The sequence below is a fragment of the Plecotus auritus genome, assembly GCF_963455305.1.
Source record: "Plecotus auritus genome assembly, chromosome: 6".
Taxonomy (NCBI): Eukaryota; Metazoa; Chordata; class Mammalia; order Chiroptera; family Vespertilionidae; genus Plecotus; species Plecotus auritus.
The window spans coordinates 36,804,869-36,925,737 of record NC_137773.1 but is presented as its reverse complement, the minus strand read 5'-3'; the positions used below and the strand labels follow the sequence as shown (position 1 = coordinate 36,925,737).

Here is a 120,869-nt window from a genome sequence, read left to right as displayed (position 1 = left end):
CTGGGTGTTTGCGGGGAGTTTTCTCTACCCCATCCTCTTGCTCCTCTCCTGCAGGAGGCAAGGGCTGGGCCCGAGAGAAGGGGGAAGAGACATGGTACTTGGTGAGTGGAAGGAGATGCTGATTGTGGGGCCCAGGGAGGGAGCCCCCTGGCACCTCGAGAACCCCAAGCTTAGGAGGTTTCACTAGAAGAGGGGCTGGGGCTCAAGTGAGAAGCGAGACGCAAGTGAGTTTCCTGTGAAGTCAGCATCAAACACCTCTGTTTGCTGCTCAGATGAGATGTCAGAAACCCTCGAGTCACCTCAGGGGTTCTCCGAGGGTGGCCCCTGAACTGCTCCGGGCCTCGGAGGACAGGGCTGCCTCTTGTGTCCCTGTGACCCAGCAGCTTGGAGGCCGGGGTTTATCAAGTTCATCAGCTTATCACTTTTCATTATGATGAAGCAGGGAAGTGCCTTTTGCTTATGATCTTAATTCAGCTGGTCAGTTTGAGCAAAGTCTAACTCCTTCCTTTTGGCTCCCGTGTGAGAGGCCCGCCGGGGCCAGGCTGACGGTGCTCCCAGGGAGGGGGTGCCCTGGCCTGGGACACGCTGGCCAGTTGGCCTTTCTAGAGGGCCGAGCCAGTGTCAGAACTGGTGGCTGTATCCACGATCACCCGCCCACACACTAGGCCCACTCCTACCCTGAAAAAGGAAAGTCATACAGTCTCATTATCTTCGTTCATTTCTTGGCTCCACCCAAAAGCAGCAGAGCAAAAGGTTTGCAACGAACGAACTTTCCCAGATCAACTGATTTCCCGGCAGCCAGGGAGGGCCCCATGACGAAGCCGGTGAGATCCCAGAAGCCGTTTTCTACTTACAACCTCACTTTCTGTGACGCCCTCTCCCTTCCCCTCCGCAGTGCCTCTCTTATGGAAAGTGATTCTCTCAAAGCATCTCTCAGAGCCGCCCCCAGTCCGGTGCACTGCCTGGGCAGACCTGCCCTGTGGCCCCTGTGACACAGACGCCGAAATTAAACAGCCACTCTCACCAGGTCCGCTCCCGCAGCACCCAGACAAGCCTGTGGCCCCACAGCTCCTCCTGAAAGTCACGGGCGCCCCATGGAGACCAGTGCCCGATGGCCTGCTGAGCACGCCAGGCAGAGGGCCCGTGTCCCCTGCCCAACCAGGGCCTGGCCAGGAGGAGCCACAGTGATACCACATTAGAATAGCAATTTCTCATGTATTATCTCTTCTTCTAACCTTTGCCCACATTTTCTATAATGAGCATGCATTCATGTCCCACTGGGAGACAAAGACAAAATTAATTGAGAACAAAAAGGACATGAAATTGATATCATGAGGGAGCAGATCAAAACTAGGGTGGGGAAGGGGCCAGCAGCACCTCTGGGTGGGCCTGGCTCAGTTCCAGCCCCTCCCGGGGGCCCAGCTGTCTTAGGAGAGGAGCTGGGCGTTTGCAAGGGCCTGGGAGGCAGGAGGCCCAGCTGCCCTCCTCCCAGGGCTGGATCCTCAGGTCAATCAGATCTTGTCCTTGGGGGTCGTCACCCAGCCCTGGCCTACCAGGCTGGGGCAGGAGACCAGGGGGAGCTGGGAAAGTGGCCAAAGTGACATCAGCACCCTGGGGGCACATGGAGAGGTCCTGCAGACTCCTGGACCAGCTTCCCTCTCTCTCAGAAAGACCTTCCACCTGCTTCTCAAACGAAAGAGAAGCCAGGCCCATGGCTCAGGGGAGCGGGAGTCCAAGGCCCTCCTGCCTCGGCTCCCTCCTTCCCTGTCTTCTTTATCCCACCCCCCCACCCCACCCCTGTCCCCTGGGAGGGGTCCTCCCTGCATCTGTGCTCAGAATCCCATCCCCCCTGCTTTCTCCAAGGACTTGGGGCAAGGACTTCAGGGTCCAGACAGCCCTGGCTTCCAGTCCCCGCTGTGCCCGGACTTCCCTTGTTACATAGGCCAAGTCTCAGCTGCCCCTCCGTGGAATAGAGCTCTGTCCACCCTTTCAACAGGGATCTACCGAGGCCTCTACCGGGTGCCAGACACTGTTCTATGCTCTGGGGATCCATGGCGAACTAAACAAGGTTGCTTCCAGTGGGGACACAGAATCCACAAACAAGAGAACACGGAGTGTGCAGGTTTAGGGGGGCCGGGGGGTGGGGGCTCCAAGGGCAGAGAGGCAGGTGGGGGCTGCCATGCTGTGAGGGGCGGTCAGACAGGTCTTCCAGGTGAGATCATTCGGAATGGGGCGTGATGACGTGAGGGAGGAAGAAAGGCGTTCAGCATAATGTGGGAACAAGAACAGGGAGAGATGACAGCAAATGCCAGAGCCTGGAGGGAGAGGACCCGGAATGCTCCTCCCAGCATGTGTGGCCGGAGCAGAAGGTCCCAAGGGCTTTGCTCCGGGTGGGATGATGCAACACCATTTGCTCCCATTGAACAGACGCCCTTGTGTGGAGAACAGAACTGGACGAGGCCGGAGCGGGATGCTAGTTGGGAGGCTCCTGCCGAAACCCAGGTGGGAAACGACGGCATGTGGCAGTGGAGGGTGGGACGGGGTCAGACTCTGGGGGTGTGTATGTGTGTGAGTTACCTATGAAATATACACTTACATGTATACACCATGTACATAAATGTTATGTTATATGTAAAAGCATAAATACATAAATACTTGTATATTATATCTAAAAAATAGTAAATATACATTTAAGTTTTCTATCTACATAATTTTAAGAAATCTTTTATTATAGGGAATTTCAAACACATACAAGAGCAGCTGCTAGTTATCCATCCAGTTAGCAACTGGTGGCCTGTTTGATTGGACTCTGCCCCGCTCCGCCCGCCCCATCCAAACAGGCAGCCATCCAGTTCGGGAGGCCCTTTGAAGGCAGAGGATGGTGTGAGCGCCTGAAGGGCGGTGCCGTTCACCGAGCTGGGGAAGCCTGTGCTCAAGTGTGTGCCTTTAAAAACGAACTCCTCATCATGCGTAGCCGCCACGCCGCAGCCAGCAGCCAGCCAGGGCATCTATGCCGGGCATCTGCGCGGACACTCACACCGTCCACACTGCTGTTCCCATCTCGTCCCTGCAGGGCATCCAGACGCCGTCTCAGTGATTCACCAACAATCTGCTATCACTAAGTCCAGCCTAAGTGCCTCTGCCCGTCTCTCTCCTGACCCTGAGGAACTCGGACGCTGCTGAACACTTCTTGCCCCCGGACTGTCCAGGCCTGGGTCCCTCGCAGGCTCTGTGGCTGCCTGCCTCCTCTGCCTCCTTCCTATTCCAGTCGCTGAGGGCTGCAGGCACCCGGTCCCGCACCCCCTCTGCTCCCTCTCCTCCTCTGTGCAGAGCTGCAGGGCTCAGTTCCTGGTCCCTCAAGCCCACGGCTTCCCTGCTAAGCTGCCATCACCATTAACAGCAGCTCCCCAAGCCAGAAACCAGGCGTCCTCTGGCCTTCTCACCCTTCCTCACCCCACATCCAGCCGCTCTAAGTGCTAACAGTCATCATCAAGATGGTGATAATGATAGCTGGCATTTATTGAAGGCTTTCTACGTGCCAGGCACCACACAAAACACTTTATATTTATAGCCTCATGTAATCTTCCCACACTCCCATTATTATTTTTTTCAGTCATCACCCGAGGGTGTTTTTTAAATATCCTTTAGAGGAAGGGAGAGGGGATCATTGACGTAAGAAACATGGACTGGTTGCCTCCCATATGTGCGGCAACCCAGGATCGAACCTGCAAACTTTTGGTGTACGGACAGCTCTCCAACCAACTGATCACCGGCCACGGCCCCACCTCTATTATTAATTAGCCCAGTTTGACAGAGAAGCCTGGACAGGTGAGTGGCAGAGCTGGGCAGCAGAACTGCCAGGTCCGTGAGCTCCAGACACACGCCTTCACGTCCACACTCCCGGCCGCAGAGCCCCTCACACCCACAGCCCCTCCTGCCGCCCTGCCCCATCACGCAGACAGATGGGACGGGCAGTGCTCTGCCCGGCTTCCCCTCCCAGGCCACCGCCTCCTCAGGTCCTCCAGGGCCTTCCCCGCTGCCCACACCCCCCCTCCCCCGCTCCGCTCGGCCTACCTGCTCCAGTCTCTGCGGTCAGTCACTCCCTTGCAGGACTCACTTGTGTTCTGAATGAGAGGAGCTGGGAGCGGCTCCTCGGTGTGCTGTCCTGCGCAGCTGACACAGCGGGGAGAGGATTTGCAGGGCTGGGGCGGTGCTGGGACACACGATCACCAGGGGCCACAGGAGGCTGGGCTGCTCCGCGCCACCTCCATGCCTCTCCCCTTGAACCCTTACACTTCATTTCCTGACCCCCTTGAAGTTAAAGCCTGCATCCGAACTGTTCTCCAGGGAGCCGTGGAAGGCGGGAGGCAGATGCCATATTCCTGTTCCCTGGGGCTGGGCGGGAGGTTTACTCCTGAGTTTCGGGGTGCTGGGAGAAGCCCAGGCCACAGCTCTGTGGTCCCTTCATTGGGGCTTCAGGGGTGTTTCCCGAACTCCAGACCTGCAGTGGCAGCTTCAAAGGCAGTGTCCTTCCTGTCGGTCATTCCTTTAGTGCTGTGGGCCGAGCCCCGGGCCGTGCCCGCCTCCCAACATTCTACACGCACCTACTTTCCTGCATCAAATGCTTTCTGCCTGAGGTGCCACCACAGCATCTGTTTCCTGCAAAGAATCCAGACACATAAATATGAGGGTGCAGTGTAGCAACTAATGGTGACTCCCCAGAACAAGGACAGGGCCTCAGAGACTAAAGGACACATCCAGGGGGTTACGTGTGGGGAAGGGTCCGCTGGCAAAACCCCCACTGGCCCTGTCCAGGCTCGGGTTTGCCTACCACATTTAGTACCACAGTCACTGGACCAACCAAAGATGTGATGCCGCCGGTGCCGCTGCCGCTGCTGCCATCACGTACAGAGCGCTGTCTGTGTGCCAGGCACTTCTCGGACGACTCTAAAACATTACCTTGTTTACTCCTCAGAACCACCCACGAGGCAGGCACGGTGTCACCTCACTTTACCCAGGGGGCTGCCTGTGGCCAAGGTCACACAGTGGCAAGCAGAGCAGCCAGGGCTTGTCATGGACTCTCTCGCTCGCTCCTCACAGGAGTCCCACGAGGAAATACATTATGCCCATTTCACAGGTGAGGGAACTGAGCCCCAGAGAGCTAGTGACCTGCCCACGATCACATGATAGACAAGTGGCCTGTTTGCTAAACTCTAAACCCCCGTGCTCATAACTGGACGGCCCAGGGCCTGAAAGGAAAGCTCTGAGACCACAGGGGGGCAGAGAGGGAAACGTGTCATCTGCTCTCACGAAGGGGAAAGGGAAGAGGGTCTCAGTCTGCCCGCCCCAGATCCCGCAGGCCCCGCCTTCCTGCCACTGCGCCGCGCTGCAGGGGACAGTCCTTTTCTACTTCCCTTCGAGGGGACCTCTGGTCACTCCCCCTGTTCTGGAAAGTTAAGCCTTTTCCCCTGGCCTTATCCAACCATTGGAAATCCAAAAACGAAGCTGCATTCTGCTTCTGAGCTACTGGCTCCCATTTCTATTCCTTTTCTGATCCACGTTTGTGCTCGGAGCCCAAGCCCAGGTCTGGTCCTCAGTGAGGTGGGGTGCTCACAAAACCACTGCTGAACACACGATGGCTTTTCTGTGCCTCTCATGCACTCCTCAGCAAAAGCCCGCTGACCCCTCCTCACCAGCATCCCCAAGGCTTTGGGGGTGCACACTGCCTGGACTCCCCTCCAGTGCATCTGCACTCCCAAGTTCGCTCCTATTTAACCTGAACCTTTCCTCAATAAAGGAGTAGGCACCATTTCACTCCAAATAATAGTTCATCTTGAAGTCTCCACCTGTTCTGGAAGGAACTGTCTGCTCGCCTCATAAACTCCACTTGTCTGTGTAGTGATGGATTAACTTACTTCAGCAGAAAAACAAATAATCCCATTTAAAAATGGGCAAAGAACCTGAATAGACATTTTTCCATAGAAGACACGCAGATGGCCAAGAGGCCCATGAAAAGGTGCTCAACATCGCTAATCATCAGAGAAATGCAAATCAAAACCACAGTGAGATGGCACCTCACACCTGCTAGAATGACCATCATTAAAAATCAAGATGACAGCCAAAACCGGTTTGGCTCAGTGGATAGAGCATCAGCCTGTGGACTGAAAGGTCCCAGGTTCGATTCCGGTCAAGGGCACGTAACTTGGTTGCGGGCACATCCCCAGTAGGGGGTGTGCAAGAGGCAGCTGATCGATGTCTCTCTCTCATCGATGTTTCTAACTCTCTATCCCTCTTCCTTCCTCTCTGTAAAAAATCAATAAAATATATTTAAAAAAATAAATCAAGATGACAAATGCTGGAGATGACATGGGGAAAAGGGAACCCTTGTGCACTGTTGGTGGGATTTCAAATTGGTGCAGCCACCGTGGAAACAGTATGGAGGTTCCCCCTCAAAAAAAGTTAAAAATAGAACTGCTATATGATCCAGCAATTCCACTTCCATGTTTATCCAATGGAAACAAAAACACTAAGGGTTCCAGGTTCAATTCCGGTCAAGGGCACATGCCCAGGTTGGGCTCAGTCCCCAATAGAGGGCGTGCAGGAAGAAGCCAATCAATGATCCTCTCTCACCATTGATGTTTCAATCTCTCTCTCCCTCTCCTTTTCTCCCTGAAATATATATATTCCAAACACAAAGCTCCCGACTCCGCGGGAGCTTTGTGTTTGGAATCCTTTAGATCTCACCGCCTGATTGTGTCTGATTGGTATCCTTCTGCTCTAATGAAAATGTACACACTAGTATATATATACATATATATGTATATATATATATATATATATCCTATAGAATAAAAGCCTAATATGCAAATCGACCAAATGGCAGAACAACCCATCACTATGACACACACTGACAACCAGGGGGCAGATGCTCAACACAGGAGCTGCCCACAGCCCACACGATCACCCCACTGATTGCCCCACAGATTGGCCCTGATCGCCGGCCAGGCCCAGGGACCCTACCCATGCACAAATTTCATGCACCAGGCCTCTAGTGTGTGTGTGTATGTGTATATATATATATATATATATATATATATATATATGATATCTGCATCCCATGTTCACTGCATTATTTACAATAGCCAAGACATGGAAACAATCTAAGTGTCCATCTATGGATAAATGGATAAAGAAAATGTGACACACACACACACACACACACACACTAGAATATGTTATTCAGTCATAAAAAGGAAGGAAATCCAGCCATTTGTGGCAACATGGATGGACCTAGAGGATATGATGCTAAGTGAAATAAGTCAGAGAAAGACAAATGCCATATGATCTCACTTATAGGTGGAATCTAAAAACAAGCAAACAGACAAACCAAACGCATAGGAAAAAAGATCAGCTTTGTTTACCAGAGGTGTGGGATGGAAGGAGGGGCCTTGGATGAAGGTGATTAAAAGGTACAAGCTTTCAGTTATAAGATAAAATACCGGGATGTCACGTGCAACATGACTATTGAGAACACGGCTGTATGGTATATTTGAAAGTGGCTAAGAGAGGAGACCCTAAGACAGCCGTGGGCAAACTACGGCCCACGGGCCGGATCCGGCTGTTCTATCCGGTTCTCTTGCTCTCCCCTCCGCTCCTTTACTTTGAATTTATATTAGTTCACACAAACACACCATCCATGCTTTTGTTCTGGCCCTCCGGTCCAGTTTAAGAACCCATTGTGGCCCTCGAGTCAAAAAGTTTGCCCACCCCTGCCCTAAGATTTCACATCACATGAAAAAAACACGTTTTTTTCTTTTCCTTTTTTGTTGTATCCATATGAGATGATGGATGTTAACTAAACTTGCGTTAATCATCTTATGACATATATGTCAAATCATTATGCTGTATATACACTTCAAACTTAAACAATGCTGTGTGTAATTATATTTCAATAAAAGTAGAAGGAAAAGAGAAATACCTTTTTATTTTTTTAAAGAATATACCCAAAGAAGTCTGACCTTTGTTCCCCTCTTGGAAGATAACCTCTAAACTCCTGCAATAAAGAATTTGGCTGTGTTTTGTCATTAGTTCCTGAGAGGTAGCCCCTAAATCCTAGGAATTTCTCAAGTGATAGGAGTCTTGGCCATTTGCGGTGAGCTCTGATCATTTATGCTAATAAGGCAATTCAAGGTGGGGGGCAGCCACACTATTAAGCTACTGTGATGTCAGCAAGCCTCCAGGGAAGGGGTGGAGGATGAGTGGCAAGCAATTCATTCAATCATGTCTACGGAATACACCCCAGAACTCTGGGCACGGAGGCTGGTGAGCTGCCCTGCTCACATCGGGTGCTGGGGAGGCGACTCCGCGGGAGCTTTGTGTTTGGAATCCTTTAGATCTCACCGCCTGATTGTGTCTGATTGGTATCCTTCTGCTCTAATGAAAATGTACAGCACTTTCCTGAGTTCTGTGGGTCATTCTAGCAAATTATTGAACCTGAGGGCATAATGGGAACTCTGGCATTCGTAGCCAGTTGGCCTGCAGTGAGCGTGGGCTGAAACCCCGATTCGCAGCTGTTGAGCAAGGGCAGGCTTGTCGAGGCCGTGCCCTTCACTGGTGACACTTGCTGCCTAACTCCACGTAGTTGGTATCAGAAGCTATTGCCTTGGTTTTGGCAAACGTGTTGCACAGTCCCGAGGGAAGCACCCTAAATGTGGTCGAGGGGCCGTCCTGATACAGGGACCCACGCCCTCTCCTTCACAGAGTGTGGGGCACTGAAAGGAGATCCAAGCACAGGAACAGCCTGTGCAGTAATCATTCCATGTGATCCTCCAGAGGAAAGCCAGTAAGCCAGGAAGGCGGGAAACCAAGCGGAGGGGAGAGAACAGGAAAGTTCAGGGAGGAAAAAGCATGGCTTGCTGGGGCACAGCAACCCTGCTGCATCGTGAACGTGGGGGTGCTCAGCCCCTCACTGGTCCAGGGAGTTGCACTAAAGCAGCAAGTGGGTGGTGGGGCATGGACAAGACGTTTGATTTGTAAATCAGGAAGGTTTTGTCCAATTAGCTGAAGATGCATTTAAGTTCCATTAAAGAGCAGTCATTCCTGACAGACCTAACATGCCTAGAGCCTCCTTATTAAAGACTATGCAGCCCTAGCCAGTCTGGCTCAACTGGAAGGGTCCCAGGTTCGATTCCGGTCAAGGGCACATGCCCGGGTTGTGGGCTTAATCCCCAGTAGGGGGCGTGCAGGAGGCAGCCAATTCGTGATTCTCTCTCATCATTGATGTTTCTATCTCCCTCCCCCTCTCCCTTCCTCTCTGAAATCAATAAAAATATATTTTAAAAAATAAAGATATGCATCTGCTGTGACCCAAACTAAGCCTCCCCTGGTGTCACCTGTCCTTTACCTGGAGAATGGCACGCCTGAGTGCCAGGACAGGAGATAATCTGTGCGCGTCACTTTCCTTCTACCCAGATAAAGAAACCCACATCAGCTTTTCCACAAAAGAAAAGTTTCCAAGATACCACCCATACTTGGAAAAAGCCAGGTTGAAATACCATTCAAGTCAAACTTTCTTGATATTACTCTATCTTTCCCCAGGAGCATTGCACTACAACAAATTCGGACACCTGTGGCCTCTTCCTTCAAAGCAAAAAGCCAGCAACAACCCCAAGCTGATAAGATTAATCTAAAGAACAAATTATGGTGTAATTTCCTATGCTGATACTTTGTAGTTAATTTTAAAAAAGGGTTTCATTTTCCTATTGGTCTGATTTCACAGGAACATGTTACCTGTTTCTGTGAGGCATATTTTTCTCCTGGAAGAGAGGCGCTGATTGGCCCCAACCTGGTGTAATGAAAATTTCCAATGTAAATTCATTTTCCCTCGGTTTCAGCAATTTTAAATCTATATATAGAGATATCATCGTCAGAATTGCATTGCTAGCTTCTCCTGGTAAACTAATTGTCTCACTCTGTCATTGCAAATAGAGATCGATTAATGGGTCTCACGTCCCAGCTGATTCCAGCTCTGGTCTGCTTACTAGCATGTACCAGCAACTTCACCCATGGACACAAGTACAACCTCACCTTACGAGAGACCATCAAAATGCTGAACTGGCTCACAGCGAAAAAGGTGAGTGAGCTATCTGGCACCATCTCTCCAGATGAGTGGTGATGCCGTGCGTATTTCTTAGACTATGCGAGGAACGTTAGTAACAGCTTCCAGAGAAGTCAGTAGTTGGTTGATGGGATGGGAGACTTCTCCCTGGCACTTTTTTGAGGGACTGTCGGAAGTTTTCTCAGTTTGAGGGAGTGGGAGCTGCGTGGCAAGGATCACTCTGCTTAGTTGGAAGTAACTGTATCTCCTGCTCTCTTGCTCCTGCCCGGGCCAAGGATCTACAGTGCATGGAGCTGACCGTAGCAGACGTCTTGGCTGCCCCAAAGGTAAGAACTGTCTGGGTGGTCTGCTTGGCAGACGGTGACTTGGGACAGGAGAGCCATCTACAAGTGTTTGAACAAGAAACTTTTTTTTTTTTTAACAGAAAGTGAACAGGCCCAAATTAACTATAAGGTGTTAAATGTTTTCAAAGAATGAGAATTCTGGTCTTTACTCTCAAGTGTTTCTGGTTACATTTGACTTAGAGGATGTCTAATAGAGAGCTTGGATTCTGTCATCCTAATGGAGATCCTGGCCAAGAGCGAGCTCTTTAGGATTTACCCAGCCCCGGCCTAGTACCTGGAACACAGGAGGCCCCCAATAAATGCTTATTGAAGGAGAGCATTTTCTGGCCCATACACTTCCGAAAAACCAAATACTCTCACAAAAACAGATATTGAGATTACAGGTTGAGGGAGCTTTCATTTTGTCTAAGAGACTTCCTATGGCAACAAAGAAGGTATTGCCAGAGCCTCGTCTTCCGCAGCCTGGTCACCTCGCAGCCCGCCGGCTCCGGGGTGCTGTCCAGGGGCCCTCGGCTTGCTCTGTCCTGCCAGCTCCCCTCCGGCCCAGTCTGGAGCCCTCCTGCCAGATGAGGTCCAACTCATCCCTGCTTCTGGCTGCTTGGGCATCTCGCCTTTCCACCTCCTGTGCGCCTCACCCCACCCCTCACCCCCTGCAGTGGGAGGAGATAGATTTGACAGCTGATAGTGCATTTTCTCTGACAAACACATGACTACAGACATATCAATAGCTTTGTGCACATCAGTTCCTGTTTTCATGGAAACACACGACTGAGAATGAAAAACCCAAAGCTTCAATTTGCCAGTGGTCTCCTAACCACCTGCTTTCCACGTGTGCTGGGGGTGCCTGGCCAGGAGTGAAGCCTGGAGGGCTGGGCAGGGCCATGTCCCAGCACCGAGGCTGTACAACAGGCCCGTCCTACTTCATAAGAAAAACTACTCTTTGGGCCTTTATCTGGATACCTCATTTCATTAAAGATTATTCCAGGAATCTGATATATAGTAATATATAATATCATAATAGAATTATATATAACATTATATAAAATAAGTGTATAGTATGTAAGTATATATATTATATAATTTGGTCCTTCAGAATCTCATTATGTATCAGACTCTGTCTATCAGTAGGATGGAAGGACTTGGAGATTTTATATACTTATAAAATTATATGCAGGGTGGGCAAAAGTAGGCTTACAGTTATGAGTACGTGAAACAGTTTATTCTTGTATTATTATTTATTATTGTACTATTTTCCATACAAACAACTGTAAACCTACTTTTGCCTCACCCTGTATGCTAGTGATATATATTTGTGTGTGTGTGCATGTGTGTGTGTGTGTGTGCACATGTGTGTGTGTGTGTGTGTGTGTGTATATATATATGTAAATAAATAAATAAATAAATAAATAAATAAAATAGCCAGGAGCCCACAGCGGTGTGCTCTGGGCGCCCCAGAGGCAGCTACGTTACCGAGAGAGCTCCACCAAAGCCAAGGGCAGGGCCCCGAAGGGAGTGCAGAGGGTCTGAAAGTGAGAAGGTCTGTGGTTTTAGCCCTGGTTCTGCTGTTAACTAGTTACCAGTTGTATGGCCTTTGACAAGTCTCCACACCTCTCTGTGCCTCAGTTTCCACATCTGAAGAAATGAAAATGAATTTAAAAGTTGGTTGGAATCCAACTCTTGAGTTAGTGGAAAGTGATATTGTAAGATGCTTCAACTCTTGATGAAAGACAAAAAAACTGGTTGTAGAGAAGCAATAATTCTAGGAGGGAGGGGCAGTGGTTGGAAATGATCAAACCTTCCAAGTCCGGGGGACCTCTCTCTGGGCTCAGTCTCTAGAAGACCCAGCCACACCTCAGTCCACTGAGGTGCAGGCCTGGCCACGCTGCTCGCCTCCCATTCTAGGCCCTCTCTGCATTTGGTTCTAACATACCTCCCTCACCACACAGGCAGACATCTCCTTCACTCCACCCTTCCCTGGCCTGCTTCTGTCCCTTCTGATTAACTACCTCACTTTCCTTTCTTTTCTTTTACTCAAGACTCAGTGCTTACTTATCTAGGAGGATATTTCAGAACAAGGAAAGGCGGTTCTTTTTAAAACCCACAGAGGTGATATGTGGGAGGGAACGTTACTTTCTTGTGTTCCTGAAGAGAAATGGCTTTCCGAGATCCAGTGTCTTGATTTTATTTCTTTTGGGAATCAAAAATTCCTGTATCTCCCTGTTGGTTAACATCCTGCTCTGGGCAGTTGCTGGCAAGAATGTGCTGATCTAAGTCCCGGGCTTCACAGGCAATGCCTGCCAGGGTGTCCGTGAAGTTAAGGTGGTCTGAGGAAGAGCAAAGTGCAAAGCAAGCAAGCTGCTGGTCTATGAAGGATTTCTTGGGTGGACCCTTGAAGGTATTTCCTACCAAAGAGAGCTCAAGTTCATAATTTGCAGGAAGCTCTATGTCGACCCTCAAATTTTTTTTAAAAAATATTTTATTGATTTCTTACAGAGAGGAAAGGGAGGGGATAGATAGTTAGAAACATCGATGAGAGAGAAACATCGATCAGCTGCCTCCTGCACACCTCCCACTGGGGATGTGCCTGCAACCCAGGTACATGCCCTTAACCGGCATCGAACCCGGGACCCTTCAGTCCGCAGGCCGACGCTCTATCCACTGAGCCAAACCGGTCAGGGCCTCAAATTTTCTTTTAAGGAGAAAGTGAAGGATTTTCTTATACACACACTGGCTCACCAAATCTGGGCAGAAGTGTAGATAATGGATACGACACAAATGGGACTGAATTTTTACAGCCCTGAACGAAGCTAGTGAAAAACCAAGTTAGAGCTCTATCTACAGGAATCTCTGCCACAGAAATCTCCCAGGAGGCGCGCCGCCACTGGGCACCTGGCCGTCCGTGAGGGAGCTTCCCCTGGCCTGCACGTGGGCCTCTCCTCTGAGTCCCTTTTGCTGAGCAGTTCTGAGCTGCGAGGTCCGCCAGGCTGTGAAGGTGTGCCCCTGAGCGGGGCTGCGCACTGGCGGGCAGCGAAAGCTGGACACGCAGCTGAAAGCAGTCAGCATGGGCTGGCTTCCTGCTGCTGTGATACCAATGAAACTAAAACTAGTGAGTCTAGCCCTTTGTTAAAAAGGCCTTAAGAATTAGGTTGTTTTGACCTTTTTCCATTTGATTCAAACTCTTTTCAATTCCTATTTTATCCTAATGACCTTCAGGAAGTCCTTTGACAAATATTGTTAGAGGGTTTTCCCTATATTATATGGCCATCTATGCAATACCAAGAGGCAGCCTAATTTCTAGACTCCAAGCCAGAGTTTCTCAAACGTCTCATTAGGTTTTGATGGAAAAATAAGCCAAGGGGCTCTTCTCCTTTTGGCCCCCTTGAGCCTCTATTCTCTCCACAGCCACACAGGGCCTGCCTCATCTGCGTCCACAGCGGTGTCTTCCCGGCCTCACTGCCTCTGCTCCCGCACACCGCCCCCAGAGGCAGGGTGCTGCATGGGCGGTTTCCTGGCTCCCTGAGCCCAGAGATAGCAGTGCTGCTCTTCAATTTCCAACGGGAATCAGGGCCCAGGAGGGCTCCCGCCAGCTCATTAAGTGGGTGCCCTTCCAAGGGTGTGCCCATGGGCCATCACTCACCTCCCCCCCCCCGCCGCCCCAGGGGGAGGTTCCAGGAAGCTTCTGTAGTTTGGAATTCTGGTGCTTTTAGAATTTTGCCTAAATAATGAGATGAACACAAATATGTACACAGATGACTCACTGCTGTGTTTATTTACAAAAGCAAAAAAACTGCAATAATAGGGGATTGATCAACTATGATACAAATGTGCTATGAGTTCCTACAAAGCTCTCAATCCCATGTTCCAAATACTTTTGAATGACTTCAGAATACACTTGTACTATATGTTAAGTGTAAAAAGGTTACAAAGCAGTACCAATAGTTGGTCCCTATTTTGAAAAAAGTATTTTTAAAAACCTGGGAAGATATTTACCGAAATAATAACAGTAGTTATCTCTGGCTGGTAGAATAATGAGTGAATTTGTTTTTGCTGAATATATACTACTAGTGGCCCAGTGCACAAAATGCACTCACGTTAAAAGGGAGACCCAGCGTCAAGTCCCCGCCCACCCACATGCGCCTCAAAATTGCGTGAGACCCAGACGTGGCCGCCCACCCCCCCATTGGGTTAGATCTAGACCCAGCCAGTCCCACCCTTGTCAAGCCCCGCTGGGCAGGGGGCTAGCCTCAGGTCCCCTGGCCTGGCGCCAGGATGGGGGGCGTGGCCTGAGGTCCCCCAGATGGGGCAGGGAGCATGCCTTGAGGACCCCCATCAAGCCCCGCCAGGTGGGGGACATGGCCTGAAAGCCCCTGTCAAGCCCCGCTGGGTGGGGGGGCACAGCCTCAGGTCCCCCATCAAACCCAGCCAGACAGGGGGGTGCAGCCTCAGGTCCCCCGGCCCTGCACCGGGAGGGGGGGCGCAGCGTCAGGTCCCACATCAAGCCCCACTAGCAGGGGGGCACAGCCTCAGGTCCCCTGTCAAGCCCCGCTGGGTGAGGGGCATGGCCTGAGTTCCCACGACCCAGCACTGGGGGTCCACCTTGAGGACCCCATCAAGCCCTGCTGGATGGGGACCACGGCCTGAGGTCCCGTCAAGCCCCGCCAGGCAGGGGGGCATAGCCTCAGGTCCCCTGGTGGGGGGCGTGGTCTGAGGTCCCCCAGCCTGGCGCTGGGGCAGGGGGAGCAGCCTGAGGTCCCCTAGCTCAGCACCAGGACAGGAAGCGCACCTTGAGGTCCCCCATCAAGCCCTGCCGGGTGGGGGGCATGGCCTCAGGTCCCCTGGCCTGGCGCCGGGGCAGGAGGTGAGGCCTGAGGTCCCCAGTCAAGCCCCATGGGGGCAGGGGAGGGCGTAGCCTCAGGTCCCTGCTGATTGCTTGTTAAGGCTCCTTAAGGGAACTTGGCCTTAGCTGTGGCTGCAGCCATCTTTGTGATGGAGTGATGGTCAATTAGCATATTCCCTCTTTATTAGATAGGATTTTTATAGTAAACTTACATTACCGTGATAATCAGGAAAAGGATGTAACTGTAAGAACGTACAAAGCTGCCTGGACAGTGCTTCTCATATAAATACCCCCTGGAGCTACTGTAATGCGCATCTGTGGTTCAGGGGGGCCGGGTGGGGCCTGGGGTTCTGTATTTCCAACAAGTTCACAGGTGATGCCTGTGCTGCTTCCCCACGGACCACGTGCTGAGTGAGAAGGGCCTGGAGCGTGTCCTGACAGTGGCCAGGAGAGTTTCATCTGAGCTGGATCAGACTCGAGCTAAGACCACTCTCCAGACTCTGTGACTTTGTTTTTCAGGGGAAATGAGAGGACACACCAGGCCTGCTTCAGACTGATACACAACCCCTCTCCCAGGTTCACAAGAGCTGTTTCCCTGCTTGTACATTCCCTCCTCTAAGGCCCAAACGTCCCCAGGAAGAGGCATGTGGCCAGAGCTGCCGGCATTCCCAGGAGGTTCTGACCATGTACATGCAAGGTCAAAAGCCCCTGACGGGGGCCCCATCCAAGGTCCAGCTCAGTGGCACCCTCTCTCAGATGCTTTCTGATCCCCCAAGGCCAGATTCCTCACCAGGATCCTGGCACTCACCTAGCTGCGGGGAAATGTCTTATCTCCTCACTTGGACCCGAGTTTATACACACACGGCTGTCTCCCATGGGGACAGCTAAATGTTCAGGCAAAGGATGGGCATCCAGTTATTCAGCACGTATGTAGGACTTCCAGGGAGACCTGGGATTTCAAACCCCATAGGAATGACTGTGAGCTCACGTAGGCACCTTCCACAGAAAGAAACGGACCTGGGCTCCAGACAGATGGATCTGCATTCAAATCCCCACTGTGTCCTCCCCTTAGTTGAGTGACTTTATTAGGCATCCTTTCAGCAAAACCCTCTAAGAGAAAGGAAACGGGGAGAGTCTGAGGAAAAAGCTGCCGAATTTGCAGAAAACTGGGAGGGGGAGAAGTTGTTTGTAGGGTTTATGGCTGCGGTAAGCAGCCTTCATTCCCATGGCAAGAATCCTTGAATACCTGGCCCATGTCTGAGCTAACCTGCCCTCATCACTTTGTCCCTGGAAGCCAGAAAACAGAAGGAAAAACCTCTCTCCCATGTTCAGAAGAGAGCTAGTGTACAACTATCTGGTATTTCTCTTTCTAGAACACAACTGAGGCGGAAACCTTCTGCAGGGCCGCGACGGTGCTTCGGCAGGTCTACAGGCACCACACGTGCTTGACCAAAATATTCCTGAGCAGACTTGACAGGAACCTCAGCAGCATGGCCAACAAGGTAAGCTGCATCATGCCGGCAGCGTGGCTCCCGGTGGACAGCACCTTCACGTCTCAGTGTTCCTCATGAGTGGTAGTCCCCGTTAATTAGCCCACCCATTCATTCAGCAAGTATTTGTTGAGGCTCTATGAGTGCCAGGTGCTGTTAGGCACTGGGGAAACAGTACTAGGGAGAAGGCGGCAGAGTCCCTGTCCTCGGAATGTTCTAGTGGCGGAGACAGAAAAGCAAACTAACATGCCCATGATGCCCAGCAGGGAAAGTGCTGCGAAGAACATAGGAATAAAGAACATAGGGGTTAGGAGGAAGAGGAGTTGGTGACATCATCTGAGAAGGATTTAAATTAAGTGAGGGAGCAGGCCTCATAACTGGAGAAAGAACATTCCTGGCGCGCGGGGGTAGGGAGGAGGTGTCGGGGAATGAGGGGGACAGCTGTGCAAAGGCCCTCAAGCAGAAATGAGCTTCATGTGTTCAAAGAGCGGTAAGAAGTCTAGGGTGGCTGGACCAGAGTGAGCAGGGGGATTTTAGCAGGAGATCAGATCACACTGGGCCTTTGGACTCTGCCCCAAGTATGGTGGGAAATACCCACCCGGTTTTGAGCAGGACAGAGACTACGATCTGATTTTTGTGACTTAAAAAGACCACTCTAGCTACTGTGTGGTAGACTGAATAGGGGTAAGTGGAGAACAAGAAGGCCTGTTGGAGGTTGAAGATGATGGTGGTTTAGAAAGGGTGGGAGCAGCAGAGGTTGTTAGATTTGGGATGTAACTAAAAATAGACCCAGAAGGACTTGCCGACAGATCCATTGTGAGGGGTTTGAGGGAGCGAGTGAACAGTGGGCTCTTGGTTCCTGGCCTGAGCCCCTTGGGGGATGGTTGGTGTTTACAGATATGGAAGAGTGGTGACAAAGCAGGGCGAGAGGTTGAGCAGAAGTTCAGGAGTTTAATTTTCTACATAGTAAGTTCGAGGTACCTATTGGACAGCCAAATAGAGATGTGAGAAGATTGTTGGAAAAATCTGAAGCTTAGGGGACAGGTTAGAACCTGTTATATAAAGTCAAGTCCCCAGGAAGATGGACCTGAAGGACAGAGAGAAAGGAAGTTCTGAGCCCGGAGGCACTAATATACAGAGTTCAGGTAGAACAGGGTCCAGCAAGAGACTGAGGAGCAGTGAAGCAGCAGGAAAGGGGAGTATGTGGTGCCCCAGAAGGCAAGCGAAGGAGGGAGTGAGCAAGTGTGTCAGATCACTGGAAGGTCAAGTAAGATGAAGACAGAGATGGCCATTGGATTTGGCACGACAGGGGCATCGGTGAAGCTGATATAAATGGAGACGTGGGAATGAAAGGCTGACTGAAGTGGGATCCGTAGAAAATGGGCGGGGAGTGGTGAGAAGGAAGGGGTGATAAGCACAGAAAAGTCTTCTGAGGTGTTTTGCTATAAGGCTGCAGAGAAATGGACCAACAGCTGAAGGGCAGGTGTGGAGTGAGGGAAGTTCTTTGAAGGTGGGCTGTATACTCAGCATGTGAATGTACCAATGGGAATAGTCCAGTGAGAGGGGAGCGCTGACAGTGCAGGAAAGAGGGAGAGCCAAGAGTGGACATTATCTAGTGCCAAGTAGAGGAACTGGGGACATTCACCCCTCTCTGGGCCGGTTACCTTATCTATAAGATAAGGTGACGGAATAGGGAGCTGACATTACACTCAATTCTCTTTTAATCCTCTTAATCATCTTATAAAATTCACACTGTTTTCCCCATTTTACAAAAGAGGAAACTGAAGCGTTCTATAAATGAAATGTTTGTCCTAAGTGATATAATCAATAAACTGGTAGAGCTGAGACCCAAACTGAAGCAGTGGCCTGGTGGCAAGTACCTGGAACCCTTCCCACCTGGCATGCTGCATGCTGTGTTGTTGCTATTTAATGAGCAGGAGGGCAAATGGACAGAACCTCTCTCAGCAGCCCAGGCGCCCCGCAGAAGGCCCAGGATGGCAGTGGACAGGTCTCAGCCTCTACCTTCATGGTAGGCCCCTGAGCAGCACCTAGCAGTGTGTGACACACGTCTCCAGACACTGTGGCACCCTGAAGGCAGAGACTGGAAACAGGCAAGCCCTGCTGTCCTAGTGGTGGAGTTGGACTCCCCTTGGCTGGATCTAGGCTGGAGGCCTGGTTCCATCACTGCTCCAGTGCTAAGTGCCAGAGTAGGCTTGACTGGAACAGAGAGGCAGGACAGCAAGACTCGAATATTTAGCAATGCAAGCTAATGAAATGTTTCTTTTGTAGATCTCCTGTCCTGTGAACGAAGCCAAGAAGACGACACTGAAAGACTTCTTGGAAAGGTTAAAGAGCATCATGCAAGAGAAATACTCAAAGGGTTGAAGCTGAATATTTTAATTTATGAGTTTTTAATAGCCTTATTTTAAAAATATTTATATATTTATAACTCATCATAAAATAAAGTATATGTAGAATCTGACAGCAAGGTTTCTCTTTACTTGCAATGGCACCTTACTTGACAACTTTTGGGGAAACCAATTTAATTTGCTGGGAAGCTAGTATGGAAGTAAAAAAGGAAAGATTGCTTTCCTCTCTCCAGCTGCGGACATAATGCACAAAATTATTAAAGAACACAAGTCCACATAAGACATAGATGATGAGAGCTGCAGAGTGGGCCCATGAGTCCTGAATGGAAAAGGTGTCCCCTGGGTGTTTAGAACATGCTTCTCCCATTGGCACAGGGTTGTTACATTGAGACTACAGGGGAAAGTAATTCTATCACACTACATGGCTCTGCAGTGAATCATGTTTAAAGCTCTAATAATGTAAATTATCTTGATTCTCAAGTCATAGAATCAACAAAGCACAGAATTATGGTTACAGAACAGACTATAAGTGCTACTAACCTGCCACTATAAAAGGTACAGCTGAATATGATTGAGAGGTAAAAGAGGAGGGAAAGAATGAGAGGCGGGGACCTAATATCCCCACCCACTCAGCGACGGGGTCCATTAAGCAATACTGTCTAAGGTTGGTGGAATGAGAACAAGATATTTAAGTATTTATTCAAAATTGCAAAGGTAATAGAAGATCAAAAATAATCTTCTAGGTATATAAAAGCCTAAGCAACAGTTACGCCCAAATGACTGGAACGACCGAACAATTGGTCACTGACCATCAGGGGTCAGACTTTCAACACAGGAGCTGCCCCTGGTGGTCAGTGTGCTCCCACAGGGGGAGTGCCGCTCCTCCAGAAGCCAGGCTGATGGCTGGCTAGCACAGCTGCAGTGGTGGGAGCCTCTCCCCACTCAGCAGCAGCGCTACCAAGAGGCGGCAGGCGCAGCGGGCCGGGATGAGCTCGAGTGGCAAGGCGCCTGGCCCAGCTTGGGCTCCTCCCTGGCTGCCTACCACTTGGCACACTGCTACATCCCCCAAGGAATCCTGGATTGTGAGAAGGCACAGGCCAGGCTGAGGGACACCCTCTCCCCCCCGCCCCCCCGGCATGAATCTGTGCACCGGATCTCTAGTTTACTATAAAACATTTGGAATGGTAAATTAATGAGGTAAACCCTCACTTTCCAATAAGGAAACCAACACAAATCTGAAGTTGATAAATCAAAAAATAGTTGGCAAGAGTGGCCATGAGTTGATTATGGTAGCTAGGGATGGGTACATGGGGGTTAATTGTACTACCCTGCTTTTATACATATTTGAAAGTTCTTATAATAAGAAGTGGGGAGAAAATCAATAGTGAGTGAATAAAGAGATCATTGGTATTATCATGGTAGCCATCAGAAAAACTAAATACTACAAAAAAGGGAAGGAGTTTGTTGGGAATGGGACTTGGGTAAGGATGAGTGAAAGCAAGGGAGGAGGCGGTTGGCTTTCTATTTTAAGTCTGTGTGTAACCATGTACACAAATAACATGCTTTTAAACATTAAAAAAACTAAAATTAAAAAGACAGATGATCACAAACATTGGCTAAGATGTGGAAAAACTGGAATTCTCAGGCATTGCTGGTGTGATTGGAAAACGGTGCAGGCACTTTGGGAAACTGCAGCAGCTCCTCAAAAGGCTAAACTTAGTTACTACAGGACCGGCAGTTCCAACCCTAGGTCTCTATCCAAGAGAACGGAAAACACGTGCCCACACAAACACCTCTACCCAATGTTCACAGCAGCATTACTCATAACAACAAAAAATTAGAAACAACCCAACTGTCAATCAACGGGTGACTGGATAGACAAAATGTGGTATATCCATGCCACAAAACATTACCTGGTGATAAAAAACGAAGTACACATGCTACAATGTGGATGAACCTTGGGAACATTATGTTAAGTGGAAGAAGCCAGACGCAAAAGGCCACATATAGAATGATCCCACTTATATGAAATGTCCAGAAGAGGCAAATCCATAGAGGCAAAAAGTAGAATATTGGTTGCTAGTATGTAAGTTATCTACACTAATAAAACAGAAATATGCAAATTGAGCATACCTCCACAATGACCACCAGCCAATCAGGAGTATGCAAATTAACCCAACAAAGATGGCGGGTTAATTTGCATATGCAGGCGTGGAGCGAAGACTGAAGCCTGAAGACTGAGACTGAAGAGGCTTGGCTTCTCCGCTGCAGCAGAGGGGAGAAGCCAAGCCTCACTGCGGCCCGAGCGAAGGCCTGGGTCCTGGATGCTGGAGGAAAACCGGTGCCGGCAGCCAGGGAAAGGAAGGCCTATTGCACCAATCTTCATGCAACGGGCCTCTAGTATCTCAATAAAACTGTTATTTTAAAAAATTAAAGGGGAAAAAAATAAGTGTCAAGTCATTGAAACTTGCCTTTTGAAGACATGTTCCCTGCAAGAATGTGGATCTAAAACAGTGAATGAGCACTCTTTTCATCTTCGTTTACACGTGATAAAAATTAATACTAGTACTAAAATTATACCAACACATGTAACATCTTTTTAACTCTTTCAAAATAAGGGAACAAATCAAAAGCTTAAAGTCTCACCCTGACCACAGCCAGTTTCACCCTGCCCACATAAAATACCAGCATGCCAAGGGCAACCAGTAACTAAGAGTCATGGAGCCTTGAAGGCCCCACTGAAATGTTAGTTTCCCTTCTTCTTTGATTGAGGCACATTTGCATTCAATGGCTAATGTGAGCTGTAGTCTGCCACAGGATATGAGTTGTGGGCTGCAGTTTGTGTATGAGGCCAGGGTGGTAAAAGAAGGCTGTGGGGAAGAGGTATTTTAGAATGGGCCATAGAAAGGACACAGGCAGGCTCCAGGCAGGTCTGTCATAAGATAAGCTTCAATGGTTAAGATGCAACTAACTCTACTTACTTCCTGACAGGTGATGCTGGGCTCTGGGTGGAAACACCCAACAATAAGCCCTTGTTTACCAAGGGAGTGAGACAACATGAATTGAGGCCACACATCAAAAGTATGAGTGAAGAAACTTTAGGATTAAGTGAAAGTTGAGATGCTTGTCATTTAAGCACATTCACTTAGGAAACTTAACCACAACCCATGCTTGCTTCATGCAGCGCGCTTCTTGCCTGTGCGTGGAATGGGTGACGTTGACGGCGAAGGTTGAACCCCTTCCTCCCGCTAGCAGTTACCTCCTACCTTTTACCTGTGAATATATTATATCTCTAACTGGCATTAGTAGGTAATAAATACCTACTGAACAAATAAATGAAAGAAAAAATGTTTCCGTTTCACTTATATGTGGAATCTAAAGAATAAAATAAATGAACAAAATTGAAACAGACTCATAGATACAGAGAACAAACTGATGGTTGCCAGAGGGGAGGTGGGTGGGTTCTGGGTGAAAAAGGTGAAGGGATTAAGAAGTACAAATTGGTAGTCACAAAACAGTCACGGGGATGTACAGTCAATAATATTGTAGTAACTATGTATGTTGCCAGGTGGGTCCTGGAAATATCAGGGGGATCACTTTGTAAAGTAAATGACTGTCTAACCACTAGGCTCTACCCCTGAAACTAACAAAAAATAATACTGAATATAAACTGTAATTAAAAAAAAAAAAAAACAGGCAACCTAATAAAAGAAAAAACACGTTTCACTCAATCTATGGCCGACTGACTTTTACGGAAACATTCTTGGCCCAATTAGAAATGTTGGCCTCTGATAAAATGCATCGGGGCTCTCTTGCTGCTGCTATTGATTGATGTGTCCATCCGGTAACCGGGCTCTGTTTTTCCCCCACCTTTCTCCACATCATATCTGCCGGCCTCTCAGGGTGCCCAGACCATCCGAGACTGAGGAATCCTGGGGCAGAGTGCATGCACAGCTTTCTCAGGGGGCAGGGCGCAGTGGGCCTCTTTGCATGCAAGGTGAGCTTCTCAGTGCCTACCAGCTTCCCCAGTGGTGAGGCGATCACTTACTCTAGTCTCAGAGCTGATTCTTGGTTCAACTTATCAGCTCATTAGAGCTCCCATTCCCAGATGGAAATCCCCTGTTCCTGTCATCCTAGTATTTCCTGAATGGGTCTCTGCCCCAAGCACGCAGACATTCTCTCTTCAGCTCTCTGAAGTGTTTCTCTTCTAATGCATCCTTCCTGGCCACTTCTTCCTAGTTCGACTTTCAGTCTCCAAGCAGCCTATCCCTTTCTTGTTTCCAATAGTCCGTGTAAAACCAAACACAAGCATGTGCTGATGTCTTGTGTGCTGACCGCACACCGGGTAACTGCTAGGCAATGTGAGTAAAGAGAAGTGAAGGTACAGGTGTTTGTCATGGAGGTACCAGCCTAGTGCAAGAGCGCAAGCGGAGGAAAGGGAGGTTGGCTCCTCTGGCTCACAGCCAGTGAGGTCTCCAGCACACAGTGTGACATCATCTGGTCTCCCAGCACCCCATCTAATCCTTCACCATCTTTCCAGCAGTATTTTCTTTAAAACACAATGCGAGTGACCTCTTAAAATCCGTCCGTGGCTTCCTGCTGCTTACAGAAAACTCATAGCAGGAGCCTGGCCTCTCTTTCCTGTTCAGGCTCCACTGTCCCCACCCCTTTCACCCAACTTCCAACTTACCACCAAGGCACAGGGCATCAGGATTCAGGCCTGGACTGCCTTCCCCCGCATGTTGGACATCCTCCCACCTCCCACAGCAGTTCCCTGGAGGAGCAGCCTTTTCTGGCCTCTTGGTCAGGTAGACGTGTGCTAGGCACCGTGTTAGCTGCTAGGGAAGAATGCCACACCTGGCAGCTCGCCCTTCACCCTCCTCTATGACAGCCCCCAACATGCGCTGTCATTCTCCATTTACATGGCCACAGCGCAGGGTGGGTACACGGTAAACCCAGAAGACACCTGGTGACTGAGTGGCCTAACTCAGGACGGAGGAGAAATCAAGGTCAGCATAGTATTTCTGTAATGACTCTGTACTTTTAGGTTGAGTTAGGCAATATCCTCTTGCTAAGATTGGTATCAACTCTGAGACATATTGTATTTAGTTGTAAAGTCCCAGTTAAATTCCTTTGTACAATTGGAGAAATAAAGCCTTTGATTAAAAACTAAAATTTCCCCCGCCCTCAAAACAGGGATGGGGGAGGGGAGCAGGTGTGGAAGGATGTCTGATCTGTCATATTCTTTAGTCAGAGCCATAAACGTGTTTGGGTAAGACAAAGTGATGTTCTGATAACGTTGATAAAAGTAGCTTGAAGATCGGGTCACAGGAAGCCCAAGATAAATGCTGAGAGGAAACTGGTTCTTTTTGAAGTAGCCTCTTCATAATCATTTTCCCACACATTTGTTCAACTTCCGAAGGAGGACTGAGTATCTGATTTGCTTTGCAAATGTAACGGCTGAAGAATGTGACATTCAGATAATGTTGTAACAAATGTGTTCGGAGGGCTCGGCTGGCTGTAAGTTGTGGCTTCAGAGCCCTGTACTGCTCCCCCGGGGCACAGGCTACTGAGGTCCCTTAGGCTGATACTGGGGTTTTTGCTTTGACTTCTGGGAGTTTTCATGAGAAGATGGGATGGACAACATGTTGCTGATGCCAGGGCAGGTCTTTAATTTTATCTTCATGTTCTACACACATATTAGAGTTTACATAAGCTAGCAGTCGGGACAAGGAAGAGAGCACGCCCTGAAATGTCTCCTCTCCTCTGCAAAAAGTACATGTAAATTCTTTGAAACTTGCCAACAAATCAGAACTTCTGGACCCCTTTGTGACTATAAGGCTCTAGCATGGTGCTTGGTAATCATTAAGCATTTATCAAAAGAACCCATGATTAACACTAACCCAAGCAATGTTATTGTTTTGGAGATATTTTAATCTCATTAAAATTGTGAAGAGATCATGATATTGCCACCACTCAAAAATGTCTCCTTTTACCTTTTAGTGAGATACATTCTGCACACATACTTCTTTACGTTTCTGTTCTCAAACACTAATGAAAATAACAAAACTTGGCTAAAAATATTTTTGGTGAAAACAAATTTTATCAATGAGAAGCACATTTAAAAATCTCTCTTCCCAGTTTCTGTTAAAGACTCACACCAGCATGAGTTTCTGGGTGTGAAACTAAACAGCTCGCTCTCTCTTATTAACCCTCACCCGAGGATATTTTTTTCATTGATTTTTAGAGAGTGGAAGGTAGGGAAGAGACTGAGAGAAACATCGATGTGAGAGACACACACTGATTGGTTGCTTCCCGAGCACGCTCTCCGAGCGAGGCTGCAACCAAGGTATGTGCCCTTAACCAGAATCAAACCCGGGACCCTTTAGTCTACAGGCCGATGCTCTAACCACACAGCTAAACTGGCTAGGGCTAAACAGGCCTCTCTTAATGACATGAAACTGAGATGCCAAGTAAAAAAAACTGCCTATTAATATCAGGATGGACATAAACACAAAATAGTTCAATAAAGAAGCAGATCGCTACTACAGGCATTATGTAAACATTTTTATTTCTTATTTAACCATGCTGCACATGTATATACAATATCAATATGTACAACTTGAACAAATACAATTTATACATAAAATACAATGGAAGTGTGGCTTTTGAAATTAATGCAACAAATTTATTGTACAATTTGTAATTTAGGCCAGTATACAGTATTGTAGTAATGCTACTGAAGTTATTAATGATTTAAACTAGTCAGACTACAATATAGGTTCAAAGGCACTAGGAAGATCTATGTTTTGTTCTAGTATTTTAAATTAAAAATAGCTAAAAAGGAAAACAAATGCATATATTAAGCAATTGGGCAGACACTGGAGTGCTTAAAACTACACCCTACCAATTCCTTAATTCACAGCCCTGTAGGAAAGAGAGGGGCATTCCTTAAGAGTTAAGGGGAAAGTCATTTTTAAAAGACTATGAAGAAACAAAACCCAAAAATCATAATCATAATTTTAAAAAAAATCTTACAGATGAAGCATTACCCCCTCTCCCCCAAACCCAAGTGACCTTAAATCTCTTGCTGCAAAAAGAAAGGTCCCCTTTTCCTAGAAAGTAGATGACACGGCTTATCAAATGGATTCTATTTGTGGGATAAACACATGGATTCAGACCTCCCTCCTTGAGTAATCTTATACTTTACAAGCACCTAAACAAAAATGAGGACTACTATGATACTTTAATATCCTAACTATCAGTATATATAATTACAGAGTTTATTAAAGAATATACCACAACAAATAACATTCTACCAAGGCCCCTTTTAATAAATAAATAATACTTTTTAAAATTAAAGAGAAAAGACCCATTCAAAAACCTATTTATATGTGCCACTCATTTTAAGTCTGTCTATTTCATATAATGAGCAAGTTTATCTATATCCTTATATGAAATTAACACTGAAGTTACAAAATATTTTATTTGTGCACAAAGACACAGTAAGTGTGAAGAAACCACAGAACTGCTATGATTGGATCTAAGTGAATCACTGTCAAGTCAGTGTCCCATGTTTTCATATAGATTAGTCAGGCCTGCCTAAATATATAATTTTGGTATTTCATAAGATGAGCAATTATTGTCCATCTGGTATAATCAGTTCTAATGTAAATGCTTTTTAAAAAAACTGCTAAAGTAGCCTATTTTTAAAAAATTTTTTTAACACTTTGACTTTTTATAGGTTTCTTTTTGTTACCGCAGTGGAGTGGAATAGAAAACAATCTAACAAACTGGCTTAAGTTTTCTGTGCTGTTTTAGAGCTTAATGTAAACGCTATTCCTTTCTTATTAACTAGATGATTAAAGGTGATAAACATGAACTTCTAAAAGGAAGAAGTATTCACCTTTTCTTTCTATTGGTAAAATCAAGATTTCCCTAGAGTAATTACTAACAGTTAAATGTGCATCTACAATTGCCAAGATACTCTGCTCACACAAAGCTCTTACAAGACACGTATTCACCTCAAGTCTTCACAGTACGTAAAACAGTTGCCTCACAGAATAAAGTTATAAACTTCTATCTTACATATTACAAAGAAAATGCTACCAGTTAAATGTAATTCTTATTACCTAGAAAATATGCACCATACACAGGACATTCAGTACATACCTTTGGAATTACTTTAAATTTATGGACACATTTTTACTACCACCTCACAAGTACACCACCTTTACTCAACACCACTCTATACATGGCTTTGTAATTATAAACCATTTAACCAAACTTCTTAAACTAATGTTAACTTAATACTAATTTATTTTAAAATTCACAAAAGATATATTAAGTGGTGTAGGTGTAACATAACATTAAAAAAATGAAAACAAAAATTTTGTAAGCAGACAACAAGGAAAACACAATTCTATCTATTACAGGTTATTTTACTATAAAATAAATATTATTTTTATTTTTAGAGGAAAATGGTCTAACTGGATTTGTCAATGGAAGAAATTCAGGGAAGAATATTTTCTTTTAATAAACTATAAAAAAAACAACAACGAAGTATTTTAATGGCAAAGGATTAAAAGCTATTTTTCTTGCTTTAGTTGTACTTTCTGGGAAATGGAGACTCAATTCTCATCACAATTTAGAACTCAAAGGAAAGCATCCATTCATTAATCACACTTCAAAATGAATTTTTAAAAATATACACATACAGCAAAGACTAGTGACCAGTATTTAGCTTAATTTTCTGCAACTGTGACTCCTTTATAATTAGGTACATATTCAATGTTTTATGAGAACATGAAATCAGAACAAAAGTATATTTGATTTGAACTCTAAATAGCAAAAATAGTCAAGAGAGGTACAGTTGAAACATATTTTCAACTTTTGTTTTTAAATGTGTACTTCTAAAGATTGACTGTCAAATTATAAATTTTCTACAGGTCATCTAATACTTAAAATGCAATAAAGATAACACAAAAATGAGAACATATTTAAACAGGCCGGGCGGGCATTAGGATTGAATCATTTCTTAGATATGCAGTCCATACATCCATATATAACAGCAAAACATAGGACAATTAGAACTGCTGTCTATGTGCAAGACAGGACCTACATTTTATTCTATTTTGAATATCCAGTTACGTAAATATACAGTAGTTGAGCAAATTACTAGCAGATTTATGAATACATCTGAACAGCAACTCTCTATAGGAGCTGCTCCCCCAACTCCCCTGCATAGTATAAAATGAAGAGTAATATGACTATTTGAACAATTACCAGTTGTGCAATTTCAATGTTATATTGACATATATAGACTAAAAATTATTAGACAGATTACTAGTTCCAGTCTTACTCCATGACTTACAGCTTTCATTACTTGAAATTACACACAAAAGTCTTCAGTGTTTAATTAAATATTTTGTCCAGGCATGGATATCACTACTTTTTATTGAGACTTTAAGTCTGTAACATTTACTGAAGTAAAGAGTCAATTACAGTTTCAGGCTTTGCAGAACGCTTTCTGTTTGGAGAAGAGAAAAAGAAAACATGAAGACTTTCCTAAAAGACTGAAATGCAAACACTTTACATTATGTAGAAGATAAAACAAGGGGGCCACAGAGTCTAGAACCAGGCCAAGGTTTGACATGTTTGACCATGTTAAGAAATCAATTCATGCCCACTTTTCCAGGCTAGGGAAAGGTCACCAAGAATAGGTACAAGATCACGGCACTCCACCCTCCACCCGGGCGGTGAGAAACTGAGTGGATGATAATTTCCAAAACTGGACTGGACCACGAAGCCAGGCCCAGTGGGCTGCATGCTTGGCAGATTTAACTGCTGATGACCTCTTCTGGGGTAGGCTAAAGGTGCGGGTTTATTCAAAGACCACATCATCTGAGGCAATACAGTGCAGATGCACATGTAGGGACTGATGTAAGCACTATATTAATGTACCATGTTTATTGCAATGTTGCTTAGCATATTGAACTATGCATTTCTAATGAGAAACATACATTGAACATTATCATGTAATGTAATATCAATAAATCATTTAATGTGTATATCTGTCTATGTTTAAGGCTATCTATTGTTTTCATAATACAGCAGGCTAATTCTGGTGCACAGAGATGGTGGGTTTGGCTAATCTAATGTTGGCTCACATGTTTGTTTTGTTTTGTTTGTTTAACCAAAAGGTACATATTTTTATTTTATTATTTTTTTTAAAATATATTTTATTGATATTTCACAGAGAGGAAGGGAGAGGGATAGAGAGCCAGAAACATCGATGAGAGAGAAACATCGATCAGCTGCCTCCTGCACACCCCCCACTGGGGATGTGCCCGCAACCAAGGTACATGCCCTTGACCGGAATCGAATCCGGGACCTTTCAGTCCGCAGGCCGACGCTCTATCCACTGAGCCAAACCGGTTTTGGCAAAAGGTACATATTTTTAAATGATTATTCTGAAAACTGCATCCAAATAACATTAAATTATTTGTTTGCTTTAGGTCCACATCCATTTTTAAAAAGTGACTGAAAATGGAGAGATCTCATTTAAATAATTTGATTTCTGGCTTCTTCTTTGAAACAAGAGGAGTTGGAAACAATGGGCCCTCTAGTCCCAAAACTAACTAGGAGCAAGGAAGCAGCCACTCATTCAGACAGACTACTCTCCATTTTGGCCCCGTCCCCACTGCTGCCTATTTTTCACCTACACTGAAGCCAACTGTCTTACCATTTATCATCACACTTGCATTGTTAGTTTTCTTACTAACTTCAAAGTTAAGAGGAAAATATCTCTATTAAAAGTGGAAAAGTGAAAGGTCTAAAGAGATTCATGTTTCTTTGAACTGCTATGTTTCATTTATTAATGCATGGCTTCTGCTGGCAGATAAAGAGTTTTTAACCCCTACCACATAAATACTAAAGAATGAAAAATTTGTGCACTTTTAATATGGTACTGATTCCTCCTCCTTGAGTTCAACTATCCCAAATTTATAAATATTAGGTCATGTCTACGAGATCATGCAACAAAAAAATATTAAACCCATACAACCTCACCTTACATGTAACTCAAAAATCCAAGTGCTCAAAGCAGGGGGGGAAATAAGCTTATTATTCCCTCTCATTTCAGGAGCCCCAAAGTCTTACAATCAGTTTAAATAAGCTCAACAGCACTTGATGGAGGGCAGAGGAAGAAGAATAAGCTCCAGCCTCTCACGTCCTGGTTCCCTGGGCTTATGTGGTGGTACATACAGACAACTCAACAGTCAAACCAGCCTCCAAAGGAGAAGAAAAGATGGTCAGAGAAGTTTTCTTTAACTAGTGACTGAGGACATCAAGGTTCTTGGGACGATGTTTATTATAGAAAAACAAATCAGCTGAATATAATACTTAAGAGTCTAACCAGGCAAATTAATTAGCATCTCACTAGAAGAATTAGTGTAAGAATTAAGGAATTAAGATAGTAGATGACTTGGAGAGAACAAAATACATTAAAAATAAAATCTATTACTCAATACGTACAGCTAAAGACATTGGAAGACCTTAATTCTTCAGCAAGATTTTATTTACTCAAATCATAACTACATAAGAACATTTTTGTGTGTGTGTCAATCCTCACCAGAGGATATTCTTCCTATTGATTTTCAGAGAGTGGAAGGGAGGAGGGGAGGAAGGGAGAGACAAAGAGAGAGGAGAGGGAGGGAGGGAGGGAGGGAGGGGGAGAGAGAGAGAGAGAGAGAGAAAGAGAGAGAGAGAGACATTGATGAGAGAGAGAGAGAGACATCGACAGGTTGCCTCCTGCATACAGCCCAACCGGGGCTGGGGATTGAACGTGTAACTGAGGTATGTGCCCTTGACCAGGAATAAAACCTGAGACCCTTCAGTGCATGGGTGGACACTCTAACCACTGAGAAATGCAGGCCAGGGCAAGAATTGTGATATTTAAATGTATCAGCCAAAATTTTATCATCTTAACTAAATTTCCTTTAAATATATCTAATTAGCATCTCACTGCCTTGATTTCGTGGGATTCTAAGACAGTCTTACCTTCTCCCTGTCTTTGGCCTTGCTTTCCCCTTTGAAGTCCGTGGCCTCTCCAATTTCATCAAGGACTGCCGCAGGCTCTCCTCAGTATAGGCAAGATATACGTGGGAAAGGTCCACTTCAAAGGGCTAAGTAAAGGAAACCAACACCAGACAAATCAGATTTGGGGAAAGATTTAAAACACTGAATAAACTCTAGAAAAAAGCCACAGAACACAAGACGAAACAAATATCTAAAGATACCTTCTTTAACTCCATTTATCTCAAATGTATTCAGCAAGGGTTGGTGAGTGAGTCCTGACACACCATAAACTCCTTAGCAGGAAAGCAGAACTGTTGCTGCTTTCCCTAAAGCCGATATCTCCTCTTGTGGACCTAAGACTAAGACTAGCTTTGAAAAGGACATTCTAGTCGCTAAACACATCCCCATGACCCAGAAAGGTGGTGAAAAGAAGATTCCATGCCACTCTTTGGTGATGGAACTCAGCCTGCCATCACAACTGCAGGTGAGCCGAACTGTCCTAATAATCGCCCCATCCAAGAGCCTCTATTCCCAAAAGATCAACCTACTTTTTTTAGCACAGCTGATTGATTTCATGCTGAACACATAATTTAGTGACCCACAGCCCTATAAATATTTTACACTGTAATTTTTTAAAAAAGCACTCTTACATCTTTCTCTTTTTTATCAGGAATTGGAGTTTGCTTCCTCATGTTATTTCCTGTGTAGGCAACACATTTCTTGGGGAGGAAAAAAGAGACAGAGGAGAATTGTTTTCATTAGCAATTAATATTGTGAATTAGCAATTTATTGTGAGATATACGGATGTTACACTCATGCAACATGATTTGAATGCTGGAACAGAAAGGGACCTGCAAGTCATTTAGTACTATGCAGCCCTGCCCATGCCATTTCCACGGAATAGTCTGTGTATTATAACATAGTTAATTAGAAAAACATCTCCATCCTACTGGAGTCTCATCTGATTCAGCCTATGGACCACCTCTCCCCCTTGGAGCAGCAAAATCCCTAGTCTACAGGTAGTAGTCCTCCACAAGTATTCCATGAAAAGATGAAGGTAATACTCACTAGCTGCCATTCTCCTATGTCTTCATTCCAATGGACATAGTTTTCAATCATTTCCTTTTAAGAGTCAAAGATAGTCTACTTTTAATATTTAATAACATTTAAAATACTGAAAAATATTCATGAAACTAAAATCTTAATAAATTATGGGGGAAATTTTGTCTCAATTATGTACTGCATGATACACTTGTCATAAATTTTAAAATATATGCTTTTAAGAAATATATGTAGATGCAATTAAACTATATAAAAATAAAAAGCAAGGAAATGAAGAACATGATTCAGAATGAAAGTTACCTTGAGTTGGAAGAGGCAAAGGGGTGGAAGAGGGAGAGGGAACCATTTGATTGGAAGTAGGTTACTATAATGGTCCTAGCTTTTGTTTGGGGTGATGAGTTCACTACAAAATAACAAATTAAATCAAGGGAGGCCTTCCAGGGCCAATAAGGAGAGTGTACCAAGAACCAAAGGTTAATTCTATACACCTTTTGTTCAAAGGAAAAAATACTACGGCTTAATTTTAGACAAACTGCTTATAGCTGTATAGAGATTCAAAGTAAATTTTAAAAAAATCAATATGTTAAAGTTTACTAAAATGTACTAGAAAGATGAATATTTTGAGTAAAGAAAAATAGAGGCTGAGATTCTTAAATTATATTAGTATTAAGGATTGGCATCTGTCTGGAAATGGAAAATAATGATAGTTGTACAACATTATGAATATACTTTATGTCAGTGAATTGTACTCTTAAAAATACTTAAAATGGTATATTTCATGTTATGTATATTTTACCCCCACCCACCCAACACACACACACAGAGAATTAGCATCCATAAGCAGGGAGAAAAAGTTCCAACAGGAGTTCTGCTTATTCTATTCATAGGACAAAGGACATTGAATGAATAAACAGCAGCTATATCTTGATTCTGATTGCAATTACATTAAGCCCTCATTAAGGTTTTGTTCAGTTCTTGGAAGCTGTGATGTTAAGGGAAGATGTATAATAAAACCAATTTTATCTTAGGCTAATTGATATAAACAAGAGTTAAGTGTCTATATTTCTGGTCACAAAAACATCACCAAACTTCTAAATAAAGACCCAAAACTACTAATATTAAACACTGAAATAAATGTGAGATATATATATATATATGAAAGATTAAGGTAATTATTTTCCAATTGGCTTATCCAGTTCAGGGAAAAATATTCACGGGATGTTGGAGCTTGTCCAAGCAGCTGAGAGCACAAGGTGGAAACCAGCCCTGGATAGGACGCCCTTCCATCACAAGGCACATCACACACACACACTCACTCACTCAGACTGGGGCAACGTAGACACGCCATTCACTTCATGTGCACATCTTTGGGATGTGGGAGAAAACCTGAAGACCCAGAGAAAACCCATACAAACATGAGGTAAACATGCCAACTCCATACAGACAGTGGCCCTGGCTGGGAATCAATTTTTTTTTTCTCATCAATGATATAACGACGATGACCGAAAAAATGTTATTTAAGGACCTTCTATAAATGAATCTGGATTTCTCTAAAGGGCTGAGAAATTCTTATTTAGATAGTTAGATACTAAAACAGAGAATTATGTACTAAGAAAAGTTAACAACTAAAGTGAAATGTTATGGCATTAGTTCAAGAAAATTTTATCGTTAACAACTGAAATGTACATATTTACCACCAATTAAGTGACAAATTATATTTCCTTATTTCTTAACCCCAGCCAAGTGACCTAATATCTAGGTCAGAGAACTTCCCTCTTACCTGATAATCCTGAGGTATAAAGTTATCAATAACAAGCATCTGAAGCCGAAGCTCCCGGCTAAGTTGTCGAATGTTCTCCAATAGGCCTTCAATTTCCCTCTGATGTTCTTGTTGGAGATCAGCCATCTATGAGAAAAATCAATGAAAATATTAAGGACAAACAAGATTTTAAATACAAAATAGTTCAATCTGACATAGAAACCCTCTAAGAGCTTACCCAGTTCTTTCACTAAAACAATGGACAGAATGACACTAACAATGTCTTGTTTTATTTATTTTATTTTAGAGAGAGAGAAAGAAAGAAAAACATCGACTTGAGAGAGAAACATCAACCAACTGTCTGTTGTATGCACCCTGACGGGCAATCGAACCCACCACCTTTTGATATACAGGATGATGCTCCAACCAACTGAGCCACATCGGCAGGGCCTCACAATGTCTTTTTCACATTAGTAGTTAAGGTTAGAAATTTAATTTAAGAGCTAAAATTAAAAACTGCACATCAAGGAGAAATTTTTATTTCTTTAAAATTTTAAGCACCCATGATTCCTTTCAGATTCTTAATCATACTTAACCAAAAAAATTATTTTTTTTAAATTCAGAACTACATTAGTAGGTAATTTCTAAGAGACCAACCTCTGACTTTGCAGCCATCAGCATAGTCCAGACTTTCTTTAATTTTTTGGTCTTTCCCTGTGCTTCCTCTTGCAAACTGGTATACTTTTCTTCAATATCCAAGCGTTCTTGCTATGAGAAAAATTGATAAACTTAATAATTTATTCTTTAAATCACAAATTTATTTAACAAATAATATGTTTAGCAGCCATCTTCAAAGCAACCCACAGATCTGCTTTACAATGTTATTAAAATTATATTTAGCTTTTCACTAGGAAAAAAAGTGTCAACCAGAACCGAAAAGGTACCTCTTTTTCCTCCAATTCTCTGCGAAGTTGCTCTGCCCTTTTCCTCCTTTCTTCCAGTTCCATATTAGATTCTTCAAGAAGCTTCTCTTGTTCCTCAGCTTTCGCCAACAAGTCAACACCACCGACAATTACCTTCTTCTCCAGAGCAGATAATTTCTCTAGCAAAGACTGATGCTCTTGTCTGTTGATTAAAATGAGAATACTCCGATTATCTACTATTGTACCAATATCAATTACCAAAAATTTAATGAGTTTGGATACAAAATTTCAAAATAGGAATATGGTTATACAACATCTCTATCAAATTATACCACTGGATAATTCATTACTGTATGAGTTGATCTACAACTAATTCAAATTCACTTAATTTTTTCCTCCCACAAAGAGAGGAAATAATCAAAACATATAATTTTCAGAAATACAACATACACAATGAAACCTTCTGTCCAAAAATAGCTACTCTGGAGATAAAAATCAAGTTTCTAATTATTATTCAATTTTTTTCCTTATACATAAGTCCTCAGAAAAATACCAGAAATTTAAAACACAAATCTACATCAGTTCAGTAATACTTACTGGGCCTTAAGAAGATCCTTTTCCCGTTTCTCTAATTCAGCCCTAGCCTTGTTTCTTTCTTCTTCTTCCATGTCAAGCTTTGTTTCAAGTGCTTTTCTCTCTTCATCAATTTTTGCTTGCATTTCAACCATCTTATCAGGGGAAACTTTCTTTTTACCTGTTTGAGTCATTCAATTACAACAATCACTTTAGAGTCAACGTTTCAGAACAGTATACTAGTAGATTCTCTTCATTTTTATAAAAGGTACATTCCTCAGTAATATAAAATCAAATATTAACATTTTAAGGAAATCAAATGAATAATTTATGTTACGTTCTTAGAACTTTTAAACTAATTGCTAAATTCAAACTGTTTTCCTATTGTGCAATGATTAGGACAAAAGTAAGTAAAAGAAGAGCAAAACAGATGAGCAGGAAAAAAAAAGAAAGATTAACAGCAAAGCCAAAGCAAACAAACAAAAAAACACAGATCTGTGTGTCCCAAGATAACATATATGGTGGAAAAAGCAATATGATTATTTAGTTACTTTTTTCTGATAACCAGGTACAAAATAAAGTGGCTTCCCAATATATTTCCCTATAATTTATTAAAATAAATGATTAAGAAAAAGTCACATATATGTATAAAATGAACAGATTGAAAATATCAGTCAGAACTTATAGCAAGTAGTTTTTAATACATATCTTCAGAGTATTTATAAAATTTTGTTTAATAAAATTACTGGAAAGTATTTTCTTTCATGGTATGCTTTTAAATGAAAAAAGTCTATACTAATTATATAACAGTTACATGGTAATTAACCAGGCATTTTATAGTTGCTGAGCTGTCATGATGTCATATTTTAAATGAAAAACTAAAATAACTCATTGTATCAAACACAGGACCCTAAATCTGTCACATTAAGTACAAGTATTAAATATAAGTAGAAAATCAAGCTGGAAACACAGTTTCCAATCGATTACTTTGATTATAATGTCTAGTAAGTAGAGTGCTTAATATACAAATAATAGTATGAATAAAAGTTCTAAGTTAAGTGTTGTAAATATTCAATAAAAGTTTATTGAATGAGCCCTAGCCTGTTTGGCTCAGTGGATAGAGTGCTGGCTCTTGGACTGAAGGGTCCCCAGTTCGATTTGTCAAGGAAACATACCTCAGTTGCAGGTTCCACCCGGCCCTGGTTGGGGCCATGCAGGAGGCAATCAATTGATGTGTCTCTCTCACATCAATGTTTCTCTCTCTGTCTCTCCCACTCCCTTCCACTGTCTCTAAAAATCAATGGAAAAATATCCTCAGGTGAGGATTAACAACAACAACAAAAGTTTATTGAATGAATTTCAAAATCATGAAGTTAAAATGCAAAATCAAAAAGAGAAAATAAAACTAGCATTTTAAACTGGTTATGAAACTGAATCAAAGATCATTCATTTCTGGTAATATACTTTCTTTGAAACATACTTTCCTTCAGAAAAATGATCAAACTTTTCATAGAATTGGTCTGAGGCTCTCCTGAGAGCTTTCTGTATTTCTTAACTTCCTTCCCAAAGGACCACAGAAGAGTGTAAACCAGAAGACTTTATGAATTGTTAATGTCTCCACCCAAAAGCTAACCCCTCCTGCTAAGAAGGAAAAAGAACTGAAAAAATGATGGAGATATATATTATCTGAATATATTCTTTTGGAAACCACGAGACAAAGAATCATGCACAGGCTTCAATTCTTTAGGATAAAATTATAGTAAAAAACCCAAGGGTTTTAAATATATTACCCTTCATTTCTAAATAAATATACGTCTGAAGCAAACTTAAGCCATGAAACAAGTAAGTTAAATAAAAGAATAAATAAAAGCACTGATCCAAATTCATGCTCTGGTGTGGTGTGATTCATTGCATTCCAAAATTCAGGATGTAGACCTGATTCTATTGGCTTCTTTGGCACAGTCACCTGTATTGAATGTTCTGAATAACACTATTAAAAGATAATTTAGAAAAGTAATCTAGTCCCTATTCCCAAAGAATTTCCCATTGGTAATACTATTTTTTAGAAATTTGAGGGGGAAAGTGTAATTTCAGGTATAATGTAAGTGGCATGCATAGTAAATTATAGCTTCCTTTCTACCTCAGAATTTCAAATATTTAAAGAAAAAAACAGCAAATATGTTAAGGGGAGAAAACAACAACCCTGTATGTGTGAAGACATGGATATTAATGGTATAAAGGAAATTATCTGGTCAATATATGTACATTAATTTTTTTAGGCTTCCAGCCTTCTAATTGTCAACAGTTAAAAACATATAGTTTCCGCCCTTGGAGGTTTGGTTTAGATAGAGCGTCGGCCTGTGGACTAAGGGTCCCGGTACGATTCCGGTCAAGGGCACATGCCCGGGTTGCAGGCCGATCCCCAGTAGGGGGCGTACAGAGGCAGCTGATCAATGATTCTCATCATTGATGTTTCTCTCTCTCCTTCTCCCTTCTTCTCTGAAATCAATAATATTTTCACACACACACACACACACACACACACACACACACACACACACCATATAGTTTCCAAGCCCATTAAGAGGCAATAGAATAAAAAGATTTTATATTTAGAAATACAAAAGCACATGCCTATTGATGAATTACTACTATAATTAAATTGCATTAGTTATTCAAAACCATCCAGGTAATATTTTCAAACTGATGTTTTAGCAACAAAGATCTTATTGTGCTCTTGTAACATTTTCAGAAAAATAACCATGTATTATAGCTAGGTTGAGTTTCAAAAATCTAATATTTCGTAATATATTATTGCCAGAATTACTCCAATAAATCATTATATTTCTCTTCAAATAATATTTAAAGCTAAATGTAGATATGTGCCAACTCTTTTAACCAGGCACTTGAAAACATGAAATCACTAAAAGTCACTTTTACATTAATTTTTTAAAATTTCATTCAACAAAACCAACCAAACAAAAAAAAATGCTCTAATACTGCATAATAGAATTCAGCACAAACTTTCAGATAAATATATTTTTAATTGCCCTGTGCCATGTGCTCTATCCAAAACTGTGAAGGGGGACACTGGCAAGGTACAGTTAAAGGGAAGAATCTCAGGGAAGTGTTAACTGAATTAATTTCATTTTCACTATATGAACACCCATGGGCATAAGTAACCAAGCATCTGATTCCTCACTTAAAAAAAAACAAACAAGAAAAAACTGCCTGAATGTGAAATCATTTATATTTATATTTCCAAAATTTGGCTTAATGGATCTTTTAAAATTTTAGGAAAAAAGATTATGCCATATAGATCTGGTGATACATTATTTTTGTCTCTGCTGTTAATTAGGTCTAGCACATCCTGTGTGTCTGTCACTGTCAATCTAATACTTCTGAATTGTTCTGCTACAAAGATCTTTTGGAAATAAAAAAATTGTTCCTAATATTTAAGTCAATAAAAACGGAAATAAATTAAAAAAAATAATTTAGGAAAAAATGGAAGCTTTTTTAAAGCTAAAATTTAAAGATTTTTTAAATACAAAAGGTGGATACTTACCTTGTAAAAAAATCATTAAATTTTTTTAAATGTAATATAGTTAGATGACAATGTTCTTTATAGTTTAAATAATTGTACCACGGGGAGTGCAAATCAATCACACCAACCTGCTTGATCTTTCAATAAGAAGTAGTAAGCAAATCGTAGACAGGAAGCATATGCACAGAGATGAAGAGGAAAAAAAGAAAAACATTATTTCTTATGTAAAACAAAGAAAAATGTATAAAAATCAAATCATTATCAAAACTGAAAGAGCAGTTTTATGTAAAAAGTAAAGCATATTCAACATAATCGAGATTTAATTTATGCAAAGATAATAGGAAGATTAATTTCGTCTAATATTACAATTCAATTCAATCTCAAGAGCTCACAAACTCCCAAACTCCTGCAAATATAACAGTTCAGCACCACGTGGGTAAACAATAGCAGACATGGAATTGGGAAACTGCTAAGACCTGAGAAGTATTCTAAAAGAGCAAAACAGAAAATTAAGCCAATTTAATAAGTTAAAAGCAGCAAAATTCACACTGTCCATTTTCAAAATTTCCCAATTCAATGTTCTTCCAATGTAAGGAATTGTTACAGGTGTGCCTCCCTTTAAGAAAATCCAACCCAAAACCTCAACCCCAAATTAGATTATAGCAATTTGCCATAATGATTTAATTAACAAAAGGATTTAATGAAGAATCCTTTAAAAAGCAAGATCTCCCCCAATACATTTGATTTTCCAACTTGATTTAAGGGCAATTTTTTCAGGAAAAGAAACATACAAACCAAAAATATTTATTACATAAAGTGAAGTACACCTGTATAATAACAAACTTGCATTCAATCTATTAGTGACTCGTTAAGGATAATTACAATAATGATTCTATAGAAGTAAATAATCAATTGATGATTCAAGCAAAGAACACCTAAATAAAAAGGCCATTCATATTTTTTAAAGGGAAAGTACATACAAGTTACACACAGCAATCATGCTGGGACAACCATCTCTGTACTTCATCAGCACACCCACATCACACAAAAAAAGAACTTAATGTTATGTGCCAGGTGTACAAACTGCTTGAACTGAACAAAGTACAACTCATTTCATAACAGACTTTCATATAACTAGTCTTTAAGAATTAAGGTAAATTTTAAAACAGAAAATTAATGCCTCCCACTAAGATATTTTCTTGTATTTCAGAGTTTATAATACAAAATAATACCTCTATATGGTTTCTAAAGCAATGTCATGTATTTTATGTTATCCTCTGAAATTAACTGTTTTTGGTAAAAATTTAAGAATTGTCAATAGAGAATACAATTCCTAATATTCTTGGAATTCTTCCTCTAGAAAGCTCAAGGCATAAGAACAATAATCAAATGTTTTTGCTATTGGTTTCTAAAGGTAAGTATATAGATAATGCTTTAAAAGACAGTAAGCTGAAAGCTAGTACAAGAAAGCACCAATTCCCTTTTCTTTTGAAAATGAAATATAAAATTCATAATACTTTTTAATTTAATTAAGGTTTAAGAAATAAGTCAATAGATAATGCATAAATAATTTCTTGTGGATCTGATTTCTCTCATCAGACATTAGAAAATTTCTTAAAATCAATCAGGTAATTTAGAAATAGAGATAAATGGCCATTTGATATAAAATACTAGTACTATTCAATTCATCTTCACTTGCTTCAAATTTTACTTTTTATTTATTCATTTGGGTGCTTTCACTCTTAAGCTACTCTAAGATTAGGACACCAAAGCCTAAAACCTTTGTAACTGTAAGACAAGTTATAATGGGCACTGTATTTCCAAATATAATTTGGAGTTTTAGAAATTCAGGATTTGTTACTGCATATCCCTTATACTGACAAGGATTAGAAATTTGTCATGAAACATGAAAAGGAACCATAAGAAGTGTTCTTTTATACAGCTTACTAGCTCTCTTTACATTATCTCAATTGCAAAAGCATGACTCTCTCTTCCATTGTCTCAAACATAAATGTAAGTACATGTTTTAACAATTATAGGTTACTGGAAGCAATGAAGGGGGAGGTCATCACATGCTTTGTTCTACTGAGAAGTCCAACATGTATTCTTTAAGTCATGACAGGGAGCAGTGCAGCATTCCTCAAATGAAGCCCACGGGTTATGAAAAAGCCAAAGCTCTGTTAGAGAACTTAAGAGCTACCACTCACTAGGCAAGAACTTATCCAGAGGTTTCTCTATGACAGAACATGTGGAGTCTGAACTACTGCTGCTGCTACTGCCTGGAAGACAAAGAAATGAGCCCGACGGGAACCAAAGAAAAAGGAAACAAGAAAAGGAATACATACACAGAAAAATTCAGTTCCAGAGAGAGACTTTTAAAAGACAATCAAGCTTTGTATTAAAGAACCAAAACTTACTTTCCCTCAAAACCAGTCTTGGTAGTCTAGCCAATATGCTCTACTATCAAAGCCATGCAGAATTAGAAACTGTATTCCTTTAAGCATCTACTGTGGGCAAACCCCACTATTCACCTAAAACACAGTAATTCAGAGGGTTGGAATGACAAGAATAAAAAAAATCAGTAAGTCATTTGGTGACATTTAAGTTTATTTAAACTATTTAGGTTGATAAGTTAAAGGAACTGAGTTTTAAGATTTGAAATCATGCATAATTAAACTTATAAAATGATAAATCACCTTACATTATAGACAGGTTGGTTTGTCTCCAATTTCACTCATTCTCCTTTAAAACAACACACTATCAGATATAATTATGTATGTTTTAAGGTTTCATGGTCAAACTTTGAAAAGCTCACTGAACATTTTAAAATTTCTAAGCCTGAAAGGAAGGTATTTTACTATTAAATATTTTTTGCTATTTAAAATTTTAATTTTAACAAATCTATTATCTGCTTTAGCTCTGAATAATTTACTTTGTGAAAAACAGGTATGGCCTGGTCAGTGGGGCTCAGGTATTTGAGCACTGTCTTATGCACCAAAAGGTCCCCGGTTCAATTCCCTGTCAGGGTACATGCCCAGGTTCCAGGTTCAATTACTGGTCGGGAGATGTTCGGAAGGCAACGGATTCACATTTCTTTCTCACATAAATGTTTCTCTCTCTCTCTTTCAAATCAATAAATAAGAAATAGGTATGCACACAAAAGTGATTCTCTAAGTCAGGGTTTGGCAAACATTTTCTGTAAAGGTACAGATAATAAGTGTTTAGGTTTTGAAAACCATACAATCTCATATGAAAGCAGCCAGCCATAGACCACATATAAACAAATAAGCATGGCTGTTTAATAAAATCTCATTTACAAAAACATGTGGTAGGCTGAATTTGGCCAGCAGACTATATTTTGCCAACTCCTGTCTAAATCATGCTTTTCCTATCTTTTGAAGTTATAAAATCTTTATCATTTGTAAATTTTGGAGTCCTGATCAAGCAGTGACGAGTTTATTTTCAGCAAGATCATTTTTTTTTCAATGTTAAGTTTCCTTAATGACCCCCATCTCCCTAAAGGGCGGTGCAGGCAGCTAGGCAATGGCAAAAGATGTGCACTTGAACATCTTGCCCTGATTACGATAATTTTAATAAGACAAGCAAAATATGCACTAGCTTGAAAACAATGATCCATGTTAATGGAAGAGAGTTACAAAATAAATAAATATTTAGGGTAAAAAAATTTAATGTAGGCCATTTAACACGTCTCTCTCTTTTGCATGTTATCCATATCTTTATTACAATAAACAGTGTTAATTTGTACTTGGGCAATAAATGGCACATAACAAGGTGAGAATGAAGGTACATTTTATAAAGAAAAAATCGAATTGAAAAATTAGAATCCTTATATAAATTTATTAAAAAATTCAATGACTTCGAAAGCCTAATTATGCTTGAGAAAATCTCCACATTATCCTAAGTTCCTAAAAAGTTTAGGTTCATAACGTACATAAAAGTTCCCAATAAAATTGAAACCCTACATGAAATTTTATCCACTATCACTGACTTACAATTCTAAATTCTAAAATAAAAAGAGAACATAGGTATTCTAATTCAGCGATAAACAGAGAAGTACAGGAAAAAAAAATACAGAAAATAAAAAGTTAACCCGGGATATGTCATACTTCCTGTTTGACTTGCTACCGTAATTAAAAATGGCAAAATAAAAGGCATGCACTCAACTTGCATGGGAATGTTAAACCATCATTAAGTAGCAATCTAAGGTAATTTCTAGAACTAAAAAGAACTTACCCCTTCTTTTTTTCCTTTTCTCTCCATCTTCTCCAACCTCACCCTCTTCATCATCATCTTCTTCTGACCCACTAATATCAGAGCCTGATATTTCTTCCCCTTGAATAGAAATTTATTACAATGATTTTTATTCCGCTCCAGGTCATTGGCTAAATAGAAAATGTCTACATCACTTATACCATTAAGTTTTTGTTGCTAAACAAACCTTGTATTAAAATTCCTAAACAGTGTATCAGATATGCTAACCTCAGAAATAGATATGATGTACACACAGGCTTTATTTTTAAATTTCCTAAAGAGAAGTTAAATTCTTATCCATTTAAAATTTCAAATAATAAAATATAGTTCTAAATATATATAACATTACATGTTACAATAATTTCAGTCTTATATTTGTTAAGAGCCATAAACTGTCATCTAACATAGTGATTCCACTTTTAGAACTATAGCACAAGAAATATTTCAAAAGAACTTATTTGTACAAAGATTTTGTTAACTTAAAAAAAAACAAAAATCAAATAAAAGGGAATACTTAAACTAATATTAATGAAGGTCAGTACTATGTTACCATCAAAATAGTTACTTAAAAATACCACTGTCTATATATGAAATGTCTAAGAAAACAAAATTGGAATAAAAAGTAAAATATACATTAATCACAGCAATATAATACTTGAACCTGTAAATAAAGGATGTAAAGAAATCACAGAGTCTTCGGAGAAGGAATTCATTAAAAAATATTTTGTTCTTTAGGTCCAGAAACAATGACACCTCAGTAGCAATGAGCACACCTAATGCTGAAAATTTGGTTTCTAAATACCATTCTCCAATGAAAGGAACCAGGGAGAAATAGCTGATTTAAGGCTGGGATAGAGAAAATACAAAATGAGCCCAAAACACCTGTGGTGCCAGAAAATAAGGAAATGCTAAGTAAATAAAAAAACTTATGGGAGCATACTGAAAGGATACAGGAACAACTCTGTAGAAGTTCCTAATGGCCAAAGCTGGAACAATTTGAGCAATAAAATATATATTACTAGAGGCCTGATGCACAAAATTCGTGCAAGAGTAGGCCTTCCTTCCCCCGGCTGTTGCCGGCACTGGCTTCCCTCTGGCACCCGGGACCCGGGCCTCCCTCCAGCTGATGGCAGGCACCTGGGACCCGGGCTTCCCTCAAAGCCTGGCTTCATCTAGAAGGCTGTCCGGAAGGGTGTCCGGTCTAATTAGCATATTACGCTTTTATTAGTATAGATTACTGTATTATAAACTACAAATATCCATGAGTCTATACTGACATATGTAAATAACGGAATAAATAAATAATGAAGGAGAAGGGAGCGCTCTTCCATACAACAGAATTTCAAACACTAAACATCAGAAGAAATGATGGAAAGGGAGTCACCAATGACTAAGTGCCACAGAGTTACTGTTTCAGGCAAGAACCCTTGATGGATGCTAAAATCAGTGGGAGAAAGTATAAGAATCAGGACCTTCGTTTAGTCTCAAAGTAGCTCCCCACAAGATGCATATTAGTTATAAAGGAGAAAATAAAATAAGTAGTAGATTTATAGTATAGAAACCTTACAGAATAATTATAAGAGAACTATTAACAAACCCAAATTGAGGAACATTTTACAAACATATGACCAGTACTCTTCTAAAGTGTTAAGAGCATGAAAGACAAAAAGAGACTGAGGAACTGGAGACTGGATGAAATTAAAAAGACAACTAAATGCACAGTGTGATCCCAGATTAGATGCTGGACTAGAGAAAAAGGGCATGAGAGGGAAAACTGTCAAAATTTAAATAGAATCTTCATATAGATGAATATTTTAAAATGAAATAAAACTGTTTTACTGGTATGGCCTAAAAAATTTTAAGTGAGAATTGTAGATTAGTTAAATTTGTATCAATGTAAATTACCTGGTTTCATTAATTGTTCTATGATTACGTAAGAATAGAGGCCCAGTGGGCGGATTCATGCACATTGAAAGAAAATTAATTAGAAGAAATATTTTAGAGGCCAGGAGGGACCGGGAGATTGGCTGGCCCAGGAGGAACCAAGGAAGGGCTCCAGGGCATGTGCAGCAAGCTAACCTACAGGTTGGAGCGTCTGCCCCCTGGTGGTCAGTGTGCGTCATAGCGGCTGGTCGAACGAACAGTTAGACACTTAGCATATTAGGCGTTTATTATCTAGGATGTTAACATCAGGGGAAGCTGGGTGATGGGTATATAGGAATTCTCACTATATTTGCAAGTTTTCCACAAGTCTAAAATTATTTCAAAATAAAAAGTTAAAATAAATTTTTAAATATTTTTGCCTACTTTTTATAGTTCTTATGATCAATTCTATTAACCAGATTATAAAACTCTGTCAACTATGCTACAAAAACAAATGTCCTAGGAGCATAAATAAAATGAAATGTGTTAAAAATAAAATTAGCATTTCCATATAATCCAGCAATTCCAATTCTGGGTATATGCCCAAAAAAATTGAAATCAGGACTTCAACAGGTATTTGTATACCCACATTCATAGCAGCATTATCCACAAGAGTCAAAAGGCCGAAGTCACCCAGTGCCCATCGACAGATGAATGAATAAACAAAATGTGGAATAGCCCTGGCTGGTGAAGCTCAGATGGTTGAGCATCTTTTCATGTACCATAAGGTCTCCAGTTTGATTCCCAGTCAGGGCACATGCCCAGGTTTCAGGTTTGATCCCACGTTGGGGTGCATACAGAAGGCAACTGATCAATGTTTCTCACATCAATGTTTCTCTCTCTCTCTCTCTCTCTCTCTTCCTCTCTCTCTCTCCCTCCCTGCCTCTCTCTTTAAAAAAATCAATGAACATTTTTTTAAAAAATGTGCTATATACATACAACAAAATATTATTCAGCCTTAAAAAGGAAGAAAATTCTGACACATGCTACAATATGGATGAACCTTGAGGATATCATGCTAAATAAAATAAGCCAGACACAAAAGGACAAATATTACATGATTTTACTTATATGAGGTACCTAGAATAGTCAATTCAGAGATAGAAAGTAAAATAGTGGCTACCTGGTGCTGAGGGAGAAAGGGAGATGGAGAGTTAGTGTTTAATGGGTACAGAGTTTCATTTTGGGATGACTACAAAGTTGGAGATGGATGATGGTAATGGTTGCAAAACAATGTGAACTTATTTAATACACTTAAAAATAGTTAAAATGGTAAATTTTATGTTATGTATATTTTACCACAATAAATAAATGTAAAAAACATAAGTTAGCAAAATAAAGGTATACTCAACATTAACAAATCTAGAATTAAAAAATTTTAAAATATACTGACTATAAATACCACCTAGTGGTCACACTTAAAACACCAATTTCATTATCTAAGAGGCAGGTCAATTACAACTGCTTTTCCTCAATAATCTTACTCAAGTGTATTAAATCAGCACCTTCTCCAAACATTTGTGATGTTGGCATCTCTTGATTTCACATCTGATCTAACCAGTTTTCCCATAGACTGAAAAGAGGCAGTTTCAAAGCCCTCTGGTTTACCTGGTATGCAAAGGAGCCCTATGCCAATCAGTTCTTAGCATGAAGGTACAGGAAGTCACTGGGCACTTAGTGATGGTAAATTTCTCAACCGCATGAATAAGGTCTTCAAACTAGCTAACCTTCTAATATTATCTTGTTAGCAAAGAATTTCCAAAAGAGAACCTCATGTTCAAATTTAAGTATGAAAGCATATTTGAAGACTATGCAATGAATTTTACTTATAGTAAACTTGGTGCACCCTGACTCTGATAGCTTTCTTTACTTCAAACAGTAACTGATATCTATCACAGGGAACTCTGGTCATAGTCATCTAAATATATATGGTAGAATTTGCTCTTATACAGAGACAAATAAAAATTAATTATTTAATAGGTGGTCATATAAAATCTACAAAAGGTCACTGAGATTAAGATAGAGGTTTAAATTAAGTAAAGTTTTTAAATCACATATACAAACATTATATACATTTACTTGAGCTTACTTAATATGTATGTATCAAGTTAGCGAGCAGAAATATTCCTTTAAATACCAATGTTAGAGGTGCAATTTTTAATAGGTGGTTTAGTGGTAAAGCAACATATTTTTAGCCAACATTAAGATCAACATTTTGGGGAAAAGTTACCTTCCTCAAGCTTTTTTTTCAGTTCTTCTATTTCTTTCTGAAATTGACGAAGCAAAGCATCCTTTGGATCTTCATTAATTCTAGCTTTATTTTTAATATTCTTAGCACGGTTAGCATACCGTAATGTACTGATAGTTTCATCATAATTGTAATCTGCTGGCCCAATATTTGCACACTGTTGAATTAGGAATACAAAACAAAACATTGTAACACCTGACACAGTTAAAATTAATACTACCATTACGAAGATAATAAAATAATTTCTAAAGCATACTTCTACTCTCATCTTCTTGAAAAAGAGAATAAGACCCTAACTGGTTTGGCTCAGTGGATAGAACGTCAGCCTGTGAACTGAAGGGTCCCAGGTTCGATTCTGGTCAAGGGCACATGCCTGGGTTGCAGGCTTGATCCCCAGTAGGGGAAGTGCAAGAGGCAGCCAATCAATGATTCTCTCTCATCATTGATGTTTCTATCTCTCTTTCCCTCTCCTCTCCTCTCTGAAATCAACAAAGATATATTTTAAAAAAGAAAGAGAAAGTAAGTATAACCATGTGTGTTTCCAAATAACACAGTATGGGCTTGTATACATGGTATACTAGAAAAAGAATAACCACAAAATCAAATAAAGTAAAATAATCAATAGTTTTTAAAATGTTATGCATATCAGTTATAGGGATAAACAGGAATCTAAAAGTTGCCTGATGATAACTATAATATCATCAATTAAGTCTTACCATCATGGTCTTTGAATTTCCTCCTAAGGAATCCTGAAGAAGACGAGTCAATTTAGAATTACGATAAGGCACATGAGTGCTTTTTCCATCAACCAAGGCAGAAATTACATTACCAAGGGTGGAAAGCGAAAGATTGATTTTTGTAGCTTCCTTGAGGCGCTGTCCAGTAGCTCCAGTTTTTGCCTGTCTTTCTGAACCCTAGCAATAAACAGACACAGAAATAAAGCTAAAATAAAAAATACAGAATATTGTTTCTAAAGCTTAATAAAAAGTAATTTAACAGAAAAGGAATCTGATATAGTATCTGGAATTCACATCAGAATAATACAGGAAGAGAAGTGGGGAATGGTAGAGGTGAAACAGGACTGGCCATGAACCAGTAATTGTTGAAGTGGGTGATGGTTACATGGAAGATCATTATACTATTCTATCTACTTCCATGAACCAGTAATTGTTGAAGTGGGTGATGGTTACATGGAAGATCATTATACTATTCTATCTACTTCCATGAACCAGTAATTGTTGAAGTGGGTGATGGTTACATGGAAGATCATTATACTATTCTATCTACTTTTGTACAGGTTCCAAATATTCCATAGTAAGCAAAACACATACACAAGTTAACAACTTAAAAATCATATGTAAATCACACCTTTTCACTTGAATTTTTATTCATTTATAACATAACAAAATTACAAGAGTTATTCTTTAAAGTAGTAGCCTATTACTTACAGCAAGATCTACAAGATGGAGCTTCCCCATCCTGACGTGCATGTTACCATCAACGCCTTTTTCACTGCATTCTATGGTAATTGTAAAGATGGCATGGGAACGGGAACTATGTTCATTCATATTAGTTGCACCAACAGAACCTTGAATAAAGGAAGGAAATTCTTAAAAAGTATAATAACAGGGAGTGCCTTTTAAAATTATTAGCTATCCAGAATGGTTTATAATACTTAATTTTACCAGAGCCCAAAATCAAACAGCCTGGCTAAACCATAAAAGCATAGATGTGTTTAGCCATTATTAGCAGTTTCTGACAATTTGTGTTGATAACAAAATAATTTGTAATGTTTCTTATACTAAAGAGGTCATTTTAGGACAAAGTAATGAATTTTAACCAGAAGTACTACTGGCTGAAAAAATAACTAATTTACATAAAAATACATGGTAAATAATTCAAAAAAATATTGCTGTTTCAGCTATCTCTAAAAAACATTATGTTCTGCGAATTTAAATCACAGAAATACTTGTATACATGCATTAGATGATGCCAGGATATTCAGCGCAGCATATTCACAAAAGCAAGAGATTAGAAATAATCACAGGACAGTGGTTAATCAATTATAAACTAGTCATAATATGGAGTTAAAAAAATAAGGTAGCCCTAGCCGGTTTGGCTCAGTGGATAGAGCATTGGCCTGAGGACTGAAGGGTCCCAGGTTCGATTCTGGGCAAGGGCACATTCCTAGGTTGTGGGCTTGATCCTTAGTAGGGGGCGTGTAGGAGGCAGCCAATCAATGATTCTCTCTCATCATTGATGTTTCTATCGCTCTTTCCCTCTCCCTTCCTCTCTGAAATCAATAAAAATATATTTTTAAAAAATAAAGGTATGACATGGAAAGATACCCATAACATATGTCTGGGAAACAAAAAGAGAGGAATATATAGTATAATCCCTCTTCTATAAAACAAAGCATCCATTCAAAGCATTGTGTGGGTATAAATATTTTACATGAATATATTTTGTAAACAAAGAAAAAGATGTTTTGTTTTTTACAATACACATTATTTTTTTCCTTAAATTCCAAAGTATTTTAAAAGCATTAGGTTAATTTTATCCAACGTCAAAATTATCTTCCTACTATATATTCATGCAGAACTTCTCCACACAAGATTTGATTTTAGAATTTAAACATTAAAATAGAAACATTATTCATTATTAACATGGCTGTACTGAAGTCAGATAACTGGAATGTAAATTGCACTAATACAGAAAAGGAAAGCCTAGCCCAGCCTGCGTGGCTCAGTGGTTGAGCGTCAACCTATGAACCAGGATGTCACGGTTGGATTCCCGGTAAGGACACATGCTCGGGTTGCAGGTTCGATCCCCAGTGTGGGGCGTGCAAGAGGCAGCCGATCAGTGGTTCTCTCTCATTATTGGTGTTTCTCTCTCTGTGTCTTTCCCTCTCCCTTCCTCTCTGAAATTAATAAAAATGTATTTTTTTAAAAAAGAAAGAAAAGTAAAGCCTAAATAAGTCAGTCAGTGAACGACAAATATCATATGATTTCACTTATATATGGAATCTAAAGAATAAAATAAATGAACGAACAAAATTGAAACACTCTCAGATACAGAGAGCAGACTGGTGGCTGCCGGAGGGGAGGGGAGTAAGAGACTGGGAGAAAGATATGAAGGAATTAAATACAAATTGCTAGTTACAAAATAGTCATGGGGATGTACAGCATAGGGAATATATTCAATAATATTGCGATAACTATGTATGTGCCGGTTGGGTACTGGAAATATGGGGGGAGAAGGGGCAAAGGGGAGAACGTTGTAAAGTATATGACTGTCTAACCACTATGCTGTACAACTGGAAACCAATATATAATATTGAAAGTAAATTTTAATTTAAAAAAATAAAAGTAAAGCCTGTCGAAAGAAAGTAAAGGAAAAATTAGTAAAAAAAAAAAAAATGCAAGGACTTGTGACTTCATACTATATTTTTCTATTTTCTTTTAAATCAAATTATGAATTTCTTCAAAAAATATAGAGAACTATTAAACCTTGATTTTGCTGTTTCCTTACTGAGAGATACTAGTATTTGGGATGGTTTCCCACTTTAGGTCCTCATAAGGAACACAAAATGAGCGTCTCTGAGCAGACACCTCTCTTTCTCTTTAGTATTATTTCTATGGGATGTATTTTCCAAACTGGAATTACCAGGTCAAAGAGCAGAAATCGTTTTATAGCTATGTGATATCAAATCACACTGTAGCAGTGTTTTCCAATTTGGATGAGGAGAGAACATGTAATTTGAAAAAATCTTATTAATACCTATTGTTTTTGCAATATAAGTAAAACAAGCTATTTATGACTGTAATTTTTTTTCATATCTGGTTATAAAAACCAAGAAATGCAACAGACATGCTGTTAAATGTGACCTATGTTGAGCTTTACAATTCCTGGGAGAGAAGAACTTGGAGCAATTAAACTAATTGTGATTTTTTTTAAACTAATTGTGAAGTAGACACAATGCTCCAAACACTGACATGTCACAATGGAAATAAAACAAAAAACATTTCCATAGCTTTAATTTTTGTCAAATATTTATTTTGGAATAAAAGATATATGTTTTAAGCTTTTCAAGAGGATATGGAAAAATGTATCCTATAAATATGCCTTGCACGTGTATAAACTCATGTATATGTAATAATATTTAATGCAATATTGCTCAGAACAAAAGATTGAAAACAACCCAAAAGTCCATCATTAAAAGATTGGATAAATTATGTAGATTCATGCAATGAAATACTACATCATTCTTTTAAAATGCTTATATACGTACTAGAGCATGGATGCACGAATTGATGCACGGGTGGGGTCCGGCTGCCCCGCCCCGATTGGGGCCAATTGGGCTGGGCTAGCTGGGAGAGGGGCTGCAGACGGTTGGCCAGACTGGCCCCGCCCCCTGGTCAAACTCCCGGTCGAGGGAACAATTTGCATATTAGCCTTTTATTATATAGGGTAAGTATGTGTTAATGTGAAATGATCTCTAAGATAATATTGTTAAGTGAATAAAGTAAGAGGACAAGCACTCTTTAAAAACACACCGACTACATCAGAAAGGGTACATTAGAAACTAACAGAAGTTGCCACCAGGAATGGGAACCAGGTGACTGAGACACAAGGGTAGGAGAGAGACTTGTTTTTTCAATGGATACTTATGTGCCTTTTGAATTTTACATTATGTATATGAATTACCTATTCAAAAATATAATTTTTAGAGAAAAGAAATTTGCCCTAAACAGTTTGGCTCAGTGAATAGAGCGTCGGCCTGCGGACTGAAGGGTCCCAGGTTCAATTCCAGTCAAGGGCATGTACCTTGGTTGCAGGCACATCCCCAGGAGGGTGTGTGCAGGAGGCAGCTGATCAATGTTTCTCTCTAATCGATGTTTCTAACTCTCTATCCCTCTCCCTTCCTCTCTGTAAAAAAATCAATAAAATATATATTAAAAATGAAAAGAAATTTGGTGTAAAGGCTAAAAACACTGCTCTACAAAAATATTAACCAATTTACAAGGATGCCCACATGTAAATATACTGGAATAATTTAAATTTGCATTTTAGTTGCTAGGCAGGCTGTTTGTGAGATGACTGACTTATTTTCTTAAGTATAAAATTAACTATTTCTATTCTATGACCATCTGTAAAAAATGGAACTAAGTTTATATTTGTACTGATTTTTTTTATCTATTTAGAATAGCAGCTTTTATTGTCCCATATTTCTCTTCTACTATTTCCTTCTTGATAGTTATTTTACTATATTTCAATATGATAAAGTTTATATTTTTATAAAAGTTGGAACTTTTGTGCTAAATATTTGTACTAAATTTTCAATTCTCAGACTCTAATTATTAAGAGTATTTTCCTCTCTGCTATCTTAGATTTTCAAATCCCTTTAACTTTATTTCATTTTATTTTTCTCATGAGAATTTTTTAGTTCTCCTTGACAAATCTCACATACCACGTTAAACTAATTCTCAGGTAGTTAATGGAAGCTTTTGGTCACTACTGTAAATGTAATCTTATGTTAAAATTTTTAAAAATTAAATAAGCAGTACATGAACATATTCCTGGGATAAAAAATTTTTAAGTATATTTTAAAAAAACAATGAAAGCTCCTGACATCCCTTTTCTCCAATCTTACTTCCCCTTTCCTAAAGGTAACCACTATTAAATGTCCTTTCATTTCTATTTCACATGCACACATGTGAACACACAGACACACACACACACACAATGTCCAAACATATTGTTTAATAATTTAGCTTTTTTACAAATATGTTAAAGGGATGATGTAGTAATACTATTCTGAAATCTGCTTTTCACTTAATAATACATATATCTTATAAATATACCAGGTCTCTACATGGAGATTAAACTAATTGTGATTTTTTTCAGAGCTTCATTATAGTCCACATTATTTTTGTACCATAATTTATATAACCAATGTTTTGTTTATAGTTATTTAGATTGTGTCAAACTTTTTATTACAAATGTTTCAATAGAAATTTGTTATACTTAAATATATTTTTCTAGAATATCTATCTAGAATTAGAAACACTGTGTCAAAAGAAATGCATTTTTAAAATTTCAACAGTTACTATTATACTTCCATTCAAAAAACCGCACTATTTTATAATCTCATCACCAGTACAGCCTTACCAACCTGTATATCCCTTCATCCAAACCGGTGGGTAAAATATCTCCCACTGTTGTTTTAATATGCATTTTCCTAATTACTTGTGAAGTTGCTACAAAGTGCTCAATAAATGTTACCAAATATTATTGTAGTTAACATCCTTTCACATGCTTATTGCTGTGTACAGTTCTGTGAATAACATATTTGTACATACCTTTTGCTCATTTTCCTGTTAAAATTTGGTCTTTTTCTACAACTTGGTTTTTAAGAATGCAATTGATTTTTTAAATTTTTTTATTGATTTCAGAGAAGAAGGGAGAGAAAGAAATAGAAACATCAATGATGAGAATCATTGATTGGCTGTCCCCTGTACATCCCACACTGGGGAATCGAGCCTGCAATCCAGGCATGTGCCCTGAGCGGGAATCAACCGTGACCTCCTGGTTCATTGGTTGACATTCAACCACTTAGCCACGCTGGCTGGGCTGCAATTGATTTTTAAAATATTTTTAATTTCCTTGAGTTTGCTTGATTTTTAGTCTAGTCATAAAAAACTTTGAAACATGTTTATTTCCTATGTTCTAATCTTTCATCTTTAATCTCTAATTATTAGCAACATCACTATTACGAGGCCTGGGGCATCTGTGTATTAAATATTGCTTACGTTCTTTATTATTTACACAAAACCTGAAACAATTACTTAAAAAAAAAAACCACTTCGGTTCCATATCCAGTGAGAGCATATGCCAGGGTTGGGATCGATCCCCAGTGTGGGGCATGCAAGAGGATTCTCTCTCATCATTGATGTTTCTATCTCTCTCTCCCTCTCCCTTCCTCTCTGAAATCAATAAAAATATATTTTTTAAAAATATCACTTTAATTTTGATTTGCTATTCCTGTCAATAAAAGGGTGGCAGTATAGTGCCTGGTTATACTGATTCATGGCTAGATTAAGATATTCATTCTGCCACTTATTAAGTAGTATATAAACTTGGACAAGCTATTTAAATTAAGTCTTGGTTCCCTCAATCATAAAACAGGAATTTAATACTGTCATAGTCTATTGTGAGGATTAAAAGAGACCATTCTTATAAAGCACTTAGAATAAGCACTTGCCACATTGTAAGTGCTCAATAAATGTTACCAAATATTACTGTAGCTAACAAATAAACAGCTATATAAGATATAGCATTAGTACTAAGAAAGAAAATTTTGGTCAGCACAGAAAGTAATCTGTGATATCTTTCATCCATATGTGCTCTTTACCTAGTAAATAATCAAAGAGAAAGGATTTTCAAGAAACTTAAAAATCCAGACTTTGTGGAACAAAATGTCACACCAGTTTTTGCTTCTAAACCAGCCTACTCAACACATAAATGTTTAATCAAAATTATGATTTACACTTACGATTTTTGTGGCCTAGTGTCATAATTCTATCCATATCATCAGCATTATTTACCACATAAGCTGATAAATCTTTGATATAAACTCCCACGTCAGGTCTTTCTTTAACCTAAAAAAAATAATAATCATAAGACTTAATACATATATCCATAATTCTTTCACAGCTATTCATTGAACATCTATGTGTTTTTTATTGAACATTGAACACCCACTACATATAATGTGTAAATAAATGTGTTATTTAACACAATTATTTATTGAACACCTACTGTGAGACACTGCTAGATACTGAGTATACAGTGACAAACAAGGTAAACAGTCTCTACACTTGAGGAAGTGAAAATCTATAGGGAGAACATACAAACAAATAATTACACACAAAAATTATTTTACTTCCACTGTAATAATGCCATGAATTAAAAAATATAAGACAGTATAAGAATACATTATAGAGACTTACGCTGATGAAGCAGGGACAGGATAAGTTTCCCTAAGATGATGTTTAAGCTAAGACTTAAAGAAACAGGAAGTAGCCAATCTGGGTTGGGGTAGGAGGAAAAGAATAAATGTAAGGATTCTGAAATAGGAGTAAAGTAGGCTGGAAAGAGGGGGGGAGTAGAATGGGATGGCGAGAGTGTAGGATATCTGGCTATAGAAGTAGGCATAGATAAGATTAAGCTATTATTGGTCTTAACATTCTATTGCTTTGTAAAGAACTCCAATTTCAATTATCCTTACCTCTAACCTCTGTGTCTGATCCTTGCCCAAGAGGTCACGAACTTCTTCATTATATATTTCCAAATAAGACACTCGAACCAAAAATCTATAAATAAAACATCACTTTAAAACAGTGAAATATTTTTAAGAACAGTTTTAAAGTGTGTTTATAAAATTTGTACCTATATGCCTTTCTTAAGTTTGTACTTCTCAATATTGGAAAAATAAAAGAATTATTTTACCTTGTATCACCCTCTGCTTTTGCAATATGACCAAATATGTGAGCAAATGAATTTGGAATGATTCCTCTGAGTTCAGGAACAGCTCGAACACCTTCCATAGTAAAAGTTTTGCCTGTTCCAGTTTGTCCATATGCAAAAATAGTCCCTGAAAATGAAAATCAATGTCTTTTTAGAGTATAAATCTGTAGAACAACAGCTCTTAAAATTAATTCCTTTGACACTGTGATGCAATTTCTTCCCTGAATTCTAGTACAAATTTCACCTTTATTGACAACAATTACAATATGTATGTACTCTGTGCCTCATGAGCAAAGCACGATTAAAGTACTAGAGTCAATGAGATATTTCTAATTATTAATAAAAAGAACTCCAAACCCTAAATGTAAAACCTTACATTTAAAAACATTTCTTGTAATGTGTACATTAATTATTTAATGTGGGCATTAAGTTGGAAAAGATAGCGTAATTACAGCAAAAGAATACAGATTCTAGATAAAAAAGACCTCAGAGTGAATCACGTATCTGCCACTTTTTATCCACTTGACCTTAAACAAGTTTCTACCCAGAGATTGTCTCCTCAAAGGTAAAATGAGAATAAAAATTTAGCTACCCTACATTAATAGTAAGGACCAAATGAAACACTTCAAGTGACCAACATGATGTCTGGTAGAGTACAAATAAATGGTAGTTGCAGCTCGATCCCCAGTAGGGGGCATGCAGGAGGCAGCCAGTCAATGATTCTCATCATTGATGTTTCCATCTCTCTCTCCCTCTCTCTTCCTCCCTAAAATCAATAAAAATATATTTTAAAAAATTTCAGGGAATCAAATCTAACAATATACAATATACACTATGACCAGGTGGCCTGGCTGGTTTCATATTTTAAAATCAACCAATGCAATTGACCATATTAACAAATGGTCTTTTTAAAAAGATCATTTAAATAAGTGCAGAAAAAAATGCATTTGACAAAATATACATTCCTGAAAAAACTCTCAAACTAAAAACAGAGGGAAGCATCCTCAATCTGATAAAGGATGTCTATGAAAAATCTACAAAGAGAAATAAGCCAGTCGGAGAAAGATAAATATCACATGATCTCACTCATATGTGGAATGATCAACATAATTTGATGAACGAGAATAGATCCAGAGACAAATGGTAGGGGAAGGGGGGGGGGCGGTTAGAGAGCAACCAAAGGACTTGTATGCATGCATATTAGCATAACCAATGGACACAGACACTGGGGCAGTGAGGGCTTGCCCAGGGTGGGAATGGCTGCGGTGGGGTGGGGGTGGGGGGGGATGAGGGGTTGTCAATTGGGGAAAAAGGAGACATATGTAAAACTTTAGACAATAAAAAAAAGGAAAGGGAAAAAAATCTACAAATAACATCACATTTACTGGTAAAACAATGAATGCTTTCTAAGATCAGGAACAAGACAAAAATGTCCACTATCACCACTACTACATTGTACTGTAGGTTCTAGCCAGTGCAATTCAGGTAACAGAAAGAAATTATGGAACTATAGTGCAATTCAGGTAATAAAAGAATAGGAAAGAAAGAAATTGGGTGAACTATCTTTATTTGCTAACAACATGCTCTTGTGTCTATACAATATCCTAAGGAATCTACAAAAATATAATAATAATAATAATAATAATAATAATAGTAGTAATGATAGCCTACTAGAAATACTAAGTTTAGCAAGGTTGCAGAATACAACAGTTTTTCAAAAATCAACTGCAAAATACAATGAGATACCACTTCATAATATTAGCATGGCTATAATAAAAAAGACAGGAGCTCCCAGGTCCCATGTGCAACTCCCAGCCAGAGAGAGGAAGGAAGAGATATAAACATCAATGGTGAGAAAGAATCATCGATCCTCTACTTCCTACATGCCCCCTACTGGGGACTGAGCCCACAACCCAGGTCTCATAATCTTTGCTATTCAAACAGAAGAAAGAAGGCAGGCAAGATATTCAAAGACCTCGGAGAACAGGGACCTTCCTCCCACCCACAAAAGAAATTTGACTAATGTGCGATAGAATATTCTCTCAGACCTCGTTACCAAGACATCAATGAAAATGCCTTCTGGCGACTGCAGAAAATGGGTGCCTGTGGGAAGGTAGACGGCAAGATAGTGTGTGAGTGAGAAAACAAAGGGAGAGTGTGTGGTCGCATGGGGAGTGTTTATTGGTGAGCTGAGGGACAGCTATACTCCAGGAGACTGTGTGGGACTGTCAGACAGGGCTCCCCTGACCAGGCAGCCCTCACTGCTGCTGGGTTCCCTCCCGGAGCGACTGGCTCAGACGTGGAGAACGCGCCATCTTGAAGGAAAAGTGGATGTTATCAGGAGCCTGAAAAGCCCGGGAATCTACAACTACGGCACCCACCAAACAGCTGAAAACCCAAGAACACCGGTTCCCAAGTGGCGCAAGCACACAGATTCAGAGGAGCTCTACACTCCACCACGGAAAGGAGAGAGAGAACTATATAACCAGACACGCGGAGAAGAGAGAACATGGGGAGACAAAGAAACAGCCCGCATATGAAAGAAAAGCAGGCATCACCAGAAAAGTAAGTAAACGAAATGGAGGCAAGCAATGTGTCAGAGAAAGAATTCAGAGAAATGGTCATAGGGTGGATGAAAAGAATGGAAGACAAATTCGACAATATGTGTGAGAACCAAGAGGAAATGAAGAATCAAGAAGAAATGGAAAATGGCATCACTGCTGTAAAGAGCTCAATAGAAAGCATCAAGAGTAGACTAGAAGAAGCAGAGGACCACATCAGTGAGCTAGAAGACAAGGTAGGAAAAAATACCCAAGTAGAGCAGCTTCTAGAAAAAAAAAATTAGCCGAAACCGGTTTGGCTCAGTAAATAGAGCGTCGGCCTGCGGACTGAAGGGTCCCGGGTTCGATTCCAGTCAAGGGCATGTACCTTGGTTGCAGGCACATCCCCAGTTGGAGGTGTGCAGGAGGCAGCTGATCGATGTTTCTCTCTCATCGATGTTTCTAGCTCTCTATCCCTCTTCCTTCCTCTCTATAAAATATCAATAAAATATATTTAAAAAGAAAAAAAGAAAAAAAAAATTAAAAAGCAGGAGGAGAGCCTAAGGGAACTTTGGGAAAACACGAAACAAAACAACATTCGCAAAATAGGGGTGCCAGAAGGAGAGGAAACTGAGCAAGGAATAGAAAACCTGTTTGAAGAAATAATGACAGAAAACTTCCCTGATATAGAGAAGAAAAAACCCATACAAATCCAAGAAGCTCACAGAGTCCCAAGCAAAATGAACCCCAAAAGACCGATGCCAAGGTACATTATAATTAAATTGGCAAACACCAATGACAAAGTAAGAATCTTAAAAGTGGCCAGAGAGAGACAGAGAGTTACCTACAAAGGATCCCTTATCAGATTAGTGACTGATTTCTCAACAGAAACACATCAGGCCAGAAGGGAATGGAATGAAATATACAAAGTCATGCAAAGGAAGGGTCTGAATCCAAGAATACTGTACCCAGCAAGGCTATCAATCAAAACTGAAGGTGAAATCAGGAGCTTCACAGACAAAAAAGGACTAAGGGAGTTTATTACCACCAAACCAGCAATGCAAGAAATGCTAAAGGGTCTGCTATTAAAAAAAAAAAGAAATAGGAAGTAAAGAAGGAACACGGGTAAAGAATAAAAATGGTGACAAACAAGTACCTATCTATAATAACATTAAATGTAAATGGATTAAATGCCTCAATCAAAAGACATAGGGTAACGGATTGGATAAGAAAACAAGACCCATATATCTGCTTTCTACAAGAAACCCACCTCAGAAAAAAAGACGCACACAGATTGAGGATGAAGGGATGAAAAAGGGTTTTTCAGGTGAATGGAAATGAAAAAAAAGCAGGGATAGCAATACTTATATCTGACAAATTAGATCTCAAAGTGAAGGACATAAAAAGAGATAAAGAAGGCCACTTCATAATACTAAAGGGAGCAATTCAACAAGAAGAAATAACTCTGGTAAACATATATGCACCCAATACACAGGAGCACCCAAATACATAAAAAAAACTCCTGGAAGATATCAAGGCAGAGATTGATAGCAATACAATCATAGTAGGAGACTTTAATACCCTACTATCTCCATTGGACAAATCCTCTAAACAAAAAATCAGTAAAGAAACATCAATCCTAAATGACTCACTAGACCAGATGGAATTAATTGACATCTTCAGAACATTTCACCCCAAAGCCACAGAATATACATTCTTCTCAAGTGCACATGGGTCATTTTCAAAGACAGACCATATATTGGATCACAGGCAAAGTCTCTTAAAATTCAAGAAGATAGAAATCATATCAAGCATCTTCTCAGATCACAGTGGCATAAAACCGGAAATCAACTACAATAAAAACAATCCAAAGAAATCAAACACATGGAGACTAAATAGCATGCTATTAAACAATGACTGGGTTACCAGAGAGATCAAAGAAGAAATAAAAAACATCATGGCAACAAACGACAATAAAAACACAACAATCCAAAATCTATGGGACACAGCAAAAGCAGTCTTGAGAGGAAAGGTCATAGCTCTACAAGTCTACTGCAAAAAACAAGAAACAATGGTAATAAATTACCTAACCCTACAACTCAAAGAGTTAGAAAGAGAGCAACAGGAAAAGCCCAATGTGAGCAGAAGTAAGGAAATAATAAAGATCAGAGTGGAGATAAATGACATAGAGACCAAAAAAACAATACAAAAGATCAACAAAACCAAGAGCTGGTTCTTTGAAAGGATAAACAAGATTGATGAACCTCTAGCCAGGCTCACCAAGCAGCAAAGAGAGAGGACCCAAATAAACAAAATCAGAAATAAAAGAGGAGAAATAACAACAAAACCCACCGAAATACAAAGGATTGTTAAAAAATACTATGAACAACTCTATTCCAACAAACTGGACAACCTGAAGGAAATGGACATATTCCTAGAAAAATACAACCTTCCAAAACTCAATCAGGACAAATCTAAACATCTCAACAGGCCAGTAACTATGGAAGAAATTGAAACAGTCATCAAAAAGCTTCCAGCAAACAAAGCCCGGGGCCAGAGGGCTTCACAGGGGAGTTTTACCAAACATTCAAGGAAGAACTAAAACCTATCCTCCTCAGACTATTCCAAAAAATTCAAGAGGAAGGCACACTTCCAAGCTCATTCTATGAAGCCAGCATCACCCTAATACCAAAACCAGATAAAGACAACACAATGAAAGAGAATTACAGGCCAATATCCCTCATGAACATAGATGCCAAAATCCTCAACAAAATTCTAGCAAATCAGATCCAGCAGTACATCAGAAAAATCATACACCATGACCAAGTAGGATTTATCCCAGGGATGCAAGGATGGTACAATATCCGCAAATCAATAAACGTGATACATCACATAAACAAATTGAGAGATAAAAATCACATAGTCATATCAATTGATGCAGAAAAAGCATTTGACAAAATCTAACACCCTTTCTTGATAAAAACTCTAAGCAAGGTGGGAATAGAAGGATCATACCTCAACATTATAAAAGCCATATATGATAAACCCACAGCCACATCATACTCAATGGGCAAAAACTAAAACCATTTCCCCTAAGAACAGGAACAAGACAGGGATGTCCACTCTCACCACTCCTGTTCGACATAGTGCTGGAAGTACTAGCCATTGCAATTAGACAAGAAGAAGAAATAAAAGGCATCCAAATTGGAAAAGAAGTAAAGCTGTCCTTATTTGCAGATGACATGATACTGTACATAAAAAACCCGTAAGACTCCATCAAAAAACTATTAGACTTAATAAATGAATTCGGCAATGTAGCAGGATACAAAATTAACGCCAAGAAACCTATGGCATTTCTATACACCAGTGGTCAAACTGCAGCTCGCAAGCCACATGCGGCTCTTTGGCCCCTTGACTGCGGCTCTTCCACAAAATACCACAGCCTGGGCGAGTCTATTTTGAAGAAGTGGCATTAGAAGAAGTTTAAGTTTAAAAAATTTGGCTCTCAAAAGAAATTTCAATCGTTGTACTCTTGATATTTGGCTCTGTTGACTAATGAGTTTGCCGACCACTGCTATACACCAATAGTGAACTTACAGAAAGACTAAAAAAGCAATCCCATTTACTATCACACCAAAAAAATTAAGATACCTAGGAATAAACTTAATGAGGTAAAAGACCTATATGCAGAAAACTACAGGATACTGAAAAAAGAGATAGAGGAAGATGTAAACAGATGGAAGAACATACCATGTTCGTGGATTGGTAGAATCAACATCATTAAAATGTCCCTACTACCCAAAGCAATCTATAGATTCAATGCACTCCCCATTAAAATACCAACGGCATATTTCACAGACCTAGAAAGAACTCTCCAAAAATTCATCTGGAATAAAAAAAGACCCCAAATAGCCACAGCAATCCTGAGATAGAACAAAGTAGGTGGGATCTCAATACCAGATTTCAAGCTGTACTACAAGGCCACTGTTCTCAAAACAGTCTGGTATTGGCACAAGAACAGACATATAGACCAATGGAATAGAATAGAGAACCCAGATATCGACCCAAACCACTATGCTCAATTAATATTTGACAAAGGAGGCATGAACATACAATGGAGTTAAGACAGTCTCTTCAATAAATGGTGTTGGGAAAATTGGACAGATGCATGAAAAAAAATGAAACTAGATCACCAACTTACACCATACACAAAATAAACTCAAAATGGATAAAGGACTTAAACATAAGACAGGAAACCATAAAAATACTAGAGGAATCCACAGGCAGAGAAATCTCAGACATAGGCAGAAGCAATTTCTTCACCGATACTGCTCCTAGGGCAATGGAAACTAAAAAGAAAATAAACAAATGGAACTACATCAAAATAAAAAGTTTTTGCACAGCAAAAGAAACCATCAACAAAACAACAAGAAAGCCCACTGTATGGGAGAACATATTTGCAAATGTTATCACTGATAAAGGTTTAATCTCCAACATGTATAGGGAACTTATACAACTTAATAAAAGGAAGATAAATGATCCAATAAAATAATGGGCAACAGACCTAAATAGAATCTTTTCGAAAGAAGACAGAAGGAAGGCCAAGAGACATATGAAAACACTTGTGACCTGGTGCACGAAATTCGTGCACATTAAAAGGGGATTAGAGTAAATAATTTAATATTGTTATTTGCCCTTTTTCTATAATGGAAGTGTCAGAGTTAAAAGAAAATTAGAAAAATGTATATGAAAACCTTCATCCTGTCAGAATCTGGGGCTCACCATGGGAACCAGTGTCAAGTCCCCGCCCACCCACATGCACCTCAAACTCACATGAGAACCAGACCTGGCCAGTCCCCCTGCATTGGACTAGATCCAGACCCAGCCAGTCCTACCCTTGTCAAGCCCTGCCGGGCAGGGGACATAGCCTCAGGTCCCCTGGCCCGGCACCAGGATGGGGGGCGTGGCCTGAGGTCCCCCAGCCCAGACCAGGGCGAGGGGCATGCCTTGAAGTCCTCCGTTAAGCCCGGCCAGGTGGGGGACATGGCCTGAGATCCCCTGTCAAGCCCCGCTGGGGGGGGGGGGGGGCATGGCCTGAGATCCCCTGTCAAGCCCGGCCAGGCGGGGGGGGGCACAGCCTGAGGTCCCCCAGCCCAGCACCAGGAAGGGGGTGCAGCCTCAGGTTCCCAGTCAAGCCCCACCAACAGGGAGGCGCATCCTCAGGTCCCCATCAAGCCCCGCTGGGCGGGGGCGCAGCCTGAGTTCCCCCGACCTAGTGCACCTTGAGGTCCCCCGTCAAGCCCCATGGGAGCGGGGGAGGGCATAGCCTCAGGTCCCTGCTGATTGCTCGTTAAGGCTCCTTATGAGAACTTGGCCTCAGCTGTGGGTGTAGCCATCTTTGTGACGGAGTGATGGTCAATTAGCATATTCCCGCTTTATTAGATAGTATGCTCAAAGTCACTAATTATCCAAGAGATGCAAATCAAAACGACAATGCAGTACCATCTCACACCTGTCAGAATGGCAATCATCAACAAATCAACAAACGACAAGTGCTGGCGCGGATGCGGAGAAAAAGGAACCCTCGTGCACTGCTGGTGGGAATGCAGACTGGTGCAACCACAGTGGAGAACAGTATGGAGTTTCCTCAAAAAACTAAAAATGGAACTCCCATTTGACCCAGCAATCCCACTTCTAGAAATATATCCCAAGAAACCAGAAACACCAATCAGAAAGGATATATGCACCCCTATGTTCATAGCAGCACAATTCACCACAGCTAAGATTTGGAAACAGCCTAAATGCCCATCAGCAGATGAATGGATTAGAAAACTATGGTACATCTACACAATGGAATAGTACACTGCTATAAAAAAGAAGGAATTCTTACCATTTGCAGCAGAATGGATGGGCCTGGAGAGCATTATGTTAAGTGAAATAAGCCAGGCAATGAAAGAAAAATACTACATGATCTCACTCATTTATGGAAAATAAAGAACATTATAACCTGATGAACAAAATGATAGATACAGAGGCAGTAAAGCACCAAACAGACTGTCAAATTATAGCAGGAAGGCTGGGGAATATTGGGGAGAGGGGGAAAGAGATCAACCAAAGGACTTGTATGCATGCATATAAGCACAACCAATGGACACAAGACACTGGGGGGGTGGGATGAGGGCATGCGACACGGGGTAGGGGAGGCTGGGGGAAGGTCAATGGGGAAAAAAAAGGAGAAATCTGTACTACTATATGTAATACTTTAAACAATTTAAAAAAATAGACATATAACAAATTTTGGCATGTGGAGAAATTAAGAACCTCATACATTGCTGGTGGGTATAAAAAAGGAGCAGCCGCTGTGGAAAAGTCTGGCAGTTAACTTTTTGACCCAGCAATTCCACTCCAGGTAATATATACATAAGAGAACTGAAAACATGTTCACACAAAAACTTGTACAAGAATGTTCATAGTAACATTCTTCATAATAGCCAAAAAATGAAAATAATTGTTCATCAACTGATAAATGAATATACAAAATATACTCTACCCATACAATGGAATATTATTTTGCCATAAAAAGAATGAAGTACTGATACATACAGTAAGGATGAACACTGAAAACATGCTAAGGAGCCAGATACAAAAGACTACGTAGTGTCTGATTCTATTTATATGAAATGCCCAGAACAGGCAAATTCATACACAGAAAGTAATAAACTGTTGCAGAGTAGGAGAGAGCAGAATTAGATGTAACTACTAATACGGATAAAAGTTTCTTTTGGGGGTAATGGAAATGTTCTGGAAACTGATAATGGTAACAGTGCACAACACTATGAATGTACTGAAAACCTGACTTGTACACTGTAAAGTGGTTAAAGTAGTAAATCTTATGTTATTTGAATTGTTATCTCAATTAAAAAAAAAAACCCTACTAAAATAATCAAGTGCATTTCTATACATTCACAATGCATAATTCCAAAAATGAAATTATAAGAACAGTTCTATTCACAAAGTATCAAAAACTACTTAAAAACAAATTTATGAAAAGTACTATGTCTATACACTAAAAACTATAAAACTACTGATATAAGAAATTAAACAAGACATAATAAATGGGCAAATCTATCATGTTCCTGTACCGGAAGACTCCAACATTGTCAGAATAACAATTCAACAAAATCCCAGGTTACTTTGGTAGAAATTGACAAGGTGATCCTAAAATTTATATGAAAATGCAAAGAACACCAGAAAAAAACACACAAATAATTTTGAAAAAGAATAAAGTTAGAGATCATATACTACCTAATTTCAAAACATATTATAAAGCTGCAGTAATCAAAACAGGATATACATGGAATACCAGTAGAATAGACAATCCAAAATAAGCCCACACATTTGTGGTCCATTAATTTTTACCAAAAGAACCAAGTTAATTCCAAAGGAAAGGATAGCCTTTTCAACACATGGTGCTGGAACAAGTGGATATCCATAGGCAAGAAGGAAAAAAATAAGAACTAGACTCTTACTTCATATAACATATAAAAACTCAAAATGGATGACAGACCTAAATTTAAGACCTAAAATGTTTACAACTTCTAGATAAAAACATAGGAGAACCTCACTCACAGGGAAGGAAGGGCCAAGGTCCTTTCTCTGGCCTAAAACACCCACATGAGCTGCTCTGCCCATTTACCACTCTGACCTTGTCTAACGCACTTGGATTTGTTCACTTGATGCCAACTCCTCTGGCCTCTTCTCATTCAGGGAACACATCAAGCACATTTCTGCTTATGGGGCTTTGTGCTTGTTTGTTCCTATGCTCAGAATGTGCTTCTCTCAGCTACCCACGTGGGTAGATTACTCACTTTCTTCAGGCTCTGTTTTTATGGCACTTGGTTGAGTGTCGACCTATGAACCAGGAGGTCACAGTTCGATCCCCAGTCAGGGCACATACCTGGGTTGCAGGCTCAATCCCCAGTGTCGGGCGTGCAGAAGGCAGCCCATCAATGATTCTCTCTCATCAAATCAATAAAAATATTTTTTAAAAAGAAATGAATGATATACTAACTGATCTGAAGAACAAACAAACAAGCAGAACTAAAACAGACTCATAGATACTCATAGAGAACTAAACAGATTCATAGAGAACATTTTGACAGTTGCCAGATGGGCAGGGGGTTGAGGGAATAGGTGAAAAAGGGGATTAAGTACAAATTGGTTGTTACAGAATAGTCACGGGGATGTAAAATACAGCATAGGGAATATAGTCAATAATATTTAATAACTATGTGTGGTGTCAATGGGTACTAAATTTATCAGGGTGATCACTTAGTAAGTTATGTACTGTCTAATCACTGGGGTGCACACCTGAAGCTAACATAATAATGTATGTCAACTGTAATTGAAAAATAAAAAAAAATTTTAATGGGAAAAAATTGGCCAAACAAGTTGTTATCTATTCTCCCAATTAATTATAATACACACTTCATAAAAATAAAATAAATATACATTAACCATACAACCCAGCAATTCCACTCCTAGGTATCTACCCAAGAAAAACCTTAAAGTGTATCTGTACAAAGCCTTAAAAAGAATGCTCATAGCAGCATTTTGTATAATAGCCAAAAAATTGGAATAACCCAGATTACCATCAAAGATCATAAAAGGTGATATATTCAGCAATAAAAAGGAGCCAAATTACTGATAGATGCTACAACATGAATGCCCCTCAAAAACATTATGCCAAGTAAAAGAAAACAGATAAGAAAGATGAGGTAGTGTATGATTTGATTTATATGACATTCTAAGTAAAGGTGAAACCATAAACAGAAAGCAAGTCGATTGCTACCTGGGGGTGGGACTGTAAGTAGATATAAAGGAACTTTTGGGGGTGATAAATTGAATTGTGTGATAGTTTCACAACTGTATTTACTACAACTCATCAAACTATAATTGCAATAAGTGAATGTATGGGGTACTAATAATACCAGAATAAAGTTGTTTTTTAAAAAAGTGAACTATATAAAGTACTCACCATTGTAGCCTTCAAGAACAGAATCAATAATAGGTCTTGCAGTTAAGTTATAAACATCAAGTTGTTTACTCTCTGGTCCAAAAACTGTATCAAAAGTAAATGTCTTTGGAGGTTCATTGGAAGAATCGGTCTTATGTACAGTGATAGTTCCCCTCATCTCATCCACACTGACAGCCTGTTTGTAGCACATGGATTTCTCTCTCTCATTGAGGGGTCGGCACCTCACAACCACCTTCACATTATCACAGCTTTCTGGCTTCTCTGATTTATTGATCTGGTGGAGAAAATATTCACAGATCATGAAAAGAATATTTACATTTACCTTCAACAGATTGTTTAAAATTTGAAAAAGGTTACTTTGCCATCTCAGTGCCTTGCACATGTAAGTACTCCATAAATATCTGTTAAATGCAATTAAAGATCTTACAGCTACATAGAAAAAGTGTATTTAAAAATGTGAAAAAGAAGTTTCTTTTACAATACAAATGAGGGGAGGGAAAATATAATTTACATTTATAGTAAATGCTACTCAAGCAGAAATGATCAGTATATTATTGTCATTCTGCACAAAAGTCCCAGACTTCCTGAGTTTCCTACCTGTAGGAAAACACATGTGAACAAAATTAACAACTTTACTCATCAAGAATATAGTAAGTAGTAGGTCCTCTGTTCTCCTGAGACTTTTATTTTTTTTAAAATGAATTAGTAAAATGTTTTTTTATCATATAATACATCCATATATAGTCTATTTTCTTTATAGAAGACAACAATAAATGAAAGACAGAAAGGGAAAAAATGGCAGCAGAGAAAAATGTTTTAGTATGACTACTGTTTGATACTCATTAGAGAAACAACCTACTTAAAAATCTTCAATGGTTTCCCACACATCTTAGGATAAAAATAAAAATCCTTAAGGTAAGATCTGGCCCTGGCCCATGTCTACTTCTCCTGTCTTATTTCACAAGTTACCGTGCTTGGCTTTCTTAGCCACAGCCACAGCAGCCTTTTATTGTCACCATGATCCTTCTCACCACAGACCTTTTTACTTGTAGTTCCTTCTGCCTAGAACAGTGGTCGGCAAACTCATTAGTCAACAGAGCCAAATATCAACAGTACAACGATTAAAATTTCTTTTGAGAGCCAAATTTTTTAAACTTAAACTTCTTCTAACGCCACTTCTTCAAAATAGACTCGCCCAGGCCATGGTATTTTGTGGAAGAGCCACACTCAAGGGGCCAAAGAGCCGCATGTGGATCGCAAGCCGCGGTTTGCCGACCACTGGCCTAGAACATTCCTCACTCTCCTCTTCATTTATATTGCAGATCTCAGCTCAAAATCCACTTCACCTGGGCAGACTTCTCTGAGTAGGTCAAATCCTTGCACAGGCATATCTCAGAGATACTGCAGGTTCAGTTCCAAACCACAACAATAAATCGAGTAATGCAATAGGAGTCACAATCTTTTTGCTAGTGGAAGGTCTTGCCTTCAATTTGTAAAAACACAAAACATCTGTGAAACACAATAAAGAGCAATAAAACGAGGCATGCCTGTATAGGCCCTGAGAGCACTCTCACTTCTTTTACATCCGGTACAATTACACTTTGATAGCTCATTATTTAATTAATGTTTGTTTTTCTCTGTCTACACCAGAGGTTGCAAACAGGTAGTCAAGGGGCTGAATTCAACCCACAGATGTCTTTTGTTTGGCTCATAGTATTTAAAAATCTCTTGGCCCGGCCAGTGTGGCTCAGTGGTTGCGGGTCAACCTATAAACCAGGAGGTCATGGTTCAATTTCCAGTCCATGCCAGGTCCATTGTGGAGCATGTGGGAGGCAGCGGATCAATGATTCTCTCTCATCACTGATGTTTCTATCTCCCCCTCTCCTTACCTCTCTGAAATCAATAAAAATAAATATAAAAAAATAAGTCTTTTTAATTAGTTGCTAAAAATTAAAAATTGAAAAATTTTCACAAAATAATTTCAGATTCTCTTGAAAAAAAATAGATGATCTGACATCTGTAAGCCAGCATTCCTACATGGCAACACTTTACAATTAATCAGAACCTACTTCTATCTATTGTATGCCACCAACTGACTTCATTAATGTTAAGTGGCTTGTCTCTATAAACATGTATGGTTTTGACCTCCGCCCCAGAAGACAAGCTTCTCTCTTCCCAAGGTCAAGAACCAGGCTGGTTTTGCTCAATATTGTATCTCCAGTGCCTACCATGTGGTTGGTGCCCAATATTTATTGAATGAATTGATAAAATTTGAAAGCAACGACAAGGAACAAATATTGAGTATTTAATGCCAAGTGGCAAGCACTGTCCTTTATTTCTCCTGAGCAGTATCTTATTTCATCCTGATAACAACCCCCTGAGGAAAAGTAAAATTATGTGGGAACTAAGGGCTCAGAAAGATTAAATAATTGTCGAAGGCCTCGTAACAATCAAGTAACTGGCCATAGCTCAGGTGTTCTCCATGATCCTACACTGGACTACGGTCACCCCTTTACTAAGTGCACAAGACAAACATACCTCCCCTCGTCCCCTCACACACAAAGACACCTAGGGGTTACATTCTTGCACTGTAAGCTAAGGCGCCACAAGAGAAATGACAGCTCGAGTCAGGGGCCTGGAGTAGGGGCAGGCAGCCCTCGCTTTGCTAACTTCCGGAGCCTGGCTCCGCTGTGGAGATCCTATGGGGTGCGGAGCATCCAAAAGCGACTCTCGGTGGCCTCTCCCAGATGCCCAACCCAGCGGGCAGAGCTGAAAGCCAGAGCGCATCCTCTGGCACAGCGCCTTCATTCAAGCAGCTCAGGCCCTGCGGGATGCAGCAGCGACAAAGGTAGCAGAGCTTGCCCCGGGTCCTTCTCAAGGCCAGGTGGAGGCTCGCGCACCCCAGGCCTACCCACCAGGCTCCTGAACGGCCCGGGACCCAGGGCCGGGCCCTGCCCCGCCCTACCCCGGCCGCCCGCCAGCCTGCTCCGCGCCTCCATGGCAACGGCCGCGCCCCCGGGCCAGGCCGCGGAGATGAAGAGGAACCACAGCGGCTGAGCCACTCTCCTCACCGGCATCGTGGCTCTCTCCCGTGCCCGGTGGACGTCCGCGCCCAGGGTGCAGTCCAACGACGCCGGGTTCGCGGGAGCGGCTGGCCGAAGATAACTGAAAAACCGCCTTGGTGCTCCCGAGACTGCGGCTCCCGGGCGAGAGTGCGCTGTGCGCAGGCGTACTCCTGGCTCGCCCCGCCCCATTCCCGGGCGTCCAGCTTCCTTCGGCGCTTGAATTACGCCTGCGCAGAGGCTTTCAAGTCCGTCTCCTAGGACGCCAGACAAACTGCGCCTGCGCAATGCTGCCATTCCGCCGCGCTACACATCTGGCTGGTTGGGGGCGGGTATGCCTGGCTGTCCCTAGTTGGGAAAAGGAGGCGTTTCTAACACAAGCCCCATCTTCTGGCTCTTGCAATACTCCAATATTTAAAAAAACAATAGCAGCCCTTGCAATTCCCGGCCCCCTGTTCACATGGATGTTTCTCTCTCTCTCTCTCTCTCTCTCTCTCTCTCTCTCTCTCTCTCTCTTGATCAATGGAAGGAATATCCTCTGGTGAAGATTTTTTTAAAGACACAAAAAGAAAAACTCTAATAGCAATTGTACATTGTGCCCCCATCTGAAGAGCTAAAGACTTTAGATACATTACTGCGCTTGATGGATGACTTGTTTATGATCTCTCACCGTTAGAAGGTGAGGTCCGTGAGGTGTTTTGTCGAATTCTCACTAGTATCTCCAAAACTTAAAATGGGACCGAGAATAGGCCCTGGCACAGGGTAGGTTTTCAATACATTTTTATGAAAGAACGAACGATCCATCTATCGTCTTTCTTATTTGAACCACTCCCCTGAACACCACTCCACTTGGATGTGTAATAGGCATTTCAAATTTATTGTGTCTAAAATTGAAAGGTTGATTTCCATCCCTCCCCCAGTATCCATCCCTACCGCTCCTACCTGCCCCCCACCAAACACCAAAGAACTTACCTCATCACAAATATAACCAGAATTCTGACAATCGTTATGGTCAAAACCAGTCTCTTTCTCTCATACCCAATATCCAATGCTTGTTCTCTGTATCTTCAAAGATAGAACCAGAATCTGACCATTTTTCACCACTACCACCACTGCTCATCTATATTACTACAACAGCTCAGAAACTGCTTTCCTTGCATGCATTCTTATCCCCTCTTGGTCTGTTTTCAACACAGGAGCCAGAATGATAATGTTAAAACATAAATCAGATAGTGTCTTTTCTCTGTTCAAAACCTGTCAACGACTTTCCATCTCACAGTGTAAATGTTACAACCCTTCTTCCCATGTCCTACAATCTTTCCCCTTGCTCAGTGTTCTGCACACCAGTTACAGCTAGCCTCCTTGATTCATGTCATCACAGGCATGCTTCTACCTTAGAATGCAAAGGCTTTTGCACTTGCAGTAGGAACTAATAAAAAAGTATTTTATTTCATGCCCATGTACTGTTCTAAGTACTTTACTTTCTTTTTTAAAATTAATTTAATTCACATAACCTTTTGAAATAGGTATATTGGTTATTTTAAAAGAAAATAGGAATAACTATTTTACAGATAAAGAAACTGAGGCACAGCACCAAGTAAGTAATTTGTCCAAGGTTATACATATGGGCAGTGACAAAGCTCAGATCCAAACTGAGGCTCTGAAAAGCTCTCCCCCTATATATCTGCCTGACCCCGTCACCTCCTTCAGAATATCTGCTCACACATCACCTTCTCAGTGAGCCCTGCTACCATCTACACCGAGTGGCCAGATTATTATGATCTCTGAACGCATAATAATCTGGCCACTCAGTATATATTAGAGGCCAGGTGCATGAATTCGTGCATGGGTGGGGTCCGGCCAGCCTGGTCAGGGGGAGGGGACATGGGTGGTTGGCCGGCCTGCCGCTGGTCGAACTCCTGGTTGAGGGGACAATTTGCATATTAGCCTTTTATTATATAGGATATATACTGAGTGGCCAGATTATTATGCGTTCAGAGATCATAATAATCTGGCCACTCAGTGTATTTTAAAATTCCAACCTTCAACTCCAGTCTTATCTCCCTTCCTACTCTTTCCATAGCACTTACATCATCTGACATACCATACATATGATATATACACCCAGCTTTATTGAGAACATAATCACATATCATTCATCAATTTAAATTGTACAACTCCATAATTTATGCTATATAGAGAGTTGTGCAACCATAACAACGATCAATTTAAACATTTCCATCACCCTAAAAAGAAGCTCTATACTCATAGCAGTCACCCCCACTTGCCCTGCCCCCCTCACTAACATCCCAGCCCTAGGCAAATACCAATCTACTTTCTGTCTCTATAAATTTGCCTATTCTGGACATTTCATATAAGTGATATTATAGAGGTTGTGGCCTTTTGTGAATGGCTTCTACCACTTAGAATGTTTTCAAGCTCCATCCTATTGTAGCATATATCAGTCATTATTTTTTATGGCTGAATAATATTCCATTGTATGGATATACCGTTGTGTGACTAGGCCACAATTTATCTCATTCAACTATTGATGAACATTTGGGTTGTATCCAGCTTGCGGCTATTACAAGTAGTGCTGCTCTGAACATTAGTAGGTGTCTTTTGTGCACACATATGCATCTCTGTTGGGCATATACTTCGGAGTGAAATTGTGGGGCTCCCATGTATTCTTCTGTATTTCTGGACTACTACCTAAGTGCATGTCTGTTTTATTCATTGTTATGTCCCAGCGCCTAAGATATTATAGGCGTTAAATAAATATTGCTCAGTGAGAAAATGGTATGCATGAATGAACGATTTTGTAAGGGAGATCATCGCTTTTTTGAGAGAGAGAGAGAGAGAGAGAGAGAGAGAGAGAGACAGAGAGAGAGAGAGGGAGAGAGAGAGGTGGTCGAGACTCTGGGGGATCAAGTCGCTGCACGAGATCACACTAGGAGTCTGGAACTCCTCTCAAACCTGTCTAAGGAAAGAAGCAGGGTATGTGGCCGGCGTCCTTCTCCCGGGCCGCGGGGTCACCAGCTGCCCCATCCGGGCTGGAGACAGCATGGGCGGGGGCTTCGGGCGGGAAGAGGAGCGCAGTGCCCGGGCGCCTGGTGGGAGCCAGGTCAAGAGGGTCCCTCGCCCACCTGCGCGCCCCGTCCGGCCGCGTCCCAGGTCGATGTCCCTCACCGCAGGGGCCAGTGCCAAGGAGGGGCGGACTACGCACGCCGCCGCTCCAGGTGAGGCTGGGTTGGGCCCGCCGAGCCCGCCTGCCCCGGGCGGCCCAGCCCCGAAGCGCGGGCGCTGGGTTATAAAAAGCCGGGGCAGCCGCTGCAGACCGAGGACTCGGCGCTGCGATGGCTTCGGGCGCACGGTCCCCGCCCTCGGAGGAGACGCCGGACGGGCGTCGGATCGCAGTGGCCATTAGGCTCCGTCTCCCGCCGCCTCGGAGAAGGTTCCCCGCGCCGTCCAGGGGGGAGCCCGGGGGGCGGACTGCACGGACCCCGCGAGCTGCAGGCCCCACCGCCGCCGCCGTCCCCACCGCCGCCGCCGGCCCCACTACCCCGCCGCCACCCCCGCGCCCGCTGCGGCTGAGCGACTCGGTGGGCCCCCTGAACGAGCGCCGGCTGGTCGCCCACCTCAACCTGGCCCTGGGCCGCGAGGCGCGCCTGTGGCGGGGCGGCCACCCCCAGGTACTGGTCCCTGCGACCGGGCCCTCCCGGAAGCACCTGCATCCCCCACTTCACGCGCGCTCGGGACGCGGCCGGGCCCCACCTGCACCCGCGCTCAGGTGAGCCGCACCCAGGGGCCGGGACACAGCCCCAGGTGCGTCCCTGCACGAGGCACGAGGCACGAGGCGGGACTCACCGGTTCTCTCACTGGGGGGTGCCCTGCGAGTAGGTGCTTGGGAAGGGCCTGTGGGTCGGGGAGCTCTGCTCTGGACGGGAAGCGGGCGCGGGAAGGGGCCGCAACGCTGAGCCGCTGGGCGGCAGGGAGGCGCTTCCCCCTCCGCGATTTTTAAAATCTTTTTTCTTTATTGATTAAGGTATTACATATGTGTCCTTATCCCCCCATTAAGGCAAAGAGGCTGCTCACCTTAAGCAGGCGGCTCCTGCCACTGGTGGGCCGGGACCAGCCTCCAACCACCTTCCCTGCCATCCCTACTCCCCCTTTTGAGCAGGTGGAGCTCAGCTGCACTTTGCAGGAGGTGGTGCTGCAGCTCCGGAGGCTGGGGAATGTCTTCCTCTTCTCTCACACCACTTTCAACCTGGCTCTCACCACCTGCTGCCGCCTCCTGGCTTCAGGAACGGTAGGGAACTCTCGGAGGGATGGTGAGGGGTGGTGGGAGAGGGAGCGGACCTCCACTCCCCAAGGCTGCTTGAGAGATGAGCCATCTCCATGCTCAGAACTAAGAAGCTTGCTGGAAGAGGGAGACCTGGAATCGGACCCTCTCCACACCCCACCTCTGTGCCTGTGGCTTAGTGGTGTGTGGTTGTCAGGGGTGGACTTGGAGTTGAGAGGACCTAGCTGAGAAAGGACCTCCTGTGTGGTAAGGTAGGGTGTGCTTGTCTGGACCTGTCCAGCTTGGACCGAGCCAGGATGGGACTACGGGTTCCCTGAGAAGGTGTCACATTCCCCCTTCCAGTCGGTCCCCCAATGAAGAAAGGACTACTGACTAGGCATCTGTCCTGACTGATATCAGGAGAAGTTCCACTGGTCAAATCTAAAGCTGCCACTAACTTATTTATGGAGGAATACAGTCTTTTAAAAAGTGGGGAGGGGGGTTAATTTCTTAAAGAAAAAAATCACAAGTGCTTCACAGTTTGTTTCTGACATTCATCTTCTACTCACTTTTCGTTCTATACTGCAGGTGGGAGAGAGCTTACTCCACATTGTCACAATCACTTGCTTGAGACTCGCTGCAAAGGTCAATGAAGAAGAGGAGGTACGCACTTCTGGAAGTCCACTCTGGACTGCTTGTGGAGATATAAGGGTGTAACACTGGAGCACTCAAGTTTCCTGTGTACTTGGGAATGGTGGGCATTTTGTTTATGTTTTAAATATATTTTATTGATTTCAGAGAGGGAGACAGAGAAACGTCAGTGATGATAGAGAATTGTTGATCAGCTGCCTCCTGCAGGCCCCACACTGCGGATGGAGCCCGCAACCCAGGCATATGCCCCAACCAGGAATAGAACCGTGACCTCCTGGTTCATACAGTAGGTCGATGCTCAACCACTGAGCCACACCAGCTGGGCAATGGTGGGCATTTTGAAAAAAGTTATTAACTTCCCACGATATCTGCTGTCCTTTCTTTAAAAAAAAAAAATATTTATTTTTGGGTGCCCTCAACGGGAATGGAACTGGTGACCTTTTGGTGCACAGAATGATGCTCAATGAACTGAGCCACACTGGCCAGGGCTCTGCTGTCCGTTCTTAGGCTTGTCAGACTCTGGGAGCCCACAAATGGAGAATTAGAACAGCTGCATCTCCTGGCCCAGCAAACCTGAGCTCCTGGCAAATAGATCTTGCCTCATTGGTTGATGCCAGATGCCACCTCCCACTAAGCAGAAGCATCTGCTGTTGAGCTAAGGAAATGGCCTCCCAAACCATGTCCACTCCTGGACACTACATCTAAGAAAGGTGCTTGAGACTCTAAGATGTGACTGGGTCCATGAAACTGGTCCTCAGGGACTCTTGGACCCTTTCTGGAGAGGGGCAGGGGTGGAGGAGAAGCCTCCACAAGAGCGTCAGGCTTGCTGCACTTCTAAGTTTCACTGTGGTTCTGCTCCGGAGAAGATTCTCTCCCAGTACCCTTCCCAGACCTCCTCCCTCCCCTCTGGGTATACTGGAACCACTGCCACTTCCACAGGGTCTCCCTTAGCTGATCTCAGGATCTGAGGGGACAGAAGAAGTCACTTGTGTCCAGTTCCAAACCGTCAATGAAAATACTTTTAATTTTTAATATAATTTATGCCCCCAAAAGTTGCTTTGCCCAACTAAAAATCAAGTCGATGACCTTTAAAAGAAATATTTCTAAAGGTTATAGTAATACTTTATCTAAAAAAGCAGAACCAAGTCTTTAATGCACTTGGTACTTGAACGTTTACTTAGAGATAAGCCTTATTAGTCCCTCTGGGGGCGGGGGGGGGGGGGGGGAATCAAAGTTTTTCCAAAACTGAACTGCCTTAAAACAAGGCTAAAGGGAATGTGTTTGCAGCTATGGTGTTGCCAAAACTGAGGCTGTCTGGTGCAGACCACGAAACTGAAAAGCATACTTTTTCTCTCTACCACAAGCAGTCATGGTAGGGCTCAGGGACAGGTCCTAGAGAGCTTTGGGTGAGTTCCTACCGCTGAACAGAGAAGATGGCATAGCCCCTATCTCCAAACACCTCTGGGTAGGAGCTGAAGTGCAGCTGGGAATCAAAAGCTGTTTGCAGAGGGTGACCATGCGATATTTACTACACGTTGTAACAACTGCCTAGGGACTCGACCATCTAGGTCTGGGTTGGGTTTTCCTTCAGAAGTATTTTCTGTCAGGTCACTAGAAGACAATTCTATTAGGCTCATGGATGTCCAGCCCCATGGATACGAAAACAAAAGCTACCATGACATGATACAGGGCTTTGGCCTCTTTATTTTCTTTGTACAGTTAATTCCACGCATAAAGGACTTCATAAAGTACTGTGGCTCTGACTATACCCCAAGTGAGTTGCTAAGGATGGAGCTGGCTATTTTGGACAAACTGCACTGGGATCTCTGTATTGGGACGCCGCTGGACTTCTTGAACATAGTAAGTACAAGGAGTTTGCAGAGTCTACCCTAGACTCATTTGTGCCTTTGGAACAGCTCACAACAAAGGACGGTCAAGCACAAGCGTGCACACGTCCTTGCACATGCACCACAAAAAGGTGACCCACAAGGCTCATGACATATGGAGCAGTGAAAATGTACCTTAAATCCAACACAGTTCCACCAGACTTCCACTTCTAAAGGACATTAAAGTAACTTTACAAAGAGTTTTAGACGGCACTATTATGGTTTCTCTTAAATACACATTGCAAAAATATTTAACTTTCCATTCTATGAATACTGTACATAAAAAGCTGTCTGCTCTTGTTACACTTTACACACATTCACTTAGCTGTCTTGATTCACCTACACACAATCCTTATTGAGGCTTTAGACCATATTGATCTGGCACTTAAAAATATCCTATTAGTCGGTATTTGTTTTAGTTAGGGAATGATGGTCATCTTTAAGGATATGATTCTGTTAGTAAGGCAAAATTATGCAGTGTGGAAATGTCATGGGGTTTTGGTCTGTTATGAAGCATGAAGATTATATCACTAAGGGCTGTTTCATTATGAAAACTGGCCACTGTTGCCAAGTTGCAGTTTCTTCCCATATCAAGCAGATACAAGTAACTTTCCTGCTGTTTTTCAGCATTGAAACGTTGTTATCTAGGTACTTTGGGCCTCTTAAGGCCACATTAGAAAGCAGACTGCCTTTTCTCTCCAAGATTGAAACTCAGCTTGACCACAAAATGGGCGTGAAGCCTCAAGCCCCTTGTGGGGCCATGAATGGAAGTGAAAGTGATTGGGCAACATTTGATGTTCCCTGATGAAAATTTAAGTTGTTTGCACTTTTGGTCATTGATATATGAAAAGTACGGGGTTTTCTGTTCTAACATTAAAAACCACAATCTTCAGTTCCACGCCCTGGTGGTCGTGGGCTGGCCCCACGTGGTGGAGCTGCTGCCTCAGAGGAATCCTTCCCTCCACGTCGCGTCCCTGACCAAGCAGCTGCAGCACTGTATGGCAGGCCACCAACTGCTGCAGTTCAAGGGCTCCACACTGGCCTTGGTCATCATCACCTTAGAGTTGGAGAGGCTCATGCCCGACTGGTGTGCTCCTATCTCTGATCTGCTAAAGAAAGCACAGGTAGACATCAACTTCGCCCCCGGACCACGCTCTCAGTTTTGTTCCCTGAGCTGCCACACTGTCTCCAAAAGGGGACCCATGCCCCTTCTTGGCCCTTGGCCCAAGATGCTCTGGCCATGATGACTCTGGGAAGAGTCTGCCGAAGGGCTAGGCTTTCCACACTTGGCATGCCCTCTGGACTTGAGTATGGGGTACATGTTCCCCTCACTGGGCCACTTGGGTGGGTTTCTCTGACAGTGAGAAAAGCTTTATCTCAGTGGCAGCCCTTATAGCCAAGAGGAGGGAGGACGTGTCCAGTTCAGAAGGAAGCAACCCAGAGCTTAATACTGAGGAGGGTAAATTTCAGACCTCTCACCATCTGTATGAGTCTATGATACCAGGCACTGGGGCGGGGGCGGGGGGCGGGGGCGGGGGCGGGGGGGGGGGGCACGCAGTCAGAATCTCTCAGGATGGACAGAGTAGGGTGGAATGCATAGTTAGACTCATGATGGTTTTACTGGGGTTGGAGATGGATGTTCCTGAGGTGGTAAGGTTAATGTGCTTAAGTTTTGTGACTGGACCCCTTTCTGAAATTGCTCCCTGCTAACATCTGGACGCTCACTGCTCATTCCTTAGAATGTGAAGTGGTTCTGCACCAAGATGACCACTCTGTTTTAATTACAGGTCAGCATTGAGCAGTTTGTCCACTGCAGGATATTGGTAAAGCAGCAGCTGAGAAGTGTTTAGTCCTCCTCCTGCACAGACAACGTTCTCTTTCACCTGCCAGCCTGCACTCCTACCCCAGTGCCCTTCAGAGCGTAATGGCAATCTCGCCTCTGTTGGCCTCCTCTAAATTCTAGGCTCTATGGATTTTGTAACAAGAAAGGAAAAGAGCCCTAGAAGGACAGCTGAGAAAAAATTCCTGGGTCCTTAGAAGAAAATAAAGGGGGAAAAAGGTTGGGGTCATTAGAGACAAGGGCAGATCCTGACCCTGCTCCCTTCTTTCCCCAGGAGGAATGAATGAACGCTTATGCTGCAGCTTGGTTTTCCTTCCCCGGCAAGGGCTGGTGTCAGCCCCCGAGCGAGCTGGAGTATGAAGCCAGAGGAAGGCCTTGCTCAGGGCTGAAGGACCGGGCCAATTTTGTTTTTTGTTTATTTTCGTTGTTTTTAGGGGCCAGGCTGGTTTTGACTGACCAGGTTTTGCTGCCCTACCCCCCAGAGCTGGCCAGGTCCTTCCAGCTTCCCAGGCTTATAGCAAGCACATGCGCAGCACCTCAACCCCCAGCCTGCCTGCCACTGCAAAAATAGGACAGTCCCTCCGATACAATTACCCTGATTTGGCCATGACTTATGTCTTCTCTTTACAGGGACTGTATTATAACGTACGCTTTGTTTAATGTACGATAATTTGATCAAGCTTTAAGAATATTTTCCCTTTGTTACTCTTAAGCAAAGTCGTTGATCGGCATAACTAGGGAAATTTTATGCTAAAGAATGATATTTCAAGGTGTGACCCCTTTTGGGGAGGGGCAGCTCCAAGAGCTTTTGTTGAGATGAGCAGGTTCTGAGGCCGAGCCTTCTCCAACCACAGTGCTGCCGGAAGGAGGAAGAGGAGGAAGAGGAGGAGGAGGAGGAGGAGGAGGAGGAGGAGGAGGAGGAGGAGGAGGAGGAGGAGGAGGGGATTAGCATGGCTGTGAGGGAGACTCCAGCTGCCTCTCTGAAGCTGGGACACTATAGAGCCATTTTGAAGCAGTGGAGTCCAGCTGGCAGAGATGCCAGCTGGGGCTGTGTAAGTAGTGTTGGGATGTGAATGACTGAGCCACACATTTAGAGGTGATTTGTGAAGTCTTTCCAATGTGAACAGTTTTTGTAAATGTGCTAAGCCGTGGGGAGTATGACCTGCTACTGGGTGCAAAGTGGTCAAGGCCCAGATATTCTATAATAGTTGTCTGCACTGTAGTCAGTGCCAATCCTGACCTTTTCTTGAAACAAATTTGCTTGTTGGAGCTTTTGTTAAAATAAACTTTAAGTCCTTGCAACCCTGTCTGAATATCTTACATATAGTGGGTACCATGCACTTAGACTTGCTAGAGTCAGACCCAGGTGGAATACCATCTCCTGAGCCCCATCAACAACTGTCCTCAGCACAGATGGAGATGCCAAGAGCAGCATGTAGCTCATGGCCACAGCTCTCACCAGTGGCCAGGACTGTCCTCTGCCTCCTTCCCTCCACGGTCAGTGGGCACCGTAGTGGGTGAGGTGGGGCTCATCCTGAGGGCTCACACCAGCTCAGGCTATCTTTGACTTTGGGGAGCTGGTGGGAGGTATCTGGACCTCTTAGATAGGTGGCTCTGGATGTAAGCTGTGTCCCCAGAGCGAATCCAACTCTGAAGTTCAAAAGAGAAGGTAGGTCTGTGAAGCCCAGTACTGGGCTAAGGAACAGCCTGTGGCTCCATCTTTCTGTAAATAAAACTCCTCTTCTTTGGGGAAGCAAACTTCTGTATTGCCTAAGTACCACTTATAAGTTAAAAAAAATTTTTTTTGATGCTGTTCAATATTGAGTTGGGGTCCCATCCTACACTCCTCTAACATTTCCTTCTTTTCTTTTTTTTGAGATTAGGAACTCATATCCCACCTCAGATCAGAGATTGGGGATCATTGTGGTGGGAGAAATATGGACACAATCCATCTTCCTTTTGTCCCCACCACAGAAGGACTGTGGCTGCAGAAAATGGAGATGCGAGAAGGCTCAGATGGGCTAAGGGAAGTGCGGGGTTGGTGAGCGTCATGTACCTTTCTTAAACTTGTCCAGTTATTTCTTCCCTCTAATGGGCGAGCCGAGTTGTACAATGCTGTTCCCTTTACCAACAAGGCCCTTCTCCCCTGGCGTCCAGGAGAATCTATCATTCCAATCTTTGTGAAGGCTTTCCTCCCTGTTCTTGCCTCCCCATGGGTAGAGCTGAGCTGTACCTTCATTAGGGGTGTCTGCATACCAGTCTCCCTGCTGGACTGTCAGCTCCCCGGACTTTAGTCCCAATCTCCTCATTTTGGTCTTCACAGAGATTAGTCTAGTGCAGTGGTCGGCAAACTCATTAGTCAACAAAGCCAAATATCAACAGTACAACGATTGAAATTTCTTTTGAGAGCCAAATTTTTTAAACTTAAACTTCTTCTAACGCCATTTCTTCAAAATAGACTCACCCAGGCCATGGTATTTTGTGGAAGAGCCATACTCAAGGGGCCAAAGAGCCACATGTGGCTCGCGAGCCGCGGTTTGCCGACCGCTGGTCTAGTGTCCAACTGAGAAAACTCAACAAATGGACCCATGAGCTTGTCATCACTTCCTTCAACCACAAGATTACCTTCCTTAACCAAATATTTGCCTGCCTACCACAGCATCCCACCTCTACAAAACCATCTCAGGCCCATCAACCCACACGCAGACTGAACACTTTCATACTGGCTGCATTTCCACTGTTCTCCCAGCATTCATAAGGTTGCCAAAGAGCAGCTACAGCTCACAAGTTAAGGGTATAGGTGACCAATATTCAAATCCCAATACCTCCAAGTTACTAGCTGTGTGACCTTGGGTAATTAATTAACCTCTCTGTGCTTAGGTATGAAATGGGGGAAATGGTACTTAATCATAAAATTAGTATGAAGTTTACTAGTAGAGGGATCAATGCATGTAATGTGCTTTAGAGCAATGCCTGGCACACAATGAGAACTTAGGTGTTAGCTGTCCCATGTCAAGCCTCTTCCACAAGGATGTGAACTCTTCAAGGGCGGGGTTTGCCTTCTTCGTGTCCCGCATAATCCCTATCATTCCTACCGAAGCTGATTCACCCCACAAAGTTCACAGAAAAGACAAGCTGTATTTTACCACAGTTGCAGCAGATTAAAAGGCTAGAAAACTTGTTAAATCAGAAAAGCTACTGCCCAAAAAAGACACCACAAAAAAACTCAAAATAAATGCAAAATTTAATGGGGGGGGAAACAAGTACAAAGTGAATGGAAAGGAACAAAAACAGTCAATGAATGAAGGAGTAAATGAATTAACAAGGGGAGCAGTTTTAGAAAAGCATGTTAACGTAACAGACTAGCAAGCCACACTTCCCTCAGGCCTCTTACCCAGTACTATGAGCCCCACTTAACAGGGAACCCACACAGAGACATAAAAACATCCATGCAGTCAGTCTGCACCATTACAAACCACCTAGGCTCCAGTTCCCCTTTACGGGGGTGACCATACTTCCTGGTTTGCCTGAGACAGTTCCGGCTTATGCCTGTTGAGCTGGAATAATTAACAGCATCTCCTTTCACTCTGAAACCCCTCAGTTTGGACAATAAATTATATGGTGATTCTACCCCAAACCAACTTGATTCATGAAAGACATGATAGCAAATGCCAGCATGATCCCACTGACCACCCAAATAATGCCAATCAATGATACTGAGAAACAAAAGGAGGGGGAAACAGACTCTGCGGGCAGGGGCCACATTCCATGAGGGGCAGCTAGTTAAATCATGGCAAGTTTTAAGCTCCCCTTGTGCACCAAGGATTAATTTGGTCTCAGCTGATGATGACAAAATTCCAAACACAAACAGCACAGGGCAAGAAGTGTAGTGAGGTCCAGCAACACTAATGAAACCTGTGGAGGCAGCTCAGACCCCAGAACATGCGACTGGAAACAGCCACGGTTCTGGCCTTCCAGTATGCCCTGGGAGTGGCCCACAGCCTATGGTGGGTGGGTGGCAGCATCTGCCCACTCGAGTCCCCAAAATGGCTCATGAACCAGGAGTCCTCATTTCTTATAAAACCAGTGAACCCACTGGGTCATCAAGCCTCATCCTCAGAAATGCATTAGCTGACAGAGGCTGTATCTTCAGGCCGTACTTCTGCCCAAGTTTATATACTTTCACATAATTACTCTAAAGACAAGCCACATCTGCCTTAGATATGCTGACTTTGCCTGTTCGGATACCCACATGATCACAACCAGAGGTGGACGTCCTGGGAGGCTAATGAAGCTCAGTCCTCAAGGCCCCATACCTAATTGTGTATCCATGTTCTTGAAGAAGGCTTCTCAAATAGTTCAAGTTCCTACCCCTTCAAATTCTGCATCCACCGTGGTCATGGCATAACACTGGGAGAATTTTCACTTTGAGCATCAATAACACCTGCTCTGCTCCTGGTAAGTGGAGCCCCTCAGGTGCAAAGGCTGCCTTTTTCTGGCCATGCCTCAGTGGACACAGGTGGCTCACCCCTCCTCCCCACTCTGAATGGAGCACCATCTCAGAAGGGCAGGAGGAAGCCAAGACATGGTCAATAAAGCGGCAATGGGGGGGCGGGGAGGAGGAAGAGGACATAAAAAACAAACTATCAACCCCAAATCCGTCAGCACAGCTGCTGAAGCTTCCAGCCAGGGAGTGCACTAGGCTGTGATGTCCTCGAGAGGTGGGCTGCGTGTTACTCTGGAGCCTGTGCCCAGCACAGTGTTTCATCAATGTTAAATGAAATCCTCCCCTCCATTCATTCATTTCTTGTCTCCCATTTTTATCAGGCCATATTGTCAACCCTGATCCTCTGGGTGGCTTGCCAGCCAACAGGAACATAGAAGAATCAACGATGCTCGTACTTTCTTAAAACAAACCCCTTAAGAATGCAGCTGAAAGGAAAAAGCTCTTTGCTGGTAGTTTTTTCTTAAATTGTCCACAGATATCAGACACCTTCATCTTTTGCCCTGTGACTCAGCCAGGAAAAAAGGAAAGAAGGACCTTGAGATAAAAACCTCTTCCCGGCTGAGCATTTTGTGCATTAGGAACACGCAGGACTGGTTTGGGAGTCTTAGTCCGAATAAAAAACACTTAACACACACGGAGTTGGTCCCTGTTTACAGGTAGCACCTCAGGGGCACAGACAAGGGCTTGGGGCTGCTGTTCCATTTACATTCACAGTGAAAACTCTGGACGTGGTCTTGTTCACGTTCCACTTTCGTCCGTAAAGAAATTCCAAACACTGTCATTACAGGATGTTTATTACCACCTCTCCCAATATATTAGAGGGACACTTTTACATTAAAAAGGCTGAGCTATTTTTAGTTTTTAAAAATCGGGGTATCTGTGTTATGTATGAAAATAATGGGAGAGGATATTATTTGTCTTTACGCTTGTGACAAAATAAAAATTTAGAAGTGTTTTAAAAGTTGTTATTGAAATTAAACTCTAGGTTAGAAAAATTAAAACAAAGTGAATCCGACAAATTTTGCAGCACGTATACCACACCACACGGCCACACGTAAGGCACCACATGAGTTGCCATCTTGACGCTGAACCATTAGGCCGAGCATCGCCGGCGGGGGCCTTCGCTAGAGCGGCACCTAACTGCTCCGTCAAGGGATAGTGACACTGTAAATGGAAGACCAGCCACTGGCTCTGAAAAAAATAAACCTCATCAGTTTGGGATTCCAGCATTCGTATGGCTTTGTCATGTTTGCATAGAGAGGGGTGGCCTGCCAGGCCCAGCAGAGCCTGGGGCGGGGGTGGGGACAGAGCAAGGCTGTAAACACTGGAGTCTGTACCGGCTCCCAGTCCGTCCTCACACCATGTTATGGGAGAAGGGTCACAAGGTGTAACTCAAGCAACTTAACACATGAAAGTCTAAAGTCCGCTCTTGACATGTAAGTCTGTGCGTGCGTTAACTGAAAAATAAAAATAAAACAAACAGAACAAAAACAGACACATTAAAAGATACGCAGACGACCAAATCAAACAGAAGCAAAAGACAGCAAGATGGACACTGGGAAAGGGCAGTCAGTTTGGCATTTGTCACGAGTAAAGCAGAGAATTCGCTTCAGTTTGTGTAGTCCCAGGCTGAGGGTCAAGATCTGATTGGGAAATAATTTTGCAAAATATGGATTAAAATTTAAAAAATAAATACAACCAATCAAAGCCATTTAACTAAATGGTCATAACAGCCCCCTTCCTCCCCCACAAAGGCACTCCCGACTTACCCCGTTCCCCTGACCAGGGCAGGAGGGAAGGGTGCTCCCAGCCACCCCACCTATACCACTCCTGGCCCCACAAGGCCAGCCTGGGAGGAGAGAGCTCTCTCCCAGAGGCCAAACTGACTGAAGCTTTCTGGCATGTCCAGTAAACAGAAAAGACCTGTTTTTCAGGCCCAGGCCACACGGGATAAGCAAGGAGACCTGGCACCAGTGTCCAGCCCCCACCCTGAGAGCTGTGCTGGTGCCCATGCAGGCAGCCTGCACCCCACTCACTGGTCCTCAGACCCTGGCCTGGCCACAGGTCCTGGTCTTCGTTTCTGAGTGCTTTCTCCATCGCTTATTTTCTAGGGGGACTCTGCCTGACTTTTCTTTATGGCCTGGGCCACGCTGGCAGGGAGCGGGACAAAGTCACTTTGGGTGTCAGCACCTGAGTCATAGACCTGTGTACCCCCCTTCCAGGAAAAAACAGATTTCTGAGCCACTAGCTTGTAATCCACACAGATCCCAATTAACAGAGCCCCACACTCACCAAGCCAAGTGCTGGACAGGGAATGAGGGCTGGAAGCAAAAGCAAAGCAGAGGGGAACTCCACGTGGCTGAGGGAAGTGTGGGGCCGTGTGCTCCCTGGGGCCAGGCAGGGGCTCATTAGTCCCAGCAGTTGGGATGGGGCCACCAGTCAGCAGGATGGGGGAGACTACAGAACAGAGGAGGGTCCGTTCCAATGCAGAGAGCAGGCCTTAGGAATGAAAACTAGCACCCAGTTCCTAAATGCCTGGCTTTGTCCCCCTTGTCTCCCCAGGGAGAAGCTCTTCCAGTTTCATTTCCTTAGATGTGTCTGTGCTTCTGTGTGTGTGTGTGTCTGGGGATAGGGTGTGTTGGTAGGTATGTGGCCGAGTCTGTGTATGTGATGGGGCAGGAGAGAAAGACAGTGTACATGTGTGTTCATGGGTGTGTGTTTTGGGGGAAGTAATATAGCTATGCACTGCATGGCCTTCATCATGGGGCTCCACTGCCACCGAGAAAGGAAGGGCCTGGTACACACATTCCCAGACATTTCAGGAGGAAACGGGTACCTGCTTCGCTCCTAGGTTGACAAGGAAGGAAGGCACCTGACAGGCCAGGGGCTGGGAAATGCAGGGATAGGCAAGGTCCCCACAGTATGATGTGGTGGGGGCACTGAGTGAAGTGAGTGGGGTAGGGAGATCCCCAGGAGCCAGAGCACCTGGACTCCAGCTGAAAGGGTGGAAACAGGCTATGAAAAAAATACCAAGGAAAAGGGACTCTGCGTTGCCTCCACATGGCCAACCTGTTGACTGACTCCTGGAGGCTGGGAAAAGTCTCCTTGCCATCCCCCGTTCTTCTCTCTCCTGAGTCTACTCTCAGGAGAAATACCTCCAGCCTCTACTTGAGGGGTGGCCCCTTCCCCACCCGGGAGCTGCTGTCCTTCCTTCAGCCAGGAAGCGATCATCTGGTTCAGGGGGTCGGTGCTGGCTGGGATCAAGTCTCCGCTGTTCTCAGTCACCACCTGCCAGCCAACAGGGATCCCACATCCACTGCCTCAGGGACAGGGTGGGGGAAGGGGGAAGCACCACAGCTGTCCAAGCAGAAACCACAGGAGCTTTTGGAATCTGTCAGGAAATGCTGACCTTCCCAGGCCCTGTCTTCTGGCCTGGAAGACCTGCCCTGAGACCGCTACACACTCTCTGGGGCTACTCCCTGCCTGTGTGGCCCAGCCTTCACCACCCCAGCTCTGTGGAGGCTGCAGGAAAATGAGAGGAGGGAGGGAGGAGGGAGAGGGAAAGAGACATTTGTGCGAAAGTGTACAAATACTTGATATCTTGAGATATCAAGATCACTAGTGAGAAAGAAAGGTGAGCAAGAAGGAGGTGAAAGGGCCAGTGAAAATGAGAGGAAAATGGTAAAACAAGCCAGAGTAAGTGAGAATGAAAGGCAGCGTGAAGGAGCCGAGGGAGGGACAGAGTGAGAGCCCAGGAGAGAGCGAGAGCCAGCGCAGTGCAGGGGGCCCACACCTACTTCTTCTTGTCCTTGTCCTTCCTCAGAGGCTGCTGCAAGGTGGTGTGCAGGGCCTGAGACTGCAGGGCCTCCACGGCAGCTTTCCTGCGGTTGAAGGCGTTGGTCTCCTCCTCCAGCTCCCGGCGCTTTTCCTCTACCTTGCGTTTCTCCTCCTGATGGACCCGCTTGAGGTGCTCAAACTTCTCGTGGAGCTGGAGCAGAAGCGGGGAGTCGGACTTGCATGTGGGCCGGGAAGGTGCCAGGCCCTCCGGCCACCCACCCAGGCCTGGCCTCACCCCAGAACCCCAGCCCAGCACTCACCTCCCTTTCCTTTTCCTTCAGCTCCAGCTCTGTCTCCTTCACTTTGTTGACGAACATCTGCCTCATCTCCTCCTCCTTCCTCTGCAGCTCACTCAGGAACTCCTTCCTTTTGGCCTCGTATGTTTCCTGCAGGCTGTGGAGACCCAGAGAAAAGAGACCAAGGGTGGGATTATAGTGGGATGGGGTCGGCAGAGCCCGAGAAGCCGAATCATGTGAGCACTGGGGGCAAGAGGATGCTGGATCCTGACAGCCTCACTTCCTGGCTCACAAGACCCCAGAAGCAGATGCCACATGGCAAGTGTGGCTGAGGCTGGGAAGACAGGTTCGCTCTGTGTTCCGGACGTCACCTGAAGGGCTGGCTGTCCCCATCGCTGTCCTGGAAGCCCATCTCCTCCAACTTGCAGCGCCGGTAGAGCTCATAGTGCCGACTGTGGGTCTGCTCGCGGAGGTCCTCCATGTTCACCCGGATCAGCATCTCCCGCAGCTTCACAAAGTCGCAGTGATTCTCGTTCTCCACTGCAAGCAGAGGGCACACGGGTGTCAGGATGGCACACGGATGGGCACAGGAGGACAGGGCACAGGACAGCAACAGACTCCGGAGGCAGGACAGGCAACAGGGGGTCACAGGGAGGGGCTACAAGCAGCAAGCAGGACAGGGGACTAAGTTTGGTCCCCCAGCTGGGGATGTGCTCTCCCCCACAACACTCACCCTGCACCACTCCCCACGGGTACTGCCGTGCTCGGACCAGCTTGTTCCCCACCTTCACCTCCTCGGTGCTGCCCACCACGGCGAAGGGCAAGTGTGCCTGGAAAGGGACCCAAGGACACGTGAGCACAGGGCTGAACAAGGTCTGGCCAGATGCTCACTTTCCGGCTATCTTTTTTATAAGTATCCTGGGACCTCCAAACAAGGGAACGGGCTAAACCCACAAACCTCCTTCCTCATGATCTAAGGTGTTCTTTCAGCCCTTGGGCTCCCCAGGGGCTATTAGAAGCTCCCTCAGAGGACTTGTGGGCCTTGCTCTTCCTTAAGTTCCCAGCCCTGGCATCCTGCCTGCTCACTCCTACAGGTTTCAGGTCCCCACCCTGACTCCAGATCTTGTGAAACTCAACTATAGGGAAGCCCCAGTACCAGCCCAATACCCAATTCCTCCCATCCCTTGTCCACAGGACATAAGACTTGGCCAGCTCCCAGATGCCCACCCATCTCTCCTGGAGAAGGAAAGGCTGAAATCCTGGGGAATAAGTCCCCCAGGGCTGTGTCAGATCTGTGCTGCCTGCAAGCCCTCTAGCCCCACAGTCCTGAGGCCCTTGCCCAATACTCACATTCATGACTGCATTAATCTCTGCAACAGCCTCGTCATCAGTGGGAAACTGGTAGATCTGGACCCCATTGCTGACCAACTCGCCCATGATCTTGATCTTGAACTTGTGGAGCTCACTCTTGGAGATGGTGTCAGCCTTGGCAATGATGGGAATAATGTTAACCTGCCAGGATCAGGGAAGAGGGGGCAGCATGTTAGTTATTCCCCGACTGTGGACAGCCCTACCCAGGCCACAACCCTGGGCAGAAGGCAGGAAGCAAGAGAGATAGAGCTACTCCATGGGGAGGCCGGCCTGCACCCAGCCACCTGGGGTCATACTGATGGGTTGTAGCAGCACTTCTTGGAGCCCCTCTTCCCCAAAACCAACCCACAAATTAGTCTCCTGGGCATACTCAGCTTTGACCCAGAGTTCTCTGAAGGTCTTAACGGGCCTGGGACATGATACAAGCAGCGGTGGAGGGCTGAGCTCCCACCTAAGTAGGTAAGATGACCCATCAGCAGTAGCCACAGGAAGACCTCAAAATCTCCCGGGCTACGGTTATCCCATTTTCACAGTGAAAATGAACTCCTGAGATGGGGAGAGCAGTCATGTTGCTGACAGTGTACGCCTTCTAGGGCCCCAAGCCCTTCCCATCGTCCCCATGAAGCTTCCCTCTTAGTCCTCACTCAATTCTGGGCCTTAACTCTCCTCTCTCAAGTGGGCTCAGGAGACCCAAGGGAAATCCATGGCAGGAAAGACAGGGGAAGTGAAGGGAACAGAGGAACTAGGAATTGAGAGAGAGAAAATGAGCAGAGAATTGGGATGCTCTGGGGAGAGGGTCAGAGGCTCGAGGAGGGAGAGGAGGTCAGGAGCCAGCAGGCTGAGAATAAGAATTCAGCCGGCATATAAGCATAACCAATGGACACAAACAGTAGGGGGGTAAGGGCCTGTGCTGGGGGGCAGGAGCAGATGGGGAGAGGTCAATGGGGGGGAAAGGAGACATATGTAATACTTTCAACAATAAATAATTTAAATTAAAAAAAAAAAAAAGGAATTCAGCTTGAAAGAAGGGGCTGAAGGCCAGATTCAGGGGGACAGAGCTCTGGAGAAAAACCCCAAGGCAGGGTGTGCCCACCGGAGGACAGGGACAAAGAGAAAAGAGAGAGGACCAAGTCAAGAGGGCTATCTTCTGCAAGCCTCCAAACAGCAGAGCCCCTGGGGACTGTAATGGACAGTCACACTGCAGCCAGCACACCCAACCCCAGGGGAGGACTGTGAAGCCCATGGAACAAATTGGGGAGGTGGGGGCGGGGGGCCAGTGGTGAAGCACACCTTGCTGTCTAGTTTCTTCATGGTCACCAGATCCAGGGACTTGAGGGAGTGGCCGGTGGGCGTGATGAAGTAGAGGCATACATGGATCCTCGTGTCATGGTAGTCGAAGAGCGAGCGGCGGATCTTCAGCTCCTCTTGCAGATAATTTTCAAACTGCGCATCGATGTAGTCGACGATGGGCCTGTAACTACAGACAGCTCCATCACCTAGGAGGCAGGCAGCTGAGCCTCACCGTGGGGGCTTAGATCTCTGTCTGGACCCCTTCTCCTGATTCTTTTTTTTTTTTTTTTTAATATATTTTATTGATATTTTACAGAGAGGAAGGGAGAGGGATAGAGAGCTAGAAACATCGATGAGAGAGAAACATCGATCAGCTGCCTCCTGCACACCTCCCACTGGGGATGTGCCCGCAACCAAGGTACGTGCCCTTGACCGGAATCGAACCCGGGACCCTTCAGTCCACAGGCCGACGCTCTATCCACTGAGCCAAACCGGTTTCGGCCCTTCTCCTGATTCTTAAAGGGTCCTCAGGACTTCAGCGATTCCCTGACAGGCCCTCCCCTGGCCCCCGTGGAGTGTAGGGCTTGGTTATTCATATGGGGACAGATGGCAGTGAGGACTGTTTGGGCAGAGGGTTAGAACCATGGCCAACAAGGGTGGGACAGGGGATGAGGTTGGGCGGAGCCGCCCTTCCCGCCTCTTGCCTCTCATCCTTATTGATCTGATCCCCGAAGCCCACAGCATCCACGATGGTCAGCTTGAGGTGCACGTTGCTCTCTTGGAGGTCGTAGGTCTGGGGTCGCAGGCGCACACATTCCTCGTGGTGACTGGCTTCCTCGGTCTCGAAGGTCGTATTGAAGAGCGTGTTCATCAGTGTGGACTTGCCAATGCCAGTCTCCCCTGGGAGTGGGCAGTGGAGGGGAAGGGATGTCAGAGGCCGGAACTGGGGCTGTCCCTGGCTGTTGGCTAGGCTGGGTGGGGCTCAGGCATCCTCAGCTTCCACAGAAGAGAGAGGGGCTGGCCTCCCACGGCATCCCTCACTGTCCCTGTCCCCAGGAGCCATCCCTTCTCAGTGGCCTCAGAAATAATGTGTAGAAGAAAGAGTCATAAGGCTGATTTGGACATGAGATGTGACTATGCGGAATGTGTAAGATGTTTCCTCAGGGAGGGGGAAGAGGCAGAGCCAGGCAGCTGTGACGCCGCTAGACATTGACCTTTGCTGGCCTCGATGGTACCCAAGCACCTGCTCTGCATGCCATCCCTTCCAGAGCCAGGATGGTCCTGGGGCCAGCAGGGCCTGGGTCTGAAGCCAAAGGAGACTTGGTCCAGCTGCTCTGGGTGGCCCCGGCACCGTTGGCTTTAAGTGGGGTTGAGGAAAGCTGCTTCCCAACGGGGCCCCCACAGCCTGGCAGATGCTAAGGCTTAGACATCTGTGAGGATCTGGCCGAGCTCTTTGTGCCTCTGGGAGGCCCATGCCCTGAGGTGCATGGCCTCTCCCAGAGCCTCCCAGTTCGGGGCTGTACTTGTTCAGATGTGTGTGGGAGCTCTTAGTACATGATGTTAGGATGGGGGAGAGTATTGTTCACCATAGAGTCCTAGACACATAGTAGGAACAACAGTCAATGTGTTTTAAGTAAACAAACCACCTAAATCTCTGTGATAAATACTCCGTTTACAAAGCACCTTCACATGCACAATCCTGTTTACTCTTCAAGGCAACTCTGACTCAGGCCTGGGCTCCAACTCTGTCCTTGATTCTGGCAGAGGCACCAACCAAAACCTCATTCTGAACCCCCAAAGTGTGACTCTGCCTGGGAGGTCCCTTTGCAGCTCAACAGGTGGCCAGGGCAGCAGTGTCCATCTCCCAGAAGGCCCTCATCTGTCTTCTGTCTGAGGCTGTCCCCTGGCCAGGCCATGATATACTTACCCACACAGAGGATGTTGAAGCTGAAGCCCTGAGTGACCGACTTGCTGACCAGCTGGTCGGGGAGGCTGTCGAAGCCCACATGGCCGCCCAGGGAGAGGCTCCGGGGCTCTGGCTCTGCGTTCTGCTTAGAGAGAAACAGAGCGAGGCAGTGAGCCCACTGGGGAAGTGGGGACAAGTTGGGTGAGGATAAACCTGAGTAAAACGCCCATCTGAATTCTCAGCAAATCTCAGGACACAACACAACTATACCAGAGCTCCAATTCCAGGCCAGAGGGAGCCCAATGGGCCTCAAGGCCCCTGAATCCATCTCAGAAAAGGCCCTTAAACCCATGGCTCTGCTCCACCTGGGCTGGCAAGGGATGCTGGGGCCTGGGGCATTTCCTAGCTAGGTACTACCTCTGAGGGCTCACCCTCCTTCTGCCCAGAAGGAGGCCCAAGAAGGTCCCTGAATCTTAAATAAAGATTTTAAGAGGCCAAGACTAAAGAGTATTATGTTCTTGGGGTCCCCTCCCAGACCTTCTCCAGGGGTGGGCAAACTTTTTGACTCGAGGGCCACAATGGGTTCTTAAACTGGACTGGAGGGCCGGAACAAAAGCATGGATGGAATGTTTGTGTGAACTAATATAAATTCAAAGTAAAGGAGCGGAGGGGAGAGCAAGAGAACTGGATAGAACAGCCGGATCCGGCGGGCCGTAGTTTGCCCAAGGCTGTTCTAGACCCTCCTACTCAAGTAGGACTCAAGCAGAGGCAGGTCTGGCTCTAACCCTCAATCAAGCTCCACGTAGGGACCCCTATGTACACCCCTTGTTCCTCATGCACCCACCTGTGGAATGCACACATGGGCCCTGCTAAAGGGGCTGGTGCTCACTCGGACCCACCACTGGATCTCAGAGCCAGTCTCCAAGGCATCATGATTCTGAGGCCTCCTCCTACTGCCTCAGTGGGGTTCTCTAGGGACCCTCAGGCTCTGGTTCATGCCACCCTCTCACCCCACCTCACCTCTGGTTGATTAGGAAAGGATTTGGATGAGAATGTGGAGACCTGGCCTTAGCAGAGAGGCAGGCAGCAGGTCCCAAGTAGCCTGGGGCCACTAGAGCTGGCCCATAGCACAATAAAAAGAAATCACCACAACCCAAAGCAGAGGGTCAAGGTCAGACTCCAATTTGCATGGCTACCCTGGGAATGGGGGTAAAATGCTGTCTTCCGAGGGGAAATTCCCAGGCTCAGCCTTCCTGGGTTTGGCCCCTCTGGAGGGCAGGCCCCAGACAGCTCCATGTTGGGCAGAAACATGCCTCCTCCATTCCCAGCCGCCCTGCCCCGACTGCCCGCTAGAAAGAACAAGACAGGAAAGGGCAGTGGGTCTGAGTATCATCCTGCCATCCTGCCATCCTGCCCACGACACTAGAGGGGAAGAAACAGGCCCAACTGAAGGCAGCCCCAGGCGCTACTGATTAGGACTATGGCAGCCCTTATGCAATGCAGATGCAGGCACTGTGGCAGAGGGGCCCTGGCTCCCCGCCCTCCCACAGAGGGGTCGCCCCAGCACCTGAGCTCTCCCTGATCTCTCTGCAGCCCTAGCCTGTTGCCTCAGCCTGAAGCCCTCCAATCATTCTTTCCTCCCAACCAGAGCCCCCTGGCACTCACACCCAACCTTCTCTTCCCCACTAATTATGTCCCCCCTACAATCCCACCCCAGCTAAGTCACTGTAGCCCTGCATCGATGACTCCCAAGTGTGTGTGTTGCCAGCCCATACCCCATGTGGCCCCCTCTGGGCAGTTATACTGTCCTCTCTAAAAGTCAGGGTTACCCCTAAACCTGCGCTCTCCAATGACCCTTTCTCAACAGAGCCTCTATTCTTGTAGCTGACCCTTCTTCCCTATCCCCTGTCCCCAGTGACCATGTCACAACCTCCCCACTCAAGCCCAGGTCCCCTAACGTAACCCAACAAAGAGGCCCCAAAGGCAGATAGATTCCTCTCACTAGTGCCACATCAAATACAGTAAATGGAGCATGGGATGTGCTGGGTCAGGACCAAACCCCAGCATGGCATTCCGGCCCTTCACAGTCTGAAGCCTTTCTCATGAGCTCAGTTCCGCCCAGCTGGTTACCTCTGAATTCACTTTTCAAACTCGGCCCCTCCCTAGGCTCCAGAGTTCACTCTACCTTTTCCCTGGCACGTGCTCTGACCTGGCCCCTAAGAACTTACATTGCTGACCCCTCGCTTGGCAGTGACACCATTTCCTTACACTGTTAGTTGTCCTTTTTTTTTTTAAATGCATCCTGGTTCTCCATCTCTTCAATAAACTCCTTGAACTTGGCTGCAAGCTGGGGGAGGTCAGGTTTTCCCTTCTTCCCCCTACTATGCCCAGCATGCTAGACAACACTACCATTTATAAATTAGAGAACGCAGTCCTCAACTGCTACAACATCAGGGCTGTCTGCCCACCTCACACCGAGCTGCACTATCTAGTCTCTGTTCCACCTGCTCGTGGCGGCCTGAGGGGCAAATGGAGGCCGGAACCGTTCGTCTAGAGCTTTTTCCTTTTCAGGCAAGACTGAAGGCGTGCTGTGCTTGCAGTATTTATTCATCCTCTTCTTCCAAGGGGGACACAATCAGGATGCAATCCAACAACCCGTAGTCTGCCGCCAAAACCCACCCAGTCATCTGTGTCTGGGAACCACAGGTGTGCGCATTCTGGGGCAGAGTACCTGCACAGAATCAGAGGCCATCCTGTTCCTGGGTGTCCCCACATTCTTACAGTTCCAGCCTCCAGATGCTAAAAGCAGGGGGGTTACCACATGAGCCATCTCTCCACGCTCCGCAAGGCTGCCTGTCTTCACTCACATAGCGTGGTTCCCTCTGGGGACGCATGTGGAGTGCAGGGAGGTCTTTATCCCCAACTTGTTCCAGCTGCACCCTGTCACTCCAGAGCCCACAGCCCTGGGGCAGTCAATGCCTCCCGGGAGCCTCAGGGGCCATGGGAGTGCCATCTCCAGAGCCTGCATGCACACATACACGTACACACGGAGAAGAATGGCTACTGGCCCTGACGGAGACAGAGTGCTATTCCCTGGTTTCAGAAGACTGGGCTGACCTCCCTGCTCACTAAGTCACTAATGCCAACCTCCCTGATCCTATATTTGGCATCAATAACATCTGATCCAAGGTGCCCCGCTTGTTCTGACACCCCAGGTGTCTCTGCTGACCTTTGTGGGATCCCAGTCTAGGAGGAGCCAGCAGCTTCCAATGCATCACTGGCACATCTCAGCTGGCACAACTCAGAAAGAACCTTCATGTCCCCCACTGGCTACCTGGCTATCAGCCCTGCACTCTAGCAGGTAAGACCACAGTTCCAACTCTGGGGGTGGGGCCTAATAGTCCTGAGCTAATCAGCATAATTCCACAATTGGTTCAGGCACAGGCACATGACCCAAGTTCATGACCATCTTGTGACCACTGGAGGAGCTCAGAGGATGGCAGATTCAAGGAGATCACAGAGGAGAGAGCCAGTGTCTGCCCTCCATGTGGGCATTTCCCCTGACCCCTGGCCATCTCTCTCCTTTACTGCTTAAGCTAGTTGAGCAGGGCTATGTCTTGCAATTGAAAGCATCTTGACTGCTACAATCTCCAAAGTGAAACTCTTTGAATGGCGGGAAGCAGGGTGTGTGTGTGTGTGTGCGCGGGGCCGGGGCGGGGGGGGTGGGGGGGGCAGTGTGGAAAGTAAAATGTCTCAGGGTTTACAACCAAAAGAAGGAATGGATGTCAAATGATGACACCACCACCTCGCGTGAGGACCACTTGTGAAAAATAAGCCAAGCGATCTTAACAGTCTCCTACACAGTCCATTCCATCCTGTGTGGCAAACACTTATTATCCCCATTTTATAGGTAAGGAAGCTGAGGTACCCAGAAGCTGGAGAACTAATCAGGGCAGAGCAGGGGTGTGAGAGCAGGCAAGCCCTTGTGCCACAAACCACTCTGCGATACTGACTCTCCTGCTCTTACAAGGCTCCCAACTCATTCATTCAGTCACTCAACGCACGCTCACTAGGCACATCTGCCGTGTGCCAAACACCAGGATGGCTGCCAATGAAAAGATGAGGACAGCAGATTCTTGACCTCAGAGGCCCAATCTAATTCAGTCTAAACTCAAAAGGCTATAGAGGTGATGTAAATGGGTGAAAGGGACCAGTATAGTAAAAACAACATCAGCTAACAGTTATCGAGTGCTTACCATGAATGACTCTAATCTCTTTTAGTCCACACATCGGCCCTATGAGGTAGGCTGTAATATTATCACCATTGTACAGATGAGTCCATTGAGCCACCAAGAGATTAAGCAATTTTCCCAAGTGCTCAGAAAGGTGCAGCCAGGATCTGAATGGACCCACACCTCCAGCCACATAACTCCACTGCTGACATAGCAGAGTGTGGGGTCCCCCAGGGAGAGGTGGGAACAGTGGGGACCGGCGGAGCCTCTGCTCAGTCCACACCAGCCATGATTCTGCAATTCCAGCCAAATGTGGGAATGCAGACCTTGTATTGCCATATCTTCCAATTTTTTATGAGAATCTAGAAATCTAGATTTTTAAGTGGAACCTCTATTTTTATTTTATTTTATTACAGTTTCCTTTTTTTAATTTATTTAAATTCTTTGTTTAAAGTATTACGTACGTCTCCTTTTCCCCCCATTAACCTTTCCCCAGCCGCTCCCTCCCCCTCTAATTTTTAAATTAGTTGAAAACTAGTACAAATTGAGAATACCATGAGGGCACAACACAACATGTCTGGGGCTGTACCTGGCCCAACCAATGGTCTGACAGTCTGCAACCTCATCTACCTGGATCTGGTAGGGAAGGACGATATACTCCGTCTCCCTACGTGGGGCATGGAGACCCACAGGAGACTGCTCCACGGGAGGAGCCTTTGGGCTGGGAAACTTAACTTGGCTCCAAGGAGAGGAGGCACCAGCTGCTTCTGCCGCTTTCACACACCCAGCTCCCTGGGGTGCTGGCTTGGTGCGGGGGGGGGGGGGGGGGGGGGTGCCTCCAACTGTCTCCGCAAAGCTCCAGGACAGAGTTGGCAGCTCTGGGCTCCATACACACAGTGGGAAACTCCACAGGGCCATTATCCCCTCTCTAATCACTAACAAGCTTTTGGCTCCTGAGCCAGGCTCCAAGCTTCTATGTCATCATTTCTTTGGCACATCAAAGACAACAACCAAAATAATAACTGCTCAGGCCAGCTGCGTTCCTCCATGCCCGGCCGTCCAGAACAAAGTGGAGAATGGCATTTTGTTATGCAGCCCAGTGGATAACTAGGACATCCTTTTCCTAACCAGGAAACGCTCTGTCTGGGCCTTCTGGAGCAGCCCTAATCACCAGCAAAGAGAAGCTGCCTCTTTTACCAAGAAGAGAAGTAGAATTTGGGGAGAGACCATGTCTCACAGCTTGCCCACACAAAAACAGGTTTTTATGCAGACGGAATTGGAAATCTGCTGAATGTCTGAACCAACAGAATCAAAGAAGCTGTGAGTGAATAAATACCTTTAAGATCAAACCTCCCAAACTAGATTGGTCGTTGGGGTGGGAGAAGAGAGAGGTACTGCCGCACCATAAGTGTACTTGGCTCCTGAATCCAGGACAAAGAGCAGGCGTACCCCAGGCCTTCCACAGAGGTTTCTTCTCTGGTGCCTTGGACTTCCAACACTCTTCCCCTCTCCACCCCCATCCCCCAGGCTCCCATGCTTGGCACCCACTGGCCTGAGCACCCTGCCAGGCAGGCAGGAAGTCCACTCCCCAGGAGAGCTATTAAGTCCTGCAATGGACCCAGGAGTCACTATGCCACTGGGAGCATCCTCCCCTCATGTTTCTGGCACAAACCACCGACCCCCCACTCTAACTACTCTAAGTAGCCTGGGCCGTAAATAGCCAGAGCAGAGGCCTCTGGCCAGAACCCATGGTCACAGCACAACTGTCCTTGAGTCTGACAGGAATCTGAGGAATTTTCCCAGGAAAGGCTTAGGCTCTGGTCCCAGGATTCCACAGCAAGCCACTAAGCTGAGGTCAAAGGTTACGGGAAATAACCAAGGGGAATATGTGGGAGGAGATGGGGTGAAAATGCTGCTAACCTGGCCCAGGAAAGAAGAACAGAGGCAGGATATGCCTGTCCCAAAGCAAGAGGCCACCTGGGAACGAAAATATCTCTATGGCGGCAACAGAAAGCTGGGGAGAAGACGTGAGTAGGGATCAACCTTCATGGCGCCAACACAGATAGCCAGGGCTGCCGCTTAGTAATTTGGGGTGGCTTGTTTCACATTTCTCATTTCAAAATCAGGTTTCTAAGAAGCCAAGGGCACAGTTATTGGTTTCTGGGTCCACCCACCCCACTCCAGGCCAAAGACACACTCACATTCCTGGGCTTCGCTGTGTGTGCGGCCTGAGAGGGAGTGGTCCATCCCACCAGGGAGCTGGGGGGGGGGGGGGGTTCTTTGGGCCTTGGAAGGTACTGGAACCCCAGACAATCATACTTTTCCAACTGGCTCAGGGACTCCAGTGGCAGCCCTCTAGGCCTTGCAGCAGGGAAAGCCACAAGTGGTCCGGACATTGCTGGAAGCGGGCACCTGTGCTTCACAGTGAATGGGATACCACCCTTGGAAAGGGGAATGTGGGCAGCAAAGGTGACCCTGACCCCTCCAACCCCAGGATGGATGCGGGCGCTGGGAGGGGACAGAGGAATGCATGGGCACCAATATGGGCCAGCGGCAGCTCGGGTCAGCACTGTTATACTTCTCTATTGCTTGCCCCATTCACCCCAGCAACAGAGAGAGTATCAGACTAACACCCAGGCCCTACAGTCCGGTCTAATAAGTGCACTTGGGTCCATGTCCACAGCCCCCTCCTGAACCCTAGGCTCCAGGTGCCCCAAGCCCAGGAGACCCCTCACAGAATAGCCACTTCCTGAAATCTGAAATAGGCCCTTATTCTCTTCTCCCCTGGTTCTGTCCCTCTAATGAGGCCTCCAGGATAGGGACCAAGGACCACCTGGAAGCCATATATTTTGAGGAAGAGGATATCTAATTTGGCTCAAGACCATGCAGGGCAACTGATGTTATAGTCAAGATGCCCCTTGCCCTGTGCTCCACCACCTCTTCCCAGCCATGGCTCCTCACACAAGCCATGAGGAAGCACATGGCTCCAGCAAAAAACACCCCAGCTCTATCACAAGGGCATGCTGACCTTGGGAGGCATCCTTTCCCCAGGCAGATGTGTCTCTCTCCTGCCTGCACAGCTCCACATCTGGCTGTCTGGCAAAGCTCATGCCTTGGGGGCCATGCCTGGGGATCCCATGACCCTAGCTAGCAGCACAGAGGCAGGAAGGCTGAACTGACTACAAGGGACTCACGGAGGCCAGCCAGCCCTCAGGCCCTTTGCTCTGTCATCCTGCAGCTACTTGCTTCCAGTAGCTGGACTCAAGCCACAGAGGCATTCATGGTAGTTACTGCCCCAAATAGGCACCTTCACCTAGCCCACCCTTAGGGCTCACAACTCACAGGGATCCACCCTCTCTGCCATCTCAAGGGATACCAGTGCTGGGGTTGGGTCTCAGTCCCAAACTTGTCAATGCCCAGTCTGCATCCTTACCAACTACAGGCTGCTGGTATCAACGAGATGATGGATACAAAGCATCCAGTGCCCTCCCTGCCATTCAACTTTTGACAAAAGTGAGGCCCTGCGTTCCCAGCCTCAATCCATTCTCCCATCTCCTTGGCATTGTGATCAGTCTCCTTCTTGCTACCCTCTCTGTTCGTGGCCTGGGTAGTTCCTTATCATGTGCTCCTTTGGATCACAAATGCCTCCTACCAGCCTCCCTGCTCTGACCTGTCAAGATCCCAGGCAAAAGTTACTAACATGAGCACCCATAGCATGACACGATGCCCATGAAGGAGGGAGAGCAGGACAGACCCAGCACCCAGGGGAAGGTAGGGCTCACTTATGACCCCTCAACACCATCAGGCACTCAGAGCTACACGGACGTCTCTTGCTCAGCTCTCATTTCTCCTTTGGGACAGCTCAGCAAGGTTACTGGCCATTTGTACAGGACAAGGAGGTACCACTCTGTGACAGAGTCCCATGTGGGTGAGAGGGCTGCCTCCTGCTGTCCCTTCCCACCAGCTCTAGCTTCAGTGAGGGAATAGGCACTCCGTAGATAGTCTGCTTCTTGGGGAAGTGTCAAGATTACAGGGGTGACAACAGAAGTGACAGATGGTGCTGGGGATAGAGCGGACATGGGAGGGGGGGTGACAGGCTGGGAGGAATGCCAGGTGTGAGGCTGCCACACTGCAGCTTCTTCCCTCTCCCTCTCATATCTCTACTTTCCCCTACCCTACCCCCACCTCCCACCTCCCACCCTTCCAACCCCGCCCTAAAGCCTCCCTCACCACAGTGTGGGAGCCCTGCCCCATGAGATTCTGACAGGAGATGGCCCTCAAAGGCAAGACAGGGTAAGCCCTGGGACTGGGACCCAGTAAGGAGGAGGAGCAGAGCAAGAGTGGTTAGAAATCTGCTTGCCCAAGGAAGGCTAGAGGCAACGGAAATCTTCTGATGGCTGTCCCAGACACACTAGTCCAGGAGATATTGACCGTAACCCACGGAGGATCTAGGGTTGAGCAGGACTAAGCCAAGATGTAAAGGCTGCTGAGCCTGTGGTGTTTACATCACGCTATGTGGGGAATGGGAACCCAGCACACACTGACCTCAAAGTACAACTCTGCATGCTCATCTAAGCTCCGAGTTAGGAGTTCCCAGCCCTCCAGGGCTGATCTGACCACTGACCCAGCCCAAAAGGCAGTGTAGACCTGCCATAGCTCAATTAGATCAGAGCCTCGTGGCCACTGCTTAACACCAAAGTCAACCCTGGGGCTGGAGAGACACCTAAGCATATTTCTGAACATGCCATAGACGGCAATTAACCTTCAATGAACTCTTTGAAGCATATCAGTATGGTTGTGCCTGTTTTATAGCGAGATAAAGGAAGACATTATTTTCCCAGGATGACAAGCCAGGAGAGGCGAATGGAGTCCAGACTCCTAAATTCAGGCCCAAACCCCACCCAACGTCTCCACTCAAATTCAACCCTCTCCAAGTCCTCCTAGGAGTCTGATGGCCCAGACTGTACAGGGCATGGAAGGCATCCATCCAACCAGCTGAACCTGGCACAGTAACCAGACCCCAGAGCTCAGGTTGTACACCCTCACCAGAGTCAGTCCCCTCTCTGTGCCTCAGCTCACCATGGGGGTAACACCCAAACTCCTCCCAGAGAGCAAACCTAGGAATCGGAAGGAAAGGGCCTTTCCAGCCCGCCTGGCCTCTCAGCTCGGTCTCTGAGGACAAGCTCTGGACAGGCGGGGATGGGAGCCCCTCGGAAGGGTGCCATATAACAAACGTGTTCTCGGCTGCCTTCTTACACAGGGCCAGTCTTCACACCTACATGGGCTCTAGGTATCATCTCTCATGTGTGGTGTCTTACCATGTGCCAGACATCGCTCTGAGCACCTCACCTGGACCCTCTCATTGGATCCTCACAATAACCCTCTGAGGGACGTCATATTTTTACCCTATTATTCAGATGAGAACACTGAGGGGTTAAATAACTTGCCCGACATGGCCAGCAAGTCAGGTGGTCCGATTCTGGTTACTCTACATACCACTCCCACCTGCAAGACCAACTGCTGGAGCAACCTCTGGCCACAGACAGACAAGCCTCAGACATAACTTTCTGGTCAGCTGGGCAGAGAAAATGCACACAGACACACACACTCACAGGTCTCCTGCCTCCGCTAATCAGCAGGTCTGTTAGGATGCAGGCACTGCCCTCCTTGGGGACATAAATTCTCATGTGCCGTGCAGAGGAGAGGTGAATCTCTGATCCAACCTCTGAATCTCTCCTCCTGTATCTAAACTTACTTAACGGACACAGTCCCCTCCCCAGTGGAAATAGAACACCCCAGTCTAGAAGTTATGAAACCAAGAGCTCCTGCTTTAGTTATGCATATTTCCAAAGTAGACCAACAAATGTATTTTCAGGTTAAAGGGAAAATTTACATATATATAAATTCACATGACTGTATTTATAGCAGTAATTACATAAGTCCTAGCTCCCTTATTTAGCCCTAGAACCGATTCCTTATCAGTCACATATTCAGCATTCCCCCTTCCCACTCCCCGCAACAGCCCAGTGCTCTCCCTCCCCTGCCCCTGCCACCAGGGCTCACAGGCAGGCAAGAGGACACAGCTTCCTTCACTGTCACAGCCCAGCCTCCCAGACACACCCAGATCCAGCCTTGGACACCGGGGCACATGCAGACACAACCCCAGAAGGGCCCCTTCCCCCCGCTGAATTAGAAAAACCTTTAGGAAGTTGGCCATTGGAAGGCTCAGGCCCAGAGCCCCCTGCGGAGCCCTTCGTCCGGCAGAAAGCATACCCGAACTGGGGCCCAGACAAACATCTACTGGGCCAAATCTGGCACCGCTCCAGTTCCTGGGGAATGGCAGCCTCAGACCTGACCACTGAGGCCGATTCTGCCTGGAATCGCAACCAGGATTCCGTCGCTTGTTGTGGGGTGGGGGGTGTGGAGGGGGAAGGAAAAGCAGGCGCAGGGTCTTCAGGACCCGATCTGCCACTGCCCTGAGCTCATTTGGGGTCCCCCTTGGGTCCCTAGGGCTTCATCCTCACTGGTGGTGCCCATCCAACAGCACCTGTGAGGCCAAGATTCTCCCCAGCGGTGCAGAGAGAAATGCCCAGGAACATGGGGGTGCGGAGTATCGGGGATCCTCCCCTCCCGCCCCCAGGGTCCCAGTCTGCACTCGCACCTGGCCGGAGCCAGGCGGGTAGGTATAGGCTCCTTCCTTCCCGCGAAAGGGGCCTGACTCTCCTGCGCCCAAGGAGGGCGAGCACGCCAGCTGCCTGGCGAGGAGCCCCCGCCGACGCCCCAGGACCCCCGGCTGACGCTGCGAAGAGCCCGCTCCGGTGTTCCCAAGCCGGCGGGGCGTCGAGGCCCGCCGCGCGGCGCTGACAGCCCGGCTCGCGCCCCGGCAGCTGCAGGGCGGCCCCTCCCCGCGCCCCGTGCCCCCGACACCCGCGCGCGCCGCGGCCCAGCCCGGCCCTCACCGAGAAGCGCTCCAGGTCCGTGGCCGCCATGGCGAGCTCCGCAGGGGCGGGCGGGTGGGAAGAGCAGCCGGGCGGCGACGGGGACGAGCCGGCTGCGGGACGCGCTCCGCCCGGCGGCTGCGGCTGAATGGATCCAATATGGCCACTTCCTGGAAACTCCCCTCGTCGGCGGCGGCGGAGAGAAGCAGCGGAGCCGCCCCCACCCCGCCCGCGGGACCGGCCCCCCCGCCCGGCCCCGCCAAGAGCGCAGCCCGAGCCCTGCCGCTGGGACGCCGGGGGTCTCCGCGGCGAGGCGGGAGGTGCCGGCTGCGCGGGCTGCTGGGACTTGTAGTCTGCGAGTTGGGGGGCCGGGGAGGGCAGTGCTGGGGGGCCAGTGCCCGCCGGCCTGCCGCGTGTCCCTGGGCCGAGCCCGTGGGAGTGTTCCGCCCGCGCCCTAGGAAGCCGGCTCCGTGGGAGGAGAGTGGGGTGCTGCGTGCGCCCCAGGGGTCTCCCCTACCAAGCTGCCTTCACCACGTCGGAGCCTGCAAAGGCACTGGGACACCAGCCAATGTGTCGATGCGCTGACTGCGCCGCCTCAGCCTCTAAAGCTGGTGCCCTGACCCCCACCTGATGCTCCGGTCGAAGCCAGGGCGGGACCCAGGGCGGGACCCGCGCGTCCGGCCCGGCGGCCTTCCTGGGCCAGGCACCAGCCTTCAGCGCCTTGCGCAATGGGAATGCGCAGGAGGCGCAGTTCAGGCCCGGGATTGGAGCAATAGAAAAGGCTAGCTTGATGGTCAAGACATCACATTGCAAGTGACCATCACCCTACCTGCCCCAAAGGGCTTAGGGCAACGTCTTAATGGATTCTGGGCAAAGAGAACCACTACTCCCAATGCGTGTGCATTCTCTCTGCTAATCTCACTACCCAAAACGTGCACAAAACTCAGAAAGCTAACACCTCTGCCCAAGCGGAAGTTGTCAGGGGGCTCTGATCCTTTTCACTGACCATATAACATCCAGCTCCCAATCCTCTGAAACCCACCTTTTCTTTTCTCTTCCCCCTGCTTTTCTGTTCAGTCTTTGAGAATGTGGCCAATTTGCCTCCTGTTCCTCCACTGGCCTCATCCACTCCACACACACACACACACACACACACACACACACACACACACACACACACACACCCCTGGCTCCCCAATATCTTCCTGAGAAACAACTGGCCTGTCCCTTCTATTCAGAAACGTGTGCTGGCTGGTGATTCCTGAAGACCACATCTGGACTCGGCACACCTGGCTTTAAGAGGGTCTCCTAGTCCTTCCACACTGGATGGTGTTTCCACCAGCTTTCAGGCAGCTGGCCTTCTCACCCTGAAATGGCTTTCCTCTCCCTTCTCTCCCAGGCAACCAAAGCTTGACCCTAAGGTGAACTCACATCCCACTGGATCTTTCTGACTCTGTTTTCATTTCGTCCCCCTTGCGATCATCGTGTTCCAGGTGCTGCATTATATATCTACAAGAAATGCACAGAGCAGTGGGTTAGGGAGCTGGACTTACAGCAAACCACCTGGGTTGGAATCCTGCCTCCATCCCGTGCTAGCTTTTAACCTTAGGCAATTTAGTTAAGGGTGCCTCCCTTTCCTCATCCCCAAAATGAGAATAATTATAGTACTTATGTCACAGGATTAAATGAGATAAAATAAGTAAAGGGCTTTTAAACTATACTTGAAATAAAATGTTTAATAAAATCTCCCTCTCTAGACTACAAAGGCCTTACTGTTGAGTTGATCATCTCAGGCCTTATCTTTTGTTTCCTTTTTTTTTTTTTTCAATAACTGGTAAGAAATCTGTCCCAACTGCCATTTTCTGTATCACAACGCACGAGGATTTGCCCTAAAGTATCTTTAAAATGGTCTTTTTTCCCCCCTAGTTGGGCATATTTCAAAATACCTGCTTCTAGCAGCCCAGCTGATGGCCATGAGAACTGAACACCCAGATTACAGCTGACTTCCTTCCATAGGATATGTTCACTCTACTAAAAGAATTTATACGTACTCCCCAAACCCCAAATTTATTTTTATTTTTCTTCTTTTTCCTCTTTTTTTCCTTCTCCTTCTTCCTCCCCCTCCTCCTGACCCTTCTACCTTTTCCTCTCCCCACTTCTTCCTCCCCCATTCAATACTACTACTGATCAGAAGTACAGAAGGAGTATATCACCTGTGGGGACATAAAGGTAAATGCAACAATCATTTTACATGAGTCAAAGTGTTATTTCTTATGGCAGCATTTCAAAATGTCCCTTATACACCCAGGAGAAGTTCACAGATGTTACATACACACCCAGAGTGGTCCCACAGTTAAATAACTACATGTATGGAATGCTGAGTTCCACACAGAAAAAGGTTTCTGTAGAAGTCCTCAGAGATTTTGATCAGCTGCGATGCACTGTCACTGTGTTACAGGTAAAGGGAATATACAGCTCTCCTCAAACTTAGCTCATCACTCCTCTGACCCCACCCCATACACACCCAGCACTCATTGAACTTGAGTATGACAGACTTCTCTGTTGTTTGTCTTTTACTTTTGGTTATAGTCTCTTTTCATTGGAAGTTTAAAATGTTGATGTTGTAATGTTTTTCTATTATTTCCTTTATGGTTTTCACTATAATGCCTCTTAAAAAAATAAAATAAAAAACCTTTCCCCTATCTCAAACTCATAAAGATATTCTCTTTGTATTTCCTTATAAAACATTAAAAACATTTTTGTCACATTTAGGTCCATCAGTGATTTGTTTATGTGTGTGCCAAGCCAATTGTTCCATTTTCCCCAATGATCTACAATGCAAATAGTATCACAGACTAAATTTCTACATGTGTGTGGCACTCTGTAGATGAGTTAGGATTATGTTCATTTGCTTCAACAAGACAGAAATGCCTTTTTTTCTCATGTTACCCAGACAGGTAGTCTAGGGCATGTGATATTCTACACACACCTTCTATATTGTTTTGTTTTGAAAGGGCTTGACCTCATGGTCCCATATAATGACTTTTGCATTCCAAGCAGCAGGAGGAAATGAAGGTGATAAAGAGAAAATGAGTAAACACTCTCAAATGATTCCAGAAGCTGCCACATGGCATGTCTGCTTACATCCTATTGGCCAAAACTGGGAAATGGGGTCTTTATTCTAGCCATCATGTGTACAGCTAAGAATTCCATAAAATGTGAGCAGGGTCAACATTGAGAGATAGCAGCAACCTCTGCCAAATCTGTTTCTGGATTATTTATCCGTTCCAATGAGAAGCCTGAAAATATTTTTTCTAATATTTAAAAATTTTTGTTTATTTATTGGAATGTTAAAATACTTAAAAATGACAAGCAAGAAAATATAATCAGCTGTATACCACCTTTGAGAATCAACTACAGAATGATCATTCTATTTTATTTTTAAATTATATAAGAAAGCTTTCTATGCTTGTTTGCACATTGGAGGAAATTTCATTAGGGATTTTTTATAAGAATTGGACCATAATACATATGCTATTTCAATTAAAAGTATTAAATTTAATTTTACTTGAATTTAAAAGAAGTTGAAGTGAAACTGAAGGAAGAGTTGAACTTCAAATAATGTGTCTTGACCACAAGAGATATTACTTCCTAAAAGATACCTCTGAGGTTAAACAGAAATTGTGAAAAGCATTAAGAGATTGGAGTCATTTTTAAAAATATATTTTATTGACTTCAGAGAGGGCGAGAGAGATAGAAACATCAATGATGAGAATCATTGATTAGTTGCCTCCTGTACGCCCCCTGTTGGGGATTGAGCCTGAAACCCAGGGATGTACCCTGACTGAAATCAAACCGAGACCTACTGGTTCGTAGATGCTCAACCATTGAGCCACACAGGCCAGGCTGGAGTCATTTTTTAACTACACATTTCAATTATGTGTGTATATTATTAGCTCCCATGATTCTTCCCATCTTTCCATCTCTTTTGACCGTGACTTTGGTTTCTTATACTATCTGTAATAATAAAAGCACAATATGCTAATTAGACAGGCCATCATTCCAGACAACCTATCGGATGAAGCCAGGGCTGCAAGGGAAGCCTGGGTCCCAGGTGCCAGAGGGAAGCCGGTGCCAGCAGCCAGGGGAAGGAAGGCCTACTCTTGCATGAATTTTGTGCATCGGGCCTCTAGTTATCTTTATATTATCCAGGTTAATGATAATCATTTTATGTTCTGTAAAAACATAATTGCATAGTTATGCAATTGCATTGTGATAATGAGAAAAAAATGGAATAAGCATTACTTAGAGAGTCACTTAAAATTGAGTCGGGCCCTGGCTAGTGTGGCTCAGTGGTGGAGTATTGTCCTGTACACCAGAAGGTGGCAGGTTCGATTCCCTGTCAGGGCACATATCCAGGTTGCAGGCTTGATCTCTCTCTCTCTCTCTCTCTCTCTCTCTCTCTCTCTCTCTCTCTCTCTCTCTCTCCTCTCTCTCTCTCTCTCTCTCCCCTTTCCTCTCTCTGGAAATCAGTGGAAACATGTCCTCAGGTAAGGATTTCTTTTTAAATTGAGCCAGGAGGCTGTTAGGTTACTGGGCCTTTGCAGCCTATGCATGGATTGTGCCTCAGTGGCTAAACTATTGTTAAACTCAGCTCAAGGCTGAGTCATAAACACTCTGGAACTGCTGCATGGACACGTATGGACTTTACGTCCTTCTTGTAGTTTTCACTTCCCTCGTTTGCATATCGGAACTAACCAATCCCTGTTAACCTAGTCAGCAACCCTCATTTGCACGAAATAATTACACTTCGTGATTTTTGCCTTTACAAAAACAGCCCTTCTTTGCTCTCTCCCCAGAGCAGTTTGAATTGTTACCTGTATCTGTGTCTCCTGGGCTGCACCTTATTTTTGCTCAAATAACTGCTTTTTATTCATCATTACAGCCTAAACTTTTTGGTTGACACTTGGAATACAGTGTAGATTTAAATGACTTCAATACTCTCTACTGGGCTTTTGGAAGGCAGCTATGCTCACCACTGTACCACCAACGCCAGCTCCACTGGTCTTTTGATTGAGGCTTCCCCATTGGCAAGTTGTTTCAATTCATCTCTTAATAGACTGAATTTCATCCTTAAGCTGTTTTTTCAAGAGGGTTTTGGTTATTAAAGAATGTCTTTCTGTTGCCATTACACTAGGACCACCTTGACTGCATATAATATTTTTCTATTTCAATTTCTTTCCCGTTGAATGTGGTAGGTTTAGCTCCTTTTTCTTCTGGGAAGAGGCCTGAGGTGGGCCTGAATTTCCCCCTCATAGGTGACTTTTTTTTCCTGCTTGTATTCCTAAGGAAGTCACTCTTCTTCTTAACTAAGGTATGCCTTGGTATTAAACATTCTGAACCAAGCTTCTCTGGAACATTACATGTCTCTCAATCTGCAGTGTTAGTCTTTTTTTTTCCTGCATTTGACATGCTCTTTTGCCTCTATTTTTTATTTCTTTTCTTTAGGGATAAAATAATCCTTATATGGGGTCATCTTCACCAGTGTTCTGTTTCTATTCATTCTGATTTCTTAAATCTCTTTACCTTGTTTACATGCCCCGACTCAGTGATTAGAATTTCAGTGGGGTCCATTCTCTTCCTTATCGGTTCTAATGTATTTATTTGTTCTATAATCGTATTTTCTTTTTTTTTTTAAATAAATCTTTATTCAGATTATTACAATTATTTCTCCTTTTTCCCCCCATAGCTCCCCTCCACCCCTTTCCCACCCCACCTTCTGCCCTTACCTCCCCCCCACTGTCCTCATCCATAGGTGTATGATTTTTGTCCATTCTCTTCCTGAACCCCCCATACCCCTTTCCCCCTGAGAATTATCAGTCCACTCCCTTTCTATGCCCCTGATTCTATTATATTCACCAGATTATTCTGCTCCTCAGGTTTTTAATTCACTTGATTTTTAGGTTCACTTGTGGATAGATATGTATTTGTTGTTCATAATTTTTCTCTTTACTTTTTTCTTCTTCCTCTTCTTTAAGAATACCTTTCAGCATTTCATATAATACTGGTTTGGTGGTGATGAACTCCTTCAGCTTTTTCTTATCTGTGAAGCTCTTTATCTGCCCTTCAATTCTGAATGATAGCTTTGCTGGGTAGAGTAATCTTGGTTGTAGGTTCTTGCTATTCATCACATTGAAAATTTCTTGCCACTCCCGTCTGGCCTGCATAGTTTCTGTTGAGAAGTCAGCTGACAGTCGTATGGGTGCTCCCTTGTAGGTAACTAACTGTTTTTCTCTTGCTGCTTTTAATATTCTCTCTTTGTCTTTTGCTCTTGGCATTTTAATTATGATGTGTCTTGGTGTGGTCCTCTTTGGATTCCTTTTGTTTGGGGTTCTGTGGGCTTCCTGGACTTGTAAGTCTATTTCTTTCACCAGGTGGGGGAAGTTTTCAGTCATTATTTCTTCAAATAGGTTTTCAGTATCTTGCTCTCTCTCTATTCTTCTGGCACCCCCATAATTCTGATGTTGGTACGCTTGAAGTTGTCCCAGAGTCTTCTTACATTATCTTCAACTTTTTGGATTTTTTTTTTTGCTTTTTGCTTTTTCGGTTGAGTGTTTTTTGCTTCTTTGTATTTCAATTCTTTGACTTGATTCTTGTGTTCCTCTATTCTGTTTCTGGGTCTCTGTATAATATTTTTTATTTCAGTCAGTGTATGTTTAATTTCTAGTTGGTCCTTTTTCATATCTTCGAGGGTCTCGTTATATTTATCGGCCTTTTCTAGGATATTCTTAAAAAGTCTTATAACCGTGGTTTTGAATTCTATATCCAGTCGTTTGTTTTCCTCCATTTCTTTCGTTTGTGATCTGATTCTTTGACCCCGCATTTTCACTGATTCCCTGAGTTGGTAAGGTAGATATTTGTGCTAGGTTTCCAATATGGCCCAGTGGGTCTGCTTCCCCAGTTAACCTGAGGTGGACACTCTTGGTGCACCCCTTTGTGGACTGTGTGTACAGACTTGTTGTAATTAAGTCTTTATTGTTGTTGGTATCACTGGGAAGAATTGACCTCCGGGTCAGTTGGCTGTAAGGATCAGCTGTGTCTATGCTGGGAGAAGCCCGGTGCTGGAGACAGCCTTATAGGATTAGACTTGCCAAATTGCAATAGCCTCTGTGCTCAGCTTGGATGGGGTGGGGCCTCAGTCTTGGCTTCCTGTCAGCCCCGCCCCTGCGCGCACGTGCGCTTTCAGTCCTTCGCCTTCCCCGGCTCCCGAGTCTCCGCCCGAGAGTCCAGACTCCCCCCACAAGAGCGTGGGTCCCCAGGGGCTCGCCTGGAACTGGGGTTCACTGCAGTCAGAACTGGGGCTCAGTGCAGTCAGAATCCTCTGACTCCCCTCCACTAGGGAAAGCCTGTGGCAACCCCCGCAGCCTTTGTGCGCACTGGCCCCCGTGCGCCTTCAGACTTCTGCCTTTCCCAGCTCGAGTCTCCGCCCGAGAGTCCAGACTCCCCCCGTAAGAGCGTGGGTCCCCAGGGGTTCGCCTGGAACTGGGGTTCAGTGCAGTCAGAACTGGGGTTCAGTGCGGTCGGAGGCTTCCTTCCCCCTTCCGCCAGAGGAAGTCAGCCAGGCTCTCAGCCGCCCTTCCTCTCTGCGCGCACAAAGCCCCTTTGCCGTACCTCCAATTCTCTGTGAGCTTTTCTCCTTCCTTCTAGTTGTAGAATTTTCACTCAGCCTGCTTTCCTGTGGTTCTGGATGGTGTCCGTTCTGTCTTTTAGTTGTAGTTTTGAAATTGTTGTGCGAGGCAGCAGTTTAGGTGTTTACCTCTGCCGCCATCTTGGTTTCTCCCTATAATCGTATTTTCTTGCTCTCAATGTGTTTCCTTTCCATCAATTTCCTTGTTTTATCATCCAAACTTTCAGCTTCCAATTTATTAAATTCATGTTCTTATTAAGTCATTTTATAAGTGAAGCAGTTGAGAAGATTTTCCTTTTGCGGGAGGGGGAGGGGGTGGAGCCCTGGTCTTTTTTCCCTGTCTTCCCTCTATTTATTTTTCTCTAATAATTTGCTGCCATGTGTTTGCATCCATTGCTTGTCATCTTGGCTTGGTAGCTCTGTCCAGAACTTTGTTATGCTGTTGTAACATGATAGGAGAGGGGGCTTACCGACCATCTCCCCACCGTTTGAGACCAGTGTGTTTTTCCCTTGGAGCAAAGTGAGAGGCTGGGTATTTGCATTCTGTACACGCTTTGGCCGTCTGGGGGGAGGAGGGGAGAGGAGAGCTCAGCAGGAGCAGAGTGCAGTCTTCGCTGGAACAGCCGCGTGAGCTCCTGTCCCAGGGTTCCGATGAGTGTCCCGCACAGGCTCATGCCACCCGATCGGGGCTGGAGAGGAGGACACTATCCCCAAGGAAGGGAGGTAACCCAGGCTTTAGATCCCTTTCTCAAGTTGGAGTGTTGCTCTGGAGCCTTTATTTCCATCGGCTGAGTCAGCGCAGTGGATCATGTTCCCCGCTTCCCCTATTTCTCCCCACGCACATTTTAATACTGCTCATTCAGAAGAGGAAGAATATAAGGGCACAACTCACATCTGTTTCCTTTCCTATTCGGGCGCTAGAGAGAATGTTCAGGATATTGTCAATGTCTGGGCATCGAGGACAGGGTAGGGCGCAGAGCTATGCTGTGCCACTCCTCACCACGCCAAAACCTTTTCGATCTTTCTTTGGGCGCCAAGTTTGAAGTTGATTGCATTTTTGCTCACAGTACGATTCCCCTGTGGTCTTGTCTACTCCCTTTCATTTTGTTGGGAATTGGGAAAGAGCAGCGCTGTGGGCTCGCTTTAACCCACGGCCTGTGTTTGGTGCTTGCTGTCTCTGGCTTTCATGTCTGACCTGGATCAACGCCTGTGAAACAATACAGAGCAAGAGAGACCCGTGGAGCCTGCTGGGTCCTAGGCCTGGGGTCACAAGTCCCGAGATGCTCCAGCCAGGCAGGCAATCCTGCCCACCTTGCAAACATGACTCTTAAAAGCGAGATTTAGGAATTCCAGTGAAATGGCAGCCCTGCCAGGCTGAGGCCTAGCCCAGGATCCTGGCCTGGTGGAAAGCTGTTCCAGAGAGAAGGAACCATTGTCTGACTCCTCCTCCAGGAAGTCTGGCCAGAGTTTGCACCAAGGCTGAATGTGGAGCCTGTGGTGGGGTGGAGGGGTGGGAGTTGTGGGGGAGGGGGGGCAGCCCGCAGAAAGCAGCCTCCCCTGGCCTCCTGGCTGTCCCCGCCTCAGAGTTCCACAGCAGACACTGCGGGGATGGGATGGGAAGCCTGTCAAAACTTAGTCCTTGCTGCCTTCCGCCGGAGCTTTTGGCATGGACGCCCTGTACAGAGAGCTCTAGAGATGCCCCAGAAAGTGCTGGAGATGAGAATCTCTGCCTGTTTTCACAGAAGAGGCTCCTTTAACACGTGGATCCCTGGGTCCCCTAGGAGAGCCCCGAGTTCTCAGGGACACATCCAGGTTTTGTGGGGCCTGGAGCTTGTAGAATCTGGAAGGCTTTCTTGGAGAAAAAGAGTACACAATTATGAATACAAGACGAGGTACGGGAGTAATTAGTTCTTCAGGGTGAGAAAAGAGCAGGACCAGGAAGGGACTCCATGCCAGGGAGACTGTAAGCTCCCTGTGTTGCAGGATGCCCTCAGGTGATGGGCCACGGAGACGTTCACAGGTCCCGGTCCTGGTGTCTACAGGGCCTCCTGGGGCAACCCCTGTGGTCCAGAGCTGCCGGCTGGGGAGGGAACCCCACTCCAAACCTGGCGGGGAGGCGGGGCTCAAGGACAGGGGTGGATACCAACTTATAAGGAACCCCATGTGACTTGCCAGAAGCTCTTGCTCATGGCTCTGCCCCACCCCCAATGGGCACATTGAAAGCTGGGCCTCCCTGAGGTGGAAGCGTTTCTGCTCCTCCAAAGTAGTTGTGAGCAAAAAGAATTCTCTGGAAAAAATAGGTCAACTGCCCAGTAACCAGAGAGCTACAGTCTGAGTGGGAAGGCCAGGTGATGTGCAGCTGGCTGGCCAGCCCAGTTCAGCATGGCCTCCATCCCTGCAGCCATGAACAGGTGGGACACAAGCAGGTGAGAGGAAGCCCCACATGGTAACACATGAGGCAGAGACGAGGAAGTTAAAATGTTGTGCTTTGGGGGGTAAACGTGACCTTCAAAGAGCATGAGCAAAGTGAAGAGAGAAAAAAATGCCTCATGTTGGCAAAGCCAATAGGGAAAGCGACTGTTAACGGAGGAGAAGCCAATGGGCAGGGCCAGGCTTCAGGTGGGCAGGGCCTGGTCTTCAAACTGGGCCCAGAGGGGCCCTGGGAAGAGTGGGGCAGAGGAGGGGCCCGGCTGGGGGTGCGGGCTCTCCCCCTCCCCAACGGCTCCATTCCATCTGCTTTATATATTAGGCTTTCATTTCAACCAGGGGTTCTTCTGCAGCTAAAAATAAGTCTGAAAACCACATCTCTGCGGGGAATTTATTCAGACAGACAAAACGGGTCTGGAAAAGGCTGCTGCTGGAAGGAATCCAGGGAAACCACTGAGTTGGAGACAAGATGGCCGAGAGGTAGAGTTTTACCTGGAACCACGGGGTCGGCCAGAGAGATTGGAAGGAGGAATTCAAGGGAGCTGAGAGAAATTACTCTATGTGAATTAGGAGCAGAATAAAACTAAGTTGGCACTATAGGACACACACACACACACACACACACACACACACACACACACATGGATGGGGCCAGCTGACCGAGGAATGAAAATAGAACTAAGAACCTGACCAATGTATACAACCCAATCTAGATGAATGAACGCACACGCACCAAGGCCCATCACTCACCTGTTTGGTTCATACTGCTAGTTTGCTAAGTATTCCTCCTCTGCTTGGGGTGGGTGGGGATGTACGTGGGGGAGGGGAGAACAAGCCAGAAACTTTTAGGAAAGCAGGCCAAGGTCTGAGGGGACACTCCTCCTTCCTCCGTGTGGGACAGAACGTGGGCCCTGTTGGTCCAGGACCTGGTGAGGCACAGGATACTGGATCGGCACAGGCAGGATGGTGTGGTAGTCAGAATAAGGACCTCACAAGATGTCCTCGTCCTAACCCCCAGAACCAGCAAACATGTTCCCTTACACAGCAAAAGGGATTTTGCAGATGTGGTTAAGTTAAGAATCTTGAGATGGAGAAATTATCCTGGATTATCCAGGGGGACCCAGAGGAAACACACAAGTCTTCATAAGAGGGAATCGGGAGTGGCAGAGAAGGGAATGTGACAACGGAAGCAGAGATCAGTGGTGCAGGCACAAGGCAAGTGATTCAAAAATAAGAATTGGAGCCCCGGCCAGTGCAGTTGGTTGAGAGTCACCAAGAGAAGTCACTGGTTCAGTTCCTGATCAGGTCACATGCAGGCTTGCACCAGTGGGGTTGGGTGTAAGAGGCAGCCAATCATTGTTTCTCTCTCATTATTGATGTTTCTATCTCTCTCTTCCTCTCCCTTCCCCTCTCTCTCTCAAATCAATAAAAACATGTTCTTAAGAAGAAAAACAGAAAGAAAGAAAGAAAGAGAGAGAGAGAGAGAGAGAGAGAGAGAGAGAGAGAGAGAGAGAAAGGAAGGAAGGAAGGAAGGAAGGAAGGAAGGAAGGAAGGAAGGAAGGAAGGAAGGAAGGAGAAAGAAAGAAAGAAAGAAAGAAAGAAAGAAAGAAAGAAAGAAAGAAAGAAAGGAAGGAAGGAAGGAAGGAAGGAAGGAAGGAAGGAAAGGAAGGAAGGAAGGAAGGAAGGAAGGAAGGAAGGAGAAAGAAAGAAAGAAAGAAAGAAAGGAAGGAAGGAAGGAAGGAAGGAAGGAAGGAAGGAAGGAAGGAAGGAACAAAGAGGAACTGGAAATGGCAAGGTACAGTGGTCTACCCTACAGCCTGCAGAAGACGGCAGACCTGCCAACACCTTAATGTTAGCCCTGTGTTGGACTGCTGACCTCCAGAACTATAAGATAATACTAGTAAGTCTGTGTTGTTTAAAGCTAAAAATATGTGGTAATTTGTTACAGCAGCAAGAGGAAACTAACAGATAACATCGCGTCAATGCGGGTGCTCTCTGAACCGTCATGGTATAGATTCAAATTCCAGGGCCACCTCTTGCCAGCTGAGTGACTTCAGGTAAATTGCCTGATATTCTGTGCCTCAGTTTCCTCATATGCAAAATGAGGATAATCATCATCTCCACCTTATATGGTTGCTGTGAGAATGAAATGTGAAATACTCGGAACCATTTCTGACATAGAATGAACTTTCAATAAATGTTAGCTGTTATTATTGTTATTAAATCATCATCATAAGATTCTTTTCTCCATCCTGCTTTCACCTTCCCAACCCTGGACTTAGAAATGAAGCTTAATCAGAATATGAAGCATGACTTGAAGTCACAGATATAAGGCTGGACACCAGCATTATTCGCTCGCTTATTTAACCAACTATTTGTTGGGTGTTGATTATGTGCCAGCCATTGTTTCAGTGGTGAAGAAATAGGAAGGGAGGAAGGGGACAAGACTTTTTCCTTGCATTGCGCTTGTCTTTTATCAAGGAGGAAAATCTTTCCCAGATGTCCCCTAAAATCTTCCCCTGGGGTCTTATTGACCAGAAATGAGTGTTTAGACCACATAGAAGTTTCAGGATTGTCAAAGGTTGGCCCAGGCTAATGTAATGTGTGTTGCCTATATTATTGAGAATATTTAAATTTGCTATAGAAGGCAAGAAAAATGAAAAACAGGCAGAATTTCTATGATGTGTTAAGTATATATAGTAAGTTGGTAACTTGGGAGACATGCTAGACTAGAATAAATGAAACATATGGACGTTGAGTATAGATAAAAATGATACAGGAAGACAAGAGTGTTACTTGTAGATAGAAAGGGATGAATAAACCAAGTTATAAGGTAAGGAACATGCTAATTCCAGATTGACAGCTGTCACCCTGTAATCAGCCATTCTGGTGACCCCCATTATGATCCTACTAGAGGCCCAGCACATGAAATTCGTGCACGGGGGGGTGTGTGTCCCTCAGCCCAGCCTGCACCCTCTCCAATCTGGGACCCCTCGAGGGATGTCCAACTGCCCTCTCACAATCCAGGACTGCTGGCTCCCAACTGCTCGCCTGCCTGCCTTCCTGATTGCCCCTAACTGCTTCTGCCTACCAGCCTGATCACCCCCTAACCACTCCCCTGCCAGCCTGATTGATTCCTAACTGCTCCCCTGCCAGCCTGTTTGCCCCTAACTGCCTTCCCCTGCAGGCCTGGTCACCCCTAACTGCCCTCCCCTGCAGGCCTGGTCACCCCTAACTGACCTCCCCTGCAGGCCTGGTACCCCCCAACTGCTCTCCCCTGAGTCCCTCCCAACTGCCCTTCCCTGCAGACCCAGTCACCCCCAACTTTCCTCCTCTGCCGGCCTGGTCACCCCTAACTGCCCTCCCCTGCAGGCTTGATTGCCCACAACTGCCCTCCCTTGCAGGCCTGGTTCCTCCCAACTGCCCTTCCCTGCTGGCCTGATCGCCCACAACTGCCCTCCCTTGCAGGCCTGGTTCCTCCCAACTGGCCTCTCCTACTGGCCATCTTGTGATGGCCATCTTGTGTCCACATGGGGGCAGGATCTTTGACCACATTGAGGCAGCCACCTTGTGTGTTGGAGTGATGGTCAATCTGCATATTACTCTTTTATTAGATAGGATAGAGGCCTGGTGCACGGGTGGGGGCCAGCTGGTTTGCCCTGAAGGGTGTCCCGGATCAGGGTGGGGGTTCCCTTGGGGCGTGGGGCGGCCTGGGCAAGGGGCCGGTGGTGGTTTGCAGGCCAGCCACGCCCCCTGGCAACTCAAGCAGAGGCCCTGGTATCTGGGTTTATTTATCTTCTACAATTGAAACTTTGTAGCCTGGAACGGAGCCAAGCCTTCTGCTTGCTCCGTGGTGGCAGCCATTTCTATTGGAATTTATGTATCTTCTATAATTGAAACTTTGTAGCCTTAAGCAGAGGCCTGGGCCAGCCAGGGTGTGCGGAAAGCTTGGCTTCCTCCATCGCAGTGGGCAACCCTAGCCTCCTGCTCTTTCCAGCTCCCGGGCTGCCGCCATTTCTGTTTGGGTTTATGTATCTTCTATCATTGAAACTTTGTAGCCTTGAGTGGAGGCCTAGGCCGGCAAGGGCAGGCGGAAAGCTTGGCTTCCTCCATTGCCAGGGAAACCCAAGCCTCCCTCCTGCTCTCTGTGGCCGTAGCCATCTTGGTTGGGTTTATTTGCATATTCGCTCCTGATTGGCTGGTGGGTGTGGCTTGTGGGCATGCTTGTGGGTGTAGCGGAGTGATGGTTAATTTGGATATTACTCTTTTATTAGATAGGATTCTGGCCCCTCATGTGCTCTTCTCTAGCTGTCCATAGGGTGTTCCCTGTGCTGTGGCTGTAGCCGGGGTACTTGCCCTGTGTTTCTTCCATAGAGTGTGTGTTGGCTCCAGGCACCATCTGTTTGTTGAGCCTCTTAGTTCCGTCTCAGTTCTGGCTCTTATAACCACACTGTAAGTGTGGAAGGCTGATGAGGGGAGAGAAAGGGAGCGGGGGGAGGGAGGAAGGAAATAGAGAATGTGAACACTGTGGAACACAGAATTTGGCCAGGGTGCTCCTTCCACATTTACACACCTTACCCTAAGAGGTTTCACCTACCCCAATTATTTCCCCTTGCTTCTCACTGCAAGCTTTAAATTCCATCATTAAGCGGGACAATCTTAAAATGGCCTATGAGTCCTTCTGCACATGACCTCTGGTCAGCTTGCTCAGTAAAGTACTTGGAAGTATACAGATAATTTCCCAAACGACAAACAATAATAATTCGGCCCCTAGGGCAGGGCACATTGCTAGAAAGAAGAAGAGAATGGCTGTTGGGTAGGTACCTGAAGTCAGAAGAGTTCACATAGTCTGGTCTTCTGACAACAGGTCAAATACATTGAGTTCATCCTATATAATAAAAGGCTAATATGCAAATTGACCGAACAGCTGAATGACCAGTTGCTATTATGTGCACTGACCACTAGGGGGCAGATGCTCAATGCAGGGGCTGCCCCCTGGTGGTCAGTGCGCTCCCACAGGGGGAGCACTGCTCAGCAAGAAGCCGGGCTCATGGCTGGCGAGTGCAGCAGCGGTGGCAGGAGCCTCTCCCGCCCCCACAGCAGTCAGACATCCCCCGAGGGCTGCGAGAGTGTGCAGGCCAGGCTGAGGGACCTCCCCACAAGTGCACGAATTTCATGCACTAGGCCTCTAGTTTCAGATAAGAGTTCATTTTTCTGATAACTTGCAGATGTGGGGCCATTAGAATTTGTTCTCATCTGTGAAGTCCCTTTTGGAGGGAAGGGGAAGGACAGTCTCACTTCTCAGGACCCTGCTGGACCAGGCTATTATGATAATAAAGGTTCTTGGACTGACTAAACACTGAGGCCATTGGTCATTCACGCCACAAAGATTTATTGACTACTTACTGTGTGATGTGGGCATGGAGACAATAAAGCATTGTTACTGCCTCTCAAATTTCAGGGTTCAACAGGAAAGCAACCATAAATATTATTAATTATGCCCAGCTGATATTGCTCAATGGTTGAGTGTCGACCTATGATCCAGGACATCACAGTTCGATTCGAGTCGGGGCACATGCCCTGGTTGCAGGCTCCATTCCCAGCAGGAGGCAGCTGATCAATGATTCTCTCTTATTATTGATGTTTCTATCTCTCGCTCCCTCTTCCTTCCTCTTTGAAATCAAGAAAAATAGATTTTTTAAAATTTAAAAATATATTATTAATTATAATCATTTACTTGGCTACTCACCCCCTTTAAGAACCTTCCCTCAGCAAAGCAAAATGTGTTGGGAGTCAAATAGAAGGGCAGGTGCCCCAGCAATACTTAGCACAAGTCCTGAGAGAACTTGTGCCAGCAATCTGCTCCAGCCTTTCCCTGCCAGCCTCCACCTGTTCCCCCTTACATCTGTCTCCGTCACCTGGCCTGCCCGGGGTGCCCTGGACTTTGGTTTTCTATGGGCCTCCAGAACCCCACATCCTGACCAGTCCTACTGGTGGAGCCTGATGGCTCAACCTGGCTCCCGACCTCCCAGGATGTGCCCTGTCCTGGCAGCTACTCTACCCTCAGCCCAGGACTCACCGCACTCCCTGCCTGGGATCCAGAGGAGGGAGAGGCAAGGACGGGCTTCCCTGGGGTGACATTGGACTGAGGCTAACACACTAATTTGCTCTGGTCACAGCAGCTACCAACACAAAGGATGAGCCCACCCAAGGCAAGAACACTCTCTAGGAATGAAGCCAGGGCCTTGGGGAGCTACACGAACTCCTCCAGGCCTCCACTGAGAGGATGACAGCAGGTCCACTCACATTACAAAACCCCATCTGCTTTCTCGGCACGCTCCTTCAGGCCCGGCGCTGTGTGAGAGAAAGCAGTATCACCGCCCCACTGCCTGACAGCATGACCTCCTGATGGATCCTTGCTCAGCAGACCGAACAGAGCTGCTTGGAAATCCTGCACTGGTTCCTAATCACCGCCCTGTCCCCTTCCCATGGCAGCTGCTTCAAAGAGTAGTCACCCTTCCCCACTCCATCCCTCTTCACTCTCAGCTGAGGCCTGGGCCTCTTTTTCACAAATAAAATCCATTCACTCAGCCAACAAGCATTAACTGAAGGCCTACTGTGTGCTAGAGCCAAGGGGATACATCAGGCCTGGTTCCTGCCCGCACAGTCTAGCGGAGAGTCAGAAAAGCACCGACAGGAGCGATGTGGGGCAAACAGGCCACACTGTCACTGAAGCTGCCGGGCGTGGGTCAGCTTCTAAAACCCTTAACCCCACCGCCCACCGCGCCCCCAGCCCAACACCGTGTCCGAGAGTGCCGCCTGGACCACCCTCCCTCTGGGCTCCAAGAAAGTCGTCCCCCAACTTTTCCCCAGGGCATTTCCTTCCTTTTCTCATAACTTAAATCTCTCCCTCCCTTCTCCCCTCCCCTCTTATCTGGCCAATATCCTCAAATCTGCTCCATCTAAAAAAGCCTTTCTTGACCCCCTTCCCTCTCGTGCCCCCTCCTTATCTCTCTCTCCCTCCTTTTCCTGTCCGACCTCTTGAACGAGCAGTCTACTTTTTAACTCACTC

At 44.7% G+C, this 120,869-nt stretch overlaps 3 protein-coding genes across 26 annotated transcripts; 1 reads left to right on the top strand and 2 right to left on the bottom strand.

Annotated features, from left to right (window-relative positions):
- Positions 1-9,997: 9,997 nt before the first annotated feature.
- IL4 (interleukin 4) lies at positions 9,998-19,173 on the top strand (the record flags this gene model as incomplete). The annotated part of the gene is made up of 4 exons (XM_080673412.1): positions 9,998-10,132; positions 10,393-10,443; positions 16,672-16,797; positions 19,078-19,173. The coding sequence occupies 4 exons, from the start codon at positions 9,998-10,000 to the stop codon at positions 19,171-19,173; spliced, it is 408 nt and encodes a 135-aa protein (XP_080529538.1).
- Positions 19,174-25,711: 6,538 nt separating this feature from the next.
- Positions 25,712-71,004, bottom strand: KIF3A (kinesin family member 3A; the record flags this gene model as incomplete). Of its 2 annotated transcripts, XM_080676105.1 has the most annotated exons (18): positions 25,712-28,686; positions 31,218-31,342; positions 31,886-31,954; positions 32,304-32,357; positions 34,078-34,203; positions 34,714-34,824; positions 35,001-35,181; positions 35,577-35,733; positions 41,304-41,375; positions 43,351-43,449; positions 47,522-47,696; positions 48,256-48,453; positions 48,988-49,127; positions 55,095-55,200; positions 55,830-55,914; positions 56,051-56,195; positions 67,646-67,919; positions 70,717-70,884. In XM_080676105.1, 18 exons carry the CDS (start codon positions 70,720-70,722, stop codon positions 28,638-28,640), a joined length of 2,172 nt encoding a protein of 723 aa, XP_080532231.1. In that variant the 3' UTR covers positions 25,712-28,637. The 2 variants fall into 2 exon arrangements, with proteins under 2 accessions (XP_080532231.1, XP_080532230.1); XM_080676104.1 differs by lacking the exon at positions 41,304-41,375 and having other exon boundaries at positions 70,717-71,004.
- Positions 71,005-77,316: 6,312 nt separating this feature from the next.
- SEPTIN8 (septin 8) lies at positions 77,317-104,407 on the bottom strand. Of its 23 annotated transcripts, none has more exons than XM_080676912.1 (10): positions 104,311-104,400; positions 92,535-92,655; positions 91,312-91,507; positions 90,608-90,794; positions 89,297-89,458; positions 88,680-88,776; positions 88,318-88,486; positions 87,971-88,103; positions 87,671-87,861; positions 77,317-78,632 (listed from the first exon to the last, which is right to left on the bottom strand). In XM_080676912.1, the coding sequence occupies exons 3-10, from the start codon at positions 91,476-91,478 to the stop codon at positions 78,470-78,472; spliced, it is 1,269 nt and encodes a 422-aa protein (XP_080533038.1). In that variant the 5' UTR covers positions 91,479-91,507; positions 92,535-92,655; positions 104,311-104,400; the 3' UTR covers positions 77,317-78,469. The 23 variants fall into 23 exon arrangements, with proteins under 23 accessions (XP_080533038.1, XP_080533044.1, XP_080533051.1 ...); XM_080676918.1 differs by having other exon boundaries at positions 77,317-78,635; positions 104,311-104,330; XM_080676925.1 differs by lacking the exon at positions 104,311-104,400 and adding an exon at positions 103,705-104,182 and having other exon boundaries at positions 77,317-78,635; positions 92,535-92,658.
- Between the last annotated feature and the right edge of the window lie 16,462 nt (positions 104,408-120,869).

What these genes read in the sequence shown, in the direction of transcription:
- SEPTIN8 (XM_080676925.1), bottom strand. Translation starts at nt 103,734, where the DNA reads ATGGCGGCCACGGACCTGGAGCGCTTCTCG. An exon ending in GGGGACAGCCAGCCCTTCAG is followed by an intron (nt 88,104 to 88,317) that starts GTGACGTCCGGA and finishes GGGTCTCCACAG; the next exon opens with CCTGCAGGAAACATACGAGG. An exon ending in TGAAGGAAAAGGAAAGGGAG is followed by an intron (nt 87,862 to 87,970) that starts GTGAGTGCTGGG and finishes CTTCTGCTCCAG; the next exon opens with CTCCACGAGAAGTTTGAGCA.